The 138,778-nt window shown below is 40.0% G+C and overlaps 1 protein-coding gene across 1 annotated transcript; it reads left to right on the top strand.

The window, feature by feature from the left end:
- Nucleotides 1-86,239: 86,239 nt before the first annotated feature.
- Nucleotides 86,240-138,453, top strand: pak5.S (p21 (RAC1) activated kinase 5 S homeolog). The gene is made up of 10 exons (XM_018265092.2): nucleotides 86,240-86,342; nucleotides 88,851-89,000; nucleotides 99,586-99,809; nucleotides 113,897-114,676; nucleotides 124,362-124,853; nucleotides 126,367-126,500; nucleotides 131,760-131,886; nucleotides 132,900-133,025; nucleotides 134,444-134,578; nucleotides 135,826-138,453. The coding sequence occupies exons 3-10, from the start codon at nucleotides 99,606-99,608 to the stop codon at nucleotides 135,979-135,981; spliced, it is 2,154 nt and encodes a 717-aa protein (XP_018120581.1). The 5' UTR covers nucleotides 86,240-86,342; nucleotides 88,851-89,000; nucleotides 99,586-99,605; the 3' UTR covers nucleotides 135,982-138,453.
- Nucleotides 138,454-138,778: the final 325 nt, after the last annotated feature.

Here is a 138,778-nt window from a genome sequence, read left to right as displayed (position 1 = left end):
CCCCCTCTGTGGTGTCTGCTCCTTATAAGGGCAGCTGACGTGGGCAGTTGCTCTATTTCCCAGACTGATCATGAGAATGCTAGAGAAAGAATAGGAGTTTATGGCAGATCCAACATTTCTATACAAATTATTTGCTAGGCTTTAGTTCCCGTTTAGGTTTAGCCCTTTAGGCTAATGGCACATGTAGGTTTGCCACCTTTTCTGTAAAAAATACCGGCCTTTCTATATAAATTATCTTTTTTCCCTATTAATATTAATAACATTGGTATCAAACATCATTTTTACTGGCCAGGTGACAACCCTAGGCACTGCCATATTTACTGTACAGGCATCCGAGGGTCTTTGCCTAGGGCGGCAGTTTAACAAGGCGGCAGTTTAACAGGGCAGCCCTTGGGCCCTGTATGGTAAATTCAGCCCCTTAAAGGGTTTTTTCACGTTAAGATAACTTTTAGTATGATGTAGAGCAAGGGTCCCCAACATTTTTTACTCGTGAGCAACATTTGAATCTAATAAAGAGTTGGGGAGCAACACAAGCATGAAAAACTCCATGGGGATGTCAAATAAGGGCTGTTATTGGCTGTTTAGTAAAGCACCTGCTTTGAGGCCATTGGGAGCAACATCCAAGGGGTTGGTGAGCAACATGTTGCTCGCGAGCTACTGGTTGGGGGATCACTGATGTAGAGAGTGATATTCTGAGACAATTTGCAATTTCTTTTAATTTTTTATCATTGAAGGTTTTTAAATTATTTAGCTTTTTATTCAGCAGCTCTTCAATTTGCATCCTAAGTAATCTGGTAACTAGGGTCCAAATTCCCCAAGCAACCATGCATTGATTTGAATAAGAGACTGGAATATGAATAGGAGAGCAGTGTTGAACTGGGACACCAGGTGCCCACCCAAAAACCTTAGACCAGGTGCACTATTTTTCATCCTCTCCTCACTCAACCTCTATTCTCCTAGTCTCTTTTTTTTTACATTCTATAATCTATTATTCCATCTATTTAGCCTCTGTTCTCATATAAATTGGGAATGGCCATGAAATAGGCCAAATGTTTAGCAGCATGAGGCCCACTGACACCTGGGCCCACCGGGAGTTTTCCTGGTATCCCGGTGGGCCAGTTCACCGCAAATTCGCCTATCACTAATTAGATATCAATGAATACGATATAGATGAAGGCATTGTACATGGTGTGTCCTTTAATACTGTTTCCTTTAACGCAAAGGTTTCCAGTTTGTAGAATTGACATGGGGAACCTAAATTAGTGGCTTGAGGTAGTGCCGTAAAGGCAAAATATCCTTGCTAAAAAATTGCATGCAGACTGTGGTGGGTGCTTCATTATTTTTCACAAATAGTTTCTATTTTTTTATTATAATTTTTGAGATATAAATGGTTTATTAGGGTTAGTCCCCCCCCCCATTCAAACAACCCAACCAAGCTGTTTGTCAGTAGCGCATTGCAAATTTCTGACGCATGGAACAATCAGCCAATTGAAGCAGATGAAAACCTGTCAGTGACTCACAGCATGAGTGTGTCGTTTGCAGCTGGAAAAAATATTAAGCTGAAAAACTTGCAAATACATATTTAAATAAACAGCTGTAACTTTAACATCCATGCATTTGTGTGTTCTTTGTATGTGTGACTGATAAAAGGAAATGACAATTCGGAAACAAATTAAAATTGCTATTCTGAACACTTTTGTAGTTTACATTAATGATATTATCAGTTTTTATATTGCTAAAATAATGAATAAAATTTGGAATTATGACGCCAGTGACAATTTTAGACGCCCATTGACTTTAATGGACATCAGAATTGTCACCGGCGTCAAAAATTATTTGGACGCTGGCGTCAAAATTCTCATTTCGCAATTTTTTTGCCGCTTCGCTGGAAATTCGCAAATTTTTGGCCGAAGCGAAATGGGAGAAATTCGCCCATCACTACCAATAATTGGTCTCTGAACTGGATGTCCCTTAAGCACAACACTTTCTTACTACATATACAGTGTTCAACAGCTATTTCTTCAAATCAAAATCAAAGTTTTTTCTTAAAAATTAAGACTGAGTTTCTCTCTGATATGTTTCACTTGCATAATACAATGTATATTGTGGCCACCCTATAAAAAAAGAGTCAGAAGCAGTACAGAAAACTGAATCAAAGGACAGACCTTCCCAGTTGGAATCATGTTTCTGTTAAATTTTAATGAACTTTATATGAAATCGCCCTAGGTGTATATCTCAAATTAATTCAATTTATTAATTATACTAGAGTTTCTGCCACCTATTGTTAGTGATCATTGTACTATGAATTGTCTACTTCTTGCATTAACTCTACTGTGACAGCCCATTTTGAAAAGAAGTCCTTGCAATCTTGTGGGGTATTTCCGTTACCATTAATACATATTTTGGATATGTATAGGATAACAATGGCATAACTATAAGGGCACCAGGGGTACAGTGGAACCTGCTGGAAGACCTGTATTGCTGTGACCAGTATCCACTGAAGCCCTAACAGCACTGCAAGGCTCATGGTTGTGTAAGGCGCCTGGTTTGTCTGCCCAGGTACTAGCATGTTTCTTCCCAAGTCCTGTTAGCTGTTTTGATCTGGTTAATGAAACTGTGCCTGACTCTGCCTGTACGGTACTTGTCACATGTGTTCAGGTTCTCTCTGTCAGTTAGTGGCAGAAAGTGTTGGGCCCCAAAAGGGCATTGTTGAAGACTGATCCTACCAGGGCTTTTCTACTCACTAAAGAGGATGATCACTCAAGCAGTCCCAGGGTTTCTGCTACATAGTTCATAACATTTAGCTTGGGTTGTGATGGAGCCATCTTCTTGTTGCCTCTCCTGTCCTTCCCATTCAAGTTTCATCTGCTTCTCATAATTCTTTTACCTGCATGTTACAAGGACTTTCTCAATGTGTAACCCTAAGACACAGGATGACTTTGAGAAGAAAAATTCAGAGCTCTACCTCCTCATAGGCTCTAGGATTGTCCCATTAACATTTTCCTGTTACTGTGCTCCCTCCCCCAGAGGTAGGACTTACCCTCTGTCAGTTTCTGAAACTCAGGTCATGAAAGAGTACTTTAAGGAAAATCTCTCTGAAGGTTTTATTAGAAAATTGACATCTCCTGCTGGAGTTGGCTTCTTTTTTGTTCAAAAGAAGGATGGAAGCCTTAGACCTTGCATTGACTATCTCAGTTTAACTGATCTCACTGTCAAAAAAGGTAGATCTGTGTGGAGCTTATAATCTAATTTGCATAGTCAATGTAAATGTGGTTGTGCAATGCCTTAGTGGTTTTTCAGGACTTCATCAGATTTTTTTATATTCAATTTTGAAATCTGACATGAGGCTAGACATATTGTCAATTTCCCAGCTGCCCCAAGTCATGTGACTTGTGCTCTGATAAACTTCAATCACTCTTTATTGCTGTACTGCAAGTTGGAGTGATATCACCCCCTCCCTTTTTCCCCCCAGCAGCCAAACAAAAGAACAATGGGAAGGTAACCAGATAACAGCTCCCTAACACAAGATAACAGCTGCCTGGTAGATCTAAGAACAACACTCAATAGTAAACACCCATGTCCCACTGAGACACATTCAGTTACATTGAGAAGGAAAAACAGCAGCCTGCCAGAAAGCATTTCTCTCCTAAAGTGCAGGCACAAGTCACATGACCAGGGGCAGCTGGGAAATTGACAAAATGTCTAGCCCCATGTCAGATTTCAAAATTGAATATAAAAAAAAATCTGTTTGCTCTTTTGAGAAATGGATTTCAGTGCAGAATTCTGCTGGAGCAGCACTATTAACTGATTCATTTTGAAAAAAAACTTTTTTTCCCATGACAGTATCCGTTTAAGCCCCAGACATTCAGTTTGGAGAGGCAATTTGGCAATAATATGTTTAGTTGTAGGCTAGCACATACCCAAACTTCATTCCATCAACTTGATGCAGTAAAAAAGTAATTTTATTTAACTTGAGATGTTTATGTTTTGTTAATAAAATTACTTTTTTTAAGGCATCAAGTTTATGGAGTGAAGTCCAGTTTTGTGCCAGCCTACAACGAAACATATTTTTGCTTTGATGCGTTCACATTTAAAAATTAATGCAAGAAAGCAATTGATCTCATCCCATTCCTCCACCATCCAGACAAATGATTCTCATGGTATCTAAATATCGTTGGGATTTTCCATAGACAAATCTATGAATAACTGTTCTTTATGCATAATGTTTGTGCCTTGGCAAACTGATCTACTGCTTGTTTAAATAAAGCCTATATTCTATTCACAGCTCAACCAGTAATCCACATCACTAATTCACCATGGTGTATAATCTACTTTCCTGGCAGAAATCCGGTCGGCTACTACTAATTAAACATTTATGCTAGCATAGTGTTGTAGACAGATTTATCAAGAAATTCATCGTTTAAAAAGCTCAAAGCTCATTTGCCAAAGGTGAGATCATTTTTATTTCTTAAAGATATACATTATTTATTAAGTTTTAGTATGATTGGAAATATTTTATAGTCCTATATGTTAGGGTAATTTTGCTGATGGTAATAATATTTATGTTAATTAATAGACATTACCACTGTATTTATATTGTATAAAATGTGCATTGAACCTTAACAGAAATGTAATTAACTTTCAGCCTTGTGGCACCACGTAAGTAGTGTTTAGAATAAGTAAGGAAATCATTCAGTTGGAGAAGATATTAGATTATTAGATAATCTGACATTATTTGCCATTAACCCAATGCAGCAATGTTTTAGAATAACTTTACAATATAGGGGCTCGAGATTTAAGAATGCAGGGCTTACATAAATTGACGTTTATTTTTCCTGACGTATATACCATTTACAGATGTTACACATAATAATATTACATCGCTCTTTATCGCTAAGCAAAGGTTAGAGTTAACACCTTGAGTTCTGAGTTTTGTCTCAAAAAACTTTTGCAATTGCACAATTTTATACTGCGTATGTTTGCAAAAGCCATGTGTTCACAAACTTTGAGAGGAAGCCACCAAGGTCTGAAATCAGTTAAAATGGATGCAAATGATCAAAATCTTGGGCACTAAGTTAACAATGGTCTTTGTGAAAATTTTTTTAGACTAATGAAACATATCACATTCCCCCATTAATATCAAAGCATTCATGACTCATCTCCAAATGCATCTATTTGGGCAAGATCTGTGGTAGATGGCATCTGGCTCCCCTACAACAAAAATGTTCGGAGGGCCAAGTGCCCATAGAAATCCCTACCCAGCTAATCTTTTTCCACTCCCGGCGGCACACATTTTTGTGTAGGAGAACGGCTGGGGAGGAGGTATATAAACAGCAGACTCCATGGTCCAGACCCCCCTGTATCTCACAGGCCTCTCCTAGCAACAATGGGGTCTGCTTCTGCTTCTATGTTTCCACAACTTGGTAAGATTTATAGACAATGTTTTTGTCATTTGGCAGTGTGATGTCTACTATATACAGTCTACAGGTAGACGTTGCATTATATTTAAGAGATACTCAATAAAATGAAAAAGGGTACATTTTAAACTATAATTAGTACACTAGTTGTATCTTCTTTTGATTCTAGAGTATCTTATTTCATTTCCAAAACATCTGCAGTTTTGATTAGATGTTATTGGGAATATTCTTCTGGTTGGTGGTTGCAACCTGTGAGCTTTATGGTGCTTCCCTACATAAATAATAAAAATACCTTAAAAATGTGTGGACTTGATGCCTCCATATCTAGTCCATAGCCTCTCTGCCTTTGTCTATAAAGGATAAATAACCTGTACCACCTATTAAGCACCCCTAATTGCTAGGAAACCGTTAAACAAATTGGCTATTAAGGATCTGAAAAGTGTGAATCTAGGGGGCAACATTGCTTTGTTGAGGCATCTATGTGGGAACCAATGGACAATTGTAGGATCGTTTTGAGTCTGGAAATGAACACACAAGAGAGATGGCAGAAATGAAGTGAAAGTGAAATATGTATATAACGCTAATCTGACTCGGCAGACCAAAAAAGGGGTTAATGTCCAGCTAGTTGTTAGAGCATGGGTTACATGCAACTCAAAAAAATTTCCAAGGGAAGATTTCCCAGGTGGAGTAGGTTAACTACAACTCTCATGCTACTTTGCTACACCAAATAGAAATAATGGTCGCAGGAGATTCTTGTGATAAACCAAACGAATAACTGTTTATTTGTACAAGAAAAATGAGCCCAGGGTTTACTTACAGAGGTACAAGGCATACACAATGCCACACAACAGGCTGAAACAGGTTACAGCAGAGACTCCCAGTAAGCAAGGTAGTCAGGTAGTACATCCATTTCTTCTGCAATATACCTCAGAGTGGCCCGGCTCCCACCCAGTGGAGTGGTCAGGGAGAACACTTTTCTAATCCTGACACCCTATTCACTGTAACACCTTCACTCTAGGCAATTCAAAAGCCTTGGGAAGCTACTCCCTACTACAATCTTCGATGGAGCTCCAACTGCTCTTACTATCTGACCTCTCTACCTTACTCTCCTAGAGAGTCTATGACAGAACTAATCCTGTTTAGCTAACCTCATTCATGGGGTTCCCTGCTCCCTGACTTAGACACTAGAGAACCCGGTCCCTCTAGACACATGGCTTTCTGGGCCTTGCTATACCCAGGCTCCCCTGGGCACACCCAGCCGGATCAGCATCCAACGGCCAAAGAGGAAGATCCACCCCTTTTCACTCACTATCCAGAGTGTGACAGGATGTGGTCACAGCGCTTCCTGGCCCATAGCATTGGATATGCAAATACTTAAACTAGAAATTAGATACATGAGCTTTTCCCTAGTAACTAGGGAAAAGGAAGTTAGGGACTTAAAGGGGACCCGTCACCCAAAAAAATTATTCAAAATCCTATTTTATCACATTAGTCAAGCAAAACAAACTTAAATTACACTAAATAACTTATTTGAATCTTGTTTCCTTCAGTTTGGGATTTCAAAATTATAATAGCAAGCAGGGAGGAGCCATTTTGTGGACACTGTTATTAAGGCAAGCATTGCATCATCTCAGAATCTTGTTTGTGCACCAGAATGGGGGACCTGATGTCCATCCCCATGTACTGGTTATACAATTAAATGGTTAAGAGAACTGGGAGAATGTGGGGAGAAGTGTGGGGAGACATCTAGGAAGTGCTGAATGGAAAGTGAAAGTAATTGTCTGCCCCACCTCTATACACAGGGCATAGAGGAGGGGCAAACAATATTTGATTGACAGCTGAGATGTTTAAATGAGCTTACAACAGCTATGAATGCTTTAATAAAAAATAGAAATTGGATTTCATGTTTAATTTGAAAGGACCTTTATTGTACAGATTTTTTTGTCTTGGTGACAGGTCTACTTTAAAGCCATAGAGGGGTATTAACTCTATGGGTCCCTACATGTACTTTTCCACTATTGTGCTGTGAGTGCAGAAATATCCTTTTGAGTATGGGGCCTTTTCCATTTGTTGGTGGGAAACCCCCTAATTTCTAAAGGCATCCTGAAGATGAGCACCAGTTCAATCAAATATATTTAAATACAACTTGATTTTGAAACAACTGCGGTTGGTCATCATTATCTGTGAAAAAAATGTATGGAACAAAATACTTAGGGGTTGATTTACTAACAATCAAATTTCTATTTTTTTCCAAAAAGTTCTGAAAATTTGAATTTTTCCTATATTTCTTACGGCTCTAAAAAGTTGTCAAGGTCCTCTAGAAGGTACTCTAACCCAGTTTTCAGATTTTTTTTTCACTAGTAATTGTCCAAAAAATCTTGATGTTATTGTAATGTATTTAATCACATTTTACAGTATGCAGCGCCGATCCGCGCCTTTATGCCACCTGAGGCGGCCTTCCGTTGCCGTTGACGCTAGTGCAGAGAGCGCAATTGCGCTCTCTGCACTAGAAGAGCCGAATTTCCAGGTTGAAAACCGGAAATTCGGCTCTTAGTTACCAGGAGCGGCATTTTTGCCGCCCCTGGTAACCAGGGGGGCGCTGCCGCCTGAGGCGAGTGTCTCAACTCGCCTCATTGGTGGAGCGCCCCTGACAGTATGTTACAACTTTGCTGACAAGCATTTCAGTTCTGCAATTACAGACCTTTATGGTACACTGTATGAAATGATTATATAGACAGTATTATTAATTAAAGCAAAAAATATATAATTTATTGAACTAAGAAGTGATTCTGCCTATGCCCCATGATATTATTAATATTGCAATAACCTGTATTGGTTAAAATAAGCAGAATACAAAAATATTTCAGCTTTAATAGTACATTAATCAGTACAACTCAGGAAAAAATAGTATTAGAAGCAGGCACTATTCAGAATCTCCCTCGCAGACAGTATATAGTTGGTGTGGGGACCCCCACAAAAAGGGCAGGGCATGGTGAGAGGTAAAAGAGCGAGGAGAAGTGGATTTGTTATCTATTTTCTTTATTTGTGAACTATAGAGAAAGCAGACTCAGTACTTCAGACCCACCCCCAGACCCCTGAGCATGACTGCAGGGTTTGCTTCCCCCTCTACAGTAATGTCAGTACCCCCTCACATGGGAAAGATCAGGTGATGCCTCATCCTCCCTTTGTTTGTTGTACAGTATGTTCCTGAATGAAAGCTAATGCAGCTGAAAGTCAGTTATGGCTACTGCATATTTTGTACAGGAATCTGTTAACTGGCCCATTATTCAAAAAACTCTGAAATTCAGGAAAGCAAAAAAAAACCCTTCATTTATTTGACTCGTTTGCTTTTTCTCTGTAATAATGATGAGTGATGGGCGGATAAATTCGCCAAGCATGAATTCTCTGAGAATTTCTGTGTTTCATCTCCAGGGAATAAGTTCGTGAAACTGGCATGAAAATTCACCGGCAAAAATACGCTGGCATCAAAACATTTTGGACGCATGTCGGAAAAGCTGCGTGCGTCAAAACCGTCTTGCGTCGACATTATTCGGACAACCATTGACTTTACCACCGGCGTCAAAATTGACGTGAGCGTCAGAATTCAAAAATTCCAAACGGGACAAATTTGCCCATCACTAATAACGATAGTAAAAGAGCAGAGGGACTTCTAAAAAACTGATATAATCCATGTTTGGGACAAGGTGCTTCAATTTACAGAAAGACCCATTATCTGGAAACCTCAGGTCCCAAACATTCCAGATAATCGATCCCATCCCTCAGGTAGTTAGCAGCAAAGCTTTGTTTTTAATTGGAATCTGTTTGCAGGTGTACATAAAACATTACAGTTAGCCTAACCCTGCCAAACAAATGCCCAACAAACCATTGGACCTGTGCTCATATCCCTCCCCTGATATGGCTGATATCTGAAATGCTAACATCACATATCTTCTAAACATATCTTATATAAATATTATATATTATACAGTATATATATATATATATATATATATATATATATATATATATATATATATTTTTTTTTTTTTTTTTTTTTTTTTTTGATAGAAGACAGAACGAAGCAAGTGAAGCAGAGCATATTGTTCCAAAGATAATGACCTGCAAAATTGTACTAGTGAAATGAACATTGTGCCATTTGTTAGTGGAAAGTCTGCATACTGACTGCAGGGCACTGACAGTTCTGCACTGCTTTCTGTTTTGACTCAACAATTTTAGAAATGTAATTAGTTTGGGCAAGACAAGTTTTCATCCTCAGATGAGTCAGCCTAAATGCTGCAAATTTTGCTTAGAGGTCATCTTACAACTGTCTCCTGCTAGAAAAGTAAATATTGCAAAATGCCTGGGCCGTGATCCTTTGCATCTCTTATTTCTATATAATTATCCCATGAAATAATGGTTATTGCTTTGGTGCCAAAAAAAATAATAATAAATCTTTTACTACTATAGGCACCATCTCTCCCTACTCCCTGTTATCCCACAGTCACACTCCCTTCCCAGAGACTATTATCCCACTGTTACTATAGACACCATCTCTCCCTACTATACCTGCTATCCCACAGTCACACTCCCTTCCCAGAGACTATTATCCCACTGCTACTAAAGGCATTATCTCTCCTTACTATACCTGCTATCCCACAGTCACACTCCCTTCCCAAAGACTATTATCCCACTGCTACTAAAGGCATCATCTCTCCTTACTATACCTGCTATCCCACAGTCACACTCCCTTCTAGGGATGTAGCGAACCGCCGATAATGTGTTCGCGAACGCCGTTCGCGAACACCGGCAAAAATTGCGAACAGTTCGCGAACAGTTCGCGAACTTTGAACATCCGAAAATCGTTCGATTCGAACGATCGAAGGATTTTAATCGTTCGATCGAACGATTTTCGTTCGAATCGAACGAAAATCGTTCGATTTTAGCGATCGAATGGTCGAATGGTCGAACGATTTTGACGCGAACGCCTATTGGCGAACGTCGCGCGACGTTCGCGAACTTGCGGCGGACGCGAACAGCCGATGTTCGCGCGAACAAGTTCGCCGGCGAACAGTCCGCGAAATCCCTACTCCCTTCCCAAAGACTATTATCCCACTGCTACTAAAGGCATCATCTCTCCCTACTATACCTGCTATCCCACAGTCACACTCCCTTCCCAGAGACTATTATCCCACTGTTACTATAGACACCATCTCTCCCCACTATACCTGCTATCCCACAGTCTCACTCCCTTCCCAGAGACTATTATCCCACTATTACTATAGGCACCATCTCTCCCTACTATACCTGCTATCCCACAGTCACACTCCCTTCCCAAAGACTATTATCCCACTGCTACTAAAGGCATCATCTCTCCCTACTATACCTGCTATCCCACAGTCACACTCCCTTCCCAGAGACTATTATCCTACTGTTACTATAGGCACCATCTCTCCCTACTATACCTGCTATCCCACAGTCACTCTCCCTTCCCAGAGACTATTATCCACTGTTACTATAGGCACCATCTCTCCCTACTATACCTGCTATCCCACAGTCACACTCCCTTCCCAAAGTCTATTATGCCACTGTTACTATAGGCACGATCTCTCCCTACTATACCTGCTATCCCACAGTCACACTCCCTTCCCAGAGACTATTATCCCACTGTTACTATAGGCACGATCTCTCCCTACTATACCTGCTATCCCACAGTCACACTCCCTTCCCAGAGACTATTATCCTACTGTTACTATAGGCTCCATCTCTTCCTACTATACCTACTATCCCACAGTCTCACTCCCTTCCCAGAGACTATTATCCCACTGTTACTATAGGCACCATCTCTCCCTACTATACCTGCTATCCCACAGTCACACTCCCTTCCCAAAGACTATTATCCCACTGCTACTAAAGGCATCATCTCTCCCTACTATACCTGCTATCCCACAGTCACACTCCCTTCCCAGAGACTATTATCCTACTGTTACTATAGGCACCATCTCTCCCTACTATACCTGCTATCCCACAGTCACTCTCCCTTCCCAGAGACTATTATCCACTGTTACTATAGGCACCATCTCTCCCTACTATACCTGCTATCCCACAGTCACACTCCCTTCCCAGAGTCTATTATGCCACTGTTACTATAGGCACGATCTCTCCCTACTATACCTGCTATCCCACAGTCTTACTCCCTTCCCAGAGACTATTATCCCACTGTTACTATAGGCACCATCTCTCCCTACTATACCTGCTATCCCACAGTCACACTCCCTTCCCAGAGACTATTATCCTACGGTTACTATAGGCTCCATCTCTTCCTACTATACCTACTATCCCACAGTCTCACTCCCTTCCCAGAGACTATTATCCCACTGTTACTATAGGAATCATCTCTCCCTACTATACCTGCTATCCCACAGTCTCACTCCCTTCACAGAGACTATTATCCCACTGTTACTATAGGCATCATCTCTCCCTACCATAGCCAGTGTGCTGCTTTTCCCTGTTCTTCATATTACATTTTGCTAATGGATACATTTTTCTGCCTGTGCCTGAATGTTGCATCTAAATGTGAAGTGTGTAGGAGTAAGAAAACACTTAATCAGTACAGCAGTGGCATGTACTATAAGCCGTGGGCTGGAAACAAACAGCAGTCAAGTTTTTAACTTCACAGAGGGTGTTGGTGTGTTGTAGGAGGATGTACTGGAAGAGAGATGCTAATACTGGGTCAGGAAATAAAGTGCTGACAGAGAGATAAAGGGACCCCTACTGCAAGGAGAATATGGGCAGGGAAAGTGCAATGAAGCATATTGTTAAGTAAAGATGTCTTTACCTCCAAAAAGTAATGTACCAAATTCAATTCATTGTGATATATGGAATTTAAGGAATTCAAGAACGTTATCGTTGTTTCCGGTTTCGACTAGTGTTTTTGGTGGAAACTCTTCATATCTGTCTTTTTTTGCAAATCACATCACAACTTAACACATGATATTCTACTTACGTCTAAAGTTTGTTAAATACAGTATGTTACGTTAATAACGGTTTCCTTTTTTTATGTGGATAACCATTTCTGGTTATCCACTAATGGTCAACAGTGTCCATCTTCTATCCGATACCAATCAAAAGTCATTAGTTAAACACCATTCCTAAACATAGCAATGCTATAAAAAGGAGTTGCTGTTCTGAAATTTCTTGGAACTGCCTTTGTATTCCATGTTGCAGGTGTTTGCGTGCTCCAAGTTTACGATTCCAGGTACATTTGGCCTTGGGCAATATACACCCATGTGCATTGCAACAACCCAAAAGACAGAGCTTTTTGCCGCCCCTTGTAACCGGCTGCTTGCCGCTGCCTGAGGCAAGGTTCTCACAAGGAGCATAGGGCAGGCAGAGTATGGCACACACAGGGGGCAAAGGGCAGCCAGAGTATGGCCCACACATGGAGCAAAGTCAGGCAAAGTATGGCACACACAACGAGCATTGGGCAGGCAGAGTATGGCATACACAGGGGACAAAGGGCAGCAAGAGTATGCCCCACACATGGAGCATAGGGCAGGCAGAGTTTGGCACACACAGGAAGCATAGGACAGGCATAGTATGGCATGCATAGAGTAGGCATAGGTAAGGCAGAGTATGGCACATACAAGGGGCAAAGTGAAGGCAGAGTATGGCACAAACTGAGAGCATAGGAAAGGCATAGTATCACACACAAACACACAGAGCATAGGGCACAGTATGGTACACACAGGGAGAATATGCAAAGTTCGGCACAAAGTGAGCATAAGACAGGCAGAGTATGGCACACACAGGGAGCATAGGGAAGGCAGAGTATGGCACACCCAGGGAGCATAGGGCAAGCAGAATATGGCACATACAAGGATCATAGGGCAAGCACACACATAGCGCAGGGCAAAGTATGGCACACACAGGGAGAATAGGGCATGCAGAGTTGGGCACACAGTGAGCATTGGGCAGGCAGAGTATGGCACACAGGGATCATAGAGAAGGCAGAGTATGGCACACCCAGGGAGCATGGGACAAGCAGAGTATAGTGGTTGATATCAGACCCCTATAAGATTGCACTGCATTGATTTCATGGAATGGGATGAAAAATGAAATTTATAAGTAGAGCAGGAAACTCAAACATGAGTCCATCAGTCAGTTCAATGGGCACCATAACATTCAACAGAAGTTATCAGCACCAAATCAAAGGAATATCTCTGAGGTTACCATAATGTTTCTCTAGGGAAAAATCCAGACACACAATAAGACAATAATGTGACATCCTTTCAGCATCTGATTTACCCGGATAGAATGTGATGCTGGCACATGCTAAATGTCAGGACCAGCTGTGATTAATTAAGCAATAGAGTACAGAGAAGCAGAAAGAATCCCTGCACCAGCAACGATATCCTCATGAGACAATTTTATCATTGTGCTTACGTAAAACAGAGATAAAAATTTCAATACAAGTCTTGCGAGTCTTAATAGAATTTGTTGATGCCATTAATTAGAATATCCAATAACCTTTTCATCGTAAATTAGTGTTATATATGGCATATGCTGAACTACAGAGCAAGCATTTTCTACTTAATTGGCTTATGGCACTCGCCATATACAATTTCACAGCACTAGGCAACATTAACTGATTTCTGTGTTGTTCACAGTGTAAATCCCTTTTGTATGTACTACCCTCAATTATATGGGAGCTATTATCCCAATTACAAAGGATCTTAGATACATTTATGTGAAACTGGCTGGTGTGTGTGTTTGTCACATGAGCATCCCCTAAGTGTCTCTTGTTCACTAAGCTGCTGTACCCTCGCTTGGCTAGGCACTGTATTAAAGGAGAAGTAAAGCTACCGAAGCAGTTTATTGCCAATAGATTAGCCACAATAGTGCAAGCTATAAAACTATATTTATTCTGCAGAATGCTTTACCATACCTGAATAAACAGCTCTAGAAGCTCTCTGTTTGTTTAGGATAGGAGCAGTCATATTATTTTGGTGTGACATAGCTTGCTGCCTGAGGGGAGGGAGGGGGAGAGGAGCAGTCATATTATTTTGGTGTGACATAACTTGCTGCCTGAGGGGAGGAAGGGAGGGGAGGAGGGAGCGGGAGAGGAGCAAACTGAGCATGTTCAAGCCCTAGCTCTGGAGGTTTATGCTGAAAACAGGAAGTCTGATACAGAAGTCCATGTGTAAACAATAGAAGGAAAGAAATGTTGTGTTTCTTTTGACAGAGGACTCGGAGCAGCATTACTTTGAGGGTTTACTGGTGTATTTATATAGCCCTTTCTGATAAAGCTTACTTAATTTTAGCCTTTCCTTCTCCTTTAAGTTGTGTGATTCAATATGATAATAGTTGTTTTGCTCCTTTTGATGGAAAGAGTGGAGCAAACATTTCCCAGTGTCATTGTGTTATAGGAACTGTTTAACAAGGTCATAGAAACATACAGTATATAACCTCTAAAAGTCCAAACTGATTAAAACTGGTCCAATAGGATCTGCTCAGCTCCCATTGATTCAATGGGACCTCAACAGCTTTTATTTGATGCAGTTTTGTATTAGAGGTTTTCATGGTTTATACGGTTAATAAATCTAAAATTTTTAGCAAAAAGAAAAAATCATGAATTTTTAAAGAAAAAAAATACGATTTGTTAAGAAAAAGAATATGAATTTTAGTAAATTGTCCCTATAGAAATAAGCTTATGGGCTGTCAATCGAATAGTCATGGTGTATTCAATATCGTCCAGAAGAACTATTTCATGCTTTGTATTGGATCTGAGATGCAGGGGGAACACAGACCTCCCTCTCCTGTTGTAGGACTAAGGTTATTGGGACAATAGGCAATTTGATCAATTGGGTTGTCTCAAAGAAAAGTTTGTTGATCAAAGCCTACCTTTTTGGCAGCCATTGTCCATTATAGTGAGTTGATTCATCATCTCATCTAACATTATCGTTGTTGAGTTGTGCCATTGGAATTATCTTTCCATAATTGCACATGTTCACTAAAAGAACAGCCTCACTAACAATACTGTGCTTGAACGATTAAATGTAGTAACAATCTTAAATGAGATCAATGAGGATTGCAAGTGTTAAAGGAAAACTATAACCCCAAAATGAATACTTAAGCAACATTAAGTGGCATATTAAAGAATCTTGCCAAACTGGAATATATATTTAAGTTAATATTGCCCTTGTAACTGTAACAGGAAGAAGTGTGGAAGCAAAAGACAGAACTCTTTTAATTGGCTCATGTGACCTAACATGTATGGTTTGTTTGGGTGCACCGTGAATCCTATGATGCCAGGGGGCGGACCTTATTTTTTAAAATGGCAATTTTCTATTGATGATTACCCAATGGCACATACAATTAAAAGTATATTATTATGAAAACGGTTATTTACATGAAGCAGGTTTTACAAATGAGCTGTTTTATGTAATATCTTTTTATAGAGACCTACATTGTATGGGGGGTATAGTTTTCCTATACTGGATTTGGTCTACTGTTGCCCCTCATTGGTGTGTGTGAGATTAGGGAGTTCCTTATTAAACAGATTCTCATCAGAGGTGGATTTTCCATGCTTTGAAACTATTCTCTTTTCTCTTTCATTAATGAGAGTAAAAGTCATGTGCTTTGGGATATTTTCTGTGCCTTAGAATCTAATATGCAGGACTGCAATACAATTATGCAAATATAATACTGTTTCTTTAACATTTTTAGATGTATTACTGAGAATTCTGTTGTTGATTGTGTTACATTCATAGAACATTGAATGTTGTCATCAAAGCTTTGCTTCATATAGCAGCTCAGGCGAGGCAATATTTGACCTGGGCATGTTTTCATTTTGTAACTGCTCTGCTGGAAACAAATGAATGTAGAAACGGCTTTGGTGCATGTATTCACTATAGATGAGTGTCAGGGAGGATTCAGCCAAGTGAAACTTTTACTCTGGGTGACAGCTTAGCGGTTCTGCTGGATTGATGCCTAAGAGAAATGGTAGGAAGCTATAGTGTCTTTTATTTGCATAACATGTGTTGGTACTACTGTATAAAAATACCAGGAAAGAAATATATAGACTATTATACTGTATTGCTTACTGGCTGATATTTCTTTTAAAAAAACAAGGAAAGCCTGGCTCATCTCATAAGAGATACTGGGGGTCATTACTTCCCTTAGTTCAGTAGTTCTTGCAAATGGAGTAATTGTAAATGAATGCTCATGATGTGTACCTTGACTTTAAATAGTAAATAATGTACCCCTATTGTAATCAATAAGGATATTATAAGTCACCAAGGAGTTTCTTGGCCATGTAAAGGAACTCGCTTTTATATATAATAAACAAGTTTCAGTGAGTCATATGAAATTACTGTACTTCACTTACCGAAGATTAGAACTGATGACATCACTAAGCACTGTTTATAAGGATATCATTTACAAGATAATTATGGCTCTTATGTATAATAATAAAATCATGTCAGTACAGCATCTGACCAACAGCAGAAGGCTAATGTTGTTACTGGGAGTTGTAGCTTAAACTCAGATGAAAAGTTGAAAAGATTTCATTGTGTGTTTACCTTACCGAAGCCCTTCTTTAGTGAAACGCCTGCCTGGCATGTCCCCTTATCTCTACCAGAAATGGGAAAAATACATAGAAAGAACAAAAAGAGAAAATGTTCATTGATTTTTTTTTTTTTTCAAAAAAAGTTATTTTTGAATCAAAGATTGGAAGAAGAAAACCTTGGTGCAGGCAATTTCTTTTTCTTTAAGTTGAAAAACATTTAGACAAGTAGAAAGATGGCAAATAAACTCTCGGTTCTGCTTAAAAGTGATTGATCGAGGACTGCAACATAATTTATAGACTGAACTGTATATCAAACAGCCGGCAAAGATATGAGCCGTTACTGCATCTGCCAATTTTTTTCAAATAAATAAATAATTTTAGAATGTGGACGTAGGTCAGGAGAATGTCGGTTCTCCCCTTTGCCATTGCTTCATTTTACTTTCCCTTTATGACTTTCTGTGTTTAAATATTCAACTTTAGACAATATGCTGCCATGCACCTGGGCAATTATTTGTACAAATACGAGAGCTGAAACCAGTGGGGTGCTATGTGTTTCTTCATTCTAATGTGTCTTTCTCAGGTGTGTTTGCCCAGTTTAGCTATCCGCTACCCATGTGCGCATGTGTGTCCTAAACACGTACCCCTCTTTGGTGCAAATTTATTGTTTTTCACCTGGCAGAGAAACATTTGACCATTTGGCCTTTCATTTACTTCAATGAAATCTGTCCCTGCTAGGAACATGCAGATTCCATTAAAAAAATAATAAGCTCAATAGCCACCCCAGGGCTCATCTCTGCCCCATGTGCCATATACCTAGAACCACTGTATTCTGAACAAGTTATCAACAATGTCAATGTGTGTCCTACAGCCTTCAGCTTAAATGGCTTCCCTATGTCTACTCAGCAGTCAGCCTATTTATGGAGTTCTGAAGCAATTCTCCATTTTTAATAGGGCAGGATACCAGAACATAGTATGATGTTGGTGTATCTTTAAACAAGTAGCACTTCACTTGCTATATTTGCATTTTCCTCTAAAGGTGGCTATACACAAAGGAGCGGATCTTTTCCCGATATGCCCACCTTGAGGTGGGCGATATCAGGCTGATGCAATCGTGGGCCCTTCAGCACAAAGATCGGATAATATTGAAAGGAATATGGGTGGTTGGATCACAGGACCACATCAACAAACAAATGTGGTCTGCAATCCGATGGGATTTTTAGCACTGCCCGATCAACATCTGGCCGACTTTCAGCCAAAAATTGAGGGAAGCCCGTTGGACGGCCCCATACATGAGCCAATAAGCTGCCAACTCGGTCTGTCGGCAGCTTTTATTGGCCCGTGTATAGCCACCTTAAGGCTTTCAATTGCATGTGAATCACATGCTTTATATTTTCCTCTGGGCAAAAACATAGTAATTGTCATGACAGTACTTGATCTATAAAGCACAATTATCAACCACTTTTCGTGTCCAAGGGTGTCAGTGAAGCCTTTTTAAAGCTCTGTAACAACAAAAGAGCTTAGAGTTAGAGTTCATGGATCATTTAATATGAGTCAGTGATGCTCTTAATACATGCATACTGCTGGGCAATGTTGATCACAAACCGATTGTGTCTGAATTGAATGCAATCCATGTGGCCATGCTTGTTGGGTTTTCTACAAGTGCCCCCAATGTTCCACATGATCTGGGAATCACTTTTTGGATGTAATCTGTATGTTTAATATATGCAACCACCTACTGTATAGCACTATAGTAGGTACTTTATAAATATGTGATATTAATTTAGCTATATCTGCATTTAAAGGGGAGCTTCATAAACTGGATTTATCTACTTTAGTTAGATATTCAGTCAAAAAAGAAGAAATGTCTGGTCTGGCTAAAAGTAGACAACAAAACCTAAGGTGATAAAACAAGAACAGGGAATTGGAGAGAGAACCTTAACTAAATATGGAGAGGAAAAAACAGTGTAAGCGCAGCAGAGCTCAGGGGTGACAACTTGCGGTGACAACACCGTAGTGGCGCATGTGCAGTTGGAGCAGTCTTCCGGTTCGTAGCCACTGCACATGTGCCAAAAGTGCCGGAAATTGCCGTAGGGAAGGAAGAGGATCCGAAGTATACTGAAGAGCTGGATGATGGCTACCATGAGCTCCACTGTCCATACTCTGCATTCATATGTGAGTAATGGATTACGGGTACCTTAGGGTACAATCACCTACGAGGTGGAAGCAGGCAGGGGGGGCTATGTAGGGTAGTGGGGAGCAAGTGGACAGACATGGTAGCAAGTGGACTTGGGGACCTAAATTTAGTTGAACACAAGGAAGAAGGAGAAAAGGTGGATAACAAATAAAAAAATAAGATTTTATAGGATGGGTGAAAGCAAGGCACAAGGTTGTAGCAAAAGGAAAGAAACAAGATAAAATCCAAATTGATCATTGACTGTTATTTCTAGTCTGTTTCTCTGATAAAGTATTGTAGAGTAAAATAGACTATAAATACTTTCACAAAATCATCCAGCACTATCAATTAGCAGCAGCATCTTGATTGTAAATTTAGTGCATTATTGGCAGTTAGTTTACACTCCTGTTGCATTTTGATATGCCTCTTTATAGGTCCCTGGCGAGGCCTCATCTGGAGTATGCAGTGCAGTTTTGGACTCCAGTCCTTAAGAGGGATATAAATGAGCTGGAGAGAGTGCAGAGACTAAGTGCAACTAAATTGGTTAGTGGGAGGGAAGACTTAAAATTTAAGTGTAGACTGTCAAGGTTGGGGTTGTTTTCTCTGGAAAAAAGGCGCTTGCGAGGGGACATGATTACACTTTACAAGTACATTAGAGGACATTATAGACAAATAGCAGGGGACCTTTTTACCCATAAAGAGGATCACCGTACCAGAGGCCACCCCTTTAGACTAGAAGAAAAGAACTTTCATTTAAAGGAACAGAGTAGGGGGTTCTTCAGAGTGAGGACTGTGAGGTTGTGGAATGCACTGCCGGGTGATGTTGTGATGCTGATTCAGTTAATGCCTTTAAGAATGGCTTGGATGATTTATTGGACAGACATGTCAGAGGCTATTATGATACTAAACTCTGTAGTTAATATAGATATGGGTATATATCATTTATGTGAGGCTATGGATAGGGATGTAGCGAACCGCCGATAATGTGTTCGCGAACGCCGTTCGCGAACACCGGCAAAAAATGCGAACAGTTCGCGAACAGTTCGCGAACAGTTTGCGAACTTCGAACATCCGAAAATCGTTTGATTCGAACGATCGAAGGATTTTAATCGTTCGATCGAACGATTTTCGTTCGAATCGAACGATCGAAGCCATTCGATCGAATGATTTCATTCAATCCAATGGCTTCGATCGTTCGATTCGAACGAAAATCCTTCGATTTTAGCGATCGAATGGTCGAATGGTCGAACGATTTTGACGCGAACGCGCGACGTTCGCGAACTTGCGGCGGACGCGAACAGCCGATGTTCGCGCGAACAAGTTCGCCGGCGAACAGTCCGCGACATCCCTAGCTATGGAGGGGTCTGTGTATGGATGCTGGGTTTCATTTGTAAATACAATATAAATACAAAATGCAGCCAAAATATGTGATATTTAATACTGTAAGAAGGAACACAGTATACTTGCACTGTTCATGTTAAAAATGAGAAGCATTTATTGCTAAAAAGAATTCTCCGCCAGTAGGTAGAAGTTTCTGATGTTTCACTAAAGATAATTTATAGATCTGAAGGAGAGAGTAGAATTGTCAGAGAGCATTATTAGATGAGGACACTGCAATTACTGAAAAATAATCAATACAAGAAATTTGGGGAATACGTGATATTATTGGTTTTAGTCTTAAGGACAATGTAGTAGCAGCAACAGCATCTTAAATATTACAGTATTTCACCTTAACCTACAGCTGTCTAATCATTCCCACACGATCTGCTACATACTTACATTTTAATCTATCTATCTATTATCTATCTATCTATCTATCTTTATATGTCTCTCTCTATCTATTATCTATCTATCTATCTATCTATCTATCTATCATCTATCTATCTATCTATCTATCTATCTATCTATCTATCTATCTATCTATCTATCTATCTATCTATTTCTTGCTCTGCTCTATATTTATATCTATTTATCTATCTCTCTATTTACCTGTCTGTCTATTTCTGTCCCATTGTATTTATCTATACCTCTAGTTTTGCCCCACTAGATTTATCTTCAAGTTGATTTATCCAAACATCCTCTTTCTGCATTAATGTATGTACTGCATGGCACAACTGTTTCTTATCCATTGTACTTCACCCACTGTGGAGATGACCCCCGGGGTGGGTTTCAGTGGTACATGGCACTGTTACATCTGTATTAAATCCATATTTTATTGCAGTTTTTTCAAGACATTCTCTCCTATTCATATAGCATTCTGGCATTTAAACCAGGATCTAGTTATTATGTCAATAACTATAGCAAACTTGAGAGAAGCAGAAAAAACAATGCATTATAAAAACACAAGAAAGACTAAATGCCATTTATCCAGTTCAATTTATAATGCTTCATTGCACAAAAAATTCTGCGTGTCCATATTTGAGTCCTACATTTATATTCTGTCCCCGTATACACCTGCCAATGTGGGTATAACAGTATACTGTGCCAAAGCAATATGGCAGTAAAAGGCAGGAATATGGTCAGGGGAATTCCTCATTGCTTCAGGCAAAGTTTATTTCAGAGGAACCCAGGAGTGCAGTATAATTAGCTATGTGAATATTTTACAGCTAAGCACATGAATCGTTGGGTCAGAGACAACTGCTGTGTGTAATTTCAGTAATGACACTGATGTGACATGCATGGCATTCCATCCTTATGCTTAGCTATCAGGGAAATACGCCACCATAGTGCACACGTAAAGCCAGAGACTAGCGCTGCTGCCATAATCCTGATTAGAATTCTCATACATGGTTATCTGACTAGCATTAATAATAATTCGTAAAAACTAAGGTTGATCCCAATCTTATTAATTGGAAAAAAAGATAAATATATAGGAAGGCCGGTGTTTTTTTCCAGAAATGGTGGCAACACTAATGACAATAGAAAGAACATTCCTATATTCGTGAAGGTCTATTAGGGAAAAAAACATTGCTGGTTAGTGAAATGACCATTAAAATGATTAGCTAAAGCTTTCTGTATTTCCCCCGAATTCTTTACAAAAGATTTGACCAAAGACCGAAACAAATCTGAATTCTAATTTGCATATGCAAATTAGTGTTTGGTTCGGATTTGGTTCGGCTGGGCAGAAGGATGCAGCCAAATCTGAATCCTGCTGAAAAAGGCCGAATCCTGGTCGTTTCCCAAACCAAATCCCTAAAAAATACATACCTACTGGCACATACCCACGTATATTTAATGATTATGGGTAATACTCTCACTCTGGGCCCCTTCATTTCTTGCTTTTTATCTGGATAATCAATATTGTCACAAGGCTGGGACTTGCACCACTAATGCAATAGCTGATAGAGATCCTTAAATTTATATTAATGTTGAAATGCTGCCTTTGCTGCCTTGCAGTTGTGAGTTAACACTAAAAGGTAGCTGGGGATTAATGCTGGGAGTTACAGCTCACTGACACCCAAATGTATTCAGCGTGCATATACCTAAGGTACAGTCACCAGTCTTGCCTTTTGTTCTTATAATATATATACTATATATGGCAGATTTATGGAAAGAAAACCAATATAGTGTTGACTTTCCTTTCATTGAAAACCAATGGACTTCTGACTCACACCGTGTACAGTCAGCAGCATCTGTCTGCTCTTATGCAGCCACTCATTCCTTTTGTTGTTTTGAATTCTACAGTAGAAGGGAATTTCCAATTAAGAGTACAAGTGGAGCTCACCAAATCTCTTTGTCGGATTTTCCCATGGGGCATCCTGTGTGTGATATCCCAATTGAGTCAATCTGTAGAAATATGTAAAGGTGTGGGACAAATCCAAGGCAGCAACTGGACTGGCGCTTCTCGAAACATGTTGTGTACCTCTATACCCAATAAAGAAGTTTTGTAGTCCAGTTGCTGCCTTGGATTTGTCCCAAACCTTTACATATTTCTACAGAAGGGAATTTTCATTGAATATGTAGGGAAGTAATGCAAAATCCTTGCACTTATCCCTGTACTGTAGTTCCCTGTGCTGGAGTTGGCACAAAGCCTCTGTCTTTGTGCTGTAAGCTGTTACCTAGCAACCGGCTGCACAGTGATCTCAGTGCTGCAGGAAGTTACACAGCAGCCAGGGAGGGGCCAGCAGGAAAAGGAAGCAGCAGAGCCTGGCAGAGAGAACCATGCAGTGGATAGAGAGAGAGAAAGATGAACTGCTGGTGGACCTAAAGAGCTGGAAAGCCCCACCAAAAGCAGACATTTGGATCAGGCTTGCTCAGGGAAGCCAGATACTGTGCCTGTAGTGACAGAGAGTGTGAAAAAAAAAACAGATTGGAGAAATTAGGGGATGTTCACACAGCTGCTGTGTAGCCACAGGGGCAGCCATTCAAGCAGGATACACAGTAGATAACAGATAAGTACTACTATAGTTTATGTAAACAAGCTGCTGTGTAGCCATGGGGGCAGCCATTCAAGCAGGATACACAGTAGATAACAGATAAGTACTACTATAGTTTATATAAACAAGCTGCTGTGTAGCTATGGGGGCAGCCATTCAAGCACAGGATACACAGTAGATAACAGATACATTCTGAAGAATCCAATTGTATGCTACAGAGCTTATCTGTTTTCTGCTGTGTATCCTGTGCATTTTCTCTTTTTCAGCTTTAAATGGCTGCCCATGGATACACAGCAGCTTGTTCATATGAACTATAGTAGTACTTATCTGTTATCTACTGTGTGTCCTGTGCTTGAATGGTTGCCCCCATGTCTAAACACTAGCTTGTGTATATAAACTATAGTAGTACTTATCTGTTATCTACTGTGTATCCTGTGCTTGAATGGCTGCCCCCATGGCTACACAGCAACTTGTTTATATAAACTATAGTAGTACTTATCTGTTATCTACTGTGTATCCTGTGCTTGAATGGCTGCCCCCATGGCTACACAGCAGCTTGTATAGTAGTAAGTGTCTGAAACAAACACACCAGTTGTACCAGTGCAGCAAACACATTTTTTAGTGTTATTGTTCCTGTAAAGTGACAGTATCCTAAAGGAGTGCTTGAAGATTACAGAGACTGTGTTTGTTTTGTGACTACATCAAAGGACTTTCCCATTCTTTAGTAATACAGTTTGCTGTAAGATTACTCGCAGATGTTCCCGCAACTCCACAACATAATAAATATGCCCCTAGCAGTGTAAGTCAGTTAGGGGCGAGTTATGCAAGAGCAGTTCTGAGCTCCAACATAGGAGTGGCAGTTTCTCCCTGGCAGTATTGCTTGTAATGTAGGGATTCCATTGGAGAAGGAATCAGGAGAGATGATTTCCCTGAGACAATCCAGGCCACTATGGGGACTGCCAGCCTGTGTTACTCTATGCATCTGATGCTAGCTGTACCACACTGGCCTCTGAGAAACTGTGCTGTGAGTAAACCCTGTGGATGTTCAATAAACCCTCACCTTCTTCTTCCACTTTGTGAAGGCACACTCCGGGTGAGAGAGTCCAGAGTAACCCATATTCTACTGGTACTAGTCTGGGAAGGCAGTTATTGAGTCGAAATAGAGGTTACACATTCTAAACAGAGGTTAGTCATTCTCAACAAAGCTGAGCCAAAGAAAGAGGCAACAGGCACTCCCTTGACAATCACAATAATTTTCTCCCATAGAGCTGAATTGGAGTAAATTGGAGGGCTTTAAGAACCCCAGTTGTTGGTAGAAAGAGTGAGGGTGTAATATTTATATATGTAGCAGGGACCGTAAGATTGGCAGCCCTACCTTACACAAATAATAAAGCCCTGCAAAGCATTTAATTGTGTGGGCTCCACCATTACCTAATCCAAGCCCAGGATTATCACATAATGTTTAAAAGCCAGAGAAGAAGCAAATTGGTTTAAAGCATAGCAATTTCAGTTATATAATGTCAGTGGAATATTTATAGCAAAAATTAGAGATGGTGGGTTTAAGTGTCTGTGTTTTCCATCTGTCTCTGATACACAGTCCCCAAAGGAAAATAAAAGTTATACAGGATTAAAATAGTTTACTATTTCTGTTCCACTAGCTACAGTGTAAGTTCTATCAATATGTGAGTCACCACTTATATGTCTGTGACACATCATGCCAGGCATAATTAACCATATTATTTAACAGACAATATCCTGGTGGCATAGACCCCCTTAAAGGGACGGTCCTAAAACACAGTTAGGAGGAGGAGCCATTTCCTGATCCTGCAGTTAGCTATGCCCCTTTCATTCAACAAGTGTCCAGTAGATGGCACTGTGCTATATTATATAAACAGCCATGTGTTCAGGGCCAGTTTTGTTCATCTCTTTACTTGAGCAGGCTGGAAGGGTAAGGATAGGCTACTCGTTGTAATAGGTCACTCTGTTAGTAACAGATAGTCAGACTTTTTAGCTGAGCAAATTAACTATGTAACTGTGCTGTGTACCTCTACTACTGAAGCAAAGTCCAAAAATCAATGTAGATTTCAAAAAATTCTTATTCCATTAAATCAAAGTGTAATCAAAAAAACAAATACTTACTGTTAGTTGAAAAAAGAAGCCCAGATGATCTAAAAAATAGAAAATCTTTATTAGGACATATTCAAGTCTGCAGTTATGCCAAGGGTGTGCCTTGAGCCTATGAATAAGTTCCCTCCCTTGGCATGAAACGCATCAGCCTTGAATATGTCCTAATAAAGATTTTCTATTTTCTACATCATCTGGGCTCCTTTTTCAATTAACAGTAAGTGTACCCCGTTTTTGTATTTGTTTTATTTAGCTGAGCAGCCTGAGACTCCACCGAGGAGTGTGAGTGGGATTAAGATTCCGGGTACTGATTGCCCAGAGTAGAGACTATGTGAACAGACTTAGAGATGTAGTGATTACTCTAGGTTCCACTTAGGGTAAAGGCTGAAAGCTAGGCATACCTTAATTGCTGCTATGTACTGTATGTTCTCTTCCCTGCAGGAACTGATATTGACCACTGGTGCTGTGAGTATATGCCTATCCACTGTTGCTCTATGTTATGCAGATTATTCTGTTGAATAAATACATTCTCTGGTTAAGCTTCAAGAACCACTGATGCCCAATTATTGTGCACAACACTCAATTACAGTTGTACAAAACCCTGCCTCCACACTATTGCAAGAGCTCATCCCCTGAGAATTAAGGTCTCCTCCAGAGCAAAGTATTGGGGTAAAGCTAATTAGAAAACGGTGCTATTAAGTTTACTATAGCATTACAAGAGGATACGGGGTACCTCTACTATTTCAATTGTCCATGTGCAAAATTATCAAATAGTCCACTATAGCCGATAAACATAGAAGTCCATTATAGTTGAAGGAACCCACCTGTAATCTATGATTTGAGGAGATTCAAACCAAACCATTGAAACGAATTTTGAAGATCTGTATATTACCCTAATATATGTTTAGTTTTTTTCAGTTTTAAAAGGATTAACAATTGAACAGATGACAAATGAACCATATACTTAAAATTCAGCAGATGTTGCAATTAAAACATTCAGTTTAGCTTTCAGGTAATTATAACCTTGTAACAAAATTGTAGGACTAACAGAAAAGGCAGCAGATGAGTAATTGATGCTGATAAAACTGCAATGACTATGGAACTGGGCCAGATTTGGCTTAATGACAATAAATGATTCAATTTTGCCAAAAATATATATTTAATGTTAGTAGTGATGAGAGAATCTGTCCTGTTTTGCTTCATAGAAAAATTTGTAAAACTGCGAAAAATTCATAAAACGCATTGAAGTCAATAGGCGTTAACATTTTTTTACGCACAGCAAATTAGTCCAAATGCATTAAAGTCAAATGGCATTTTTCTTTTGGTGACTTTTTTTTTTTTTGTCTCTGTGAATTTTTTGTCCAAACGCATTAAAGCCAATGGGCATTTTCTCTTATGGCGACATTTTTGTCACTGTGACAATTTTTCATTGCGACTTTTTGCCACAGTTTCACAAAAAAAACTTTCAGATGGCAGAATTTCGTTGTGAATCCATGCCTGGAAAAAAATATGTTATGAGCACATAACTGAATGCCAGACCATCTTTATATTTTTCATTAGTTGTAGCACTGGGGTCCTGAGTTCCATTGTATTCTGTGTGTTGTGTGTGCATGTTCTCTCCATCTCTGGACCTGGATTCATAGAAAGGCCACAAAGTCAGGGGCCCAGGGTGTCAATGGCCCTACTACTCTGTAACATGCACCTCTGCTGGTTCACAACTTTATCGGAAAATCAAGGGGGTAACATGGGTGATTGAAAAGTAGATTCAAATGGCTGTGAAATCGCCTACCTGTTCAGTCCTCACTGCTGCCCCATTGTTGCAATGGGCAATACAATTTTCTGGTGAGTGAATTGTGCAGCAGAGCAGTTGGGCCTAGGGGTAGACAGGACAGTCCTGATTTTGACAGGTCAACCCAACTTTCGCTTTGATCTCCTGCACTGAACAGCGAGAAAAAGATACAATGTGTCTAAAATGTAATTGGATTTTTTCAGAGAGCCCAGAATATGTGGTGGGTGCACTTAGATACTTTTGTAACTATTTAAGATAAGCAAAGAAACAATTGCAACAATATAAGGTAAGCAGTCTCTTGGGGAAACTGTGACTTTCATCTTAAAGGGCAATTCACATTCATTAGCAAAACTGTTATAACAAAAAAAACCACCAGAAATGTGGTTTCATAAACTGCACTCAACCCATTATCAATATATTTAAGACAGAGACATTTTGTGCATACTGCTACTGAAAAATGCCTTACCCTTTAAACAAAACAGGGATTGTTTGTCCATATATTGCAATATATTTAAGCTGGCCAACTACTATTAGCTGCTTTCAAAGTACAACTCCCAAATTTGGCCCTTTCCAACTGGTGTCTAATAAAAGGGCAGCCAAGTTTGGGAGTTTTACTTTGAAAGCAGCGAGTAAGTTGCAGGTAAAACTTAGTCCCTTTGTAAAATGTATAATTAAGCAATTGAATTCTTAATGAATCAGATGAAAATTGAGCATAGGACTGGCCAGATATGGGATGACTTTGACATAGTTGGCCAGCTTAAATATTTTGCAATATATGGACAAACAATCCCTGTTTTGTTTAAAGGGTAAGGCATTTTTCAGTAGCAGTATGCATAAAATGTCTCTGCGTTAAATATATTGATAATGGGTTGAGTTCAGAGGACTCTTGTATTTGTCTATATGTATTTTGTGGTCACAGCCTCATTGCACCCCCGCCTAATGTTTTCAAAAATTAGTGGTGAGCACAACTTTCCTTTTTTGTTTCATAAAGTGCCACATTTTGTGGTCGAAAAATTTTTGCTACGTACTATGCGGACAATCTTTATATCCCTCTTTCTATTTCCAAAGTGTTGGGAAGCATAACCCTGCATTAGAAAAAAAATAATGACAGAGCTTTATTGAGTGTTTCTACAAGCCCAAATATTTAAGTTGCTGATAATGCAACAATCTGTAGTGACCCAAATTCTGACAATACAGGTCATTCTGTAAGTGAAGTAGAATGTGAGGAAGAAGCACAATCCCATGATGATGCTGTATTTTCAGAGGAGCCAGAGGAGAATCCGGAACCATCTGAAGGTGACCAATCTGAAGGTGCACTGGGTCCATTCCAAGTGACGGATAAGGCATTCCAATCTTTCCTATGTGCGAACACAAATAAGATGCCAGAATGAGATGGTGAATTTGCATCATATGGTAAATAGATAAATGGAATGAATGGAAAATCAGAATTATGATTTGGCCACAACACTGAAAAGAATGGAGCAAAATCAAACTGATCTCCTCAAGCAAAATTTGACCACACAATAACGCCTGTTTGAAATCAGTCGTTCATTGGCAGATATTGCTTCATTAATGAGTGAGCTTGTAGAAAGCACTCAAAAAGGCTCTGACATAACTCCCATATCTAGTGTTGACAATACACCAACCACTTGTGATTTAGTAAGTGACACAATGGCCAAGGCAAAAGAGATGGTGCCAAGTTGCCAACAAGTTTGCCTGTGTTAAGTAACCATCTAAGACAATAAAGTGCTATAACATGTCCTGCTTGATAAAAGAAAAAGTGCTATACATCAATTGGGAGTCCACATCTGATCTCTATCTAATTAAGCCCAAGGGACTCGCCCCAGTTCTCAGGCAATCGCATACAAAAATTCCTTTGGCCTTCCATTTTAAATGGAAGGCCAAAGACGAGATCTGGGGCCACTTACATCAATTGGTAACTATAGATGTGGGAGCCACAGATGTATAACGTGTAGGCATATGAAAGTATCAAAAAGTTTCAAATCAACAGTGACAGGGAGGGAGTTTGACATTAAAGGATATATCAATTGCAATACTACCTATGTGATATATCTGATCACGTGCCTTAAATGTCAGATGCAATATGTGGGATGTACAACTAGAAAATTGAAGGAAAGAGCAAGGGAGCATATGGGTCAGATAAAAAATCCACGAATGGCGGAAAAGAGTAACATTACTAGACACTTTACTGCCTGTAATGGAGGAGATTTGGAATTTTTCTGCATTCAAGGGATAGAGAGGGTCAGATTGGGAGAGAGAGGAGGGGATCAGTTGAGTCTTCTAGAAAGGAGAGAAGTATTTTGGATTTTTCATCTAGGTACACGTTTGCCCCGAGGTCTCAATCATGAGTTTGACGTTACTTGTTATACTTGAAGGGGTTAATAGTGCTCAAAGTTTCCAGATGGGGTAATTTATAATAAAGAGAGAGCTAGTGACGGTTTTTCTATACAAATAATAACAAGTGCAAAAAAAGTGAGTGCAATTTACTTTTCAAATTATACTGTTTAATGTGATATATGATGTATATACTTTACAGATATTGTTAAACTTTAAATACTATATGGATTTACAAACAGTGATACATGTAAAAGAATACAAACACCCCACACAGGTAATTATGGGATTAAATTAACTAAATAGGGTTAATCCCTCACAGTTTTTGATTGGTTTTAAGGAAAATGGGAGGGATTAATAGGGTATAAATCCCGCAGAGGATATGTTGTTTACAGATACACCTATGACTAAGCGCCGGAAGGTGCGAAACGCGTAAGGTGGGCCTGGTGGGGTGAGTTTGTATCTGAATTTTTAATGCTAATTTAAATAAAGAAACATTTTTTACTGAGAAAAGCCTTGGGACAGTTATCTTTGGATAAAGGAATTTTTGTAAAAGAAAAAGTGCACCATGTTATATGAACTACACCAAATGAAAATGAGCATGAATCTCATGCGTGAGAGCATTTGAAATCAACTTACAAGAGACGTTTCGACAAATGATTTGCTGATGTTCCCACATTGGTTGCATCTGAGGGGTGAACAGGAAGATCTTCATGTAGCATCATATTGATATCTTTTGAAAGGGATGTCTTGTTAGCTTTAGATCGTGACTAATACCCCTGAAAAAGAAATATATTGGGGTGTGGTGTTAAAGATTCTAGTATTTGTAGATGAATAGAAATTAGAAATAGATTTGATGTGAGGCTATTTCCAAGCCAACTTGCATTGTGGAGTTTCAATCACAGGATGGTTGGTAGGGTTAAACTAAATAGTGATGCAGTACTAGTCAAGTGTAATACACACACTTATTTGCCAAAAACTAAACCTAAATGGAAATGTCATCAATAAAAATAGTACAAACATGAGAGATGTAAAATAAATTTGCGAAACTGCGGCGAAAATTCACCAGCGAAAAATCTGTGCATCAAAAAAATTTGGGTGCGTGCATAAAAATTGTCGCACGTCAAAACTATTAGGACACCCATTGACTTTCATGCATTTGAACAAATTAGGCGCACACATAAAAATTGTCTCGGGCGTCAAAATCGACATGCGTCAAAATAATTTCGATGCCGATTGACTTTCGCCATTTCACAGGACAAATTTGCCCATAACTAGTGATAATGCGCATGTGCCAGAATCGAAGATGGAAAGACTGCGAAAAGGCTTTAGCGATCTGAGTACGAGCATTTCCACCACATAAAAGTGGCGTAACGGAAACTGGAAGACAACATAAAGTATTTCATGGGTTAATAATTTTTGGTCTGAATTAAATTGCAAAAAGTAATGGTGATTTAAATTATTTAGCGGTTATCTTGATAAGTAGCACATACAATTGAATTGCAAACATGCGTAAAGTAAAAAAAAATTTGTGAAACGCATTGAAGTCAATGGCCGTCAAAATTATTTTGACGTGCGTCAATTTTGACGCTGGCTACAATTTATATACGCCTATTTCAGCTAAATGCAGTCAATAGGCTTCCAAAAAATGTTGACACTCAACAATGTTTATGGGGTTTTTTTCGCTGGTGATTTTTTGGGTCAGTTTCACAAATTTATTAGCGGATGGCGAAACGTGTACATTAGCCGCAAATTCGCACCTGGCAAATTTATTCGCCCATCGCTACCTAAAACCAGTTCACTCCATAACAGAAACAGAATAAGCATGGTGTAAATTCAAATACTATACAAGTTAAGGGGGATTATCAAATTATTATAATCTTTTCCCTGTTACTATTGTTGTAGAATAGTGATGAGTGAAATTTTTCACCAAGTTTCGCCATGAAAAAGATGCCCACAGACTCCAATGAGTGAAAAAAAATTGTCACACAACAAAAAAAAATTGTTGCGTGTCAAAAAAAAATCGATGCTCATCAAAAAAAAGGTGTCACCCATCCGATGCTTTTTGCAAAATTTTCGCCTTTTAACGAATTTTCGGCAAAACAGTTAAGATTCACCCTTCACTATTATAGAATCTCAAGAACCGGACACCACTTGAGGTTAAAAGATTTTTTTGATACAAGCTCGATGGACTTTAAACTCACAGAGTTTTTTTTATAAACTTGGGAACCTATGACATAAGAATTTACGAACATGAAAGGGTGTTACCATTGTGAGAGCATAGAGATATCTCTTCACAACACAGAAAAACAAAGAAATGCTCAAATAACCAATGGGATGGTTCTTCCTCAAGGTCAAGGTGACCAAGCTGGCTGAAGAACAGAACTCATCCAAGTCAGGGGGCTCCCAGGGGAATCTGCCTACACAGAATTTTATTCTCTCTCACTATGAACACAGAAAATTATTTGTTATAGAAGTGAAAAGAAGTAAAACCCCTCTCTATTCAATTGACCACCAATTAAAGAAAATTCAAATATTAGTGCAGCAGTGTCAGAGTTTATTAACAGTTTCGTTAACGGTTACTAACCCAGTGTTGCTTCAATTATTGGGCAGCCATTGCTGGGTTACCCAATAAAGTGCTATGTGCTAGGTGCTAATAATTCATTAGCAATTACCCAATAAAGTGCTATGTGCTAGGTGCTAATAATTCATTAGCAATTACAAATCATGTAACAGGATTAATTAATATTGTGCTATAAAGTGCTAGTGCTTCAAATGAAATTAAGAAGTTAACTTAAATAACCAGGATTAAATTGACCCAGGTGAGATTAAAGTTAATTCATTATTATATATCACACATTAAAATCCATTCATTATAGAAGATTGTAGATAACTGATTAACTGTTAAAAAGTAAACTTTACTAAATTCATTAAAATTGCTGCAAATCAATTAAGGTAATCTTTGAAGACTGCATAAAAATTGGTGAGTAATTAATTAATCCTGTTACATGATTTTTAATTGCTAATGAATTATTAGCACCTAGCACATAGCACTTTATTGGGTAACCCAGCAATTTCTGCCCAATAATTGAAGCAACACTGGGTTAGTAACCGTTAACGAAACTGTTAATAAACTCTGACACTGCTGCACTAATATTTGAATTTTCTTTAATTGGTGGTCAATTGAATAGAGAGGGGTTTTACTTCTTTTCATTTCTATAACACATTATTTTGGTAATCACACCTCTTTCGTTCGGAAAACGTATTGCTTTTTTAGGAAGGTACACTGAACAATTCTTTCTTTATAAACACAGAAAATTATTTGTAAATTTTAAATACTTGTTTTTTCTTACTGGTTGTTGCCACCGTTAGGGAAAAAAATACCAGGCATTGATAAATCTGTCCCATTGTTTCAAAAATATTAAGGACAAAAAAAAAATAATTGTTTTTACATCCCTTAATAGGCTTGACGGAGATTGAAAAAAAAAACAGTTCCTTGAAATCAGCAGATGTTGAGGTGGGGGAAGGAGACAATCTGTTGTCTAAAGATTATATTTATAAATTTGGAAAATCAGATAAAAGTATTAATGTGTCATGCAGAAAACATTATTCCATGAAATTCATTTCCAGTACTCACTGGTCTTTGGTACAAGGCTGTTGCTACACTCTAGGACCTGCAGTGTAGGCATTTGAAATGTTTTGTTGTTTGTAAAAATATAAGGCTTTACTCTCAAATAGGGTCATTGGCATTTGCAAATGTCCTCCATTTTCCAAAGTAATGACGTGAAAAATCATCTCAATGTCAAAGCCACTCAGCCATTACCTGAGTTGGTTCAGGACCAAAGCAGAGCACAAAAAGTCGATACAGTCTAATATCACAGTATCCGAGGATAAGGCAAAGTCCTAATAAGGAAAGCAAGCAGTGGTCGAGGCAGGCTATGGGCATGGGTGTCCGTAGAATATCTTCCAGGGGGGGGACAAGGAAGAAAACATATTACACAAATTACTTGTACACATTTTGGTTTCCACACAAACCTAACAACAGCTTTTCTATAAATATATAAGTATTGACTTTTGCACATGTATAGCATTGCCATTCTGAAAAATGTAAAATGGGGCTTCTACTGTACATAAAGTAGAGTAACATCAGCAGGACGAGGTTGTGCAAAATGTCACTAGTATAGAATCTATGTTTATACATTCTATTTCAGTCCTGATCCATCAGGAGGAGACACACAGTTGAGAAGCAGGACGCGTCTCAAAGAGGAAGGGGCGGAGCTAAATCCAAACTGCTTCGTTAAGCAGTAGAATAGGCATCGGAATATGCCATTATTTGAAGGGGGCTGACCATAAAATGTAAGCCTTTTATAACATTACTGGCAGTTTTTAATGGTAATTTCAAGAAATGTGTTCGTATAAAAAAAAAAAGTATATATATATATATATATATATATATATATATATATAACACTAATTTGGTTACTGTCTCTTTAAATAGCAATTTACCCTTGGCAATCCTGAGTCCCCTTTTTGCATATGAAAAGTACTGGGAACTGGGAATTACAGCAAAGTGCCTCCACCTAGTGAACACTGAGGAACACACCTCAGGGGGTTCCACTGGGAATAATAAAACACACAGTTTGCAAATGAACAAATATAAACTTTATATAAACAGTTTAACACTAGGGCAAACTAATACAGACTTTACTCCTACACTGGGGACACTTGGGACACTACCTAAACCACTATGAGGTGCTTAACTGTTGCTTTACACAGTTCTTGGTAAATATCACAGTCCCAATCCTCCGGAAGGAGTTAATAACCACACAGTTCAAATGATTGTCCCTTCCCCAGAGCTCTTATTCCCTAGGTAGCGCTACCTTATTCCCCAAAAGTACCGCTCCCTTTTGAAGTTGGCAGCAGCTCTCTCGTAGCAGGTAAATGGTTAAAAGCTGTCTTCAGTATGGGGCCCCACGCTTATATCCATGCCAGTATCCTCCCTTGGGTGGCTCACTCACCGGGGTGCTCTCAGAGGAATTCACACTGGAGATCACATGCAGCTCTGCAGCAGAATCAATCTCACTAGTGGCACCTTTCTCCTTCTGAGTTTGCAGCAACTTGGCAGGGGACAGGCTGGGCTCAATCTCCCCAGATTCAGCAGCTTCTTCTCTCTACCTTACAGTCTTACAGCTACTCACGTTGGCTCACTCTGTGCTCTCCCTTGGAGACCCCGTGCATTTGGCTCCAAAGTCAGTCACACCCTTTCTCCCAAGGATGCACTGGGGTTCCCAGCCAATCGGATCACTATCCAGCATGCAACTGGGCTGGATGATGTCACAGGCAGACAAACAGGGGAAGGATTCCTCATGTCCCCTACATGTACATATGGCAGGAGAATATCCTTTATTATAAAGTACCAGCCCCTATGTGTGGACCCCCATTTCTATGGGGTATATTTATCAAAGAGTGAAGTTAGAGTTCACCACAGACCTAGAGAGTGAAATTCTCTCCATTCATTTATATAGGATTTTTAAAAGAGTATCCATGGGTGAAAGTGAAATGCCTTTCAAAATCCCATAGAAATGAATGGAGAGTGGTGGATCTCTAACTTCACTCTTTGTTAAATATACCCAGTCAAGAGCTGGTGAAAAAAAATCAATAATAATATATTTAGAGCACACCAGGAACTTACTAGGAAAGACTAATTGCCTCAAGAGGAAACTTGAAGCCCAAGCAACACATGGGTTTTACTACCAGTGGTGGTATTGCCTTTATCTCTGATGATTAATCACCTGGTGTGCCATTTCCCTAAGAAAATATTGCCTACACATCACAGGCATATCCCAGGCTCATTAACCAAGGTTTTACCCCATGGTTATGGATGTAAGATCTGCACGATCTACAATGAACTCTATATATTTGTGACACACATAAACTAACCAATACTGCAGTTTGCCAGATGAAGAAGGAGCTTTATGTGCGGTGCCATAACATAACCTTCTAAATAATCAAGACTACAGGCACAATCCAAGATAAACCAGTGACAATCACATATATTTGTGGAAGAATATATGTAACTTCTTCCTTTAAACTTTAGAACAATTGTGGTAAACAAAACATTAATTATTTTAGGACCATGAATCTTTGGGGAATGAAAAATAAAACACACCACACAGGACTCCACGTATCTCACTGTTATTTAAGTAATTTCTGCAATCAGTGAGGCCTTACTTGTAACCACATCCCTCAGGGTAAACTTCTACATTTAACAAATGCTAGGATAACCAAATGCAACACAATGCTTTCTTAACTTAATTATTAGATTAAGTGGGGATGAGTTTGTGTTTTTCAGTCGATAGAAATGGTTATGGCTAAACAAAAGCTTTTAGTGATGCCAAATGTTCTGCTTGGATAACTTCATTTTGTCTGACCTTGATATAAAGATATTATGTATCATTTACGACTATTTTAACATTTCTTGGCAATTTCCAAGAACCCAATATTATCGTCTTCGAATTAATTTTACTGTCTCGTTATTTATTCTGTATTTTGTACTTTCATGTTTGGTATCAGGGATTATTTGAAGATCATATCTGACATACATCTAAATAGATGAGGGGAAATCTGAACCAACAATGACACCTGGGTCCTGTAAAATAAGCAGCATTTACCCCTGAGCAGGTAAGTATTTTAGGTTCAAAGTGTGCAGGATTTATACATTCTATTGCTAAAAGGATTCAAAATGTTTTAAAAAGTGTTGCCTATTTTACCTTTTTGCTTTGTTTAACCTGATAAAATATCTTTTGTTTTTCTGTTAAACAATATAATGATGAAAAACATACATTTTCATATGGTTTCATCTCAATTCTGTTCTGTCATGGAGATAAAAATCCAATAACGTAAAAAAACAACACTTCTAGTGCTGAAAAACCCTTTCCTTTGACATCTATGGCAACTTGCCAGGTTTTAGGTGGTTTCATTTCCATTTTGCTTTTTTCTTGCTTTTGTTCTTATAAATCTCAAAGTCCTTGTTAAAAAAGGGTGAAAATGATAATAGGTCATATGCAATCATTTTCAGCTATGAACTTGGAGTTGTTATATACATTTACTGATAAAGCTTTTCTTTCTGCCAGGCGCAATCTGCCATTATTTTGCATTATTTGCTCTGGAGGCAGCAGTATGGTCTGCTCCACTGGTGGGAAGGTGGGGAAGAAGATATGGGGATTGGGGAATAGATGAAGTGAACATGGAAAATGGGCAGTTGCATTAGGAAGTGTAGAGGGCATGGAGATGGAGGCATGAGGTACGAAGAAGCAGGAAAAGGGAAGAGATGGGAAGAGCCTGGAAAAGAAGGAAGAAGGTGGCAGAGAGAGAACAATGTGTAGGTGTATAAATCATATATGGATGCAAAGTCAAGCTTATTTCCCACACATACAGGATTGAGGTATGCATATTGCAATCTAGAGTTTAATCCAATTAATATGTGACACAACCATGCTTGGGGCCAATGCCATTTTTACCTTCTCTTAGCAATATGAGAACTTGTTGCAGTGCTCTTTTTAGCTTCTATTAAAGTATTACCAATTTGCCTATAGTTACTCTTTTCTGCTCTCTTGTGTCTGGTTCTTAATTTCATTTGTCCCTTCCTAAAGCTCTATAGTCACTCTGATATTCTTTTCACAAGAAACAAATGTGGTGGTGGGACCTAGTGAATAGAAAGTCAGACTTAGCAAAACTTAACATGACCAAGTGAAATGGCAAAAGTAGCAACTCCTAGAATGAATTCATAGGACTGGATAGACTAGGGCAATTGAGTCTATAACATATTTACATAATTACAGTATATTAAAGTTAGTTAAACATAGGAATTACAATGAAATGAAAATGTATTTGAAATAACAAGGACATATTTTGGTTCCAGGCTTCCAGCTATTTCCGAATGCTTTGACTTTATACATGTCTGGTGCCAGGGTTATAGGTGGGACTCTGCAGCTAAAACAGATAAATCAATGTCATGATTATTATCATTACTATCAAAGAGCACTTTATTTGTGTTCTGCTGTTTCAGCAACTGGACGTAGAGATGGTATGGTTTCTAATTAACCGTTGCTTCAACAAACATATGCACTTCATGTGTAACCTTCTCAAGAACTAATCATGTGTAACCTTCTCAAGAACATTCATTTTACAGACAGTTTGAAGTATTGTAAATTTACTAGAGTTTATACAGTAAAGCAAACACTGGTGCAGCCATGACATGCTAAACTCAAATGACTGCCATTCTAGTTGTGGCTTGATGCTCACTGTGGGGTACAGATGACTGCAAGAAGAAATGATAAATGTACTTACGTTCTGAATGATGCCAAGCAATGGGCAACCCTGTGGAACAGGCTGGTGTGCAGTGTTTTCCATGTGCCACTGACAGATACATTCAAATGACTGGAAAGAAAAATTTCAGTAACAACAAAACAGACAATATATTTAAGGTGAAGAAGGACCAGAGGCTGACAAAATTGTTCTTCTCTTTTTGGAGGGAATGTAAAGCACCTAACACTATAGTAAAACAAAATACAATTAAGCAGGATAAAGAAATTCAAACATATTAAACATGAAAATGAAGAAGTTAAAAAGTTCCTCAATTTCTTTTAATATTGCATTATCCTTCTGTGCATTGTGGTGTAGGTTGAGACTCATACACTACTGCATCAAAGATGGACTGGTATCTACCACCTGGGTGTATGCAACCCTGCAACAAAATGCAACATAAAAATGCACCAATATTGCCTTCTACAATCATCTGTGCCTATTAAAAAAGTAATAAATAAACGTTCAAAGCCACCCGTCTTAAAAATATAACCTATCATTGTTGTCTCTTTATGACTTTTATTATATTTCCGGGATATTTTATCAGCACCTTTTTGGCAGTATCCTTAAAACAGGGTGCAAGTCACACGATGGCCGCATCCATTCGCTTGTTTAACACACATCCCATTGACAGCACCAGCAGAAGCAAGTCACCTTAAAAGCCTTTATTAATTATTATTATTATTATTATTATTAATTATTAATTAAATAAAGGCTTTTAAGAAGACTTGCTTCTGGTGGTGCTGTCAATGGGATGTGTATTTATTACATTTCCCCAGCACTTCTGATTAATTAGGTCTGTTTTCCATGCCCAAGTAACAGGGTTGCATATTATGGAAGGGAATAGCTCAGTGGGAGTGAAGGTAGCAAAAGAGAAAGTTTATAGTAGCGGACAATGAGTAGATTTGCATACAGTCAGATTTTATTACACCAATAAATGCTTACGGCAGATCGGTTGCTATAGGTAACTAGACCTGAAATGTCATTACCTGTTTACTGATTTCCGACTAAATGTAGGAAACATTTCAGGCAGCTCTGTGAGCTAAACAAGCATTGTCAGAATGAAGGGCAGTTGTAGCAGCTCATAGCATCATTACATCCTTTATTTTCAGTAATAATTTGGTAATAGGGACAAAGTTTGTTTGATTTCAATAATCCAAACTAAAGCTGCCCATACATACATAGGCTGATTTAGCTGCCACGTCGACTCCTCCTCATTAGCTCAATAGACTTTGTATGGAGGAAAAACTAAACGGTCTTCATCGCCACCATCTCACTGAGGATTGGCCAAATATCTATTGGGCAGGTTCAAACTATCAAGCAAGCATGTGGTATAAACCAAATTTGTGATTGTTCCAGGGGCCAAATTATTGGATCAATACGAAAAGGCCCATCCTACGGTGAACAGATGTTTTAGTGTATGCCCAGCTTGCCAGTTAGCATTACTAGCTGCTAATTGAATAATTACATTCTAAGCAAATATCTAACAGGTTGCAATGGGGTTTCTAGATCTGGCCACACTTTACTGTTTTTATTATTATACTATTTATTGTTATATTACAGTGAATATACTATGGGTTAAGACTATGAATTAGAGTCGAGTACTTCTGCAGCTAATAAAAATATTCAACAGTTAGGGTTGAAGACTCAGAATCAGACCATATTTTTGAAAGTCAGCATTCATCCGCATTAATGTGTTTATTCAGGCCCAGGAAAATTCTTTTTAATCCTAGTCAGTGTTCAGGAAGGAGAGCAGGGACAGCTTGCTAACATTGCAGATTTGCAGGCGCTTCCATCTTTGTCACAGTGATTTAATAATGCCGACGTGCTCCAATTTGTTGGGTGTTTGACACCATTTAGATTAGGTTTGTTGAAATCATACATATTCAGTGACCAGCTAACCATGAAATGGGCTGACCAGTAACCGATTTTAATAGTTTGCCAACTAGTAGTGGTTAAAATGCTTTAGACAGTTCCCATTCCTCCACGACCATCAATTTAATTGTGCCCCTTTGGGACTCCCTTAAAGGAATAGTTCAGCGTGTAAATAGATACTGGAGTGACTGAATGTGTAACACAATGGCCAGAACACTACTTGCTGCTTTTCAACTCTATAACTCTGAGTTAGTCAGCGACTTGAAGGGGGGCCACATGGTACATTTCTGTTCAGTGAGTTTGTAATTGATCTTCAGCATTCAGCTCAGATTCAAAAGCAACTGATATGACCCATGTGGCCCACCTTCAAGTCTCTGATTGGTTACTGCCTGGTAACTAGGGTAACCAGTCATTGGAAACCAAGAGAGTTGAACAGCAGGAAGTTGGGCTATATTCTGTTATGTTAGACATCCAGTCACTCCAGTCTTTATACATTACAAATTTGGCTAACTAACTATATTAGAAACATTTTTTATTTTGCACAGCCTATCTATTTGCCCAGTTTTTATTTTTACACTGAACAATTCATTTAACACGAACAAGTAATAAGATACTGTAGTTGTCTGCATGCTGAATACTAAGTAGCTGAGATATCAGTCAAAGGATGCTGAAGCTTCACAGTTACTGAGATTCTCATAGGGATTGAGGAAGATATTTATACTGATCTTTACAATAAGGGCCTTATACTTTTGCTTGCTTGTTATTATATTAAGAATATGGATTTCATTTTTAGGAAAGAGAAATGACATATCCTTCGCTGTCCTATAAACTAACATTTATAGCATTTTAATCGTATCTAATTAGTATCATTGTAATGTGACCTGGGAAACTGGTGTGTCTACTTACCGGCCAGCACCCTGCCCCCCCCCCCCCCGGGTCCCCTTGCATGGGCACGCAAATCAGCGTGAGCTGTGACATCATCGTGTGCACCAAATTTGTACATGAAAACATTCCCTTGCCCTTCTTTCCTTTCTGTTTTTATGATTTAATTTCCTGCCCAAGCCTTGTTTGCTTTTCTGATCTCCTGGCCCTGCCTATATGCTGCCTGCCCTGACTCCTTGCCTGTCCTTGACTACAGTGCCCCTAGCCTGTACCATACTTTGGATCAAACTCAGGTTCTTTCTGTTAATCTGCAGAGGAAAGTTCTGGGGAATTGGTGAAGACCGGTTCCTGCAGGGTCCACCTTCTCATTAAAGAGTGCAACCACTCCAGCAGATCACTCTTGGAGTATATTGTATCATGTAAGTGTGAATAGCACAGGTGCATTTATTGATCACTGGCTGCCTGTAATGAGCTAAACATTCTCTCTCCTTTTTAACATGTCAATGGCAAGGTCAGCAAATTCAAATAGTATGGCAAGAAATTCTCATTACACACAGACATTTGGTGAATTGTGTAACAGACCTATTCGGCACATAGGCCACAACACAGCATATTTATTGGGCAAGGGGACAGGCCAGGCGTATAGTTTTCTATTGATTTTATTTAGCAATGAACACAAAATGTTTGTGACATTTTAAGAATATGTTGGAGCATTTCAAAGATAGTCAATGTGTAGCCAATACTGCAGTCCTTGGTCTTATTGCTCTTCCAGGTTACACAAATCCACTGGGTCTACAAAATGGTCCAAAGGGCATTGATGGGAGGAATATTGGTCCAAGCCCTCCATTTGAAAGATTATTATTTTTCCTTAAGTTTAGTTTGAAGTTGCCTGAAGGGTGTAATGGCCCATTGTCCCAGCTGCTTCCCAGTAATGTATTTATTGATTTATTTATTTATATAGCACCACAAATGTATGCAGGTATTTACAAGACTTAAACACAAACAAGGGCACAAAACAAGATATAAATGGGACATATGGGAACAGCATACAAGCTCATTACAAATAATGCTATAACAAATGCAAAGTTGAATGCTATAACTGTAAAGAAGACACAAAAACAAACCAAAAAGGCAAATGAATGATGTGTTCTTGAGACTAGTGCTTTATTGATTCCAAAAGAACGAAGTGGTAATGTTTTGGCCCACCTTAGCCCTTCTTCAAAACTACTAGTGTTATATCACGTGATCTTAAATTTTGAAGTGGAGGCTAAACCCAAGACAGACAGCATGACCATACACTTCCAGATCTGGGCCTGAATTGGCCACCCACGTGCAATGATTGCATCATACACTGAGGCCTAAGTAAGCCTGCCAGACAAGGACTGCATCAATGCACCAATGTGCTCCTTATCTGACAGTTTTTTTTTAATCTGCTGATTGATATCTTGCTGATTTTCAGACCCCATACTTGGGTCAATATGTTGCCTACTCAGTCTGAAGGGGCCAAGTCAGTTTTCATTGACCCATGTATGGCCACCTTATGAATTCAACTAATTCCATGTGAAACCATCACAGAACTTGAGCTCATGTTGTGATTGAAATATGGAGTCCACTATTACCATGTACAATACTGAAAAAAAACTGTGTTTAAACCTGTCCAAAGTCAAGGTAACTTGAAGAATGTACAAAAAAATGAATTCCCAAATTAATATGTAGTTGGCATAAATGTAGTTGTGCCTGAGGGTTGATTTTGCCTCCATTGCATTACTTAAGGTCACATGCTATTACTAACTAATTAGGGCAATTGGCGCCGGCAAGCCCACAGATTTGTCACACGTTTTTTTTTTTGCTGCTATAAAATAATTCTGTGACACTTGGGGGCAGATTTACTAAGGTTCGAGTGAATTTTCGAAGTACAAAAAGTTTGAATTTCGAAGTAAATTTTTGGATACTTCGACCATCGAATAGGATACTACGACTTCGAATTTACTTCGACTTCGATTCGAACCTGCCGAATTGCTATGTTAGCCAATGGGGACCTTCTACAAACTTTTTGTAAGTCTTTACACATCGAATAAAAAACCTTCAATTGTACGATACGATATAATCGTTCGATCAAACTATTTTTATTCGATCGTAGGATTGCCAAATTCGGTGAAAAAACGTCGAATTCGATATTCGAATTCAACGTTTTTCAATTCGATGGTCAAATTTCGAAGTTTTTTGTACTTCGAAATTCGACCCTTGATAAATCTGCCCCTTGGACTGCAAAACTAATCTCTGCCCTTTAGACAAGGATATACAGGTCAATAAGGTAAAAAAATTGGAGGAATTGTTATTTTTTAATGTACTATTTTATTCTTCCACCATCAAATCCAGATAGTCCTATCTTATAATGTTGCTGGGTCTGTTTTGTTTGGTTTGTAAGGTTTGGAGCTCCATCTACTAGTGTGTTTATCCTACTCAGAAAATCTGTAGAAAGTCTTTTGTAAAATATTCCAGTAAAATCTTCGACACATGACAATATATAGATTTTTGCGGCTTTGCTTTCCACTGTGAATTTCTATAGACTCTGTGTTCTTTAACAAACATTCCATTCCTAAGTATCAACCAGAGACTATAACCAGAACTTAGTAATTCTGGCTTTCTGTGCTTTGTTTTCTCTGAAGACCTGACAGCCTGTGCATTAAATAACGTGAGTCATCCAGTCGTGTCTCAGCAACAACAGTCATAGTCCTCTTCACTTTCACTGGCTTTATTTGCCTTGCGTCTGTCTTATATTCTTTATACTATATTTCTCAATAAGAGATATCTCTCAATAACTTTGCACATGGATTGTTTAATTTTGCTGATTAAATAGCACTTTGAAGCTGGAGGTATAAAAACAATATGACTCGTTCCTAGATTAGTAAAATGTGTGAAAACGGCACAAAATGCTTTAGGAAGAAAACAGCTGCAAGTTAGAAGACAACACCCAATCTTGCTTCATTGGACAATTTGTAAAAATAATGGCTTAGGAACATAAAATGCTGCCCCCCCCCCCAAGCTTAGGTCCTAATAGCACCGATCTCTGCAGATAGAAGCAGCATCAGGCACACACATGCATATGATTTCAATGGTGATAATTATATTCCATATGACTCCATAGTTAATCAGGTTGAAGTTACACATTACCTTACTATCTTGAAATCCTCTTAGATATGATAGATAAGATATGAAGGTGCCAAGTCAGCAGTCACCTGTTGCCCTTCTCCACCTGGTTGTTGGTGGGCAAAGGTGGTAGCTGGGATCCTAATGTCCCACCTCATAACCAGTGTAGTGCTATTTCTCACTTATGAGCGAGATTTTTATCACTTAAGGTGGCCATAGACACACAGATCCTATCGGACGAATCGAGGATTCGTACGATTTTCGGATCGTGTCTGGCGTGTGTCTGGACCAGGGGTGTCCAAACTTTTTGCAACGAGGGCCAGATTTGGTGAGGTGAAAATGTGTGGGGGCCGACCATTCAGCCTGACATTCTTTGAACTATTAACATCACTTAACTCATTTAAAGACGGAATCACATAGCCGTAGCAGTAATATTTGGGCACATGATTAGTGAAATGATCTGCCACTTGGTCTATACTGCTGCCTGTGTGCTGAAGATGTTGGCAATAGACACGTATGTGAGAGCAGCACGTCACTACATGCCAGTACGTGTCTATTGGCAACACCTTCAGCTCACAGGCAGCAGTATAGACCAAGTGGCATATCATTTCACTATGTGCCCAATTATTACTGCTAGGGTTACGTGATTCCTGATCGCACTGTGCCGGGGGGCCGCATTATTATTAATTTCATGACGGAGGCTGAGGGCCGGTGTAAATTTGAAAATGGGCCACAATTGGCCGCCGGGCCGCACTATGGACATGCCTGGTCTGGACAAGCCAGCTGTGATCTAATGGGACTGAAAGATGATATGTGGAAACTGCCTCCTATGGGGAGCATGTGTGACAGCTGGGCCCATAGGTGAAAATGGCTAACTTGTCTGATCATTTGGCTAAATGTACAACTACTGTAATATGACTGTAATTTGGCCTATGGCCACTTCTGGCCTTAATTTAACATTGTGGCTGTTTAGGGGTGGACCTTTTTCTTTGTACTTTGGTTGCTGACCCAGCTGCATCTCTTTTATTGAGCATGGTATCAGGAGTGCCCAGTAAAGCTGTTCTGCCCCTAGAAGGACCAGTACCTCAAGTGATAAGTTGGGGAGCAGGGACCCCATGAATGAAGCTTAGCTAATGATAGTTTAACTCTTTAATAGCACACTTTAGGATAGTGAGATTGAGAGGTTGCATAAAATTAGCAGTCTGTGCTCCAACAAGAATTTTAATAGGGAGTAGCTCTCCCCTAGGCTCTGAGTCAGCCTAAAGTGAAGGGACTGCAGCTGGATAGGGGCTTAGATTTATTCTCCCTGATCAGTTTTATGAGATCCGGACACTGTCTGGGCAGACAATCCTAGAGGTACACCTTCCCGAGTTGCTTCCACAGGTGTCACGGTGTGTTACATCTGCCTAATAGTGATGGGCGAATTTATTTGCAGGGAGTTTCTGCGTTTCGTCGCCGGCGAATAAACAACGCAGTAAACATGCACTATATAAATGAAAGGATACAAATAAAATATGAGTTAATTCATTAATCATTTAAGTGTATGAACTATAGAATATTTTTATTCCCTATTGGAAAGCCAATTTTTCCTCTTGCCTGTATAATAGATTTTCTTTCCCTTGGCAGAAAGTGAATGAGCACATCATATTTTAAAGCCCACACAAAGATGCTGCTTTGCTTTCAAGCCAATCTGCATTTGCAAGTAGTCTTATGTTGTTTAAGGCCTGCAGCTTTGCATCTCAGAGCAGAGTTTTCTGCTAGATATGCTCAGCATAACAAGTCAGTTCACAAACTGCAACTCTGCTGTGCAATTTTGCTCAAGGGTATCAAGGCTGAATAAATGTATCTTCTAATAAATGAAAATGTTTGCCAGGTCAGTACAACAGAATGTCAGATCACCTGGAATCTGCATGATCGACATCAAATATCCCGGCTGCATGCTATTGAATGTATAATCAGTTGGGCATGGGTGTGAGAGTGGGTAGGTGGGGGTGGTGCTATTGATTAGCTTATATTATTCTCTAGGGGATTCATTTTCAGAATGACATGTTTATTTTTCTTCCCTCACTGTCAAACGCATGCATATCAGAAATGCTTTTCATGCTGTGACGCATATGCAGACTGCTTCTTGAAATATTAATACTTTGCAAAATGTAGTTCTTTAAGTGCTGATTTATTAGCTGACTTTGTATTGGCAGCCATCTTTACATGGATGTAAGCATCCATATCAAAATAATCCATTCTTCATCCTTTCTATATGGACTGAAGGGGTTCCTGGAAGTTATCCATAAAGGATTCTGACCGGTATTGATTGATGTTCTATGGCTTGTTGAATAATAATGAATTTTACTGCTCTGCTCCCTAGAGATTTGTTTCAGCAGTTGCTGTTTCTACTAGTTATATCGACATTTTTGACATTTATGGGTACTACATTACTTTGCAACACAGGGCTCAGCATGGTATTAGATGGTATAGGAAGGTGCAGTCAAATTCAGAAATAGATAGTTACTTAACTAATGTATTGGCATTAATGATTAGGAAGGGAGGTGTGGGAGATACAAGACAAATGTCAAAATTAAATCTATTAATTTATCCAATTAACCCTGGGATTCAGTGTACATTGCTTTGTTACATTTTATACAAGAGGTCTAATATTTAGCATAAGACATTGTCCCCCCTGCTATAAAAGGATATACAAGGATCTTAAGTAGCTTGTTCTAGGGGACCTCTGGTATTATAATTCCAGGAGCCATACAGTAGAGTGTTTGTTAACAGAGAACTACAGCTTAACAAATAAGTAGGCTAGAAATGATTCACATTATATTCTGGAATTCTGTATCTGCCCAAGGTTATCACAGTAGGGAAGATCTTTGCCCCCAAAGACACCCAAAGCAGCCCCCATCTTATTTTCTGCTGAGCTTAGGAACCCACTCACAATATAATATATATACTGTATAGAATATGAGTCACAATACAAGGGGGTTAGTAATTAATTCAGATTCTCATTACATGGCAGGTCTGAAACCAGTGCAATTTGCATTTGTATTTAACAATATGCCCTGTAGCCTCCACTTCTATGCCAGATGAGTCTTGTTGTCTCCTTGATGATTCCACCCCTAAGCTTAGATGATTTCAGCAGCTGCCTAGAGCCCACGGAGCATTTGCAGGGGCTATGACACTCTTAACAATAACAAGATGGTGAGCCCAGTAAAACTGTAAAATATATTCTGAAAAAGGCTGGTGCAGCAAGTCTAGTATATAAAAATAAAACTTCTCTAGTCATATTCATTGTATGCATGTAGCTCTTCTTTAAGCAGTTATGGACAAAGCAACTTGTTATATTATAGTAATAAAGTAAAAGGTTAAGTCCCAATGTCTGTCCAACAAATATTTGGAGCAGAGATGCACTATTCCATAGGTAAACACCTCCGGCATCTGAATCAGTAATAGTGGGAACAGAGTATGTAAGGGATGTTACATATGAATTTCCCTAAACCATATTGGGCGCTCCATCTCAGATGAGTCACAAAAAATAAAGGGCCCCACATTTGTTGTTGTAGTAATGTGTCTAGTACAAAAGAAAGTTGTGTGTTATATCTCTCTTTCTAAAGATTATGGGGAAGCCTAGGGTTGTCCCTGCTATGAAAAGTCCCATTAGGGCCCTGCTTGCCTGGCCATGCTTCCAATAATTTTCGGCCATATTTCTTCTAGGCTATGCCTCCTTATGGCTTATTTTTGTGGGATAATAACAGAATAGAAGGGTTCTGGAAGGGAATAAGAAAGGTCATGGCTAGTCAACCTTGAAGACGACAGAGCTTAGGCATTATATGCATATACCTGTAAATATTTCCATTAGGCAAGTGAAGTGCAGTACAGAGCAGTGATAAAAAGATGATGGAAGAGAGTCCCTCAAGGAAAGTGTTCAGGGACAGAAGAACACAACTGGTTTCATGTACATATTGTAAAATGCTTCCTTACTGTAGGTATGAAAAAACGACTTAGCCAATAATCTTCCACAGTAATGTATGAATGTATAAAATGAAGTAAGACATTTCTGTGTTTTAGCTCAGTATCAACTATTTCTTCCCCTTCAGTGTATTTTCATGAATTTTATTTCTTGTTAAAAATGATAAACTGAAAGACAAAAATTAAATATTCCATCCTTTAATATAGTGGAGATGGTGCATATGGTCTGTTGGTGTTGACAGTACTCCAGATACAATATATCATGAGAATATTGATAAAAACACCAAGCTTGTTTATTAAATTCGGCACTACAAATGTACTTCCATGGCAGTGATTGAGGAGTCCCTCCAGCCAGGTCTGCTCCACCTCTGCTTTAATACCTATGAGGAATGGCTCTGTAGTTTGTAAATGTTCTTTGATGTCCAATTTGGCTGGTTATTTCTCATAGAGGTGATATTCTAGCTGTCTGTGAATTGGAAGTAAAAAATCACCATTAGCAATGTGGACATGACATGCTTTGCAATTACATATAAAATTAATGCTTGTTACATACTAAAAACTATTTATCAGATTTTTTAAATTCAATGAAAGTATGGAGCATGGATACCCCATTTAATAAGTGCAGAAATGATCAGCTATCCTAATAACTGTTAAAGTAGTATAAGTTAATATATAGAAAAAAAATAGAATGTTTAAAGGGGACCTGTCACTAATGTATAAAAAAAGCTGTATAATAAAAGTCCTTTACACATTAAAAGGGAGACTCAATTTCCTTTATTCATTAACAAATTTATACCAGTTAAAAAGGTATTTAAAAATCTCAGCTGTCAATCATATATTTCATACCCCAACCCTATGCCTTAGGTGTAGAATCGGGGCAGGCAATTACTTTCACTTTCCATTCTGCACTTGATGTCACTGCTCTCCTCACATTCCCCCTCTCTCCTCACTATATAATTGTGTAGGCAGGGTATGTGCATAGGCATCAGGTCCCCATTCTGCTGGGTAAACGTGATTTTGAGATTATACAACGATTTCCTTAATAACAGTGTTCACAAAATTGAAATAATTTTTACAGTGCAAGTGAAGTTTATCTTGCTTGACAAAGACAATAGAGAAAAATTTGGAATTATTTCTTAGGGTAACAGGTCCCCTTTAACAAATCTGACACAAAGCAGTCCTATTTTGTATCACCTGCCAAGGAGTAAGTGGCAAATTAAAGACTGAACATGCCCTACTTAATTCATTTGGGACATGTTGGCCAAGATTACATTAGATTATATTGGCCAAAACAGCAACACAAAACATTCAGTTTCAAGATCTATAATGGCAAATACATGTTCACCGAAAATCTCACTAAAATTCACTTAATGGTGAACTTTTACTTGTATCTAGGAGAGCAAATGGTAATTCTTCCCACTTTTCCCCCTGACCTTAAAGATGAGCCCCTCTGCCACAGCTCCAAGACCATGCAGGAGGGCCAGCCCCACGGTTTGGGAACCATTGTCCTAAAAGTTCCAAGAGAAGAAGTGTCTCCATATTGTGCAGGACTACTGCCTTGGTGCTGAATACAAAGGGACAAAGGGGTCTACCACATTTCTAAAACATTTTTAAAATGCACCAAACAGGACCTCTCAACCTTGTCTTTCCTTATACAGATATTCAATAATCTATGAGAGATAGCATTGAGTAGCTTTAGTCCTTTCTGGAATGCAGGGATCACTTGCTTTACTCCTACAAAAACTATATGCTGCATGTTACTTCTACTGGAACTGTCACTCCAAATTACTGAAGAACCAGGAAAAAGGCTGGAATGTGGAACATTTCTCATTCTAACACCACTCGACACATTACATTTAAGTGCTGATTGGATGCTGTGAGTAAATCAGCCCCCGCAAGTGATTAGATTCAGTCAGAACAAGCTTTGACAAATCCTGTTATTGGCATCTTTCTTTAGTCTGCCTGGTGCCTCCACCACTATTTGATGCTATCTATCTATCTATCTATCATCTATCATCCAGCTACATAAATATATATCAGACTAAAGAGCATTGCTTTATAATATACATATTAAACAGTGCAAAAGAAAGCAAGCAAGGTACTGGGCAGAGCAATATACATGGTAATAGCTACACAAATATTTGCCTGTGCTATTTCTTATTAAGATAACAATGAAAGGCAAATTGCCTGTGTGTAAACTCTGTTGTTGAATTTATTCTCTGCCACACAGAAGGCTCATTAAATGTGTTGTTTGCAGCTACAAACAGCCCCGGCTATAAATGATGCACTAGAAGGCAAGGGCTAGCTCTGCTGCAATGAAACTGGAGCCCAGAGAGAGGAGGGATTGGAACAAATCACTGCCATGTGGCAGAATCAATTCATTGCAGCACTGACTTGGCACCAACAATAACTTTTTTTAATAATTTGCTGCAGTGTTGGGCTTCCCAAACTTGATTCATTGTTCTAGATCATTTCTTTTGATCGGAGAGGTCATATGGAGATGGTTGTGTGCAGTTTCAGGGACAACAGCCAAAGTTGTTTCTTTGTAAATAAATAAAGAAAAGAGATGCCACCATTCTTGTGTAGGTGGGATTATATACATATAGATTTATATAGATACAGAAAAAATAATCCCTTAACTATGTTGGTCAGAATAGACAGGACTCCAGGGAGGTAGGTAGAGATCATGTAGAGCTGGATGTGAACATCATCCAGCAGAGAATGAAACATAACATGGCGTTGGGCTGTGAAACGCTTCTACATGAAATTTGCACTGATGTATCCCAGCAAAGATGACTCCTTGCAGTTCGATACATGATTCCTGCGTTGCTTCTGTAATGGGATATTTAGTTGTGTGAGGTGCAGAACATCAGCTCCTGCTTTCAGATAAATCAACACATGATGAGAAAAGGAGGGTGATATTCAAGCAAAATAAAGTCATAAATGTGTTTTAAAGTACTGGAGATGGGATGGGATTTATGGGCTCCCTAAATTGCACATTGACAGCAGATCTTGAATTCCTGGGCAAGCCGGAGCTGCTGTTACAAAGTGGAAAAGGAAAATGGAGATGAGGACCTGGATGTCCCTTAAGTAGAGCTGTAAGTCACAGGAACTAAGCAGATATATAGTGAATAAAGTACCCCCTCTTGTAAAATATAAGGATATTATAAGTTACCGAGGAGTTTCATGACCATATAAAAACACGAGGCTGGAGGTCGAGTGTTTTTATACAGGTCATGGAACTCTGAGGTAACTTCTAATATCCTCATATTTTGCAACTGGGGGTACTTTATTTATTATAATACACAAATTTCAGTGAGTCATATGACAGAAATGACATCAGAACTCACTGTTTATAAGGATATAATTTACAAGATATTCATAGCTTTTGTGTATTATAAGGGCTTATTTACCAAGACCCAGAGAGATGTGCAAGAACAGTAAGGGGCACAAGATCACATATCTCCTGTCAAACTAAGTAAGATAAAAGGGCTTATTTACCAAGACCCAGAAAGATGTGCAAGAACACTGAGGGGCACAAGATCACTTATCTGGGGTCTGACTGCACCAGTCCTGTCTTTACCACCTGCCAGGGGGCCATGAGGCAAAGCAAAAAGCCACCACTAGTAACTTTCTTGCAAGTTGAGCGTACATATTCTGCGATAAATCTTGCAGAGGAGTAATTAAAATAAATAAGCCTTATTTGTTATTATTCTTCTAATTATTGTTAATTTAATAATGTATTATCACATCTACATCAATTCAACCAAAAACCTGTATGTGTATGAGCCTGGGTCTACAATCGGCTGAAGATCCATTGTGATTCGCCAGGCCCAAGTTATGAATAAAAGTGAAAGTGGGTGGGTGAGCTGTTAAAGGAATGAAAGACTATGCATTCTGTGGGTGGTAAAAGGAATTATGGAAGTCGAGAATGGTTTCTTTATAGTCAATCACCAAAAGACTAGGACAGAAAAAAAGAATGTGTCAGCCCAAGGCCTATACTTACAAAGGTTTATATAGAATTCCATTGCAATTACACAAGATTGCTGAAAACAAATTGGATAAGTCATGTGTAAGCATGTGTTTCAGCAGGAAGCACTAACATATCTGCCTTTGTATAAAATCAACTCATCTTCAATGGCACATCCGGCCATCCAAAATTTTCATTTTGAACAGACAGTAGAACTGCTCCCTGATTAGTCATCTATACTGAGGTTTTAGTTGTGTTTATTTGCTTGGCTAATTTAGGGTCACCCTGCGGGTATAGCCTTGCCTAAGCAGTCATCATCTCCCTTCACTAGCTGGCACAAAGCTCCCATTGAGCTTCTAAAGTGGGTTTATGATACCATTACAAGAAGCCATGAGGGGGTTTAGCTTGATTATAGAGAGTGTGGTATGAGGTTCCTGTGGTCAAGTAAACAGAGTCACATATGCAATGTATGTACACAGAGATGAAAGTTTATGGTATACTGCTCTTAAATGGTAAGATGATGATAAATGCAATTTCTTGGGTTACATAGTAACATAGCATAGTAAGTTAGGTTGAAAAAAGACACACGTCCATCAAGTTTAACTTTTTGAATCTATATACTGTATAACCTGCCTGACTGCTAGTTCTTTCCTTATAGCTAAGATTTTCCATACCTTTTACCAGCTTAGTTGCCCTTCTCTGTACCCTCTCTAATTCAATAATGTCCTGTTTGAGCCCTGGAGAGCAAAGCTGTACGGCATATTCTAGATGGGGCCTTACCAGTGCTCTATACAGTGGAAGAATGACCCCCTCCTCCAGTGAATCTATGCCCCTTTTAATACAGCTCAAGACCTATTTTCCCTTGATGCTGCTGACTGGCATTGCTTGCTACAGCCAAGTTTATCATCTACAAGGACTCCAAGCTCCGTCTTCATTATGGTTTTGCCTAGTGCAGTCCCATTAAGGGTATAAGTGGATATTTTTACATTCCAGGTGCAGGACTTTACATTTATTAATATTGAATCTGATTTGCTGCATAGTTTTGTGTTATTTGCAGACACTGCTACATTACTTACAATACCCTCCCCTAAGTCATTAATGAACAAGTTAAATAAAAGTGGACCCAATAAGAACCTTACTCCAAGAAGAGAATGTACCAACAACCACCCTCTTGTACCAGATCCTGTAGCCAGTTTCCTATCCATTTGCAAATTACTTCATTAAGCTTAACAGACCTTAGAAAGCAGTGGTTTGTGGGGCACTGTATCAAATGCTCTGGCAAAATCCAAATAGATCACATCTACTGCTCCCCATCATAAAAAGCAATCCAATGTGCCTGACATGGCTTGTCCTTCATAAAGCCATGCTGATTTCTGCTCATAATGCAATTCACTATGACAAAATTTTGAATGTGATCCTTTAACAAGCCATCAAATAATTTGCCCACCACAGATGGCAAATTTACTGGCCTATAATTGCCAGTCTGAGATCGTAATCCCTTTAAAAACTTTGGCATGACATCAGCTTTCCTGCAATCCATAGGTACAATACCAGATGAAAGTGAATCAGAGAAAATCAGAAATAGGGGCTGATATAAAACTGAATTAAGCTCTCTTAGAACCCGGGGGTGTATGCCATATGGCTCTGGCTCTGTCAGGGAGCCGGGAGCTCCCTCCAGGGAGGTAGTCAGGATCGAGGAGGAAGCCCTCTTGAGGGAGCAAGGTCGCGGTGTCCAAAGGGTTAAACAAAGGAGTAGTCAGAATCCAGGCAAGAGTTTCACAGGCAGGCAGATAACAACAAAGGAACAAATCGGGAACAAGAATACAGCAATATCGATGTCAGGGAACCCAGGATACACATAGGCAATGTTTCCTATACTTGGGTGCCATTCTGGCGTCTGGGTAGCATTTTTATGTTTGAATTTGGCGCCATAGTGACATCACCGACGTCCTGACGCTGGCGTCGATGCGCTGGCGTGTTTGCGCCGGCGCCGCTACCCACGTGGCGGCCATGGGCGCCGCCATTTTGGGAGCGACGCCAGAAGGGATAGACGTGCCGCCCGGAGCTCCTGGAACTGCTCCGGGCGGCGTTCGTGACAGTACCCCCCCCCACGGGGGACCACTGGACCACCAAGACTGGGCTTCTGGGGAAACTTAGAGTGGAAATCCCTCACCAGACGAGGAGCGTGCACACCAGAGTGTCCTTCCCAGGAGCATTCTTCAGGGCCAAAGCCCTTCCACTTGATGAGGTACTGGAGAGAGCCCCTGGAAATTCTGGAGTCAAGGATCTTTTCCACCTCATATTCTTGTTGACCATCCACAGAGATAGTAGGAGGAGACTGGTTCACAGAAAAGCGGTTGGAGGTAGCGGGTTTCACCAAAGAGACATGAAACACGTTGGGAATTCGCATCTCAGGGGGAAGCTGAAGTCTGACAGCCACAGGATTGATCACCTCTGAGATGGAGAATGGACCCACAAACTTCGGACCCAACTTAGGAGATGGCACCTTCAACCGAATGTTCCTGGAAGACAACCAGACTTTATCACCAACCTTGTAGGGAGGAGAGGGTCTACGTCTACGATCTGCAAACGTCTTATGAACCAGAGCGCTCTTCTCCAAGTTCGACTTGGTTGCAGCTCAAATAGCAGACATGTGGGCTGCATGGTCATCAGCAGCCGGGACGTCAGACAACACAAAGTCCTGGGGGAAGGCTTGAGGATGCTGACCATACACCGACATGAACGGAGACCTTCCAGTGGAAGTGTGGCAGGCATTGTTATGAGCGAATTCCGCCCACGGGAGGAGATCAGACCAATCATCTTGGCAAAGGGACACATGGTTCCTCATGAACTGCTCCAGAGCTTGGTTCACACGTTCAGCTTCCCCATTTGTCTGGGGATGATAAGCGGAGGAAAACTGGAGAGTAATACCCAGAACTTTGCACAGGGAACGCCAAAATTTAGCTGTAAACTGGGAACCTCTGTCAGAGACAACTTCCACAGGAAAACCATGCAGACGGAAAATATACTGGATGAAGAGCTGAGACAACTCCACAGCAGAGGGAAGCTTCCGCAGGGGAATGAAATGGGCCATCTTGCTAAAACGGTCAATCACAACCCAGATCACAGTGTTTCCACTAGAGGGGGGAAGTTCAACAATGAAGTCCATTGCTAAATGAGTCCATGGACGAGAGGGAATAGGCAATGGTTGTAATAACCCACTGGGGCGAGAATGGCTAGGTTTGGATGTGGCACAAACGGTACAGGCAGCAACAAAGTCTTTGACATCTTTACGAATAGTCGGCCACCAAACTAAACGTCTAAGGAGTTCAAGAGTTTTTTCAGGACCAGGGTGTCCTGCTTGCTTGGAGCAGTGGGTTTGTTGAAGAATAAGAAGTCGTAACTCGGAGGGAACAAAAGCCATCCCAATGGGGGTATCCGGAGGAGCAGAAGACTGTCCAGCCAAGATTTGTTCGGCAAATTGGGGAAATAGAGATGCAATAATCTTGGTGGGGGGAATAATAGGTTCAAGTCTTTCTGGTAGACGATCACCCGGAGTGAATCTTCTGGAGAGTGCATCGGCCTTCCGATTCTTGGAGCCAGGACGATAGGTCAGAACAAAGTTAAAGCAGGAGAAGAACAGGGCCCACCTGGCCTGACGAGGATTCAGTCTCTTGAGAGAATGTATGAACTTCAAGTTCTTATGATCAGTATAAATCGTGACCGGAATTGAAGAACCCTCTAGGAGGTGACGCCACTCTTCAACAGCAAGCTTGACTGCCAGAAGTTCTCGATTCCCTACATCGTAATTCTGTTCTGCAGGAGAAAACTTTCTGGAGAAAAAGGCACAGGGGTGCAATTTCCCATCGGCAGAATGTCTCTGGGATAGAATAGCCCCAGCACCTACTTCAGATGCATCCACCTCAATGCCAAAGGGTAACTTAGGATCCGGATGACGGAGGACTGGGGCAGAAGAAAATGCGTCCTTTAGGGACTGAAAAGCTTCTACAGTAACTGGAGGCCAGGACCTGGGATTACCCCCTTTTCGGATGAGAGTAAGGATAGGTGCAATACGGGATGAGAACCCCCTGATGAATTGCCGGTAGTAGTTGGCAAATCCGACGAACCTTTGAATAGCCTTGGTGCTCAAGGGAAGGTGCCACTCTTGGATTGCTGACACCTTAACGGGATCCATCTCGAAACCTTCTGGGGAGATGATATAACCCAAGAAAGGAATCTTAGACACCTCAAAGACACATTTCTCCAACTTGGCGAAGAGAGAGTTCTTCCTCAAACGAGAGAGTACTTCTTTCACCTGGGAGCGATGAGATACAAGGTCTTTCTAGAAGATCAGGATGTCATCCAGGTACACGACCACAGACTTTCCCAAGAGATCCCGGAAGATGTCATTCACGAGCTCTTGAAAGACAGCGGGGGCATTACAGAGGCAAAAGGGCATCACGAGATATTCATAGTGCCCATCCCGAGTGTTGAATGCCGTCTTCCATTCGTACCCTTCACAGATGCGGATGAGGTTGTACGCCCCACGGAGATCTAATTTAGTGAAAATCTTAGCCCCTTTCAATTGGTCAAAGAGTTCAGCAATCAGAGGCAAGGGGTACCGGTTTTTAACAGTGATCTTATTAAGGCCCCGGTAGTCAATGCAAGGACGTAGGCCTCCATCCTTCTTTTCCACGAAGAAGAAACCTGCCCCGGCAGGAGAAGTAGAGGGGCGGATAAACACCCGCTGGAGATTTTCCTGAATATAGTCTTTCATATCGGAAGTCTCAGCCGGAGAAAGAGGATAGGTGCGACCCCTAGGGGGCATGGTTCCTGGCAGGAGATCGACAGGACAATCGTATGGTCGATGTGGAGGAAGGAATTCTGCGGACTTCTTACAGAATACATCAGAGAATTCCCTGTAAAAGGAGGGTAGAGTCTTCAGATCAGACATAGAGATATTCACCCTCTGGAGGGGTTCAGCAGGAAGACAGTGCTGCTGGCAAAATGGGCTCCAACGGGAAATCTGTCCTGCGGACCAATCAATGGTGGGATTATGCAGGCGCAGCCAAGGGAGACCCAAAACGACAGGAACGGATGGGCAGGAAATAATTAGGAACGATAGTCTTTCTTTATGCAGCGTCCCAACCTGCACAGACAATTCCCCAGTCGTCATAGAGATAAATTCAGCCTCCAGGGGTCTGTCGTCAATGGCAGTGACACGAAGAGGAGTGGACAATGGGAATAAGGGAACCTCCATGTGTTTGGCAAAAAGAGCGTCCATGAAGTTCCCAGCAGCTCCAGAGTCAATGAAAGCTGAGCCGACAATGGTCTTAGTGGCTAGACGAATCTGTAAAGGAAGGAGAAACCTGTGAGTGTTCTCTTGAGACTTCGGAGTAGTGCCCCCTACATGAGTTACCCTAGATATACCTCGGGGAACAGAACTTGTGGGCTTCACCGGACAAGAGTTCGCAAAATGAGACTGTCCGCCACAATACAGACATAGGCCAGCCATTCGTCTACGGAGTCTTTCTTGTTCGGAGAGACCAGCCCTTCCAACTTGCATCGGTTCCTCCGGAGGAGAAGTAGAAGCTTGAGTAGCTGGAGTATGCAAGAGACGTCTCTGGAAGCGGGGTGCCAACAAGGGTTGAAATCTTTTACAACGCTCCCTCTCTACTTGATGCTCTCTGAGACGAGTGTCCACCTTAATGGATAGTGCAATCAGATCTTCCAGATCAGGGAACTCCCTGGAGACAAGATCATCTTTAATGCGAATAGACAGACCTTGATAGAATACGGCCTTATAGGCATCGTCATTCCAGGAAGTCTCAGCCATCGAAGTTCTAAAGTCAATAGCATAGTCACTGACACTGCGGTTCCCCTGCCGGAGTTGCAGAAGACGAGACGGGGCATTGGTGACCCGACCCGGGGCATCAAACACAGTTCGAAATGCTTGAAGAAAAGCCTTGGCATCAAAAGTCAGTGGAGAATTCTTCTCCCAAAGATATGTTGGCCACTCGAGCGGTTTGCCCACCAAACGAGACATCACATAGCCCACCTTGGAACGTTCATTGGGGAAGTGCGAGGGTTGAAACTCGAACTGGATCTGGCACTATGTAGCAAAACCTCTGCAGGCCTGTGGGTCCCCACTGAAGCGAGGGGGAGGCGGAATACGAGGCTCACCAGACGAGAAACCTGTGGTAGACGAGACGACCGCCATGGGAGGATTTACAGCAGCTTGGGAAGCAGGAGGCGCTGGAGGCACTCGAGAGAGAAGGGTATCGAGTGCCTGCCCTATGCGGTACTGCTGGGCTTCATATTCCTCCATGCGGGATGCTAGTCCATGGAGCGCTCGTCCAACATCAGGCGTAGCTTCCTCAGTAGGGTCCATGGCCCAAGTATAATGTCAGGGAGCCGGGAGCTCCCTCCAGGGAGGTAGTCAGGATCTAGGAGGAAGCCCTATTGAGGGAGCAAGGTCGCGGTGCCCAAAGGGTTAAACAAAGGAGTAGTCAGAATCCAGGCAAGAGTTTCACAGGCAGGCAGATAACAGCAAAGTCCAAAGTCCAGGCAAAGGGTCAGGAGGAAGTGGCGAGATGCCACGAAACGCGTCAAGTGTGGGGGAGGTCATGTCCACATATGTACTGTGCTGATGATTTTATAACAATTTTTTCAATAAAGAAGGCTTGATTTTTCCGAAACCACTGTGTGCTCCATATCCTATTTGCTGAAAGGGTCAGGATAACAATCAGGAACAAGAATACAGCAATATCAATGTCAGGGAACCCAGGATACACATAGGCAATGTTTCCTATACTTGGGCGCCATTCTGGCGTCTGGGTAGAGTTTTTATGTTTGAATTTGGCGCCATAGTGACGTCACCGACGTCCTGACGCTGGTGTCGATGCGCTGGCGTGTTTGCGCCGGCGCCGCTACCCACGTGGCGGCCATGGGCGCCGCCATTTTGGGAGCAACGCCGGAAGGGATAGGTCCTGGAACTGCTCTGGGCGGCGTTCGTGACAGTCTCCTTGTTTACATTCATTTTTTATTAAAGCTTTGTGAATCATATCCTGAGTCAGCCACTGACTAAATTTAGCTGAGCCAACAGTGCAGCTATGAAGTGAGCCTGGGAACTCTGACTCCTCTATTTTATACACTAAAGAAAAGAACTGATTTAGCACATTTGCTTTTTCTTTATCTGTTACAACCATACTGGTACCATTGTTTAGAGGAGCAACACTCTCAACCCGCATCTTTTTACTCTTTATATAGTCTGCCACAAAGGCACCTCCTTCCCTATCTTTGCCTTTCTGATTGCGGTTATAGTCATATATCATCTATCTCTCTACCATCTATCTGTCATCTATCTATCTCTGTCTATATGTAGCGCTATAGTAAATTAGGGTGGCACCGTCTAATCTATCTATCTTTCCATCCATCTATCATCTGTCTATCTGGCATCTATCTCTATCTATCATCTATTTGTCATCTATCTGTCATATATTTGTCATCTATCTATCTATCTATCTATCATCTATCAATCAAAATAAAAGAATCCTACTATATCCTATAGCAGTGTTTTTGAAGCAGTGGTCATAATTGGGCATATTTGCATGTGTCCACATTGAAAAGGGGGGCATTTATTCATTTTAATAGACGGCACTAATGAGGCATTAGCTTCATTAGTCTAACTATAATAGGCCAGTGAAAGCTAAATGGTAATTGCCTTCCGTGGGTGAAAAATTCCTCAGTGAATTTCCCCCACTGTATGAAAGAGTCAATGAATAGCCTCTAAGTGCCACTAGGGTATTAAACATTTGTTCTGCAGGGAAGTGTGCAACTGCCAACTGCAATGCACTATTTGCTCACTGTGCTACTGTGGAGCATGAAACAAAATAACATATTTAGAAAAATAGAAATATATAAGTTGATAGCTTGCTTGCTTCAAAAATGTTGAACTGCATTGGGCACATGCCCTCTCAGAGGCCTACTTACAGACAAAGACCCCTTACAGACAGTAGCCTCAGTGCAACTGAAATTAAAACACATATGTAACAAATGGCTGTGACGTACTGTATAGTACATTGTCTATACCATCAGATTCATCAGCATTTAGTTGGTTGCCTGGTGACACCTCTCCCCTGGGAATAGCCTTTTATATAGTAAAGGATATTGCTCAGTCCAATTGCTCACTCCATTTCCAGAAAGGTTCAAGAGGTTGTGTCCATAGGGCTAAAGGTAAATCATAAATCACCACAACATTTCTTGTGTCAGTATTACTGCCTGCATTACTTGGAATAAAAAGGACAACTACACCAAATAAAGGCAGTGCTTAGGCTTGAAACATGCTTGAAACAGCTTGTCAGAGATCAAGGTTATGCGAATAGAGGGATTTTACTTTTTTTGAAAGTATCTTTATTGTAATTTTATAATAAACATAACAGATTACTAATCATCTCTGATTAATAAGAAATTACATTTAAAGTAGAAACGTCACATTACAGTGTACATATTTCCAATATAACATTTAGAAAGGTATAAATAAAAAGATGCCTTAATTACAAACTATATAACAACCAGCTCTTTACATATAACCAGTAGACATATAAGTTGCATTTTTCCTAATTATAATTAATTTTTTGTCAGTTACTGAGAAATAGTTATTTTTTATTTATATTTATAAATTTCGGTCATCCTTGTTGCTGCTTCTAAATCAGATAGCTTCTTGAAAGCAAAGATTGTTCAAATATAGAAATGTATTTTTAAGATTTGGAATGTCTGGTTTCAACCAGTCAAGAAACAAAGATTTTCTAGTTGCTGCTAATGTTTCAGTTAATTAAATGTATCTCATTTGAAATCCTTATTGAATAAAAAAAATTTTTATACCTAACAGAGCAAACGAAGATGAAAGGCTAATTTGAATTTGTAATTGATCAAGGAAAAATGTCTACAACTCTTTTCAGAACTACTGTAAGATACTTTGGAGCATGACCACAAATAATGCAATTAGTTAACCCTTTCTTCATTAAATTAAAGGAGAACAAAACCACTGATCAAAAGCCCCCCATAACTTTCTGCCATTGCCCCCCCGAATGTGCATTAGTTGCAAAAAATCTGACCTTTGAATGCCGAGAGGAGCAGTCGCCATATTCCGGCTCTTCGTATTGTCTTTTGATCTCACCGCTGATTTGCCCATGCCCAGTTCATGACGATCCCTTGATCCAACTGCACATGCTCCGGCAGGCTTCGCACCGGCAAAGAGACCCAAAGACTATACAAAGAGTTGGAAGATGATGGAATGGAACTCTGCTGAACTTCTCTGCATTTAAAGGAGAAACAAACCATTACTAGAAAAAACCCTACCCTACATAGACCTCCTCCTTCCTCTGCCCCTAACTCTTTACTTACCCCTTCATGAAGATTCTGTCCAGTGGAGTTCACTGCAGCTATCTTCTTCTCTTCGGTAAACTTCTAAATGAGACCAGCGAAGCGTACCATGCTCAGTTGGAGAAATTTTCTGTTGACAACTGCGCACCGAAAATTGCCAAAACACCGGTCTCATTCCGAAGATTACAGAAGCGGCTGAAGATGGCGCCCATGAACTCCACTGGACAGAATGTGCAGGGAGGGGTAAGTAAAGAGTTAGGGGCATTTGCCTGGGGGGGGGCAGCTAGGCTGGGGGGAGGGGGGTCTATGTAGGGAAGGGTTTTTTGTTTTATTTTTGTTAAGGGTTTGCTTCTCCTTTAAGGGTCAGATTTTAGCTTTTTTTTAAATAATGCACGTGCTGGGGGGGGGGGGTCAATGCCTGAATTAATTACATTTATGATGTTAAAATAGCCTTTACCAAGTCACTAATGTGTCTCTATATAATGGGATGTTTTTAATTTTGCCAGGAACATCCTTTCATTTCTTATGAAAATAATGTAATAAACTTAAATCAATGTTAATTGTGACCTCAATTTCTGGGTTATTGTATTTATTCTGACCTTCTATCCATTCGAAGAAAATATCTAGAAATGGCTGAAAAATGAAATAGTCTAAAATTGGGAATATTTAGACCACCATTGCTGTGATTCGATCTTAGGGGCAGATTCACTAAAGGGCGAAGTGGCCAACGCGAGCGACAATTTGCCAGAAATCCCATCTGCAGGGACATCGCCAATTCACTAACATGCTTAGAAGACAATTCACTAGCGAACGAGACCGTTGTAGGTGTACATTCACACCACAGGCGACTTTTCGCTCTGGCGAATGGTTGTTACTCCGCAAATTCACTAAGATGCCAGACCAGGCAAACTGATAAAACAAAGCTACATCTTCCTCAATCTTATGCCAGTGACATCATATCCTGTATGGAAGTTCATTAAAGGGATCCTGTCATTAGAAAACATGTTTTTTTTCCAAAACGCATCAGTTAATAGTGCTACTCCAGCAGAATGCTGCACTGAAATCCATTTCTCAAAAGAGCAAATAGATTTTTTTATATTCAATTTTGAAATCTGACATGGGGCTAGACATTTTGTCAATTTCCCAGCTGCCCCTGGTCATGCTAGAATTCTGCTGGAGCAAAACTCCAAATGCTCTCGGATCCTGTCTTTAAGAGGGCGAGTTGTACGACCAAAATATTGTTTGGAACATGATTTACGCTCTAATGAATATACCACGTGGCTGCTACAGCAATTGTTATGCATGTTATTTTTAAATATTTTGTTTGTGACATTCGATTTAAATTCAGAACTCACGGATATAACTTAACATGTCTTGCAGGGATATTTCCCACATTTATAAGTACCTTTCGTAGACAGCCAATCACCTGGAAGGGAAGAAACAGGACTGGAGACCATACTGGGCGATAATCTCCTACCCAAAGTGGGAGATCTCCTGGAAATTAATTTCAATTGGCTGTCAGTTAAAATATCTTTCATTAAGGGATCATTGTACAGTATAGGAAGATGTTTACTTATAATTTTACAGTTTTCATTAAATTCCAGACTATATTCTGTAGTAAAATAAATTGAGGTGTTCTTGTCTTTTTGATTGCTGCCTCTCTTCTGTAACAAATTAGACTTATCCTTAAAATTCCTTGCACCTGTGAAAAGACTCTTTCTGTCCCGTAATCATGCTTTAAGATAATCCGATTCAACTATATCAACAGAGTAACCTTTATTTATAAGTTTCTGTTTAAACGTAAGTGACTGCTCATCATAGTATTCAAGTATAGAGCAGTTTCGTCTATAACGTAAAAACTGACTGAATGGAATACTATTTTTTGTATGTCGAGGAGGACAACTGTCAGCCCTTAAGATCGTATTACCAGCAGATGGTTTTGTATAAACTTTGGTTTTGATCCTACCCATAATCGGCATACCTAAAAGTGTATATTCTATATGCTCAGAATTTTGGTTTTGCATGCATGTTAAATTTAAAGAATTATTATTGATGAACTCCAAAAAGATGTTTTAGGCTGGCAGATGAACCGTGCCATATAAGTATAAGATCATCAATGTATCGACTGTACCAAGTTATAAAGTCATTACAGGGATTATCATCTCCAAAAACATGGACGCGCTCCCACCAACCCATATAGAGGTTGGCATAGGATGGTGAAAATGCAGCAACCATTGCTGCTCTACGTTTCTGGAGATAATAAGATCCATCAACGTAAAAATAATTATGGGTCAAGGGAAATTCCAAAGCAGAAATAAGAAAGAAAACACAATCCTGGGAATAAAGACCTGAGTCCGTAACGTGGTTTACAGCCTCTAGACCCTTTGTATGTGGAATAGATGAATATAATAATTGGACATCCATGGTTACCCAAGTGTAATTACTTGACCATGGTATGTCCTTCAAAATAGCTAATAAATGACCCGTGATTTTAAATTTTTTACTATTGGTTGAAGATACTGGTCAATCCGAATTGAAAGTCCCTCATTTAGGGAATCAATGCTTGAGACTATTGGTCTACCCTGGGGGTGTGTTTTGGTAAGTGATGGAATATCGAGGTATCCGGAAAATCCCGAAGTAAGAAGGGTAAATCCTTCACATCCACCACCCCAAGGATACACCAAATTTAACCAGATTAACAAATTCAGATTGGAATTTCTCAATTGGATTTTTAGTCAATTAAAGATATGTATCATCATCAAATAATTGGCGGGTGGCTTCCATAATATAATTCCCAGTATTGAGCACTACCACTGATCCGCCTTTATCAGTTTGGCGTATGGTGATATTTGGATTATCATATAGTTGTTTCAGTTGGTAAAAGTACCAACGCTATTGCTAGCGAAACTTCACTATGAAATTCTCGCACTGCTGAAGTAACGCTAGCGAAAATTCGCCAGCATTCGGCTGCTGAGACGCAACTTCACATTTTAGTGAATTAGATGAATATAATAATTGGACATCCATGGTTACCCAAGTGTAATTACTTGACCATGGTATGTCCTTCAAAATAGCTAATAAATGACCCGTGTCCTTTAGATAGGATTTTAAATTTGTTACTATTGGTTGAAGATACTGGTCAATCCGAATTGAAAGTCCCTCATTTAGGGAATCAATGCTTGAGACTATTGGTCTACCCTGGGGGTGTGTTTTGGTAAGTGATGGAATATCAAGGTATCTGGAAAATCCCGAAGTAAGAAGGGCAAATCCTTCACATCCACCACCCCCAAGGATACACCAAATTTAACCAGATTAACAAATTCAGATTGGAATTTTTCAATTGGATTTTTAGTCAATTAAAGATATGTTTCATCATCAAATAATTGGCGGGGTGGCTTCCATAATATAATTCCCACTATTGAGCACTACCACTGATCCGCCTTTATCAGTTTGGCGTATGGTGATATTTGGATTATCATATAGTTGTTTCAGTTGGTAAAAGTACCAACGCTATTGCTAGCGAAACTTCACTATGAAATTCTCGCACTGCTGAAGTAACGTTAGCGAAAATTCGCCAGCATTCGGCTGCTGAGACGCAACTTCGCATTTTAGTGAATTAGTGTAGTGGTAACGAATTTGCTCCTGGCGAAGTAGCACAAAGTGTGGCGAAGTGGTCGCTGCAGAAAATTCACCATTTGCCCCTAATGACGGCCATACATCGGCAGATAAAGCTGCCAATATTGGTCCTTTAGACCAATTCAGCAGCTTATCTGCCCATGTACGGGGGCTTCCGATGGGTCTTCCCGAACGATATCTAGCCGCGATATAGATTGTGAAGGTTTAATTTTTCTAGCGATCGACCCGTCTGAGCCCATTGCCTCCGTTGTAAATCCAATGGGTCGGCCATAGGGCCGAATGTTCGGATTACCCTGATATAGACCTGTCGTTGGTGGGCATAATGGGGAAAAATCTGTTCGTTTGGCGATGTCGCCAGACAAGTGGATCTCTTCGTGTATGGCCAGCTTTAGTCTTAACAAAGAAATTTTAGTTTTTTCCCTTTCTATATAAAATCTCTATGTAGAATTATGTTGTATCAACGGATGATTTAACAAATATAGTCAGCAAACATTGAACCATGAATAGAAATGTTATGGCTGAGAGAGGCCACCTTATTAGTGAGACATGAGCAATAAATCTGTAAATTATGTGGAGACTTTTTGCAGAGATATTTCTATTATTTGCCTCCAGACTGATTTAAATGATGGTGTTATTACTAGTCACTCTGGGTACTCTACCTTAGCAGGGCTCATAAATTAATCCGTACCCAAGATGGCAAAAACCTTGAGTGTTCCACTTATCTGTGAGGTTCAGAGAGTGCTATTATGAAGATTTTGTGGAGCCCCATAAAGTCTCCTCACAGGTCAGGCTCCTTTCTCTTCCCCTCACACACTGTCTGACCTTCTCTTTGCCTTAAATAAATCTCTTTGATACAAGCAGTAACTTATCAGTGTCAGTAAAGAGCAAAGGTTGTTTTCTCTTCCGCCACACCTAACAATTCAGCCTTTTTCATATGCAGACTTTAGAGTAGGAATGCACCAAATCCACTATTTTGGATTCGGCCGAACCCCCGAATCCTTTGTGAAAGATTCAGCTGAATACCGAACCAAATCAGAATCCTGATTTGCATATGCACATTAGGGGTGTGAAGGGGAAAACATTTTGTACTTCCTTGTTTTGTGACAAAAAGTCAAGCGATTTCCCTCCCTGTCCCTAATTTGCATATGAAAATTAAGATTCGGTTCGGCCGGGCAGGATTCTGGATTCGGTGCAACCCTACTTTAAAGGAACAGTAACATTAAAAAATAAAAGTGTTTTAAAGTAATACAAATATAATGCAGTGTCACTCTGCACTGGTAAAACTGCTGTGTTTGCTTCAGAAACACTACTATTGTTTATATAACTAAGCTGCTGTGTAGCAATAGGGGCAGCCATTCAAAGCTATAGCAGATAAGCTCTGTAGAACATAATGGTGTTATCTGTTATCCACTATTTAACCTGTGCCATATAGCCATTTTTAAATTTCCGCCATTGCTACACAGCAGCTTGTTTATATGAACTTAAGTAGTAGTTTTTGAAACAAACAGATCAGTTTTACCAGAGCAGGGCAACAGTACAAGATGTTTTCATTTCTTTAAAAGACTTTCATATTTTGATGTTACTGTTCCTTTAAAGGGGGTTGACAAGCTTCAGCTCTGTGCCACCAACCTCACAGACGCCGCAACTAGAAGTTGGTTTTTAAATTTAAACCTTGGATGGTGCCGTGCCTCCTACTATTGTATAAAAACTACAAAGGGCCTGGAGAACCAACAGAAAGACAGTCTATATGACTCTACTGATACAAAACCATGGAATTGAGGTTCCAAGCTGAAAATGATAATAATTACATCACATGACTGTAGCTACACAAAATAAGATTATGTAGATGATCAAATTGCTTTACGTATACCTTTATACATGTGCCACAGATAGGGGTTGCCACCTTTGTGCAACTAGTGATCCGGGCAGGGGGTGGGACAGTTATGTCATGGGGTGGGTCAGTGATGTTGTGGGCAGGGTGATTGGCTGATCGCCACGTCAATCAGGGGTGATCCTGCCCGGTTTTCCTTATTTGGAAAACCGGGCAGACTGTTTCAACCCGGGCATACTTTCTGAAAACTGGACTGTCCGAGTGAAATCCAGATGGGTGTCAACCCTTGTCACAGAGGAAATCATGGCTGCTTTGGACCTTTCTGATATCTCCAGCTGGAGCTACAAGCAGACAAGAAAGTTTACTGAAACTGTTGTATCTCAATGGTGTCGTGAGACTACTGTGTCTGGGTGGTGTAGCAGAAGTGTTGTATCTGGTTGGTACAGCTCCAATGCTGTATCTGGGTGGTATAGCTTAAATGCTGTTTCAGAGTGACTATGAAGGTTTTCATTCATCCAGGTCATGGTATATCTAATATTAGTAATTCTAAAACAACTGGACTTGCTGAGTAATCATTGAAGACATTTCACTACTCATCCAAGCAGCTTCTTCAGTTCAACTGACTGGTGTGGAAAGACCTCGGCATATAAATCCTTCCACTAATTCAATCCCAATGGCAATTGTAACTCTTCAGAAAAGGTGACATCTGAAACTCACAGAGGCGTGATTCTGTGCAATTACTGTGATAGGATTATCAAGCTATCATGCAACTCCTAGAAGCAGGTTTTACTTGTTACTTCACACATTCCATTCATGCAACTCTCATAAGTAAGACCTGTTTCTAGGAGTTATACCATGATACCTTGGTAATCCTATCACAGTAGGATACCTTGATTTATATGAATTAATCTTCATAGTCATATTGCCATTCATTTAGAAGAGAATACTCAAAAACTGGTTCGGGAATATGAAATAACAACAAGAAAACTGGTGGACTATCGAAACCATCTATGCTTTGATCTCAGGGACTCACCCCTTGTAGCCTACACCTGGGTTCCATCGTAAAAGGTCACAGAACCAACAAGATTTTACAAGAGGCCCAAAAACTTTTACTACTAAATGAATGGGTCAGACAGATCAACTTTACCATTGAGGCCCTTAAGCAGAAAATTGAAAATCTGAGTCTGGCAAAACAACTACCTGAGTAAGGAGAGACAAATAAGCAAATTCACCACCTTACTTTCACCAAGCAACAGTTGGAAAAGGACTAACCATATTTGGTCCAATTCTCTGTTATACCGATCTCCTGTTGCTGGAATGAAACCCAATAAGAAATCACAAGAATATTCTCTTTTCAGGAATAAGAAATGCAGGGTACCATGTGCCTGTTATGAGTCTGGGGATTGGCTAAAGCAATAAACAAACAATGACAGGACCCATAATGGTTTTCTTTGCTGCCACAAAGAATAATTGATCTTTATTCTGATCAATTATTAATAAAGACGCAGCATTCGGTGCCAACCTGTAAAATGTGGTTATGAGCAGTGTGGGCCAGTGGCCAGGTCTGAGCTCTGGAATTGGCTCGTACACACAATATCAATCCTTTCAATAATACATGGTGCCTTTTGAAACATTTATGACAGGGACCAACTTTGTGTAATGTATTTTGATAATACATTTTACTTAACAAGGCAATACTTGTAATTATTTAATAAGGTACTAATTACTAGGTACTAATTACATTTATGCATTTTTATCATATAGCCATATATACACAGGGATCTGTCTGAACTGTATTCTAAACAAACACATTTAAATGTATGGGAACCAAATTACATAAAAATCCCTTATCTAGACCCAAGCATTTCAGATAAAAGATCATACCTGTTTTAATATATAGGTAATAATTAAGGCAGTTAATGCCCAAAGCTAAAAATGCAAAATTAATGATTTATTAATGATAATGAACACATAGTGATGACAGTAGAACTCAGTGGGGGGGCAGGCTAATGAGCATGGGCAGCTCTGCTCCTATTGAGTACATAGTGGGGATAGACTCACAGCGTTTAAGATCAGATTACTCTGGGAAACTGCAAGAGTGGCAACTCACCACTGCCATTCCCCACTCTGCCAAACACTACCCCTTTAGTGCTGCACCCAACCGCTGACGCTCAACGCATGTGCCTCCTCCAACTTCCAAAGTCCCAGCCTTAGGAGTAGAACCTTTTTCCGGGTGGCTGCATTGGTGGCTTTGCTGTGGGCAGAATGGTGGCTGTACTGAGGGAGAAGTTTATCATGTAAGTGAATGAGAGAAGCAAGAGAGAGTTTCTCTGAGTGAAAAAATAAAACGGCCCAAAGTGCTGGGGAGGCTATACCAGTCATTCATGACTGTGGAACTGGCCGGCAATAAGATTCAATGCAAAGTGTGTCCAACTGTTTCTGTCCATGGAAAAGGCCTGTAACTCCTCTAATGTGAGCAGGAGTCTCCCAATCAGTGTCGGACTGGGACACCAGGGGCCCACCCAAAAACCTTAGCCCAGGGGCCCCACTCTCAGTATTATTTATTCTTCCTCTCTTCACTCAACCTCTATTCCCCTAGTCTCTATTCTCTACATACTATAATCCATTATTCCATCTATTTAGCTTCATAGAAATAGGGAATGGCCATGAAATAGGCCAAAGGTTTAGCAGCAGAAGGGCCCACTGATACCTGGGCTCACCGGGACTTTTCCTGGTATCCCGGTGGGCCAGTCTGACACTGCTCCCAATAAATCGAACCCTCTTACAAGAGTATCAGCAACGTAAGAAACTGGAACTTGAAGAGAGAACCAAAACGAAATGCTAATTTGAATATTCATAATGAAGTGAATAAAATCTTACATGATCTATGATATCATTTGTCTAGAGGTATAAAGTCACATGACTTTCAGGACCTCATTTACAAATCCCTGCGTCCTATCATCAGTGCATTGTGCTCTTGGGATTTATGCAGTCTGAGCTCTGCATCTTGCAATGAATCTGGTGCAAAGTGCTGGGCAGTGGTGGGCAGTGGGAGGAATGCAGCCCTGTATTAACACCCACACGCAGACCATAAATTGCCTAATCATGCAAAGCAGTCCATGACAAATCCCCAGGAGGGGGTGAAGGTAAACCAACTGTGTTATTGCAGGGGAGCAAGTGTATTTCTGAGCTGAAGATAGTAACCAGTAGCTCATTGCAACTTGCCTGTTTTCCTGAAGATAAAATTATCACCAATTCTTGGTGCCCTTGGATTCAGCTATGAACCAAATAAGTGATACAGGAAACCTGAATTATTTCATATGATCCTTTTAAGAAATGGAGGCCTTTGAATATCAAGTAAACGTTAACATGACTCCCAGTTTGGTTTCACTGCAATTATATTTTATTTGTCATTATATAACAGTTAATACATTTTATAGTAGTGGCACCGTAACAAGCATGCGCATGCAGCCCTGGTGCTTTGGCTGCTGCCCCTGAATTATTCTGAATTATTATTATTATCATGTATTGAGTCTTGCCCATCCTGCATTCCTGCTGCTGGATATGAGAGTAACTTTTACCCCCATCAGGCTGGGAGTGATTGTGGGGTGCCATAGATCCCCCTAATATCCTGCTAGAATAGCTGCCGCCATATCCTCTTCCTCCTTGTAGGTAGAATAGAGGCTGACCCTGCCTCCAAGACACCTACTCTCGTTTCCCGGCCTTCTAATCATCCTAGTTCTTGGGGGGAGAGACATTGCTGATTTCACCCCCACACAGCAACCTTAATGGGGCCCTGTGTAAAGGAAAACCTACAGTACGCAGGTCTATATCTTTAGCACATATTGCCAGTATTGCTTTAGAATCAACCTGCTGTAGTGTTAGCCTTTTACTACTTTTGATGGGGGGTCCTGGGAGTTGTTGTTCAACAGCAGCTGTGGTGCATGTGCTGCTGGGTCCTTCTCTAATACTATGAAACAATGCCATGTCGCTGGCTCAACACCCTTGGGTTCCCCAGGTATATGTTTTGTTTATTATCACAATGGACAATTCGGAGTAGTTCTAGGATACAATGAAATGGTGCAATTTAATTGGTCAAATCGGTAGGTAGTAAAATTGCAGAAACAGGATCATCATTTTTTTGGAAGTAGAAATAGTACTTGGCTCCTCATGGATAAGAGGAGGATTCCTATGAAGTTTGCTTATGTTTGATCATACAGTGTCCCAAAATGAACAAACCAACAAAGTCGCAAACTGTTCTTTCTTCTGTTTATAATGCTGTCCATGCGCATGCGCAGGCCAGATTGCAGCTTTTGGTCTTTATATAAAAAATATGGCACTTTGGGGCAAATTCACTAACATTCGTAGTTTCGCCAGGCGCAACTTCGCCGCGCTTCGCCGCACTTCACAGCGTTTTTTGACTTTTTTTGAAACAATCCCTATCTACTCTATTGCGCTTCGCCAGGTCTGAGGTGGCGAAGGAAGTCTAGCGTAAAAGGTAGCGTTCAGTACACTGCGCGCGTTAGTGAATTTGCGTAGTTACGTCGCTAGCGAAAATTCGCCAGGCGTAAGGGTGCAAAGTAACACTAGCGAAACTACGCCAGCCTTCGTTAGTGAATTTGCGCAGTAACGAAAATGCCAAACGCTAGCGAATTAACGCTAGCGTTCGGTGCTTCGGTGCTTAGTGAATTTGCCCCATAATGTAATGTGGCTTGCCCTTCGTTTGCATCAGTGTGACACCATGTGGCCATCCCATTACATTACTTCAGATATTGCCTTGTCTCTATGTTCTACTCACTGACATTTCATAGAAAGGAGAAAACACTGCTATTTGCTATACAATTATATAATGTATAAGGGGAAGATTTCCATTGTGTTCCATTGATATAATTGTGCTTATTGCACACCTCCCAACATTTTGGAAATAAAAAGAGGGACAAAAAAGTTGCCGCATGCAGTGTGGCAAATTTGTTTTTACCACGCCCATTTTTGTGGCCACACCCCCTAATTACCATGTTCCTTTTACAAAATTTGGCAGGTTATGACATTTTTAACATATTTCTGTGTTTTTTTTCAGTTATTACAGTTTTGCTAATGAAGGTGAATTAGCCTTAAAGCTGTGAGTCTAACTTCTCCCACGGGACCTGTTATCTTATATTGTTACAATTACTTATTTGCTTATCTCAGCTGTGGCTGTTCTGGGCTCTCTGCCAAAAGCCAATTAAGTTAGAAACATTGTTTCTTTTTCTGCCTGTTCAGTACAGAGAAATCAGGACTTTACAAATGAGGGACTGCCGGTTGAGCTGTCAAAAGAGGGACTGTCCCTCTAAAAACGGGACAGTTGCGAGGTATGTTATTGTTATTGGATATGTTTGATTATATGCTAATAGGGTCTCTGTGGTGGTTGTATCGCACCCCAGTTGTGTTGACTTCTGAGTGGAAGTGGTACCATTTTTAGGGTGGAAACTGTGTAGGAACCACAGGGGTGGCTGCCATATTTACTTGCCCAAGTTTGTAAGGGACACATTTATTGCACAGCAGAAGGAAAGGGAATATGGACCACTAGGCAGATCACTTTGTAGAGATACTTGAAAGCATTGTCGGACTGGCCCGGCGGGACACCGGGAAAAAATCCGGTGGGCCCCAATCCTTATGGTCCTCGCCGAGACACACCCCTTTTTTGGAGCTGAACAGTGCCATCAGCGCATGCGCGTGGTGCCGTTCGCGCATGAGCGCCTTCATGCGTGCGCGTCGGATTAGCGGGAGGGGCCGGAGGGGGGCCCTGGACAGCAGTCCAGGTGGGTCCCGGGCCCCCCAGTCCGACACTGCTTGCTGCCATTTATTCACCTGCATAGATGCTGGACTGGCCCAAACAGAACTGGCAATGAGGACATTTGCTTTGGGCAATGCTAAGATTCTGATACTCTTGCACAAGTTGGTTGGTTGGTTTTCCCAGTAATGGGTGGTTTTTAGCCATTAATAATAATGCCCCAGAATCAAATGATATGTAAATGGACCATGAATAGTGATGGTCAAATTTGTCCCATTTCGCTTTGCCATGAATTTCGTGAAACGGCGATTATGACACCGGTGTCAAAATCGTGACGCTGGCTAATTTTCGCCGCAAATTTATTCGCCGGTGGCGTAACGGGCAAATTCGCGCCTGGCGAATAAATTCGCCCATCACTAACCATGAATACTGTATATGTTGCACAAACTTTAGAAACTACAGTATATTAATCAGCTTGGGAGCAGAGTCTGGTAAACATTATGGTAGTATGCTGGAGTCCTCTAGTGACCAAACAGAGGTACAACCATATATACTTAAATAATTTTCCAGAACATGCTAGTAAGTAAAAACTTTAGTTTATTACATCAATATTATAAAAAACATTATTCAAGAATCCCCTTATAGCGCCTAACGCGTTTCATGCTTACCTAGCGCTTAGTCATAGGCAATATCTGTCTAATCAGTTCCTTTTTATTCCTTAAAGGGATCCTGTCATCGGAAAACATGTTTTTTTCAAACGCATCAGTTAATAGTGCTACTCCAGCAGAATTCTGCACTGAAATCCATTTCTCAAAAGAGCAAAAAGATTTTTTTATATTCAATTTTGAAATCTGACATGGGGCTAGACATTTTGTCAATTTCCCAGCTGCCCCTGGTCATGTGACTTGTGTCTGCACTTTAGGAGAGAAATGCTTTCTGGCAGGCTGCTGTTTTTCCTTCTCAATGTAACTGAATGTGTCTCAGTGAGACATGGGTTTTTACTATTGAGTGTTGTTTTTAGATCTACCAGGCAGCAGTTATCTTGTGTTAGGGAGCTGTTATCTGGTAACCTTCCCATTCTTCTTTTGTTTGGCTGCTGGGGGGAAAAGGGAGGGGTTGATATCACTCCAACTTGCAGTACAGCAGTAAAGAGTGATTGAAGTTTATCAGAGCACAAGTCACATGACATGGGGCAGCTGGGAAATTGACAATATGTCTACCAGTTTTTGCCAATTCTGTATGCGGATGGCAACTTCTGCACTGCTTTAGGTCCAGGGATAAACGATGTGGCAAGACGGGCCTATACTCTTGGCGACTTGCTGTCTCCGATTCTGTATAGGGAAAACAAAAATAAAAAGCAAGATGATTTTCTGAGATTCAGCGGGTGCTTTAAGTGTGGTCATAACCGCTGCATTACATGCAAGTACCTAAAAACCCCAAAAGAATTTAGCTCAACTGTGACAAAAAATGCATATAAGATTAAACAATATATAAATTGTTGCAGTAAAGGAATTATTTATCTCATTACATGTACTAAATGTGGTAAACAATATGTGGGCTGTACCACTAGATCACTTAAAGAACGTATCAGAGAACACATTAATCAAGTGAGTAATACCAAATTAAGCAGCAAAACCAAGGAATATAATGGGAGTAATTTACAGTACTTCTCTATAGGGGATAGAACAAATTAAGACAGGTATTAGAGGAGGAGATCTCTTTATGAAACTAAAGAAAAGGGAGGTTTATTGGATTTTCCATTTACAAACTAGGTTGCCATTTGGATTGAACTATGCTTTTGATGTAACTTGTTATATTTAACTACATTTGTATGAATAAATGTTTTATTGTATAAATTATATTTTAAATACCCCGTAACATGGATTATTTAAAACGTAGATCATTCAAGGATTACTAAAACCATTAGCCCTGTGTATAATATATGGCATTTGTAACACATGTGTAAGATTGTCATTGGCTTTATTGTGGGGAGGGACTATGAGAGCTAGTATTTAAGGAACAAAAAGGAACTGATTAGACAGATATTGCCTATGACTAAGTGCTAGGTAAGCATGAAACGCGTTAGGCGCTATCGGGGATTCTTGAATAATGTATATTATAATATTGATGTAATAAACTAAACTTTTTACTTACTAGCATGTTCTGGAAAATTATTTAAGTATATATACTGTATATGTGTAACTATGACATCAGTAGTAATACAGCATCCATGTCCCATGAGAAGCAGTACAGTAATAGAGGCATCACTATTGTGCAAAATTGCTGTAATGGTGTCAGCCAGACCATCTAACCACTGCAGGCAGAGCAAACCCCTCTGCTTGGGACAGAGTACAGCCCACTTCAGGATATCCTAACGAAGCTTCCCACAATACATTTTGTTATTGTTATACAGGCAGAAAATAAGCACCCAAAGAGCCCCCATTAATAAGATGTGTGTATCTCTTGCAGAACAACATTTGGCTGCCTGGCTCTCATGGGGGCACCTAATGAACTCCACGGAACTCTGAATACAGACCTACTCAATAAGGAAAAATCATACAAGTCTGAACATATATGGCTGCCCCTTCATAAACTCTCAGAGGTCTTGAAGAAAATAGTCTGCTTGGCTATTGGAGGAGTTGACTTTAAACTACAGTTCTATTAAAAATGCCAATAGAGTGCACTGATTTTACAGAAGACTATGGATAGGTGTTATTGTTGAAGGAACAGTTTACACCCCTTTTTTACATGAGCTGAATAAACAGGGCCTGTGCTCAACATACTTTTTGCGTATTGTTTTACCTATTTGTATGGTTTCTTTTATTTATAGCACTAAACAAGAATGTGAATTAGTTTCAGTGTTGCACTTCTGTCACTTCCTTATACTGAAGAAACGTGCTGATAAAACGTATTAACAGTCCACTGAGAAGCCCCTGATAATGAGCTGCTCAAAGGCTGATGCTTAAAGTGGGGGAGGGTTTGTTTGTTCAAAGATAAATAATGGGGCACTTAATAAATTGCCCTGTTTTTAAAGCAAGTTACTTTTCTACAAAGAAAAATGTAAATAATGAAATGGCTTACATGCTATGGTTCCTCAGAACTGATGGAAATAAATCTAGATAATAGAAAAAGTCAAGCCAAAGTTAATAAAGTGAATAAAGGCCACTCCACAAGGGAATTAGGCATGGGAAGTGAGCCAGACTATTTTTTCCCACTAGATGGCAACAAAGTCCACATAATGAAATGGTAACTAAGTAACTATTTTTTTTTCCACCCATTCTCTATATAAAGGGCATTTTGACTGCACAATTTAACATGGGGAAATGTTCTGCAGCCCAGTAAATTATAGGGGAACAAACTGGTCTGCGTCTTATACTGTACAGGTTCCTTAGTAAACTTCCAGCCATATTTATATATAAAAAGCAATATATTCATACCATTTCAGCTCAGGTTTTGGCAAAGCATTTTGCGGTATAAAAACATACTGGAGTAGGTGGTGGTGGCATCATTATGTTTGACTGCATTTCATTAAAAGAGAGGAAAAATAGATGGTGCAGAATACAGAAAAATACTGCACGAACACTAAATACTTCGAACTTCCAATATTTGATTTATTAAAAGGGTTGAACTTGTTTCCAAACATTCCAATAGCAGCCTCCCTTGCCTTTCATTGGAGTGGCCATTAATTTACAGATGGAGCCACTGCTCCGAACCTCGTGAGGTTCTTGGCAAAAGACATCTGAAAGTTATCAAACTCCACTTCATATGAAAAGTTCTCCTGACGCACCTCTCTCTTTTTCATTTGATCTGCAGTGGTGGGTAGTGATCGGCGAATCTGTGCCGTTCGCTTCCCCATAAAAATCCGCGAATTTACCACGAAAAGCTTTGTAGTCAATAGGCATCAGAATAATTTTGACTCGTGTCAACTTTGACCTGCAACAATTTTTATGTGTCCGACAATTTTGACGCACATCAATTTTTCGCCATGAATTGTCGCTGCAGTTTCAAAAATGAATTCACTTGTGGTCGAAACGTGGAAATTCGCTGCAACAGAGTCTTCCATTCCGCCTTTATAAAATATCAGTTTCATCATATAATTAATAGTAACTTGCACAAGTCAGAATCAGTCCAATAACCCATGTGGACTCTAATTCTAGAGTAACTGAACTGTTCCAATAAACTGCTACTTGGTTGCTATGGACTGCTGCACCTAGATGACCTTTGGCCATTTTAGTACTTCCCTGCATAAAGTGCAAACTATGTTTTTTGGCTGCAATTACTTGTTCTCTTGACTGCACTACTGATGTTACGATGTAAGTATCCAATAAACCAATGTTCCCTTTAAGCAGCGTTACCAGCCAGGCTTGTAGAAATTATAGTTTATGCCTATTTTACAATTAGGGTGAAGAGATAGAGGAAGGAAATAGAAAGGCTGGTAATTTCACAAAAGTTGCCAACCCTAAATATAATAGTAGCCCAGGTTTTAAAGGCTGAGGTCCACCTGCCCCAATACACCTGGCTCAGCCTGGGCACTTGCTAAAGCTAAATTATTAGAACTTAAGCTAATTTTTAATAAAGCCTAATAATGGTTTAAGGGGGCCTTATTAATATGAAAGTGATGGATATTTTCTGCACTGCTTAGTAGCTGTTGGTTAGACCCAAAACCCAAAGTCAAAAGCTGCTCAGAAAGTGTAGAACAAAGTCCATTCAGTCACAAAAACAACTAATGGACATAGGAGAAGTGTCCCCCATTAAGTATTATTTCTTTTTCATATTGATTTGGGTACAATACAAAGGTAATCTCCACTTGTTTCTACTGCAGTTATCATGTTGTTAAGTTGAATGATGCTGCTCTTTTTCTCCTTTGGAGTAACAGCTGGTTTCGTTTCAATCATCTGCAAAGTTTGTATTTGCAAAAACATAGAAGAAAGGAAAGTAAAGAAGCCTGAGTTTTCCGATATATAGATTTCAGGAAAAAAACAATTTCATGGTAAAATTGTTCAAAGTGCTCTTTTAAGCCATTTTGCAATTTATGTCCATCAAGTAAAAAGTCCTTCCTTCTGAAATGGTCCCCTGACGGCAGAGCTAACCAGGAGGTGGCGCTGTGGTTTCATTCCCATTATATTAGCAGTGTAAAATATATGTGTGCCTTGCAAAACTGACATGAATTTGTTCTGAGGGTTTAAAGCACACCTGTCACCAGACAGAAAAAGCTGTATAATAGAATAAACATAAAATCCAAATTATTTTTGTTATTAAAACATCCATACCTGTTAAAAAATTTCGGCAGTTAATCATATATTGCCTGTTCCTCCTCTATGCCTTGTAGATGCTGCTTTTTCTGAGGTTTCTAATTCAGTGATAAACAAGGATAAAAGTGAGGCTTTGTGGGTTGGAGAGGAAGGGAAATCCTTTGCCATTCCTTATAAAAAAGCACAGTAATAAGATACTTGGTATTACCTTTGGTCCTGATGATATGACTCAAAATAACTGGGAAGAGAAGTTCAGAGAAAGTGAGATCATGGAAGAATTGGAAATGATCGTACAGCAAAAAGATCCAGGCGATTAAGCGATTCTTGCTCCCCCTGTTCATATATATCAGCTTTGTATATCCTTTGCCTGATAGTTTGGTTCTAAAGTTACAAGTCTGTTCTTTCAGTTTTTGTGGGGTAACCATCTGAATATCATAAAGAGGAATGTGGCGTATCTCCCTAGGAAAGCTGGGGGGCTGGGGACGGTTTGTCCTGAACTGTTTTTTAATCTTTTGTTCTTGTCTAAAAACCTTAGTTTTCTAAAAATGGATAAGGAGTGCCAATGGGGAGTTCTGTTTCAGAAACGGATTAGTGATTTTTTCAGCGTTTGGGTCATTGGAGACAGAATCAAGAGGATGGTAGGTAAATATAAGCAGTTTGCAGGGTATGCTCAGCAGTGCATCCACATACTAATAAAGTGGAAGATATTGTACCAAGAATTTTTACAGTATGATAGAAAGTCATTGTATAAAACTCTTTTATGTAAATATGAAAGTGCTGAGCTGTTATTGAGGGAATGCCCTTCAGCTATAGTCCCTAATGCTATCAGTTAATAGCCCCAATTAATAGCCCCAGAGTCCCGGCTAAGATGAGGGATGTCATTTGGTTGTGTTTCCATGGGAAGATGTATGTCAGGGCAAATGTAAAATGTAAAGGCAGAAATGAAGGGAACTGCCCCAGAGATGAGTGTCCGGGAGAATTAGAGACAATGAGCCACTTTCTGTGTGAGTGTTCCTTTAGCAGGAAAGTCTGGGAGGAACTGGCAAAGGATTTAAAGCTGCCTCACGTCACTGGTCAGCCTTATGCCCAGCTGGTACATGGGGATTTCAAACAGTTCAAAGACCTTAATAAAAGCACTTTGTTTGTACTAAATACTATAGTTATTTATCATCTGTGGAACGCCAGAAATCTCAAATCTGTAATGCAAATATTTTTGTCCATTGAATCTTTTAAGAGGTTGCTATTTCATGATTTAAAAGATGTTTGTATGAAAGAATCTAATACTGATCACTGGAAAAATATGGATTTGTCTGTTCTGATAATGCAGATAATGCTAGTTAGTCTTTAGATTTAAGATACAGAAGTCAAGGGTCCCTCTGTGGGTGTGCTAGCCCACCACCACGCAGATTACTGTCATAGTAAAAAATAATGTTAAGGCAAACTACCCCTTAATAAAGAAAACTACATTTGCTTATTGGGAATCCAGCTATTATGTCCATGTACATGGCTTGTGGGCGTTTATGCAAAGGTGGGTATTTTGGGTTAATGGGCGCACAGCTCTCTGTCCTCTTACGTGATCACAATCGCTTTGGATGTCTCTCAATAGCCACTGGTCTTCTTTCTGTGTTTTTTGACAGTGCACAGTTGACTTGTGTCCTTGGTGATTGCAATTCATATAAAGTTTCAACCGCACACCTGTAGTTCACTTCCACTGCCCTGGTGGTGCTGGCCCTCCGTTGACCCGGGCCGGGTTCCTTAGCAACAACAAACGTATGGAAACGGATCCGCACACACACAAGTATTTGTAGTCAGGGAGCTTACCACTTTTATTTTGCTACCACGATATCAACATTTCGGGGGGGGATAAACCTCCCTTTCCGTTTCCATACATTTGCTCTTGGTGATTGGAAGCCACAATTAAGTGGAACAGATTGTTCCAGATGATCAGGGTTAGGCTTTTCTCACATTTATTGTTCCGTGGGAGATTCCGTTTTTGGTACCAGCTTTGTTTTGCAGATTTGTTTTGTGTTTAGCAAAGCCTAGAGCACAAATTAATGGCCTTCCACTTAGTGAGAATACAGGGTTGGTCCTCTTTTATTTACTCATTTATTTGTTATTGCTGTTTTTGACATGAGGCAAAATGAGAACCTTGACTTAGACAGCACTCCACCAACAAACAAATCACTCTGATATCTTTAAGGGACACATTTAAATTGTGATCTCTGCACTAGTGATGCTGCCCCCTCCAAAGTAAACTTGGGGTGGCATTAGGGCTGCAGTCTCAGGCAGCAGCATTCCCTGCAGTCAAGAAAGCCAAGAAAGCCTTAATAGGCACCTATGCATTTCACTCAAATATATTTAAAGGGCACCTGTCACCTAAAAAATACAGTTCAATAGTATTTTTCTAAGAAAAGTTCTCTGGGAGAGAGCTCTCACTGTGGTGAGCCAAGTAGGGGGTAACACATCCGTATAATGAGTGAGTGCCCCAGTTTGAATGTGATGTGCATGGATAAGATGTAGGATCAGGTAGAAGGGATAACTATGTCACACACTGGGAGCTGAGACACCCACTCATTATGCGCCTAGGCGAAGAGGAAAGGTCTTGAGCGTGTCCAGCCTGGGTTAGGATGAGAAGGGAGACATACAGACAGGGCAGTGGGAAATAAACCTTGTTGTGAAACTATGGATGAAGCCAGACATTGCATTTTCATCAGCTACAGTGATCCACAACCAGTAGCTCGTGAGCAACAAGTTGCTCTTCAACCCCTTGGATGTTGCTCTCAGTGTCCTCAAACCAGGTGCTAATTTTGGAATTCCATGCTTGGAAATAAGTTTTAATTGCATAAAAACTAAGTATAGTGCCAAGCAGAGCCTCATGTAGGCTGCCAATCCACATAGGGGCTACCAAATAGCCAATCACAGCCCTTATTTGGCATACCAATGAACTTTTTTATGCTTGTGTTGCTCCTAAACTCTTTTTACATTTGAATGTGGCTCATGGGTAAAAAAGGTTGGGGACCCCTGAGCTACACGATGGCAGCCACCTGTCACTGTGCACATAAGGTGGATTTTGGCTATTTGGCATTTTAATTGGAACAGAAAGCTCCACATCTGGCATTAGCCTAATGGGGAAATCTAAATAAAAAGCACAATGCTTGCACCTGCCCTAAAAACTAATAGCAATCAATAAGCAGAGAGCAGTTGCTATTCAAAAGAAGACTATCCCCCCTCTGAGTAATCTATTTCTGTCTACAGGCAGGATTTCAGTTAAGCATCGAGAGCAAATTGATTTCACAAACAATTCTGTGCTTTTCATTGATTATATTTAGAAAGTTTTTTTTAATTTCCATGAGTTTGTCTAGTTTGTTTTTTTTTTCTCTTCATGCTAGTTCCCCTTTAATCAAAACACTGAAATCACTGACTGCCTTATAACCAGCATACGCTATGTCCAGTTCTTTTTTCATATAGATATATAAATGTATTTATCTCTGTAGCACTGTCCTTAACATTACAAAAAAGCTAACAAAGAAAGCAAATTTAAAGGAGCAAAAAGGAAAAGGTTATGGGAGCACTCCATGGCTAAATACTAAAATACAATGGAAGTGCTACTGATCTGGCCAAATTAACTACAGAAATAGAGAAAAAGAAGAGAGGTTGATCAATGCACATTCCCTGGTCCACTGTCACATAAGTAATCTATGCAGAGGCAGGTATTTACAAAGACAGGGTTTTTTTTACAAAATTATGATCATAAAATTGATAAGCCACCATACCACTTCACAGTGGCGGAACTACCGGGGGTGCGAGGCCCCCCCGGCAGTCCGTTCGCCGCTGAAAATTCGGCCAAATGCGGCCGTACGGAGGGGGGCGAGGCCCGGCTGCGCGTCACGCACCAGGGCCTGCCCCCCTCTAGGATCGATACTGCCACTTCAAGTTAAAAACCCATATGGGTCATAATACCCAATTGCTAAAGCTTCCTGGCATAAAAGCATTACCTGAAATAAAGGAGAACTAAATTCTAAAACAAATTTGGGTAGAAATGCTGTAGTTTATATACAGAACTTACCGTACAGAGGTCCAGCAGCCCTATAACAGAAATAATTAATACTGTATCTACAAATTTGTTTACAGCAACTCCTTGGTTAGGTGATCTAATTAGGTCACCTTATAAGTGTCAGTGGCACATCACATGGTCATAGCTCACATTAGACCTTTTTTTCAAGGAACAGTGCAATATGGACCCAAAATGGACAAGACTTTGTTGGGAAATGTGTAGGGTTTGGACGGGGCAAGGGGCATAGTCCTTCATTTGAGAATTCATGCACCTGCTGAGCTTATGGTTCAAAGACAATGATCAAAAATTAGAAATTGAGCTTAAATCTATATTTTGTTAATAACAAGAACAAGTTATCTTGTCCACACATCCAGGGATAGAACCCACATTTACAAATAAACCATGTTTACATGGACAGGACTTGCCAGTGGAACGCCTTGCTAATTTGGCACCATAGGCAACAGATGCCCCCTTACTTTTATTCCTCCCACCCCTGCTGTGAAATCAAGGTCTCTATTTGTTTGGGTCCATTAATGGCGGGATGCAACTCGGTGCGATTCGATTTCTGAAGTTGCCCGGAGTTTCTTAGTGAGGCAACTTTGGAAAACGAATCGTGCAGAGTGCCATCCCGCAGGCGATTTACATTTTAGCCAGTGGGAAGGCAGGGGAGGCAGTTCGGGGAGATTAGTTGCCCCGAAGAAGAGGAGATTTGTTGCCGGGCGACTAGTCTCCCCGAATCTGCATGTGTGCCCTGACCCTAACTCTCAGCCAGACCTTTGCTGATTTCTAAGCAGCAGGATCCTTTCCCATACAGGGCTTGTGGATCTCTAGTGGATATAGGAGTCATCTGGCTACAGGGGTGTGGGGATAGGCAAGTGGGATTTAGATTTTAAGAAAAGGTTCAATTGATCACAGGACCTCCAGTGTCTTGGGATCCATCCAGAGCCCCAGATAGTCTTATCAATTATAATAACATATAATACAGAAAGGATACTGTCATTGTGGCTACATGAACAGAGGACACAATTGTTGAGGTGTAACTTGACTGTATGCAAGCATGTACAGTATGTTATTATCTATAGTGACAGGAAAACCATGCAGTGATAAAAGACTTACACAATGGGGTGTGTTAAGATGAACAATAAGTGCATATATCACTTCTTATAGTATGGTGAATGTATTAATTTAATCAGGATGCTTTAAAACCAAAAGCAAGATATCGTGTTACATAAGCTTTCAGATCTGCACAGATTTCTTCATCGGATGTCACCAGCTGATGTGAAAGCTTACGTAAGAGTATCCTAATTCATGGCTAGGCATTTAACCCCTTGGCTGCCACCAACTTTGATCTTGCTGCACAGCAAGGTGCAACAAAATGAGAATATTCAGAGCTGGCAGTTGATTACTTGACAGCCAGTTCTGTAGATTATAATATCTATGCCAGGTAAGCAGTTAAAGCTATATCATTTTCTGTGTGCAAGTTTTGTATAGTCACTTTGAAGATCTGTCCTGCTGTACAATGATGTGACCATGCCACTTGGATCATGTTCTGAATGGGTTAACACTATATATATATATATATATATATATATATATATATATATATATTGATCTATGGTTGTTATTGGGTTACAGATCTGAAAAGAGGAGCATATTTTTAGAGTTTTACATAAGCTTTTCTTGGTTGTATGAGTAGCATATCAAAGGCTTAGGTTTTCTGTGCATAATAACATAATACGTTTCTAGTGTGATTAAAATAGAAGTGCCCGGATCTGCTCTGTTCTGTCTCTGATGGGCTGCAAAATCAATGAGCATATTATAAGAGCACTTATGTCTTTAGAGGACCTTCTATAAGAAAAGCCTGAAATTTGAGAACTTAAATGTTCAATATTCAGACTGTCAATGTCAGCACAATTTCTACATCTTCTATGCATTTTTTTTTTAGCTTGCCATTTATTGCAGATGCTATGTAACGCCATAACTGGTCTTTCTAACGGAAGAGATGTCAAACTCATTGCCCTCAAACTAGTGTTTACAGCAACCCTCAGAATAAGCAGCATTGCCCTGGGGATGCTGGGAGTTGTAGTTTGCAAGCTGCAAGCAGGGAGATTGAATCTGTATGTAATCTTTATCTACTATTTACTCTAACTATCAATTATCTATCTATATCTATCATCTATCTATAATTTATCTAGTTATCATCTATCTATCTATCTATCTATCAATCTATCATCTATATATCATCTATCATGAATCTATCTATTCATCCATCCTCCATCCATCTATCGATTTGTCTGTCTATCCATCCATCTGCCATGTATCTGTCTATCATCTATCTGTCTGCCTGTCCGTCCATCCTTCTGTATGTCTATTCATTTATCAAATACCTATTAATGTATCTATATGCCCGGTATCTATATCATGTATCTATCTGGTTGTCCATCCATCCTTCTGTCTGTCTATCCATTTATCATCTATCCATTGATCTTTCTATCTATGTATCTGTCTCTTTAGGCTTTCAGTGTTCACATTCAGCCTTGGCCGGAATTCCACTTATAAGTTAAAAGCACAAAACAACAGTCGTCATACACTAGTTGTATAGAAGCACAGAGTAGGGCAAACACTGTTTTAAATCCAACTGAAAGTTTATTCAGGTCAATGCTCAGAAACCAAACAGATATACAGTGCTAAAAATATAACATGACCACTATCCCTGTTGCCTTCACCCAGCTCCTGATGGATACAGTAGATACAGATTTATACAGTAGATAAAGGTTGATACAGTAGATCAGACAGGGCTGTTCTGGCCCTGCCATTTATAGTTTACCTATTTTGTGTTACCAACCTGCAATTGCTAGCTCAGCTGTTGGATTTACAGGGAGTCAGTGTAATGGGAAAGGGGGGGGGGTATAATAAAGAAAGGCCAGTATTGGCAGCTAACTTTACAGTCTGGAGGCTTTCTACATGACCCCATTGAAGGCATTCCCTGTTAGTTTTCTATTTGTAATTATATACTGTATCATTAAATGCGTGACAAGGGAATGACAGTGTTACTCCAACTTTGTTCGTTTATAAGGGGTTATTGCATATCCAGCTCGCTAACAGAAGCTGCATTTAATAAATATACAGTAATCACTATAATAAATGTTGTAAAACAACAATCCGGAAGACAATCATAGGTAATGTGGATCGCATTGCGGCTGAGGCGAACAATGACCCTAAAAAGTTTTTTAAGTATATTAATAGTCAAAAGATGCAGGTTGAGAGTGTTGCTCATTTAAATAATGGAGACAGTATGGTTGTAACAGATACAGAAAAGGCAAATGCGCTAAATTAGTTCTTTTCTTCAGGGTATACAATAGAGTAGTCTGAGTTGCCAGTCACTTCATAGCTGCACTTTATTTTCCCCAGACTAGGAGTTTGTCAATAACACTGGAGAGCTAGTTCCAGCAATATTTCCTTTAGTCCGGTATCCGTATGGTCCATGGCTTGAAGGTCTCTGACTATTTTTCTAATATTGTTCAGTTGTGGGTTGTAGGTAACTACAATAGAGACCCTGGTGTTTTCTGTATTTTCTTTGCACTTGCAGAGATCTGAATAAATCATAAAAATTCAGCACATTTTGCTTGGTGAGTGCCATCTGATTTCTCTTTGTTATTGCTACATGTATGGAACTGAAGAGCAGCAAAGTTCCCAGATAGACAAATCACATAATAAATATATACAGAATCATATCAGGACCAAGAGCTAAAGTGCTATGTGGAAAGGAGGTCCCTGCCCCGTAGAGCTTACATGAAAATGCAATGAAATGCAATTAAATAATTGGGAGAAATGATTGGGGGCTGCAGGCACCCGTAACACAAGTAAAAGTAGTGAACAGAGGGAAAGGATTGTGTTTGTTGCCATGCTAGTGTTACACTGAGGAGATACACCTCCCAAGCTTGTCACTGCCCTAAGGCCCCTATCGTCTTCTTGAAGCGTCACTGCGGTCACATGTACGGAAAGCATTTTAGGACATCATCAGGAGAACCCATGCTCCTGCGTGCATTCTGCTAAAGAAGAAGTATGCAGACTCGCCTCTTATTATACTTACTTATCCAAAGAGGCTGCAGTCACACCTCCGTGCTGCCCACATATGCTGTTGCAATCTCCCCCCTTGTGGCTCATTACTCAGCCCTCCCTCCTCAGTCCTCAGTATAAAAGCTCTCAGCCATCAGCCTGGCGTACGAACTGAGGTCTAAGTGGGGGGGAGGCTAAGAAGGGAGGGATGAGAGCTGAGGAGGGAGGTCTGAGGATGGAGAGCTTTTATACTGTGTACTGTGCACTTGTACTCTCGCGTGATGAGACTTGTGACATGGGGGTTGGCTGTCAGAGAAGATGCGAGGAGCTGGATATTAACAGCGTTGCGGTAGGTGTCAGTAGCGGGGCTGTGTGAGAAAAAGCACCAGTGTATCGTGGAGAGCTGTTGGGCAGTTGCGGGGCTGCGGGCATGACAGAGAGATGGGAGAAGCAGGGCACTAGCAGGCACAACTTACATCAGTCATACAGGGGCTGCTCATATAAGTGTGACAAGCCCCGCATCTTTGTGGCAAATCAGTGCACTTTGTGCATCAGTCTTTGTGCTTATTCCATATCTGTATCGCTTGTATGTGACTGGAACAATGGCATCGGCTCACTAGGGCTCACAATTTTTGCCTGGGGGGGGTCCCCGAAATAACAGCTGCTTGCAAATTACTGGCACTGCCCATAATGTTTTTCTTTATTTCTTCTTCAACTTTATTCTCTGCTTCAATAATGTTGTCAAATATTCATTGTGACTACAACCCATGTCACTGACATCACTCTGCCCACTGGGCTTCTGCCCTTGTACCAGCCTTTGTACCAGATTTCATTTGCTGCCCCTTTTTTACCAGTTTTATTTGCTGCCACTTGTACCAGCTTTAATGTGCTGCCACTTATACCAGCTTTCTTTTGCTGCCACTTGTACCAGTTTTCATTTGCTGTCACTTGTACCTATTTCTTCTTCAACTTTATTCTCTGCTTCGATAATGTTGTCAAATATACATTGTGACTACAACCCACATCACTGACAGCATCACTCTGCCCACTGGGCTTCTGCCACATGTACCGGCCACTTGTACCAGCTTTCATTTTCTGCCACTTTTGTACCAGCTTTTATTTGCTGCCCTTTTGTACCAGCTGTCATTTGCTGCCACTTTTGTACCAGCTTTCATTTGCTACCACTTTGTACCAGTTTTATTTGCTGCCACTTGCACCAGCTTTAATGTGCTGCCACTTATACCAGATTTCATTTGCTGCCACTTGTACCAGTTTTCATTTGCTGCCACTTTTACCAGCTTTTATTTGCTGCCACTAGTACCAGCTTTCATTTGCTGCCACTTGTACCAGCTTTCATTTGCTGCTGTTTGTACCAGTTTTCATTTGCTGCCACTTTTACCAGCTTTCATTTGCTGCCACTTGTACCAGCTTTCATTTGCTGCCACTTGTACCAGTTTTCATTTGCTGTCACTTTTGTACTAGCTTTAATGTGCTGCCACTTGTACCAGCTTTCATTTGCTGCCACTTGTATCAGCTTTCATTTGCTGCCACTTTTATACCAGCTTTTATTTGCTGCCACTTTTGTACTAGCTTTTTTGTGCTGCCACTTATACCAGCTTTGATTTGCTGCCACTTTTGTACCAACTTTCATTTGCTGCCACTTGTACCAGCTTTAATGTGCTGCCAATTATACCAGCTTTTATTTGTTGCCACTTTTGTACCAGCTTTGATTTGCTGCCACTTTTGTAGTAGCTTTAATGTGCTGCTACTTGTACCAGCTTTCATTTGCTGCCACTTTTGTACCATCTTTCATTTGCTGCAAATTGTACCAGCTTTCATTTGCTGCCACTTTTGGGAATTTTCGAAGCAAAAAAATTAAAAATTCAAAGTAATTTTTTGGATACTTCGACCATCGAATAGGATACTATGACTTTGATTCAAAGTAAAATAGTTTGAATATTCTACTATTTGATAATCAAAGTACTGTCCCTTTAAAAAACTTCGACTTCAATACATCGCCAAATTAAACCTGCCGAAGTGCTATGTTAGCCTATGGGGACCTTCTAGAGCATTTTTCTAAGTTTTTGGAAGTCGAAGTAAAATCGTTCGATTGATCACAGAAATCCTTCGAATCGTTCGATTCTAAGGATTTAATCATTCGATCGATTTTACTTCGACCGCAGGATAACCAAATTAGATGAAAAAAACTTCGACTTCGATATTCGAAGTCGAAGTATTTCAATTCGATGGTCGAATTTCGAAGTATTTTTAACTTCGAAATTCGACCCTTGATAAATCGGCCCCTTAATGTCTTTAAATTTACAGTTCAAGTAAATGAAAAGTAAATGTTTTATTAATTCAGTGTTTGTGTTCTACTAAGACAAATTATTTATTGAAGTCCCCTAGATAATCCTACATTTTCTGAATGAACTCTGTTTTTGTAGAGAAAGCACCCATGTTACTGATTTGTTTTTTTCTTGTTCATCACTTTATCATTTATGCATATAGATATATCGATTATGGACATATGTATCTATAAATAGAGAGCTCACCTATACAGGTAAATTGCCTAGGCACTGGTCACAAATTAGCCATTAGCTAATTAACATCAGAATGCAAAAGTATTTTTATTGAATATCCAATGTTCCAGTCAGATAAAGTGACTCTATATATGTTTCTATCAATCTGGACCAGATGCAGACTTTGAACCATCAGAAGAGTGTCAGGGAATCAGACAAACTGGGAGTTTGGAAAAGGAAGAGGAAGAACCAATATGGAAAATACTGTCTTTAGAGGAATGTGACTCTTGGCTGGTTTGTTATTGTCTCTGCTTATCCTTTTCTCCCTGTCTGTTTAGATATCCCCAGGTTTGGCCCAAGTCATCCCTGTCTCTCAAAGGTTTAACTCCATGAAACAGGCTGAAAAGGGTGAAGCTGATCATGGACGGGAAAAGAAGAAGGAGCAACCCAAGGTGAAGAAGCCATAGTGCAGTTGTCAAATTTCTACAGTAAGTAAGTAAGGCTGGGACCTGTATGAGCAATAGGAGTGAAAGACAAGTGACTTTATGGGGCAAGGAAGGGCCTGGACTCCAGGGGTACTTCATAATGTTGCCACATTGGCAGTACAAGACATCTAACTAATGCCCACTTTTAAATTCTACTTTCTAAGGCAATGTACAATATTGTTGAAATATATGCATAGAAGAGCTATTTGAGTATCTTATGTATGATGTAATGACCTTAGGTTTAAATATATGCAAAAAAATCAAGTAAGTGTGTAGAAAGTGCTACCCTATGACTTTATTAAATTACCTATTTTAATTAAAGAAAAGTGCCATTGAAGGTCAGATTACTGCAGGCCAAGCGGTTCTAGTGTTCATTTTCTTAAAGGGATTCTGTCATGATTTTTTCGTTTTTATTTCTAAATTACACATTTTACACTGCAAATAATTCACTCTACAATATATCATTTCATTTCTGAACCAGCAAGTGTATTTTTTTTAAGTTGTAATATTGGTGTGCAGGGTCGGACTGGCGCATCTGTGGCCCAACAGGTTCCAAACCTTGAAGAGGGTCTGGGCCGGCAGGGGGCCCATGAGGACCAGGACCCACCAGGTTGTTTCCCGACCCAGTCCGACCCTGTTGGTGTGTAGGCAGCCATCTCAGGTCATTTTGCCTGGTCATGTGCTTTTAGAAAGAGCAAGCACTTTAGGATGGAACTGCTTTCTGGCAGGCTGTTCTTTCTCCTACTCAATGTAACTGAATTTGTCTCATCAACCAGGCAGCTGTTATCTTGTGTTAGGGAGCTGCTATCTGATTACCTTCCCATTGTTCTATTAAGCTGGCCATAGACTCAAAGATCCGCTCATTTGGCAACATTGGCAAACTAGCGTATCTTTCCCCGATATGCCACTAACGGCATGGCTATATCGGGGGTAATTCGAACGTTCGGCCGTATGGCTGAACAATCGAATTACGATAAGCCAAGGGGCTCCGACGGGGCGGTCAGTTAAAAATCAAACCTTCCCGAACGATCGGAAGCCCCCATACACGGGCAGATAAGTTGTCAAATTGGTCCAAACGACCGATATCGGCAGCTTTATCTACCCGTGTATGGCCACCTTTAGGCTGCTGGGGGGGGGGGGATGATATTACTCCAACTTGCAGTACAGCAGTAAAGAGTGACTGACGTGTATCAGAGCACAAGTCACATGACTTTGGGCAGCTTGGAAACTGACAATATGTCTAGCCCCATGTCATATTTTAAAATTAAATATTTTCTGAAAGAAATGGCTGTATCTTGGCTGTATTGCAGAGGAAAAAGAAAGTTTTGGCAGTAGTATTAATATGATTACATATGCTACATTCCCCTATAAGTATCATATCCCTTTAAGCTCAACGACAGCAGCACGTCACTGGTTCAAATGGGAGCAGCGTCACCTACTCCCTCTCCAATACCCAGTGGCTTAAAAGAAATGTAGATGTAGGCACCACCACAATAGTAACATCATACTGAATCCTAATACACTGTGAATAATCAGTAAGCCCTCGGCAATGCGTTTGCTGGTATGAACCACATTCTGCTAAACAGCTGCCTACCCCTGCAGCTGTTTCATTTTAGCATTAGTCAAGTGTATCATACTTGTGTTATCTGTATGGAAAATATTTAGTGCCTCCCTGGCCAATGGCTGACTCTTTTTAAAAAGCAGCTGCACAGACAGCATTGTAATCATAGTGTTTCACTTTCCTCTTTATTTCTTAGAAGAGACGGCCAGGAACGTACAGTGAGACAAGTGAAGAAATGTAGTGAGGAGCAGAGTGAAGGGCTTTGAATGTTAGCAGAAGAGGTTTATAAAATATTCCTTTGCTTAACAGGCAGCCATGTTTAACATTTTACCTGGGATTGAACAGGTTCCCTCTTAGGAGAAAGCAGAAGGATGCTGGCAGCAGAGTTTCAGATTGATTGGAGGTGGAAATCAGGGAGAGCAGTTAGTAGGAGGTTGCAATAGTCTAAACAGGATAGGATAAGGCCATATATTAGTGTTCTGGCTGTTATTTGTGAAATTGCTGTATCTTGGCTGTATTGCAGAGGAAAAAGCAAGTTTTGGCAGTAGTATTAATATGATTAGAGAAGGAGAGGGATTGGTCCAAGATAACCGCCAGGCAGCGTGCCGAATTATATTATTAATTATAATGGTCATGCCATCAATAATAATGCTGAGAACAAAGGAAAAGCTATTTTTGGGTGGAAATACAATGAGCACAGTTTTAGCCAGTTTGAGTTTAAGGTGGTGTTGGTTCATCCAGGAGGAGCTAGCTAGGAGGCAGTTCACGATTTAAATACTTTATATATAGCAGACTGGGCAGTGTTCAGAAAACTTAGGTTGCCCTGTGTCAGTTGCATGTGATTTCTACTGTTTGACAGGTATAGTCAATGTTATGCGCTTTAAGTGACCATATACAACGGCAAATAGGCTTCATGCCAAAAGCAGCTGACTATGGCTGTGATTCAATAGGAATCCAGTTTCTGCTGCTGCGAGGCATGATGTGCAGGGGGGCTGCATGTGACTGCCTGAATGGGACTGCTGCTGTCTGCACTTTTACTGGAATCTCCATTGAGGGGTGGCCAACAGTTCATTTAAAGCCAACAAGAGAGGAGCAGGGGCTGGTAGCTAAGTTCCAAAAACAGGATCAGTTTGAGCAGAGGAGCTTACAGTATATGCATATATTAATTATACCTATCTGTTAATCTTTATAAGTATCTCTTTTAGGATGATTCATCTTCATGGTAAGTACAGTTACAGCATGTTCTCAGTGTATCTTTCTGCTAGTTGTGACTAATGAGGCCAATGATTCAAAAAGGAGATTTTTTTTCCTTCTATAATTGTTTTCTATTTAATTGACTTTTCATGATATCAGATCTGCTGCAGGTTTAACAGAGGTATGGTTGACCTTGGTATGGGCATAGTTATACATTACTGAGAATATTTGCAATTGTATAAGTGAAAATATATAAAGTAAGTCTCATATATTCTATGTACAGAGAACATCTTGGTGCTCAATATGAGCCCAATAAATGAAGTTGTGTTGGAAAAATGTTCAGGCTGTTGGTTTAAAATTCAAAATTGTTTTAACCTACTCTTGACTTATTCTTTGGAGGAAGTTTAGGAGCAGTGGGTATTTATTCTGAATCACCCACCCACCTGTATACTGATGTCATCCCTGTCTCTTATGCCTGGTCATGGGTGATACCGAGGGGAGGGGCACATTTTACAGGTCAAATTATCTCTCCTTACATTTACTCAAAGGAAGGGGAAATAATAGTAAGAGTTGAAGCTATGTTTTTTTATGTGTAGCAAGGGTTGAAACTATGTGATTTTTATGTGTAGAACAATATAAACATCTACATGGGATCACCAGGTAGGAGAGACATTGATGATGAGTGTGCAGATAAATAAGGCCTACAGGCCTAAGGGTATAGTAAAATTGTCCTACAAACAAGGAATATTAAGTGTTATTAATGAAAGTGCAAGAATGTTGTAATGCAGATAGCAGATGTCTATAACATCATTGGGAGAAGTACCAGAGGTCCTCTCCACTCAACCCATCATCAATATATTAAAGGGTTGTTCACCTTTGAGATAACTTTTAGTATGATGTAGAGCAGTGATCCCCAACCAGTAGCTTGTGAGCAACATTTTGCTCTCCAACCCCTTGAATGTTGCTCCCAGTGGCCTCAAAGCGGGAGTTTATTTTTGAATTCCAGGCTTGGAGGCAAGTTTTGGTTGTATAAAAACCAGATGTACTACCAAACAGAGCCTCAATGTAGGTTGACAATCCACATAGGGGCTACTAAATGGCCAATCACAGCCCTTATTTGGCAAATGAAATACAATTCTATAACATAATTATTATTTTTTTTAAATTATTTGCCTTCTTCTTCTGGCTTTTTTCCAGCTTTCAAATGGGGGTCACTGACCCCATCTAAAACAAATGCTCTGTAAGGCTATACATTTCTTGTTACTGCTACTTTTTATTACTTATCTTTCTATGCAGGCCTCTCCTATTCAAATTCCAGTCTCTTATTCAAATCAAGGCATGGCTGCTAGGGTCATTTGGACCCTAGCAACCAAATGGCTGAAATTGCAAACTGGAGAGCTGTCGAATTAAAGAGCTAAACAACTCAAAAACCACAAATAATAAAAAATAAAAACCAATGCAAAGAATATCACTCTACAACATTCTTGCACTTTCATTAATAACACTTAATATTCCTTGTTTGTAGGACAATTTTACTATACCCTTAGTTATATTTATGCAACACAAATATAGGCCTATAGGCCTTATTTTAAGCTACTAAAATGACCCTCCCCTTTAACCAAAACAGGATTGTTTGTCCATATATTGCAGTATATTTTCTATAGTTTATAACATTATTGGGTTTGTAATATGTGTTTTTTAAGCAGACACAGAGGACACATGTCCATGCTACGACTGCTACTGAAGAACCAAAGCATTTCTAACAATATGTATGCATGATTATATTAGAGATGTCTGGATTATTCTTCAACATAACAGCATAGTTAATAGTAGTTGAGGATGAAAATACTTCTATCATGTTCAGACCTTTGGTGAAATAATTCCAAACGTACAAATCAGACAAAGGTGAGAGAAATTGCCCCAGTTTGCCACTGAAGCAGTTGAATTAGTCCCAGGAAAACCTTGAAATTGGACTTTTAGATGCAGGTCGGTCCCTTGCAAAAAGGCATCCATACCTTTCCTGAAACTATCTGTTGTATCTGTGAATAACTGTGTCCTTACTCTTAACTGTTGGTACAAAAAGAAATGATCTGAAATAAAATATGAAGATGCTTTTTCTCAATGCAATTTTGCTTTCAAATGTGCATTGAAATGCTGTTCCCAAATACACACTCACACTAATATTTGTGCTTTCTGGCAAAATATGGAAACGGATGTGCCTGTGATAAAACAACTTTTAATCTGGATGGAAATATGTCAGCTATTATGTTGTTGCTTAGTTATTGCTAACTGCTTCAACAAGTGGCTTGTGTAAGTAAGCAAATAGCTCCCCATTGGTCCAGCAGTATTAGCTGTGATTGGCACTAACCTGATTCAGGGCTGGTTTGGTCTCGATAATGGCCCACCAAGAATTTAATGTAATTGGCCCCCTCTGGAAGCTACCCTGATCTGCATTTACGGCAGGGGCTGTTCTCTTTGTCTTATAAAGTAGGCTACCACGAATTCCAAATTGTTAGTCTTTTAATATACATGGAAAATCCTAGAATCTGCTAGCTGTAACCATCACAGCTGAACCTATATGTTCCAGTGACCAGCAACAGCAGCGCCAAACCCTGTCATGCAAGCTGGCTACCATAGAAATGATGAGAAACTTGCAACAATGGTTCTACAATAAAGAGCTTCACTCCCTAAAGGAGTTGTGTGTGTCCTACCCTATGCCCACGTCCTCTCATGACTTGCAGCTGTTAAAGAACCCTAAAATGAACACCCCCCCCCCCACAGAGTTGCTGCTTTTAGGGTTCCTTTGTGTTGTGCCTACACACAACTGACTTGCACCTAATGAATTGCATGCTACTGGTGCTTTCAGCATCATGAACAGAAATAAAACAGTTCACACCCCCACTGATGTAAGCAAAACATAAACACAATGGGGCTGATTCACTAAAGGTTAAAAAAGTGAGTGTTATCTATAGCACGGCATAAAAATGTTATCACTTCTTATATTTTTAGAATTAACGATAGATTCACTAAGGGGCACATTTACCTAGGGTCGAATATCGAGGGTTAATTAACCCTCGATATTCGACCGACAAAGTAAAATCCTTCGAATATCGAAGTCGAAGGATTTTGTGCTATTCCTACGATCGAAGGAATAATCGTTCGATCGAACGATTAAATCCTTCGAATCAAACGATTCGAAGGATTTTAATCCATCGATCGAAGGATATTCCTTCGATCAGGAAATTGTTAGGAAGCCTATGGGGACCTTCCCCATAGGCTAACATTGGCCTCGGTAGGTTTTAGGTGGCGAACTAGGGGGTCGGAGAATTTTTTAAAGAGACGGTACTTCGACTATCGAATGGTCGAATAGTCGAACGATTTTTAGTTTGAATCGTTTGATTCGAAGTCGAAGGTGGTAGTCGAAGGTCGAAGTAGCCCATTCGATGGTCGAAGTAGCCATATTCGAGCATTTCTTCTATTCCTTCACTCAAACTAAGTAAATGGGCCCCTTTAAAAGTTCACTTGTCTAACTTGATATTTTTACGTTAATTTTTAGAGTAGAAGTCTCTTTTTACACAGAACGTAGTGCATTCTGGATCTGCCCAAAGTATCATGAAAATGTGTTAGTGGCTGTAGGTAAGGCTTCAGTTCCTCATAAAGGTCTTTAATTGCCGCCCTACATCTCGTCACTACATCTTCCTCTATTAATCCATCTGATGTTGTTTAGTAACGCCTACTCTTAGGAGGTGTTCAATTTCACAGTTATAATCGCACTATTTTATGCTTTTATCCCTTAAAAGATGTTAGTGAATAATACAAAGTAATATAGTAAGTTAGGCTGAAAAAAGACACACGTCCCTCAAGTTCAACCTTTTAACTTTTTTTTTTAACCTGCCTAACTGCCAGTTGATCCAGAGGAAGGCAAAAAAAAACCCAACTGAAGCCTCTCCAATTTGCCTCAGAGGGAGAAAAAAATTCCTTCCTGACTCCAAATTGGCAATTGGACCAGACCCTGTATCAACTTGTACTATGAGCTATCTTCCATAACCCTGTATTCCCTCACTTGCTAAACACCATCCAACCCCTTCTTAAAGCTATCTAATGTATCAGCCTGTACCACTGATTCAGGGAGAGAATTCCACATCTTCACAGCTCTCACTGTAACAAACCTCATCCCAATATTTAGGCGGAACCTCTTTTCTTCTTATCGGAATGAGTGACCTTGTGTCAGCTGGAAAGACCTACTGGTAAATAAAACAGAGAGATTATTATATGATCCCCTTATATATTTATACATAGTTATCATATCACCCCTTAAACTCCTCTTCTCTATAATGCGTTAGGATTAATTCTATTCTATAAATATCGCAATGCGATTAGAACCGCTGTGCAGAAATGTAGAATTAACGCTTGCGATATGTCTATTAACGCATGCGAAAATACATTGGTGAATCGTTCCTTAAATAAAGCGTCTTAAATAACGCACAAAACTGTTCTTTAAGGCATATCGACTTTTTGTGAATCAGCCCCTATGTAGCTATTGCATTAGTAAATTGTGCCCGGGGCTACCATCAGGGAGTTGCGGGGATACTGCAGTCAGGAGCCCCATGGCAAAGGGGGCCTCCAAGATGGAAAGGCGTGATTCAAAGGCTACTAAAACAGTAGGGCATGCTGAGGGATTGGGTGGAATTTGTGTGGATCATGGATGGAGCTATGTTGTAATTAGACAGCTGCTAATTCCCTAGGCCTGCGACCTAGGGGAAGAATAACTGGGGTCCTCTGAGGGGAAGGGCCTGTGACTAAGAAACATGGGGCCCAATGATTACTGGTGGCAAGCCTTACTGTGCCTAGTATGGTCTATTTTTGTTTTGTGTTGCACTTGTGTTCAGAAATGAGCCCTATTTGGTTAACAGGCTCTTATGTAGTTAACAATTTTAACAGATTTGACCAGATAACTAATTAAACGCGTATTTGCTCCACCTTTTTACATTTACTGTCTTCCTATTAACGGAAAATTAATATATTGTGTGGAGGTTCTATTTACAACTTAGAAACTCATGCTTTTGCAGACAAAAGATACATGTATAGGATCTATTATCCAGAATGCTTGGTAGCTGGTGGTTTTTAGATAAGGCATCATTCCTTATTTTGGATCTCCATACAATAAGGGGCCCATTCACTAAGTTCGAGTGAAGGAATAGAGGAAAAATAGTTTGAATTTCGAATGTTTTCTTTGGCTACTTCGACCATCAAATTGGCTACTTCGACCTTCGACTACGACCTTCGAATCGAACGATTCAAGCGAAAAAACGTTCGACTATTCGATAGTCGAAGTACTGTCTCTTTAAAAATTTCTTCGACCCACTAGTTCGCCACCTAAAACCTACCGAGGCCAATGTTAGCCCATGGGGAAGGTCCCCATAGGCTTGCTAACAATTTTATGATCGAAGGATAATCCTTCGATCAATGGATTAAAATCCTTCGAATCGTTCGATTCGAAGGATTTAATCGTACGATCGAACGATTATTCCTTCGGTCGAACGAATTGCGCAAAATTCGGCAGTCGAATATCGAGGGTTAATTAACCCTTGATATTCGACCCTTGATACATCTGCCCCTAAGTCTAAGTCCTATAGGATTGTTATGGAATTGATGTAGATTTAGCTTGTACAAGATACTGGTTTATTGTTATAGAGGGAAAGGAAATGCACACTAATAAAAAGTAGGCGGTGTTTCATTAAATGGGTTAGACAAATATTTACTTTTACATTTTTTATTTCAAATTCATTATCAGCATCTATAGACTCTCCATTGTCACATACACTCCAGTATTTAACAGAGCAAGTCACTTTTATCTGTTTCATGCTATATAGCCTTTCATGTGGTTTACCTGTCAAAAGCCTCGAGCACCTCTTGGGAAATGCATTTCATTTTGTTCCAATGGTACGGAATAACTAGGAAAAGGTGCAGTCAGCACTTTGCTAATATATATAGTAAAGTAGGGCAGTCTTGTTCTCTTTCTCGTGTCGCTCCTGTAATGCAATGTGTCATTTAGAAAGCACACACTGTTTAAATATTCAGGTGTCTGGGTAATTACATGAATGCAGAAATCGTTGGTGCTGTGGTAAGAAAGAAACTCTAGATACTAAAGATTATTGTCCTTGGAACTGTTCAAGGTTTGGGACACATTTGTGCAGAGCCTGGGTTTTTCCCAGGCTGTTAACTAAAGCATGAACGTTGTCATTGTCTAACTCTGCCACGGGTTCCCAATTAATAAGATGTATTTTAACATGTCTTTCATTTAATAAAAAAATTAAGTACATTGTTGTAAGAGTGTGAAAATTCACCAGTGTATTTATTTTACAGTTGGGTTAAATATCTCCTGGCAAAATGTCACTTCTGTTGGTAAACTGGCAGATATACACTTGGAAATGTCACCTGGTCAAAAGATGGGAAATATTTATTAATGCAAACAGAATGTTCACCAGTTTTTAAATTAATTCTCCAAAACCTTGTCGTGCTGTCCTTTTAGTAAGGTGTTTAATTCGTATTTTAGGTGAAAAGGTTTTTTTTTTTGTTTCATGGCCGATAGTGAGATAGTGGTTTTTGAATAATTTCGATTTTTGTTCAGCAATTTTACAAGGTCCTATATTGCTATGGCCCAATTTACCCTAGCATCCAGGCAGTGGTTTGAATGAGAGATTGAAAGTGAAATAGGAGAGGGCCTGAATATAAAGAAAAACATGTACAGTATATTCCAAAACGCATCAGTTAATAGTGCAGCTCCAGCAGAATTCTGTACTGAAATACAATTCTCAAAAGAGCAAACATATTTTTTTTATATTCAATTTTCGAAATCTGACATGGGGCTAGACATTTTGTCAGTTTCCCAGCTCCCCCAATCATGTGACTTGTGCCTGCACTTTAGGATGGAATTACTTTCTAGCAGTCTGTTATTTCTCCTACTTAATGTAACTGAATCAGTCTTAGTCAGACTTGGCTTTTACTATTAAGTGTTGTTCTTAGATCTTCCAGGGAGCTGTTATCTTGTGTTAAGGTGGCCATACACAGAGAGATCCACTCGTTTGGCGATGTCGCCAAATGAGCGGATCTCTCTCCGATATGCCCACCTTGAGGTGGGCAATATCGTGCTGATCCGATCGTGGGCCCTAGGGCCCAATGATCGGATCCTAATGAATTGGAGCGGGCGGTCGCATTGCGGGACCGCATCAACGAACAGATGCGGCCGCGATCCGATGGGATTTTTAGTCCCATCGGATCGAGACTTTCGGCCAGATCTCGGTCGGGGAAGCCCATCGGGGGGCCCCATACACGGGCCAATAAGCTGCCGACTCGGTCTGTCTGCAGCTTTTATTGGCCCGTGTAGGGCCACCTTTAGGGTGCTGCTATCTCGTTACCTTCCCATTGTTCTGTTGTTAGGCTGCTGGGGTGGGGAGGAGAGGGGGTGATATCACAACTTGCAGTAAAGAGTGATTGAAGTTTATCAGAGCACAAGTCACATGACTGGAGCCAGCTGGGAAATTGACAATATGTCTAGCCCCATGTCAGATTTTAATTTTGAATATAACAAAATTAACTGATTCATTTTGAAAAAAACATGTTTTCCCATGACATTGTCCCGTTAAGGTGTTGGTTCAGTGCAGCTGAAAGCTATGGATCAGAACCCAATTTCTGCCCTTGTGTTTTCTCTATGTGAAAATGGTACAGAGGAATAAATCAATTTGGAAACTTCAAATTTTTTCCCTATAATTCTGGCAATTCTCTGCTTGGCACAATTAACAATGCCTTTTTATTTTTGTTGTTTTCATCTAGCTTTCACTGGATTACCCAAAATGTTTGGGAAGAAAAAGAAAAAGCCGGAAATCTCAGGCCCTTCCAACTTTGAGCACAGGGTTCACACGGGATTTGACCACAAGGAGCAGAAGTTCATAGGCCTCCCTCAGCAGTGGCAGAGTTTGCTGGCAGACACCGCCAACCGTCCGAAGCCTGTGGTAGATCCGTCATGTATAACCCCAATACAGCTTGCTCCCATGAAGGTACAGTACTATCTATTCTACCTTGAGGAAGCATATATGGCACACATATTTATAATGTGGTCTTTAAGGCTGATTTTCTAACATAGGTGCTAAATTTACCTAGGAAACTGTGATCTCACCATACTTTTTTTTTACCCTACCTGACTACTTTTTTCTTCCCACCTGCCTGGAGTAATTTTCTGGGGAAAACACTGCAGTTGTTTCCTACCAAAGGGCTGACCTGGCACCATTAGGAAGGACGACTGTGGAAGTATTTGGTGGGGTCCACTGAGCGCGTTGATTTCGATTATTAGGATAGATTAGGATTATTAGAGTAGGATTTGCAGGGAACCCATATTTGAATTCCTATTTATATTTACTGGTAACCTTGTTATGAGCTTATGGGGGGCCTTAACACATGTTGGACCTCAAAAAGCACTTAAAGGAGAAAATTAAGTAAGTAAGGCTAAAATTAAGTAAGCTTTATCAGAAAGGTCTAATATAAATACACTAGTAAACCCTCAAAGTAATGCTGTCAAAAGAAACACATAATTTATTTCATTCTATTGTGTACACATGGGCTTCTGTATCAGACTTCCTGTTTTCAGCATAAACCTCCAGGGCTAGGGCTTGAGCATGCTCAGTTTGCTGCTCTCTCCCTTCTTTTTTTCCCCTCGCTCCTCCCCTCCCTGCTGTATTCTGAGCCCAGAGCTATGAGTGAGCAGGGAGAGACTCAGGCAGGAAGAGATGTCACACCAATCTAATATGGCAGCTGCTATCCTAAACAAACAGAGCACTTCTAGAGCTGTTTACTCAGGTATGGTAAAGCATTCTGCAGAATAAAGATAGTGTTATAGCTTACACTATTGTGGCTAATCTATTGGCAATAAACTGCTTTGGTAGCTTTCCTTCTCCTTTAACCCAAAAAATTCCAAGAAACCCCAGTGCTCTATAGGGACATCTACACTTTCCTTGCTGTGCCTTCCACACAATGTTCGCAAAGGGCTGTGCCCTGGGGAACGGCAGCTCTTGGAAAGTGCTGAGGTGGTAGTTCCAATAATAGAGTTTTCTGAGTTTATGCTGCTTTCTATAATCCCAAAAGGAAATGTAAAGGAAACATAAAAATTGTTGTAAAGCCACTCCCCTGTAGTGTACAGTAACTAATATACATGGTATGTTATAGATCTATCAAATCATAAAATAGCATTATTTGCTTCTGTGAGAACAAATTGTGGAAAATGTTCGCGTTCCATAAATACTTTTTGCTAAAATGAGGAGCAGTGTTTTTGTGTAATGCACCCAAACCTATAACCAGGAAAGCACCATGCTACAGTACCATGTTATTTCCCCGTCTCCACTGAGTAAATCCTATTTACAGAGCTAAAATCAGAAAGAAGTCTTTAATTGACCCTTGAAAGTAGTTGGATGCATAGCTACAGGTCTGGGATGGGGATCCTGTCAGGGTCCCAAGATGGACCCCCCCATGTGACCAATGTTTAGGTTGGGGCAGACATTGGGGCCAGTGAGGTAACACATAGCAACCAGGCAGCTGTGCTTGCTCTACGGTGACCACAGTTCTCGTCTTACTGCTTGCTATGGATTACTGCACTGCTGCAATCTTGCTCTTGGTTGGTGAACCGTTACATTGGTTCTAAAACATAACTTCTTGCTGATAGGTAGAATAGATGTTCTACCTATCAGCAAGTAGTTATGTTTTAGTGCTGATTTAGTGCTGATTTGTTATTAGGTATAAAAGTTTGTAGCGGAGGGCTGATAAATAAGCTTTGAATTAGTGTTCACAGCTCTTGGCTTGGCTCAGACCCTAGAAGGAATGGCAGAGGCTGGTGGGCTGCTAAAGATGTTCTGTTGGCAGTGGGGGATACAGATCTGCTTTGCATTAACAAGCACAGAAAGTGGAACAGAGGGGGCGAGTTGGAATGACTTTCCTTTCCTTGGAATATCAGCTGCTTTCTCTCTCTCTCTCTCTCTCTCTCTCTCTCTCTCTCTCTCTCTCTCTCTCTCATACACAGAAATAAACTGTCAGCTCTTAGAATGGGTCCTGCAATTCTATTTACCTGTAATGCTCACCTGAGTTCATTCCATAAAGTAAAATGGAGCTTCTTCCATAAAGTAAATAGGGTCTGTCGTGTATTCAAGTGACCAGACAATATAAAGACAACAGCCTGTTCCCTACAACTTTCCAGTATTGGGGGGGGGGGTCAATGCTGTATTTAGGGTTAGGGTTATTGTAGGTGGCTGCAGTGAGGGGGGGGGGTCACAGGTTTGTTTGGCAAGGCAGTGGCAATGACAGATAAACCATATCTTGGCGCAAGGCCGGTAAAAACTACAAATGTTTTATAAAACACAAACCCCATAAGCCTGGGTTGGAGAAGCTCTTTGGATGGCTCCCTTTTCCCCTGCAGTAATGTGTTGTTATTCCAAATATAATTGGAACATAGCAGTAGTACAACCAGGGTAAGTGACCTTGCTGCTGGTAGCAATCAGTGCCATACATTATTAGTATTTTTAATTTATATAGACATGACACATTCTACAGCACTTAACATAGATTAAACATTTATTTATCATTTTCATTATCATTAATTTATCATTTCTGCCCTTACCACTTGTTTTCAATCTTGAATCAATGTAGAAGGATCCAGTTTTCCAACGGCTCTGTTAATAAACTGATTTTGGCTACATTGTTTCAGGAGTCAGAAGTGGCACTGAAGAGAGTAGAACAGAATGGCAGATAGTATGTATGTATGTATGTATGTATGTATGTATGTATAACTTTATTCGTAAAGAGCTGTTAAGGAGCAGCATTGTTGTACAGTGCATACAAGTACAATATATATAAAAGTGTACACAGGGAAGACAAATCACATAATAAATATACACAGAGTGAGCAGATTCGGGGGGAGATTAGTCGCCCCAGCTACAAATCTCCTCTTTTCCGGAGCGACAATGTCCCCGAACTGCCTTCCCCCTACCAGCTAAAATGAAAATCGCCTCGGGGAAGGCAAACGCGGCGCTTCGTTTTCCAAAGTCGCCCAAAGTTGCCTCACGAGGAAACATCGGAAAACAAAGCGCCACGTGTGCCTGCCCCTAGATTTTTATTTTAGCTGGCGGAGGGCAGGGGGAAGGCAGTTCGGGAGATTGTCGCCCCGAAGAAGAAGAGATTTGTTGATGGGGCGACTAATTTTCCCGAATCTGCTTGTGCGGCCAGACCCTAAAGCTACACATTTATTGTTATTGTTACTTTTTATTACTCATCTTTCTGTTCCAACCCTCCCCAATTAATATTCCATATTCTCATTCAAATCGATGCTGACATTGCAAACTGGAAAGCTGCAGAATAAAAAGTGAAATAACTAAAAAACTACAAGTAATAAAAAATGAAAACCACTTGTAAATTGCCTCACAATATCACTCTCTACATCATACTAAAAGTTAACTCAAATGTGAACAACCCCTTTAACCAATGTTGGGTTGCAAAACCGATTGTGCAAATATATTTGGGTTCCCTGGTAAAATGGTTCAGAAACACTGTTGTAACTTGTCAACTGCATTGTGAGCCAGCATATACTAGTTGCGGCTGCCCCCTAGTGTTTGTTATTGGTAAATAATGAAGCTGTGCAAGGAAGAAAGAACATCTATGTTGATTGTTTTCATATCCTGTATCAGATCATTATTAGCCATTTGCTGGGGTAGGACGTGTTACATTCATGCTGTTCATCCACTTTGTCATCTGGCAGGTAGACACTTTTATAGAAATCTTTTTTGTACAGCTGAGTGAGAGAGAGAGAACTGGAAGAGTGGAAAAGTACATTCACAATTCCAAACTGGGTACAGGTATAGGATCCATTATCCAGAAAGTTTAGAATTACAGGAAAGCCATTTCCCATAGACTCCATTTTAAGCAAATTCATACCTGTATATATTATAATGCAAGACCAGTATAACACCTCAGGAATTAATCAGTTGTTACTTAATGCAGGGCTTGCACAGTGTGTGTAAGTAAAGAAGCAGAGAACCTAGCCTGGTAGCGTTTTTTTAACTTTAGGGTTTAGTTCTCCTTTAATACTTGACTTTGGGTCTAATTAACAGTTGATGGGGAATTGGGGATCTCTCCATGCAGGGCAGATGAACAGACAATGGGCAACCCTATCTTGAGGACAAATCTCTATTTTACTGTTAAATGAAGTGTATTGGGGCAACTTGTGCTGCAGGACAGATCACTATATGTTATGGTAGATAGGGGGCTGATGGGCAGCACAGTGGATTTATGCAATTTGTGTCCATATTTGCCTAATCGTAGCAGTAGTAGTTTTTATAGGCTTCTGCTTATCAGGTCCATGAAAGTACTGAGCCTATTATCCCTTAATCTGGCTTTTTTCCAGCTCCCTTATTGGGATCAAGATTAAAACAACTGGTGGTGGATACCACATATATGTGTTTAGTATGTTTTGTGTGTACATCTTACTGGAGTGCAGCGCATGTTGGTGCTTTTTAAAGAACGTGGATCACGTGAAATTCTGTAGAACAGCAGCATCAAGTGGACAAAAGGGGGAGCCAAAGGGCTGCTTCAATGTAAATGCTGGAAATGTAACACTCACTTGTACATCCTCTGATTTCAAGTTTTCCTCCATTTTACACCACTACTTTCCCCTCGGGGGGGGGGGTGTGTGTGTGTGTGTGTGTGTGTGTGTGTGTGTGTGTGTGTGTGTGTGTGTGTGTGTGTGTGTGTGTGTGTGTGTGTGTGTGTGTGTGTGTGTGTGTGTGTGTGTGTGTGTGTGTGTGTGTGTGTGTGTGTGTGTGTGTGTGTGTGTGTGTGTGTGTGTGTGTGTGTGCGCGCACTATATAAATTGTTTTAATGTTGTTCCCTGCATTATTTTGGTTTCCACAATGAGAACATACAAACATACAGGTATCACTTCAAAGAAATGCAATAAGAGTGAAATGGAACAGAAAGCAGCCAGAAGGAGAGAAGAAAAGGGGGACATACAAAGAAAATGGAAAGTTCTGGGCCATGTGGAGAATTATAAAGATAATAAGGATGGCCCTAATCCCTGGCAGGATGGCAAAGCAGAACAGGGCAAAGCAACAACAAGAAAACAGAAGGAAAAGGTGAATCAGAAACAGAAGGAAGAAACTGAATCAGAAACAGAAGGAAAAAGCTGAATCAGAAACAGAAGGAAAAAGCTGAATCAGAAAGAAGAAGCTGAACCAGAAACAGAAAGAATAAGCTGAACCAGAAACAGAAGGAAGAAGCTGAACCAGAAACAGAAGGAAGAAGCAGAATCAGAAACAAAAAGAATAAGCTGAACCAGAAACAGAAAGAATGAGCTGAACCAGAAACAGAAGGAAGACGCTGAATCAGAAACAGAAGGAAGAAGCAGAATCAGAAACAAAAAGAATAAGCTGAACCAGAAACAGAAGGAAGACGCTGAATCGGAAACAGAAGGAAGAAGCTGAACCAGAAACAGAAGGAAGAAGCTGAATCAGAAACAGAAAGAAGAAGCTGAACCAGAAACAGAAGGAAAAAGCTGAATCAGAAACAGAAGGAAGAAGCTGAACCAGAAACAGAAGGAAGAAGCTGAACCAGAAACAGAAAGAAGAAGCTGAATCAGGAACAGAAGGAAGAAGCTGAATCAGAAACAGAAGGAAGAAGCTGAATCAGGAACAGAAGGAAGAAGCTTAATCAGGAACAGAAGGAAGAAGCTGCAGAATTTGAATCAGAAGGAAGACATTGCAGAACTCTCAAACAGAAAGAATCTGATTATTTTAAAGGAAAACTATACCCACAAAATGAATACAACAGATATCAAATTCAGTGACATTAAAGAATCTCACCAAATTGGAATATATATTTAAGTAAATATTGTCCTTTTACTTCTCTTGCCTTGAACCACCATTTCATGATGGTCTCTGTGCTGCCTCAGAGATCACCTGACCAGAAATACTACAACACTAACTGTAACAGGAAGAAGTGAGGAAGCAAAAGGCAGAACTCTGTCTGTTAATTGGCTCATGTGACCTAACGTGTGGTTTGTTTGTGTGCACCCTGAATCCTACGATCCCAGGGGGTGGCCCTTGTTTTTTAAAATGGCAATTTTCTATTTAGGATTACCCAATGGCACATACTACTAAAAAAGTATATTGTTATGAAAATGGATAATTTACATGAAGCAGGATTTTACACATGAGCTGTTTTACTCAATATCTTTTTTATAGAGACCTACATTGTTCGGGAAGTATAGTTTTCCTTTAACATACTTTTCAATAAATAAACAGATTACACTTTTAGTATAATCAAACTTTTTGTAATGTCTTTTTTTATTTTTCTAATTGCAAACCATTTAAAAAGTTTAATCAGTTGCTTATTGGCACTGGTATTTTAAAATGTAATTTAAATGCTGATGCCAGACACGGCAGCATTCGAATAAGGGCATTCTCATACTAATGGCAGAGTTTTGATCTGGAAATGAGACAGAGTGAATCATCGGTGCTCCCACGAGGGGCCAGGATTAGAGGGGTATTAAAGAAATGAGCATGGCCTGTTTGTAGAGATAACATCTGTGTGTTGGGGAGAAGTGGAATGTGTATGTTCTGCACAGATAAAAGCGCAAGCTCAGTGGGTGTGTGTGAGTCAGGGCACACGGCAGCCTCTTACTCAGCGTGTGGCACGTAGGAACAATTTTGCTTTCTACAACTTTTTTAAAAAAATATTTAAAGCTGCAATCCCTGCCTGGTGGGGGGAATGAGAATGCTTTGCTTTAGAAACAGAATGGAGCCATTAAAGGACCAGTAACAATGTCAAGTTAATAAATATTTATGCATATAAATTCAATGTATTAAATTGTGCACCGTTTTGTCAATATTGAGAGTTAGGGCTCTTGCACACACACATACATGTGGTATTTTTTGCATTTCTTAGCGGTGGAGCTTTTCTGCGTTCCACCACAAAGGAATGGACGAGTAAGAAGAACCAGTTCATTTTAATCTCCGCCCAGAAGATTAAGGAAATTAAGATACAGTTTAATGCCTTCCACCTGCAATTCAGCTTTACCCCAAATCCTTCCCTCCCTAGTTGCCATTCAGACTGTTTTCTGATCCTCCAGGTGGGTATCCCCAAAGTTTAGGAACCACAGTCATAAATGCTGTCAGGTCCATATTTACAGTTGTGTTCAGAATAATAGCAGTGTGTTCAAAACAGTGAATAAAGTTCAAAATCCTTATGATAGGTTTTATTTCCATCCAGGCAAACGCATAGGGAACACTGCACATTCTATTCCAAACCAAACCAGGAAGAAAAATGGATGAAATTTGTGTTATTCCTTTAGAGAAAGTGAAGAAAAGGGAATATTAGGCAGTAGTCCCTGCATTCTTCTTCCCCAACTCATTGACTGTATCAAGTGAAAGATGTTTCAAGCTTTTGCTTTCCTTGAATGACTCCACCAACTTCCAACAACTTGTTCCACAATTCTTCTGCATTTCTTGCCTCAAAAACATCCCACGTCACTTCCCACAAGTTTCTATTGGGTTGGGGGATTGGGCCACTCCATAACGTCAATCTTGTTTGTGTGGAACCAGGATGTTGCTCAGTTACTGATGTGTTTGGGCTCGTTGTCTTGTTGAAACCCCCATTTCAAGGGCATTTTCTCCTCAGCATAAGGCAACATGACCTCTTCAAATATTTTAATGTATTGAAACTGAACCATGATCCCTGGTATCAAGGGATACATAGGCCCAACACCATAGTGTGAGAAACATCCCCATATTATGATACTTGTGCCACCAGCTTCACTGACTTCACTCTGTACTGTGTTTTGAATTCAGTGTTGGGGGCTCATCTGACAACCTGTCTGCGGCCCCTAAACCCAAAAAGAACAATCTTGTTTTCATCAGTCCACAAAATGTTGCTCCATTTCTCTTTAGGCCAGTCAGTTTGTTCTTTGGCAAATTGTAAGCTCTTCAGAGACTTTTTTTCAACAATATAACTTTGTGGGGGCTTCTTTCCAATAGCTTGGCTTCATATAGGCGCCTTCTAATTATAACAGTATCACAGGTAACTTTACTCCTTCTTTCATCTTCCTGGAGCTGATCATTGGCTGAGTCTGCGTCATTTTGGCTATTCTTCTGTCCATTCCAATGGGCATTTTCCCTTTTCGTCCACGACTTTCAGTTTTGGTGCCATTTGAAAGCATTTGAGATCATTTTAGCTAAGGAGCCTCTCATTTTCTAAACTTCTTTCTATGTCCTCCTCTCTCCAATCGAATTTTGAATCAAAGTCCGCTGTGAATAAGTTCACTAATTGAACTCCACACTGCTATTATTATGTGGAACAAGCTATTATTGTTTAGAAAAAGCTATTATTATTTGGAACAAGCTATTATTTGGAACAAGCTATTATTTGGAACAAGCTATTATTTTTTGGAACACTGCGATTATTTGGAACAAGCTATTATTTTTTGGAACACTGCGATTATTTGGAACAAGCTATTGTTTTTTGGAACACTGCTATTATTTGGAACAAGCTATTATTATTTGGAACAAACTATTATTATTTGGAACACTGCTATTATTTGGAACAAGCTATTATTATGTGGAACACTGCTATTAATATTTGGAACAAGCTATTTTTATTTGGAACACTGCTATTATTTGGAATAAGCTAATGTTGTTTGGAACAAGCTATTATTATGTGGAACAAGCTAATATTATTCGGAACACTGCTATTATTTGGAACAAGCTATTATTATTTGAAAGAAGCTATAATTATTTGGTACAAGCTATAATTATGTGGAACAAGCTAATATTATTTGGAACAAACTGTTATTATTAGGAATTAACTATTATTATTAGGAACACTGCTATTATGTGAAACAAACTTTTATTATTTGGAACACTGCTATTATTTGGAACAAGTTATTTTGTGGAACAAGCTATTATTATGTGAAACACTGCTATTATTTGGAACAAGTTATTGTGTGGAACAAGCTATTATTATGTGAAACACTGCTATTATTTGGAACAATGAATGAGTCAATGGCACAGAATCAGCAGCATGGCATGAGTGCTGGGTCTGTTGGGTTTCTATTATTCTAATACAACTATTAGTAAATTATTTGCCACGTAGAAATATAATTTCTACCACCAACAGTGATTGGTCAGGTCAGGTTAGTGATGTTGGACTTGCTATTATTCTGAACACAACTGTGTATTAAAAATGTGCATCATTAGGATGTGTGTGGCCAGTCACAATGACTGGCCGTCACATGGAAACTGGCTGGCAATCCCACAATATAAAAATGCCTGGTGGGACCCAGGAAGTTTGGGGTGCAATGTTGTTACAGGCGGCCAGCACCAGTTAGGTTACTGGGAAAATTTACATTGAAGCAGTATAAATATAACATTTAAAGCACATCCCTTCTTATTTATAAAGCTGTATAAAATAAACTTTTTTTCCATTTTAAAATGTTCTGACTGAAACACAGCAAAAAATATCAATTTTTTATAGTAGTTTCCATTTCAGCCCTGGTCTTGTGATATCTCAGGCTCTTCCTTGTTCACAAACCAAATAGCCAGAACCATTATTCTCACGTATGTACTGTTAGTATTAGGGATGCACCAAATCCAGGATTCGGTTTGGGATTCAGCCAGGATTCAGCCTTTTTCAGCTGGATTCGGATTCTGCCGCATCCTTCTGCCTGGCCAAACCGAATCTGAATCCTAATTTGCATATGCAAATTAGGGTCAGGTAGGGAAATCACGTAACTTTTTGTCACAAAACAAGGAAGTAAAAAATGTTTTCCCCTTCCCACCCCTAATTTAGGATTTGGATTCGGTTCGGTATTTGGCCGAATCTTTAGCGAATGATTCGGGGGTTTGCCCGAATCCAAAATAGTGGATTCGGTGCATCCCTAGTTAGTATGCCACGTGAAGGCTGCAGTTTTCAGTTGGTCTTTTATTATTAGTGGTAGTTTGCTTCCCAAATGGAGCTTAAAGACGTCAGTCTTTCTACGCTGGTACATTTCCATATTCCTGTACCTGTGCCAGGTACCCACCTGTCTGTGCCAGCCATTAAGGTGCAAGTGCTCCATGGACGGGTGCTAAGGGTGCAATTAGGCCAGTCTGATTAGACAGAAGACAGCAGAAATGCAATTTGCAGGATCACAGTGATTAATGCTATGATGGACATTTAAAAATGCAGTTCTTTCCTGAATACATTGGCAGACAGGTCCATCTATGTCACTGCAATGGCCGATTGGTGTCATTACAAACGCTGGTACCAAACACTAGCAATAAGATGTGCTGGTAATGAAGGATGCTGCTACACGTCCTTCTATTTTTAATAATGTCTAATAGAACATAAGAGAAGTACAAGGGTAATGAAATGTTTCCATTGTTGTTATGGCAACATCAGATTCAAAGAAAAAAAAGCTGCCATCCAGAATGGAGATTGTACCCTGCCTCTGCGCTGGCACCTTTATCTTTTTTGTTCTTTGTCTTCACTAATAACAAGCAAAATCTTCTTTTGGAATGTGCCTGATTTGAATGTGGAGATGCTGGGTAATTATGGGCTCTTGTCAGCTAGTTAGGCCACCCGTGGCCCAGTGGAGGGGGACAAGGTGAGACCCCTTGTCTCTTTAGCTTGACTGATAACCTCTCACAAGCACCTATGGGTGGCATCGCTACTCAGCTCAGTCAATCGGGGCAGTATCATTGTCCAATGGTCTCTTATAACCAACTTGTGGTCATGGGGGGCTATATAGAGGCTGTGTCCCCACCCACATTGTCCAATGGTCTCTTATAACGAGGGATGCGCCGAATCCAGGATTTGGCTTGGGATTCGGCCAGGATTCGGCCTTTTTTAGCAGGATTCGGCCGAACCTAATCCGAATCCTTATTTGCATATGTAAATTAAGTGCGGGGAGGGAAATTGCGTGACTTTTTGTCACAAAACAAGGAAGTAAAATTTTTTTTCCCTTCCCACCCCTAAATTGCATATGCAAATTAGAATTCGGATTTGGTTCGGTATTCGGCCTAATCTTTCGCAAAGGATTTGGGGGTTTGGCTGAATCCAAAGTACTGGATTCGGTGCATCCCTACTTATAACCAACTCGTCTTTATGGGAGGGGCTATATAGAGGCTGTGCCCCCACTCACAATGTCAAACTGTCAATTAAAACCAAGTTCATGAGTATCGGGATCTCTATCATGATGTTATGTTGTTACAGATATATGTGAGACATTGGCTGGGTATGAGCCATATAAATCTGCTGGGACTAAATAGAAGGCAAGTCTACATAAGGCTGGTGTTGCCTGCACAAAAGATTCATTCCTGTCATTTGCAACCTGCTACCCAAAATAACTGGAAATGATAAAATTGATGTCAGTGGGTTTTATTAAAGGAGCACTAAACACAAGTCTTGGGTTCATTTTTACCCAAAACACGGTATGAAGGTGTGAATGAGTGACTGGGCTGTAGTGCATCTGAAATGTAATTGCAGTGCAATGGTCTCTCTTGCCGTCTGCTAATTAAGAGAGATGAGCTATCTGGGAATAGAAGAATGATCTGCCCATGATATCTCCCCTGTGCAAAATCTTATATTTAACCCCATCCCTGCTGTGGCGCTCAGATCTTTCCACCCTGCCTATTGTCAGTAAACCAGTGTACAGTATATATGGAAGAGAGAGCAGGCAGGGGGCTCCAGAGTTACTCACCCGTACTTGGGAATTCAGCCTTTCAGCAGTAGTTTGTGGCGCATTGTCTCCAATACTTGCCTCAAACAATATCTCATTGGAAAAAAGGAGCTGCTTCTTATTAAAGCACCATGGCCCATTTTTATATGGGCTGCTTAGATCAATGGCCAGAAACCACTGACTCTCTGCACTGGTGTGGACTCTGTACTGTAGTGTGCTGCCTGTATTGTCACGTCCTTGTGTTTGGTGCTCAAGGGAATAATCTGTCTCCTTTTAGCTCTGAACCCATTAACAAAGCTTTCTGCATGGATACTATTGCATAAGGAGAGCACCATGTTAGGCCACTTTTAAAATATAACTGTATTCAGCGCAGTGGTGTTACCAGACACAGAGAACTTTATTTTAAAGGGCACCATTGCCTCATGTTTTCCTGGAGAGGGGGTATTAATATGACCCTGCACTAGGGGGTGCAATTGAAAGCCCCTATAGAACACCCCTGAGTGCTCCAATACTAGGTCTTGGCATATCCTTCAGAGAGAAATACCAGAAATCTAATGCTCTCCATTTTGGTCTGTGAAAAACATAGCAGCAGTTAGTCTTTATTTTTTTTTTTTTTGCATCATGCCCTACACTTTGTAAATGACCCAGGGAAAGCTGGTCCTGCAATTTAGAGTTCTTTTTTCACTTTCAGTGGGCCATTCCCACCCATTTAATAACAAATCCTGCTTTTTAGGGTGTTAAACCACACCTTATTTTCTTTTCTGGTTAGGAGGGAAAGGGAAATTTTTTGCCAACCTGTCTGAGAGGTGGGATAAGAAATACATTGCTATAGAGGCAGTTAAAATAATATTTCCATTACACATAAACAATAGGAAAATAAAAGAAAGCTTTAGTATCTTTGCCCTATAATAACCTGGCAATATGTACAACATGCAAAGTATCATTCCCCTCCCCCCCGGCTACCAACAACCAGCGAACGGGGGTTAATAAAGGTACATACTGTCAGATGTATATATAATGTAGTCTATAGGGGCAGCGTGCGTCACTATGACAGTTAGTCTATACTAGACTAGAGACTATATTTCCTATTTGACTGCAGACATACACAATATACATACACAAACATAGACGCACATGATAAATCCAATCATTGTACTTCCTGGAACCCATACAGCATACCAATATGATCTTGGAAACATTGCAGAGATGTTTTATAAGGACAAGCTGTTAATTGCCTACTTCATTATTGTCAACGTTAATTCAGTGTTTGGGGTTTGAGGGGGGATTCTATTGCCTGTGTATAGCAGGAGAAGAAGACAGCCGTTCTCACAGCCAGGTTCATTAGAGCTTATCACTAGAGGACAGGCCGGGAGAGATTCTGCATGAAATATGGCAACTGTCATGGCTGCCCTGAACAAATGCAAGACGTGTTCAGCAAGCGGGAGCAATGAAACGAACAGCACAGAGGGGAGCTCTCCTTTATTTCCATACATCGCATACGATCGATTTCTTTTTGTCTTTACTTTACACTGGTTCCTTCGTTTTGCATTTGGCACAGGAATATATTGTATGAGCCCCGTCGATTCTTTCACACAAGGAGCCACATCTCTCCCACTATTGACACTGTGAAATGTTAATTTTTAGTGATGAGATAAGAGCGGCATTCACATTCAGAAGACAATTTGTAAAGTCTTATCTAAAGTTTTGATAAAATGTATAAATTGTCAAGCAATTGACTGCTAAGGTAGGGACAGAAGAGTTTCTGGTATTAACATTTATTAACAGGTATTTAGTAATAACTAAAACGACTTCTTTGCTAACTTTACTAGTTTTCATAATGCTATTTATCATCTACTCCCCTTAGGCCTCGTGAATGAGCCCTGTAAAACATTATAATTCTTAGTTTAGTCAGACTGGTGGGGGAGGATTCTATTAAAGGTTGGATTTTAGAGGTTTTTGAAACTACGACTAAACTCACAAATTCTCAAACTACGAATGTTCTGAGATTTATTTCAAAAATCTGAACTGAGTTTTTTGGACATTTCCTAATGAAAAAAAAAACGTAAAAAACTTAAAAGTCCGAATTGATTTAGAGCAGTCCGGTAGAATCGGAACAGCTCCCATCGACTTCTAGAGGACCTTGGCAAGTTATACCTGACAAAGTTGCCTGTCAATTGTTAGTAAATGGGCCCCACATGATTTGATTAAGCTTTGGAATGGAAACACTTGAAATAATGGCCTGCCCATGTCAAAAATTCTAGATGATTGACATAGCAAGTACAAACTGAATACAAACATATAAATGTGACCTGAAAATTTAATTTCTGTTTTTTTTATTGTGGAAAGACAAGAGTATCTTTACTGTTCTTTGTAACCAAGCCTTGTTCTTTCTTTGTGCAGACCATTGTTCGAGGCAGTAAACCAGCACAAGATGCTTACATCAATGGCCTGCTGGAAGACTTTGATAATATCTCAGTGACACGATCCAATTCCCTCCGCAAAGAAAGCCCACCAACTCCCCGTCTGGGGCATTCGAACCACTTGAAAGGGTTCCCAGAAGAAAATGGCTTCTTTGCTTTCTCCCAGTATAGCTGTGAACCTGAGGTGCAAAGGAGTAATATCTCGGAACGATACAAGGAAAGGAGCCTTAGTGCGGAGCAGGCCGAGGTTTTTTATAAAGCAAACAAACCTGCCAGGCACAATGGTCATCCAGTTAAAATGAGATCTTATGAGACATATTTCCCTGAAGTAAAATCTGTTAGGGCAGAATTGTCAAGTTACCCATCAGAATATCACCCCCAACTGGAAACAAAGAGTAAATCTGTTGATCAGTATGATTACCACAGCATGGCCGGTAAATCACTTCAGGACTACAGGGATTACTTCCCACCATCTATTACAGGGACAATAATGCTAAGTGAGGGCTCCAGAGAAAGACTTGAGTACAGCGAATGGGGTGAAGGGCTACCCAAGGATGATTACGACAAGAGGCCAAAGTCGTCATACGTCACCCAAACAAGTCCTCAACCAGCCATGAGACAAAGGTCAAGGTCAGGGTCTGGCCTTCAAGAACCAATCATCCCATATGGTACTGGGGTTATGAAAACCAACCAGCAAGGCCATCCGTTCAGTTCTTATACCTACCCACGTTTGTCAGAAACTGGAGGGTGCATTCCAAAGGTAATGAAAAAGTTTAAAGAAATAATATCAAAATAGGGCTAGAACATAAATATACAGGTATCAGTGAATTCTATTGCTTTAAACCTGTGATGTCCATCATTTTGTACTCCAGGCATTATTGATCCAGCACCCACCAACAGCCAGAGGTTATGTTACCCATCTGTGCTGTAAACCTTGGCATAAAAATTCTACTGTGTTGTATATTTAGTTTCATGGCATAATGTGTGGGTGCATGTGTGAATTAATGATGTTAGGGTCAAATTTCTCACATGCCTACCCTAAACCCACCTTATCCTAACCTGTGCTCAACCTGGCCCACTACGCCAGTTTATATACCTGCCCTGTTAGTGATGTCACTGGAGGGGTTGGGGTGTGTATGTGTCTATAAATAAGCATTATCCCACCAGTAGATGGACAAGTATGTTGCAGAGAGGTCAAGAAGGGCCTGTGTTGCCACCCACTTACAACCTGTCTTGGGGGTAATTGGTCAGATTGAACCTGGACAACCCGCTCATCTCTAGTGTAAATAGAACCCTTGACACTTTCAGTGGTTGGTCTTTTTGATCTATGGTGTGCTGTGTTCAGATACACGTCCGACACAGAATATGTATCAAAGGGAAACCTGGCAACATAGAATGTACAGTGCTAGCATGTTATTCTTTCATTAGATTCTACATTGCCTGGCACCAAAAAGGTTAAAATTGTACTCTGCCATATCATATAGCTTGCTGACTATAAGGGGCAATTTAAATTAAGGGTCTGCACTTGATCATTCCCACTGCCATGCTAAATATTCTACTCTTTATTGGTATGTCTCAGCTGTGATGATTCAGATCATATAATATCAGGTGTGAAAAGTAATTACACAGACTAATTAAACCTTAATGGATAATGAATGTGCCCATACCACAGAAAACTTTTTCCTAATAAAAAAAAAGTAATGAGCAAGAAGTAATTAAAGCAGAGATCTGACAATTATATAACCAGCTGCAGTGTTTTCCAGAAAATAAGGTTGAACAGGAATTTACCTGCATTAGTTGACAGAAGTCCTTTAGGGTATTTACTTCCATAAAATATTTTTAAAAAAAACAATGCCCTTCATTGATTGATCCCTGGGAAATATATATATATATATAGAAAATACAAGGTTGATAATTAATGTAGAACCATGTTATATGGCAGATTACTAGTACCAGTCAGAATGTAATAATTTGCCCAGTAGTACCAGTTTCTATGATACTGTATTTGAACCACATGGAGCATGTACTGTATGTATCACTGGCACTCCTAACAAAATCCAAGATGGTGACTGCATCTGAAGAGCTTTGCAGGCCTGAGTAATTATAGAGATTCTGAAAGTTTAGGCTGGTTCTGTAAGTTTAGTTTTAGTGATGTATGGGTCAAGAAAAACTCAACCGCACCCAACGCTAACCCGCCTCTTTCACCTTTTTATATACCCATGGCCGTGATGTCATAAAAGGGGCGGGACCTGCACAAGTATTTAAAAAGTTGCACGCAGAGGCAGAAGTGGGGCAGAGGAAGGCTGCAGGAGGGAGAATGGAGGCTAAAGTTCAGCCTGAACCCGCCCGAGGATGTCACCTCAAACCCGCCTGACTTGTGGGTAAACCCGTAGGCTTTGGGTCTGCCCGCACATCCCTATTCGGTATATAAAATAATGCACTTCTACTTGCGGAATTGTATAATTGTATTTAGGGTTTAGTTCTCCTATAAGTTAGTGAGCAGAGAAAAGTTTTGTGATGTTGCTCTGCTAAAAAATCAAGTAAGTGTTAATTTAAAGCCAATCAAAACCTTCTGGGATGAACTGGAACATCAGGCTTGTAGCCTTCCAGCATGCCATGCCACTCAGTGACCCCTGGTTGTATCCTACCAATCTGGGCAACCCCATCCCCACAAGTGAGTTTTGCTGATTCACAACCACCACTGGAAACCTCCACTTACCCATGACTGCCTTATATTGTGTCAAAATGTAGCACCGTTTTTATTCCCCAACTGCCTTTATCAATAATTATTTTTAACGTTTATGTTTTTTTAATTTAGCACTTACAAATTAAATATAGAGATTGATAATCATTGCAAACCTGTGAGCCGTTATAAAGCCTATGTTGCTGACTCAGATTCAGCTTTAGTAATAAAATGTAATTGTCAGTTTCAGTGAAGAGGGGGTGGGTATGGGGTGCCAAGTGCTATCTCACTTACTAAGAACAAGGCTTTCGCTCTCATTCCCAGTGAGCCGGCAACACAAAAGGAATCTGTTTTGCTTAAGCTCTAATAACCGTCTAGAGTCATTTCTTAAACGCACAGTCTCACTGATTAGATTAATACTCATGAATTTTCATTGCAAAGGATTCCTAAGATTGACTTCATTCTAGAACTGGAGTCAGAATGGAGCCTTCAGAACAAGACAGTCTTGCTTGAGCCTTTATATGGTCACAGAAGCCCTCAGTGACTTACAGTGGGGGTACATGATCCCTTATAATACATGAGTGATATTCAGAGTTTTTCAAGTCAAGTCAAAGTCAAAGTAAACTTTATTGTCATCTCAGCAGTATACGAATATACAGTGAGACGAGACGACGTGGCTCCAGCTAGTACGTATCACAAAAAGGCACTTAAAAATACAGTTCCCTGTATAACTCAGCCTGCAGCGTTGTGCCTTTATATGGTCACAGTACCCCTCAGTGACTTCTAATATCCTTATCATTTACAGTAGGGGGTACATTATCCCTTATAATATGAGTGATACTCGAAGTTCCCTGTATATCTCAGCCTGCAGCCTTGTGCCTTTATATGGTCACAGAACCCCTCAATGACTTCTAATATCCTTATAATTTACAGTAGGGTGTTTATTATCCTTATAATATGAGTGATACTCGGAGTTCCCTGTATAACTGAGCATTCAGCCTTGTGCCTTTAAATGGTCACAGAACCCCTCAGTGACTTCTAATATCCTTATCATTTTACAGTAGGGGGTACATTATCCCTTATAAAACATAATTGATACTACAAGTTCCCTGTATAACTCCTGTATAACTCCTCAGTATAACTCAATACTCAGTTTTCATGACCTGTTCCATATTTTATTTCCTAAACATTTATCTCATTTTATGGCTTGATAAAGGCCACTGGAGAATAGTGTGGGTTACTATAGTTAAGGGCTCACCAGTAACAACGTGGGGTTCACCCTGGGGGTGTGGGTGGGTAGTTAATAGCAAAATAAATTGCAAGCTCCCATGGTTATATTTGACCTGTTGAGTGTCTGCTGCCATTTCTGTTCGCTGGGCAATGCTAAATGTTCTAAAAGTAAACAAAGGCATTCATGGGCAAAAACGATTCACTCTTTTTTCCCTCCCATTTACTTTGAAAGGAGATTACCTGTGGGTTCCAGATGCTCTTAGGTAGTAGATGTGTATGACTGGAAGGGAAGTTCCGTTACTTTATTATCTTCTTATTTGCTGTTTCAGGAATTTTGCTCATTTAGATCAGCTATTAGATTTGTCTCCTTGATTTTGGGGGGTATAATTTTAGTAGAATCTGGGGCTGAGCATGTTTTTGTAACCCCCTTTTTTTTGCCACAACCATTGTGGGCGAATGAATAGACTGCTTTTATGTGTGTGTTTTGTTTTGAGGAAGAGATTTATATTCTAGACTGTACCCCACTAGCCAACAATAGATTGCCTTGGCGTAGTGTGTCAGGGACGTTCGTTTCTAGAGGATCGCTTGGACTTGAGCCACCAACCCGATATAGATGAACCTGTAAGTATAGAAATAACTGGCAAAAGTTTGACATTATCTTAGACCTCAAATCTCATCACCTTCTGGCTGGGCTTTGGGATGACTGTCAGGCTTATCTCTCCTGGCACCGCCCCAGGGCCCCTCAGTGGGGTTCATCCATCAGACTCGGAATCACTGACCAGGCTACAGTTGTGTTATGGATAGCTAGCTCTGAGGTTTCTTGTGCTCATTGCGTTCTTTTAGTGACTTTTATTACCTGTGTGACTTACAGATGGAATACATTAGTCTCTGTATTATAGCATGGTGGTGTCACATCAATAGTTTTATTATTATTATGGCTTTCTTTGCCTGTGTCTTACTCTGCTCAGGAATCTTAAATTCCATGCGACACGGGAAGAGATGATTGACGTGACGTTTCTCTGCACTAGAGGAGAATGTGAGCTTAGCTGCACAGATTATGTTGAGAGAAGCTTCCCCACATCATCATATTATGTTTTCTTTGATCTTTCCCATTAGAAGGAACTCAGCTTCAATGCTAACTCTATATACATATTAAAACTAAAACCCTTTCTATCAGCATTTCCATTGACATCTACCAAAAAAAAAAAAGGGATGTAAACCCATCAGTTTAATTTTACTAAATTAAAGAATCTGTTAACGGATAGATTCCTTACAATGTTTCACTGCTCTATTTGTAAATATAATTGCAAATGAAAGCAGCTTATGTCTGTGCCTTTCTTTTTTCCACTCTGGTTATACTGACTTTTGAAACAGTACAGCAGAAGCCAACAGATGCGAAGAAAAATGCAAGGCCGATTTCGCTACATTGTTTCAAGAGACAGAACCACCAGTGCAGCCAGACAGGTTAGACGTTTACAAATAGCTTTAAAAACAGTGGCAATATTTAAAGACAAGGAAAGTAGAATCTTTGGGGTGGGGGGCAAGATGTCCAGCGTCGTCTGAGCATGCCCAGTGCAGAAATCCACAAGGAATTTCATTGCTATGCATGTTTTCAATTTTCTATTTTAAGCAAACTTGCAAATTGAGCATTTAGTTAGTCTGCATTTCATTTCCAGTCATGGGCACATCCCATACTACATAGCAGGCTGCAACCGGCATGGCCACTTTTTGTTGGCTAATAAACGCCATGGAGAATAGGGGTCCTCACAGTCTGAATGTGATGATTAGTCAAAGTGTATATCATAGGCTGAACCCACTGGTCTTCTTCTACAGATATGTTATCCAGAATGCTCTGGACCTGAGGTTTCTCAGATAAGGGATCCTTCTGTAATTTTGGCCTCTGTACCTTGTACCTGTAAACTTTAATTTTACCCAGTAGGATTTTTGGCACTGTTTTCTTATTACAGCAGATGGGAGGAGAATGTATATATGATTAAACGATTGAAATTATATTTCAGTAAATATAGTGATTCCTTTGTGCTCATTAAAAGTAGAGGGCAATGGGACATTAGGCAGGAATGATGAGCACAGCATTGTGCTTATCTCTCTGTACTTGGAGTCGCTGACCCTGTAGAGGCACGCAGGGCCAAACTGCATTTCACATTCAGGGCTCAATGATGGATTTCATGTCTAAGCGCAATCCGCTCCGCTGATCTGATCTCCAATGCACGCTCTGCATTCTCCTCCCTTCCCTCTGCGCTCTTCCCTGGGGAATGGAATTAAATGCGGCACAGAAAAAAAAAAGCACATTAAGTACAAGCTGCTCCGCCGCCGTGGGTTTGTGTTGCTAAAAGCTCCCCCCGCCTGTTCTGGCTGATAAAAGATGCATTGTTATCTGCAGTCTCCTTTCTCTCTGTTCCGCTTGCTCTCTCATGGGTGGGTCCCATTGGTTGCCCCCTTTGTTACTGAACAGCAAAAGAAATGAAGAAGTTGTGCCACATGCAGTGCTAATTACCTCTTGCCTGTGAGCATGAGAGACCTCTTTATTCAATTTACTCAGTTGCAGGTAAAGCTGCCATTCATACAGCCCATCCACTAGGCAGTCTCTTACTATACACACTCAGTCTGGAGTTTTGCGCCTGTCTCCTGGCACCATCTTACCTTATTACGCACAAACTATCCCAGTGGAGCAGAGAGGTATTCTATTTGGAGAGGTGATTAATAAAAGGCATTTCATTAGGTTGTTTATAATAATCTCAGGGTTTTTTGGGGGGGTAGGATGCTGCCCCCTTGCCCCTCCATGCTGAGTTTTTAGTGCCAGAGTAGATACAGTCATTATTCACTATTTATTGCTATTGAGCTCTCTGCACTAGAAGAGTTGAAATTGTGATTTTAAAATTTTTTTCTGGCTCTTTAAATTACCAGAATCAATTTTTGGTGCCCCTGGTGATCTGCTGGCTGCTGCCACCTCAGGCAAGCTGAGAAAGGTTGAACTCTTTTTGGGGCCAAGTCTCCCTAAATCTTTTATTATTCTCCACTTATAACCATTTTGCAGTTAGAGCTCTATACCCTGATACTCAGATCTTGCTGTGATGTACACACAGTTTGTGATAGTGCCATCCGCTGTTATCATTTGCCTTACTGTGCACCTTGCTTTACAGTTACAGACACTAATACTATTCACAGTATGCCATAGTAGCAGCTCCATACATTACCATCTTGCCTTTCTATACCCACTGTCTCATAGTTTCAAGCCGTTCCCCTGGCATCATCTTGCCCTACTATACTCACCATGTCTCGTGTACTCACCATCTGCCCTATGCTTAAGGTGAGGGCTATGTCGTTACACTCTGCACCTTGCACATGGATTTCATTAATCTCTTGCTGGAGCCCAGATACTGCTTGAATGAGCCATGCTGTGTGTCCCTCCAAATTGACTCCCACTATTCCTTACCTAGAGCCCTTTTCCTTGGCTATGCCCTGCTTTCCATACTTCCAACACTGCTCTTCCCACAATGAAAACTAAAAAGGATAAAGTACTTAACATGGCTGATAAGTGACCAAATATCCCTAGCATGAGCCTGTGCCTTTCTGCTGGAACGATTATAGAAGAATGCGGCTATTGTGCCACCGGTACCAAAGCCCTTTCCCTTTTGTCTCTGTTTTTGCCTCCGTAGCATAACCCCGTCAGATGATGTTCCACTGCGGAATTCAATTTCACAGTTCAGTTAGGTCCTTGATTATGCTGCCAAATTCAGATTAATGTGCCTTTAACTAACATGAATCAAGGGACGTCTGGCTGACAGCCAATACCCTTGCTTTGCCATGTGAGGGCTGCCTCCTTCAGTTGTATACCCGAGGGCCATTGCCACTGATAACCCTCACTATCATTATAATTTGTGATACTTTAGTAGTGAAAGTCAGACTCACCCTTAAATTGTAGATTGCGCTGGCAGGGAATTGTTGTAATGACTGATACAGGGATTTTATATATTTATACTGTATGACCTACACACTGCATCATAACTACGTAGCTGCTACACACAAACTGCTTTATGGGGACTGCCACTGCTCCATCTGCATAATCCTATCACACATCATATTGTTGCAAGGGAATGAGAAACCCATCAAACCTATTATCCACTGCAACATAAGGGAATACCTGTCCTTTATAAAACATGCAATTTTTTTCAAAACAGATAGATCCTCAAACAACATGAGGTTCCATTGCCTCCTGTCATCTTCCATATACCTGTATGCATACCATGCTTGGGGGTAATGTACAGTGTTTACTCCCAGTCTAGTAACCCATAGCAACCATTCTGCATATCATTGCCTTCAAAATAAATATCTGATTGGGCGCTATGGACGACGAGAAACATTTTATTAGCCATTAAGACTACAAATTGCTACCAAAAAAGATCATTCATTGCAGTGCTTGCTTAATATCTGTGCAATTTTTTTATTAGTGTTTTCTTTTGCGAAGGAAAACTTGGGGTTGACCGAAATGGGTTCCAAAGCAGCCGCAAGTGACCAGTATGAAGCTGCAATTAGCCATTATGCTGTAATTAGAGGCAGATATCAACCACATAGTACTTCAGCATATATTTAATTCAATGGAAAAACATTTTCGATTTTAATGGACAATGTATTATAAGCAGATGAACTTTAGTATATAGATGCCTATGTATTGGGGCAGTGTAAAGACCTGTTATAAAGAGTGTCTCCAGCCTATGGGGTCTTTGCATTGCCCACATGCCCAGTATCAGTTAGGCACAGAGGGGACCCGGCTTTACATAACTATAAATGGTGCCTATACACATTCCTATGGATCCTGTAAAATCATACATGCCTGGGTATAAAAGGTACAAGTATAGGAGAAAAACATGGAGGCATTTAGCATGAAATAATGTGCCACGGGGCATCATTTATTCTCCTTATTCTTATAGAGGTTACTCATTAGATTCAGTGCTGTGTACACAATTATCCCCAGCTGAAACAAATGAGTTTTCAAGTGAGTGAAATCCTGTAATTGCCTGTGCAGGGATATTGTTTGCTGGGAGAATTAATTACACATGGGGGGGGTACTTTTTTACTGCACTTTGCTTTATCCTATTAGGGTTACCTGCCAGATGCTGTTAGCTGCCTGTCATACTCACAGGGTTCTATAGTAGTACAGGTATAGGATCCCTTATCCCGAAACCCGATATCCAGAAAGCTCCGAATTACGGAATGGCTGTCTCCCATAGACTCCATTTTATCCAAATAATCCAAATTTTTAAAAATTATTTCCTTTCTCTCTGTAATAATAAAACAGTAGCTTGTACTTGATCCCAACTAAGATATAATTAATCCTTATTGGAAGCAAAACCAGCCTATTGGGCTTATTTAATGTTTAAATGGATTTCTAGTAGACTTAAGGCATGAAGACCCAAATTATGGAAAGATCTGTTATCCTGAAAACCCCAGGTCCCGAGCATTCTGGATAACAGGTCTCATACCTGTATTATCATTATTATTAACACATATTTATAGAGCGCCAACATATTCCCCAGCTCTGTATTATAAATGGTCATATATATTGTACATACAGAATTACATACAAAGTAACCAATAACCAGCTGTTGTTAAAACTTGCAGCAACCTCTCAACAGCCAAAGGTGCTGGGAGTTGAAAGCCAGCTGACCAGGGGGCATTTTATGTTTTGCTTTGAGGAAAGGCAACCTACTAAGGCAAATAAAAAAAACCAATATAACTAAAACTAAGATAGATAAGCTATTTAGCAACATATGCCACATATTCAGCAGTCATTTTTGTCCCCTTTAAATCTATTGTGTAAGTGTTCTCCGAAACTAAAGGCGTTTTTCCAGTCCTACGCAGGGATGGGCGAATTTTTTCACCGCAGAAATGATGCCCATAGACTTTAATGGGCGTCGGCGACATTTCTCTGCCGGCGAATTTTTGGCAAAACAAAACGGGTCAAATTCGCCCATCCCTAGTCCTACAGTAATGAGTTGATCATAATTGGGTAACAAAGGAGCAGAATGAGTTGCCATGTTCATCAGTCTTCTCTCGGCGCTCCTGCCCAATCCAACTCCACCATCAATAGATGTAGAATAAAAATACTATAAGCACTTGCAGTGCAGTACAATGCTGGTGCTGGGTTTGTTACTTGAGTATCTGCCTCCTTGTCTCTTACTGTTGTTATCTTCCTCCCCACTGCATTCTGCCTCCCAAGGACTCTCATTCCTCTCCCTGGTGCAGCAGAGCCTGTAGTACTACATGAGTGAAATTCTACAGGGGGCATCATGGTGTCCCCTAGCTCCATAAGGAAAATTGATTTCATTCAGTTGTAGTGCTCTGCTGCTAGAGACTCATGTACCCACCCAACCAAAAAAAAAAAAATGTCCTCAGGTACAGGGGGTAAGATTCAGGAAGAGGAATGTAGAATACACAGAAGTTACTACTATTTGTTTTATGCTACAAAATTCCAAATACTATATTAAATTTACATTATTACATTTTCTCATAGGCAGATTACGATCGAGCACAGCCAGCCATGAGTCCTCTGCTGAGCGGATCTGACACCTACCCTCGAGGTCCTACAAAGCTACCTCAGTCTCAAAATAAATCCATGTACTCCTCAACTAATTATCAGTATCCATCAGCGTACCATAAGCCATCCCCATATCACCAACCCCCTCTTCACGGGAGCCCCCTTTTTATGTCTACAAGCTCTTACCCCAGTTCTCCAAGTACCACATCAAGTGTATATCCGCCCCCCAGCTGGGGATCATCTTCTGATCAGCAACCTTCTAGGGTGTCCCATGAACAGTTCCGGGCTGCTCTGCAACTTGTTGTCAGCCCTGGGGACCCCAGGGAGTATCTGGATGACTTCATTAAAATTGGAGAGGGCTCCACGGGAATAGTTTGCATTGCCATGGAAAAAAACACAGGAAAACAAGTAGCCGTGAAAAAAATGGATCTCCGGAAACAACAGAGAAGAGAACTTCTGTTTAATGAGGTAAGGTGAGAAGAAGTGAGCAACACAAAGCCTTCTTTTTCTTCCGCTTCTTCAATTCCTTCTTAAACTATAGCCCCTGTGCATTTCTTCTGTAGATTGCAGATTGACTTTTTTATTTAATTTAAATCTGCTGTGTTTCTGAGTGCAGGCGTGGGATCTATTATCTGGAAATCCTGGGACCAGAATTGGGTCTTTCCATAATTTTAATCATAATTTAGTTGTCTTAAAACATTATAAAAAAACTCAATTCAACTCAGTTTTGTCACTAATAGTGAGTTATGCAGCTTAATTATTATCAAGCACAAGGTAATGTTTTATTATTGCAGAGATTTCGCATACAAGTCATTAGGGTTGAGGAGACTTGTACAGATTTAAAGAAGCTGATCAGATAACCCTGCACTACACTGATGAGCCTCAAGAAAGGTGAAACCAGTCTGTAGTTGGGAATCTGATCAGCTATTATCCTGGCTTCTGCTTTAAAAACCCAGTGGGTGAGGCTTTAGCCTATGGGATAAACCCATGTAAATGGGATTTTCTTGGAGCTTGTTTGGAATTCATTCCCAGTATTATTGCAGAGAAAAAGGGAACAGTTGAAACAAAATGTTGCCTAAAATGGACTTTAGAGAATTGGATTTCCCATAAATTGAAGTTTCACACATAATAGATCCCAAACATGTAGAATGAAAAAGGCAAAGTAAGACACATAGGGACAAATTTACTAAGCGGCTTTGCAGGCAACACTTCGCCAGGCGAAAATTCAGTCAGACGACGCTAATTCACTAACATGCGACGTTGCGTCCAGGGCACTGAATGCTGGCGAAGTTGCGCTAGCGTTAATTCGGCAAGTAGAGCAAAGTTGCACCAGCCTTGGCTAATTTGCATACGGCAGGAAGTTAAAGTTGAATGGACCTATACGTTGCAGCAAATACATTACATTACACAAGCCCAGGGAAGCTTAATAAAATATAATAGAGTTGTTATATTGCCCTACACATGAGCCCAGTGTATAGTTTATGTGCTATATGTTAGGAAATACAGCGGGGAAGCCGGTTACCCCAAAAAAATGTTACGCTCTTTTGCATCCTATCACCCTGAAAAAGGAAAAGATGCCAGCGTTTTTTGGGACTTAGAAAAATGTTCAACTACATTTTGAAGAAGTCCTATCTACTCTATTACACTTTGCCTGGTCTGAGGTGGCGAAGGCAAGTCTGGCACAAGAGGTAACGTTCAGTAAAATCCACATCTTAGTGAATTTGCGTAGTTACATCCATTCGCCAGAGCGCAAATTCACATCGCGATTGAGTGCAAATGAGCGCCATCGTCAGTCTCTTTCACTAGCGAAGTTACGCCTGCACCCATTAGTAAATCGGCGAAGTACCGAAATGATGTCACGCTGGCGAATTTTCACCACCGTTAGCCCTTTAGTAAATTTGCTCCATAGCCTCTGTAACTGAGAATTTCTGCTTTAAAAACACTTTTTTTTTCTTTTCTTTTTTTTTGCTTCTGTGACCAGGTTGTGATTATGAGAGATTACCATCACGAAAATGTTGTCGATATGTACAACAGTTATCTCGTTGTGGATGAGCTGTGGGTTGTCATGGAGTTCCTTGAAGGAGGTGCTTTGACAGATATAGTTACTCACACCAGGTATGTGATAATAAGGGTATAAATGGGGGGTTTCATATCAGCACATGTAATGCTTATATGCAGCAGAATGTAGCCAATGGTATTATAACAGAGTCCTGTGTTCAACACAAATACTGATCCAGGAAGTTTGTTGTACCCATGGGCGTGCTTTGGCCATAGCCTTCCATCTCTTCCATAATTCAAAAGGTATAGTTATATACTGGTATGGGATCTGTTATCCAGAAAGCTCAGAATAAAGGAAAGGCTGTCTGGCATAGACTCCATTTTATCCAAATAATCAAAATTATTAAAAAATTATTTCCTTTTTCTGTGTAATAATAAAACAGTAGCTTGTACTTGATCCCAACTAAGATATAATTAATCCTTATTGGAAGCAAAAACCAGTCTGTTGGGTTTATATCATGTTTACATGATTTTCTAGTAGTCTTAGGGGCAGATTTTCCAAGGGTTCGAATTCAAAATTCAAAGTAAAAAAAAAAAATCGAATTTCGAGCTTTTTTTGTGTACTTCGACTAGGGACTAGTCCAAATTTGATTTGAATTTGAAAAAAATTAGAAAATTCTAAATTTATCATGTACTGTCTCTTTAAAACTTCGACTTCAACCATTCGCCATCTAAAATATGCCGAATAGCTGTTTTAGCCTATGGGGGACCTCCTAGAACCTATATGGAGTCAATTTTCAAAAATTTTGTTTTAAATACTTTGAATCGAATTTGATCTTACTTCAATTCGAAACGATACAGAAAAAAACTTGGTTTTTTTATAAATAAATTTCAGTTTCTTTTTTTATTTGAATTTCAAAGTTATGGGAGTTCAAAAAAATTCACATTACTTCCAAATTAGACCATTGATAAATCAACCCCTTAAGGTATGAAGATCCAAATTACAGAAAGATCCGTTATCCGGAAAACCCCAGGTCACCAGCAGGTCCATACCTGTATATCACTCTGTAGTTGTGTTGTGCATAATAAAGACAGTATTTACTTTTAAAATCAAAAATTTAAAAATTCTAAGTAATTTTTTGGATACTTCGACCACCGAATAAGATACTACGACTTCGACTTCGAATTCGATTCGAAGTAAAATAGTTTGAATATTCGACCATTCGATAATCAAAGTACAGTCTCTTTAAAAAAAACGTTGAAATCAATACTTCACCAAATTAAACCTGCCAAAGTGCTACGTTAGCCTATGGGGACCTTCTAGAGCATATTTCTAAGTTTTTGGAAGTCGAAGTAAAATCGTTCGATCGATCGCTGAAATCCTTCGAATCATTTGATTTTACTCCGACCGCAGTATACCCAAATTCAATGGGAAAAACTTCTACTTCGATATTCGAAGTCGAAGTATTTCAATTCGATGGTCGAATTTCGAATTATTTTTAACTTTGAAATTCGACCCTAGATAAATCTGCCGATAAGTGTTACATTTCCATTAGTAGCCCATGGCTTCTCTAAACATATGATAGAGGTACATAAAGGAGACCTCTGTTGTTTAAGTGTAATGGGTATTGAGCTAATTACTAGTTGGTCCAAATTACTATTTGGTCCAAATTCATTGGACCAATTGGCAAATGCGGGGGCCAATTTTTTTTTTGACGTATTGCATTTTTCGCTGGCAAAATGCAGAAATTCGCCGCAAATTAGCGTCCTTGGCTTTTTACCTTAGCAAGAACCATTTGTGCTTTTTATATTTTTGTGTGCACTGTTTGTGACATTATGTGCGTGCAAAAATGTAGCGTATGATGTCACGTGCACACACGAGCATGACGTCCGATACTCTGCACATGCACAAATTTTAACGCCAATGAGACTCTTTACCAAGCTATTTCAATGAATTTCAGAATGTGAATATTTATTCCCCGGGTGAAGTCTAAATCAAAACAAAAAGTGTGAAAGGGGCTACTGATCTGGACTATTTCACTTAGGGGCAGATTTATCAAAGGTCGAAATGAAAATTGAAATTAAAAAAATTGTAACTTCGAGCTAATTTTTGTGTACTTTAATCTAGGGAATAGTCCAAATATGATTTGAATTTGAAAAAAAAATTGAATATCGAAATGTACTGTCTCTTTAAAAATTCGACTTTGACCATTTGCCATCTAAAACCTGCCAATGGCTGTTTTAGCCTATGGGGGACCTTCTAGAACCTATTTGGAGTCAATTGGTGGAAAAATGTAAGTTTTTTTTTTTTTTTGGAAAAACGTCAAATTGAATTCGATCAAATGCGATTTTACTTCTATTTGAATTCATTCGAAAACGGACCTATTCTGGCCAAAAAAAAAAATTGTATTTTTGTATGAATTTCAGTAGGTCTTTTTAAATTTGAATTTCAAAGTTTTTCGAATTCGAAATTTGACCCCTTAGAGGCACATTTATAAAATTCTGAATTCATGTGAGTTCTTAAAAACTCCCCTAAACTCCTATTAATTTTAAATTCGACCAATCAAAATTTTTAAAACTCAGATGAATTAAATCGACCTGAAAACTCGAATGGAATTCAATTTGAGTTTTTTCTCTGAACATGTCAGGAAGGCTGCAAACAACTCCAAATTGATCCCTGGGCCTCTCCCATTAACTCAAACAGCAATTCAGTGGGTTTTAGGCAGCGAATAGTCAAATTTGAATTCTTAATGGGCCAGAGTATGATAAATCTCGAAAATCAAATTTGAATTTTTTTAAAAACTCCCTTGTCAAATTTGAGACTTTTAACCATACAAATATCTGAATTTCGAATTCAAATTTTCAATACGACCCTTGATAAATCTGCCCCTTAAAGGAACCGTTCAGGGCACCGAAAGATGGCGAAGTTTCGCTAACGTTAATTCAGCAAACAAAGCGAAGTTGCGCTAGTGTTGAATGGACGTATATGTTGCAGCAAATACATAACACCTGCTCAGTTCTCACAGGAACTAAAGGGGTTGTAAATCCCCCTCAGCAACGGTGTAGTTTAAACTGTGCAACTGTATCTTTACATTGGTATTAGGTGATACCATCAGCTGTGGGTCAGAATGAAGGAGCTGTAGTATAACAGGGGGTGATGGGCTGTCGGTTAGCCAACCTTGCCAGTATTCCCAGGCAGTAATTCATCTCTATATATAATAAATAAATAATAAATCTGTAATTGAATCTGTGCTTTACCCCACCACCCCGTATGACCTTCAATTTACGAGTCCAGGGTGCAATTGCTCTGCCTGTTGGGAAACCACAAGTTCGGTCAGGATAAAAACCATCCGACTACATTAATATCATGCCCTTGTTCTTCCCTCTGTAAATATTTCCATGGATCACGTCTTCATCTGTGTTTTTTCCTGTAGTTGACATTTTTCCTCAATGTGCTCAGTTTGGTCTAATCTCACAGTTCAAGAATCACTGTAGCGTGCAATAAAATGCAAAGAACAAACCGCAACGATTGGATTCTGCCTGTGGAGCAATAAATATGATCCAGCACACCCGCTGGCCTGAGCAGGAGCCTGAGCAGGAGCCTGTCAGCAGATCATTCCCCTTTTATAACGATATCATTCTGTCACAGGGTTTTACATTGTGCCTTGTAGTTTTCTATAACGTAAAAGATTCAGGGTCTGGTTTACTAACAGTAAGAAATGCAACAGATAACACTACCCACAGTGTGGCACCATAAGGTGCAAGCCATGCAGTTATATAAAGGAAATCTAAAGCCTTGAAGTAAATTAATGTAAATGTGTTCAGAGTTTTCATCTGAATTCTGTGTCTTTTCTCTGCTCACTAACTTCATTTTCTGAACAGAAGCTAAAAATCACAAGACTTTCATTTTCCTACTAAATTAATTTTCTGCCAAATGCTGCAATATTGGCAGTAATGCTACAGTGCCATGGAGCAACCCAGTTATGTATAACATTTTAAGGACACAGTTGTGCAGTTCAATGAGGCCCTCAGTTCTCTGGTATCGGAAGGGCTCAGTCACAAAGCACAGCTGCAATGTCCTGCATTTTGCAGCATCAGACACAATTGAGCGAAGGGCAACTAACATGGTGGATGCAATGTGCTGGGATAATGGGATAAACACTGCAGTGTGGGTAAAAATAAATTGCAAATTGTGTCTCAAATGATATCAGGTAAGCAATTATTATAATTATAAGATTTTGGCATCTTTCAGTGATTATACTTTTCCTTCTCCTTTAAAAAGAAAATGGATACAGTCACAAGACTATGACTAAATGGACTTCTGACTGTATGAAACACAGGGGCAGATTTACTAAAGTGGCTAACGTTAGCGACTTTTCGCCAGAAATCACATCCGCAGGGACATGGCCAATTCACTAACAGGTGCAGACGACAATTCGCTAGCGAAAGAGACCGTCGATTCACAGTTTTTTGCCAGGTGTCGCTCTGGCGAATGGGTATTGCTTCGCAAATTCACTAAATTGCAAATTTTACTGAACGTTGCCTCTTTCGCCAGAGTTTCCTTTGCCAGAGTATCGCTAGCGAAAAGTCACCAGCGTTCGGTGCCCAGGACACAACCTAGCATTTTTGTGAATTAGTGTAGTGGTAACGAATTTGCGCCTGGCGAAGTCGTACGGTCCATATACTGCAATATGTTGCCATTTGTCACGTCCATCATTGTGCAGGTGCAGTTGTACAGAAAGAAAGAATAATTCAGGCTACAATGGATGTTGTTATGCCGAGATAACCCCTGTGTCAAATGGTGGGGAATTGATTTACTACATGATGTCAGAAACAGCTTTGGCTCATTACGTCTCATTTTGTTTCCTTTTTATTTAACTCTGCTGCAATATTAAAAACTGGAGCTGCAAGACACTGTATTTATAATAAATCCATGCACTGTCTCTGTGGAAGAGTTTCTCATTTGATAGTGTAAGCAACTGGAATGGGCCAGAATAACTGCACTCACACTCTGTTGGCTCTCACTTTGTTAGTCCATTCAATTCAGTACCTGAGATTGTTGCAGCCAACCATGCTCAGCAAACGGGGCAGCCTATAACCCACCGTAGGTCAAGCAGTGCTCCATGGAATTTCTCAACAAAATCCAATGGGAAGTATTTTGTAAGGTTCATCAAAAAGGAATCTTGGATGTCCAGTATCGCTACCCTCCAACTATTGTGGGGCCTTTGGCTGTCCATGAGATGATGGGATTTGCAGTGTGATTAAAATATTAGTTGAATACGAGTAATTCTCATGATTATTTGAGTAGCTTCTTAGGAACTGTCATCATTCGCCCTTGTTTTCCTGTTGACATCCCTGCACTTTCCCTTTCTGCAGAATGAATGAGGAGCAGATAGCGACGGTGTGTTTGTCTGTGCTCAAAGCCTTGTCCTACCTGCACAATCAGGGCGTCATTCACAGGGATATCAAAAGTGACTCCATACTGCTCACCAGTGATGGCAGGGTAAGTACAGTATATACACTGGGTATGGCCCTGTTGCTGTCTGGATATAGGAAGTAGGGGGTTTATCCAATTTTTGTTTAGGAACGGAACCAATTCTGCACAAATAATAGTAAAATCCAGAATTATTGATGATATGGCACTAGATTTGCTGTTTCTAGTCCTGGTCTTTAGTGGCAGAACTTTCCAGTATTGGTCATTGCTTATTTTTATTTACCCTAGAAATTCACATTTTGTGTGTTGTTAATTCTGGTGGGTTAATGGGTCACCATGCTGTTTAGAGAAGGTCTTCCTTATCCCCTTTAAAACAGTCAGATTTAATACTGCAGCACACAATGATAATTAAAGGACAACGAAAAGCCTAACTACAGAAGTAGTTGCCCAAGACAATCACAAGTCCAAATACGATGAAGGGGTTTTCCCCCGAAAGCTTGTGTGTGAATTCCGCTAAATAAAATGTTTTAAAGGCAAAGCCTGAGGATGGTGTGCTTCTTATCCTGTTATTCAAGACAAGGCAACCACAGCCCTTTAGCAGTAAAGATCTGTATTTCCAAAGATGCCCCAGTAGCTCTCCATCTTCTTTTCTGCTGATTCACTGCATATGCTCTGTGCTGCTGTCACTTACTGAGCTTAGGGACCCACTCACAATATACAGTACACATAGAATAGAAATGTCACAATATAAGGCTGATTAGTAATTAATACATATAATTACTACATGACAATACTACTTGCAATCAGTGGCGGAACTACCGGGGGAACAGGGGGTGCGAGCAGGCCAGGGCCCGCACCCCCTCAGGGCCCCCCGGCAGTCCGCGCGCAGATGTGCGGCGCTTATTCCCGGCCAGTTCTGGGTGTACGGAAAGGGGCGGGGGCCCGGCTGCGCGTCCTGCGCCAGGGCCCGCCCCCCTCTAGTTACGCTTCTGCTTGCAATTTTTTAATTTGTTTGTTACATTGAGCAGATATCTGCAATACATACTGTATATATCAGATGTTGCACTGTTGATCTTCCCTAGATAAAACTGTCTGATTTTGGATTCTGTGCGCAAGTCTCCAAGGAGGTCCCCAAAAGAAAGTCCTTGGTTGGAACCCCTTATTGGATGGCACCAGAGGTTATATCAAGACTTCCCTATGGAACAGAGGTTAGAAATGGAAAAACAGTATGTGAGTTCTGTTGATGCTTGTGTGCATGAAATGGATCCATCATCTGGAAACCCACTATCCAGAATGCTCGGAATTTCATGAAGGATGTCTCCCATAGACTAAATTTTAATAAAATAGTGCATATTTTTCAAAATGATTTCATTTTTCTGTGTAATAATTAAACAGAAACTTGTACCTATAGAAATAAGTCATCCCCACCTTGTGAATTATCGTTTCCTAGTGAATTAAATTGTGAAGTTTCCGCAAACGGGGGATTCAGCACAAAACCAGCAGTTAGAAATTTAGTTAAATTTTGATGACCTCACAAATAGCAATCCTTATACAGGTATGGTACCTATTATCCAGAATGCTCTGGACCTGGGGTTTCCAGATAAAGGATGTGTTTGTGAAAGTTCTCATTCATCCAGGTCATGGTATAGCTAAATGAATAAGTCAAATCAACTGGACTTGCTGTGTTTTTCTTGAAGACGTTTCACCAGTCATCCAACTGGCTTTCTCAATTCAGAATAACTTGTACATAGGATCTTGCTTCATTATATATCCTCTGGAATGTTGCTCCAATCAGCATAATCTGTTTATCATAATCCACAATGATGTCATTAAGTTAGGTCCAGAGCATTCTGGATAATAGATACCATACCTGTATAAGGATTGCTATTTGTGAGGTCATCAATATTTAACTAAATTTCTAACTGCTGGAGAACTAATCTCTGTCTTTGTGCTGAAGCCCCCGTTAGCGGAAACGTAACAATTGAATTCACTAGGAAAAAATAATTCACAAGGTGGGGATGCCAAAATGATGGGCTCTGAATTATCCCTTCCTTGTCCTTTAAGACAACAGGTACATGACTGCTGGAATCTTAGTATGGAGCACAATGCTACTAAAAGGCTACTAAGCCAGCAAGGAACGAGACAAGACTTTTCACATGTGCTTCCTTGGATATATTATTATGTTATTAAATAGTTTTCATAATGTTACATGTTGGTCAAAACTCTCAAATTCGAATTGTAAATCATCCAAACTTGATTTGAGTTTAATTCAAATTTGAATTGCGGGATTTATCATACTCTGGACCTTTAAGAACTCAAATTCAACTATTCGCCACCTAAAACCTGCCGCATTACTGTATAAGTCAATGAGAGTGGTCCAGTGATCAATTTGGGGATGTCTGCAGCCTTCCTGACATTTGAATCTAGTTTTTTTTAAATTCAAATCGAGTTTTTCTAATTCAAATCAGATTTGATTAAAGTTTTCGTGTTGTTTCAATTCGTCCAAATTGAAAAATTTTGATTTTTAAAATAAATTTCGATTGGTCACATGAATTCGAAATTCGACTCGTGATAAATGTGCCTCCATTTGCTGACAATTGACATTGGATATTTTTTTTTTCTGCAGGTAGACATATGGTCCCTTGGTATAATGGTGATAGAAATGATTGATGGGGAGCCTCCGTATTTCAATGAGCCGCCATTGCAGGCAATGCGCCGGATAAGAGATAACTTACCACCCAGAGTAAAAGAAGTGCACCAGGTGAGAAGACATCGGTATCAGTAGTAGCATTGTCTATAGTTACCTCCAAAACCTACTTTGTATTTACATTAGAGGGAGCTGTAATGAATAATATTGTAATAATTACACCGCACACCCGGAATTTTACTCACTTTCGCTGCTATAGTGGTGCTGGTTATCCGTTGACCCGATAAGGCCCCTCAGCAACAGCAATTCCACAATCATGGATCCGCACACACTAGTTTTTCTGCAGTGGGGAAACCCCTTTCTTTTTATTTATATTTACCACCAATATCAACGTTTCGGGGGCTACAACCTCCCTTCGTCAGGATATATATATATAAATAAAAAGAAAGGGGTTTCCCCACTGCAGAAAAACTAGTGTGTGCGGATCCATGATTGTGGAATTGCTGGAGCTGTAATGAAGCCACTGATCTGTGTGCTATATAGTTCTGCTGGGTATACAAGATAAAAGCAGTAGAGCAAGTGGCTTATTACCCCATGAATGGTGCATCAATGTTGTCCTCTCCCTACAGGTCTCCTTAGACTCCAGGGCTGGATCTAGGGGGAAGGCAGAAGAGGCACCTGCTAAGGGTGCAATGATAGGGCACTGAGCAGGTACCTTTTGAAGGGTCTTCTGCCTTCCCCTAGACCGGAGTCTCTTGCTCCTCCCGCTTGCCATTGTGCACAATGTCACTGCGCACTGTTTATGCATGTCCACATGAAAATGGTAGCCGTCCAGGTTGCCTAGGGCACTCATTCATCTTGGCCCACCTTTATTAGGCTCCCATCCATTGCTTTAGTTTAGGAACTTGAGGAGGCTCATTACTGCTTGGTTGTTCTGGGGCAATGCAATGGTGTTACATGGCACATTTGTTAGTAAATTAACCTTTTTATACAGATTGATTGTGAAGATTACAATTCGTCCAGGTCATGGTATATCTGTAGAAATAAGTCAAATCAACTGGACTTGCTGTGCTTTTTTTTGTCCTTGAAGACGTTTCGCCAGTCATCCAACTTCTTCTCAATTCAGAATAACTTGTAAATAGGATCTTTATTCAAGAATATATCCACTGGTTATTTTGAATTGAGAAAGCCAGTTGGATGACTGGTGAAAAGTCTTCAAGGAAAAAAAAACACAGCAAGTCCAATTGATTTGACTTATTTCTACAGATATATAATTATTCTTTGTTGCATTTGTACTTCTGTATTTCCATGTGATGACTATAAATACACTGAATTCTTTCTCTGTACATTTGTGGTTGTAGGTGTCCTCTGTGCTTCGTGGATTCTTAGACTTGATGCTGGTCAGGGAGCCGTCCCAGAGAGCCACGGCACAGGAACTATTAAGGCATCCATTCTTGAAACTCTCAGGGCCGCCGTCATGTATCATCCCGCTAATGAGGCAATACAGACACCACTGAGATTCCATTTCTCACACCAATTTCTTCAAGGAATTTGGGACAAATAGAAGATAATGGGTGGGAAAAAAAACATGACGCCAATCAGACGTAGCTTCTTATTCTCAAACTGCCTATTAGTCTGTCCAATAAGACTACAGCCTGCGGTTTCATGTATTAACCACCTCACTTTCACACCACTTTTCTTTCACTGAAAATGCAGACTTTTTCCTAGGGTTCCTTTTAAGTAAGTCTAAATAATAGGCCAGAACAAAAGGGATTAAGTGGCATTTCTTTAAACTCTTTAAATCCTTCTTTGGGGGTCAAAATGCACTTTTTTTCAGAAGTAGGAGTGTAACGTATTTTAAAACGACTTTGTAATTTTCTGTATAATACTTTTGATAATTTGCAGTTTTTTGATGTTATGTAAAACATTGTGCCAGTTCCAAGCCAGGTGTGATTTACCAAACTGTTTAAACCCCATAGAAATGATTAATACTTTTATATCCCTTTGGGACGCGCCCATGCCTGTGATCCACCATCTCTTTTGCTTGTACCTTTAAGAAAAAGAGAGAGTGGTTTGCCGTCTTTTTCTATTCTTTATAGCACCCATTCACTTCTTGACTTTCCGTTCATTTTCTTGAATATATTGATATCTGGAAATGTTTTTATTGGTTTTATTGCTTTGCCGATCAGTATTGGTGCCGTTGGATTATCCAATGAAGCTGCTAAAAATAACAGTGTTACTTTATAATTGAATATGTTTAAAGTTTACAACATTAATGATCTCGTATGGGTAAATACATGATCTTTTTTGGCTTTTATTTTTCTGCAGATGAAATTGGTCCAGATTGTTTTGCATTTGACTTATTTATTTGTTTGTTTGTTTGTTTATTTATTTATTTATTAGCCTGTGCTGCCTTTGGTTCAATTGGTCTCATTTATTAAAGGCTATTTATTCATGACATCTGCAAAGTTAATAGACTTTTCAGTCGTTTACTGCAATACAAAAAATGTTGTGTGGGCACAAAGTGGGGTGAGTTCTTGTGTTCATATAAAGGAACATATAGAATGTATACCTTAGTGTAAAAGACTTAGTACTTACAGGAGAAGGAAAGATATAATCTCCAGTGACTACAATGACTTACCTGTGCTTAACTTGCCAATGCTCCTTTCTGCTTAAAACTGCACCGGCCTGGGGTATTTCTGTAGGAGTCCATTTACTTCTTCCTTTCATCTGACCCAGGCTTTTCACTTTACTGCACCTGCCTGGACAGGAATGGAGAGAACATGGACGAAGTTGGTGAAGATGAGCTTCTACCAAAATACCCCAGGTCAGTGCAGTTTTAATGAACAGGACATTGGCCAAGGGTATCAAGTAAGTGATTATATTCACTAATCCTAATATTTTGGTGCCCACCCTCTGGGATTTTTCCTTTATTTTTCTTTTGAAGCTCACCAATAGAAATGTGGGGTCCAGGTGCACAAGCCCTAGACCTACAATTTGAACCCTACTCCGGGTATATAAGAGGCACTCACAGATCCGGCAGACAGGCATTAATGAAAGAAAAAAGGGTCAGTTTACTGAGCGCTAGTGCCATGTTTTTTACCCACAATGCAGCATTATTCCCTACGATTCCAGCATAATCATGGGGAATAACTGGTGCAGGACCTCAGAATTGATTCAGTTGGACACAGTTTTCCTGATATTTGGTCTTATTTGTGGTGTGAAAATAACAGATGCACCCTATTGCTTATGTGCCACTGCGCTTTGAGCTGGAATAGTCGCAGGAGGAAGACAAAGACGTCAAGTGCAGCTATACGGACATGCAAGGAGCACAGGTTATGCTTATCCGCCCCCAGCAAAACTTGTGGTTGTAAAGGAACCCTGAGATGATGTATTACAGAGGCATATGAGCTACAGAAAGCCTTATGAGGTCCTGTATTACTAAATCACATGAGGTATTGGTGCTATGCATGAAACGCATAAGGCTTTTTCTGTACTTAATGCTACTGGATCTTTGAATTCACCAATGCCTGTCCTTGAATGTAAGTGCTTGCCATATACCCTGAGTGTAAAGCACCCACTCACCTTCCCACTATTTATTCACCATGGATTACATTTGTATTTTTTCGTTTTATTTATTTTGTATTGATTGGTTTGTACAACCCTATGGTATTTATTTTCATGTTTTGTCCTTTGAGACTATAAATGTTTTTTATGATCCCAGTTGACTACATCAGTCAATTTATTAAGCGGGTATTTAGACACAAATCCATCATTGTTTCATTGTGCTGATGTTGTAGGAAGTGGTTGATTTGTGCTGCCGTCTCGATCCCTTTTATTTTCCTTTATGTCAAAAAAATGGATGACTAGGGATTTGAGTTGCCTGTTGAATGAACTTGCATGTCAACACTAGGCCTAAACAGTTTTGTGTTCCTCAACCACTTCATTCATGATGATTTCAATGCAAAATAAACTCTATTTATTAATGACTATGTTTGTAGTTGTTTTTCTGACTCAAGAGACTGTTTCCCTACTCCACCCCTTAGCCTCTACACTTACCCCCCCCCCACCTTCTTTCACACTGAAGTGATGCATTCTGGGACTTGAAGTCCCTCTGACCTTCACACAATCTGTGTCCCACCAACCTTACAAATCAGAGAGAGGCCAAGGCTCGGTAAAAGGTTCAAACATAAGAATATTTATACATGCTAATATTAGCTTGATATGGGGGGGGACAAACAAGTCATTGTCAGATTTGGCCACCCATGTGCTATGACAAGTACTGTAGAACCTCACTTCTTCCAGGGACTAAAA

Source organism: Xenopus laevis, chromosome 5S (genome assembly GCF_017654675.1).
Source record: "Xenopus laevis strain J_2021 chromosome 5S, Xenopus_laevis_v10.1, whole genome shotgun sequence".
Lineage (NCBI taxonomy): Eukaryota > Metazoa > Chordata > Amphibia > Anura > Pipidae > Xenopus > Xenopus laevis.
Note: the sequence above shows the minus strand (reverse complement) of the source record. Positions and strands in the feature narration are given on the sequence as shown.

Bases quoted from the DNA above. Each gene is read 5' to 3' on its own strand.
- pak5.S (XM_018265092.2), top strand. From the start codon at position 99,606: ATGTTTGGGAAGAAAAAGAAAAAGCCGGAAATCTCAGGCCCTTCCAAC. The intron at 124,854-126,366 runs GTAAGGTGAGAA...TTCTGTGACCAG, and splicing joins GAGAACTTCTGTTTAATGAG to GTTGTGATTATGAGAGATTA. The intron at 126,501-131,759 runs GTATGTGATAAT...CCCTTTCTGCAG, and splicing joins GATATAGTTACTCACACCAG to AATGAATGAGGAGCAGATAG.